The sequence below is a fragment of the Accipiter gentilis genome, chromosome 2, assembly GCF_929443795.1.
Source record: "Accipiter gentilis chromosome 2, bAccGen1.1, whole genome shotgun sequence".
Classification (NCBI taxonomy): Eukaryota; Metazoa; Chordata; class Aves; order Accipitriformes; family Accipitridae; genus Astur; species Astur gentilis.
The window spans coordinates 53,853,903-53,992,168 of record NC_064881.1 but is presented as its reverse complement, the minus strand read 5'-3'; the positions used below and the strand labels follow the sequence as shown (position 1 = coordinate 53,992,168).

Here is a 138,266-nt window from a genome sequence, read left to right as displayed (position 1 = left end):
CTACATCCTTCACCAGCTTCGCTGCACTTCTTTGGGCACATCACGCCACAGCCCAAGCACTGTGTCACGCCAGAGCCCAGGCTGCAAACTTGCTGGCCCCTACGAAGGGCAGCGCTACGGAGGGGCCAACACAAGCCTTTGGGGAGCCTGCCAGGGCTCCCCACAGCACAGGGCTTGCGAGCTCTGAACCAGGGCTGCCGGGACAACGGCCTGCTCTTGCAAACAGCCCTCCTCTGACCCCTTGCACTGCCAGACCCAGCCCCAGCGACGCCACCAAGGGGCCACGAGCCCACACAGGCAGCCTCCCTTCTCCCAGCTACAACCCCACCAGCAAGAGGGGCACCGAGACTCCCACACAGCACACCCAAGGGGAAAGGCCAGGCCTAAAGACAGCCTTAGCGAGCTGGCACCAAGGCAGAGCTGGACCAAACGCGATGGAAGGGGCAGCGTCTCACGCCTGGCACACCTCCAAACACCAGACCAGCCTGCCAGGGCTCTGAGGAAACGGGGCCCACTCTTCACAACGCACCCAAAAACCACACCACACGACTGCCACGGGATGACCTCACTGACGACACCCCACCTCTCCTACCCTTTGGCCGCGTCTGCCCAATGCCCTGACACACACCTTCCACGCACATCCTCCCAAATACCTACTTTCACTTAAAAGCTGCCGCTGCCACCAGCCTCAGACGGACACATCCTCAAGAGGAGGACATGAAAAGGGAGCGCTGCGGCAAGGAAAACACTCCTTACCTCATTACTCGTGAAGCTGTGGCATGCGAAGGCACCATGCTTGCTGCAAAATGCTGTCATGCGCAAAGGCTGCCCCACCCCCTCGGGCGCTCAGCGACCAGCATAAAAGCAGCCCAGCACCTCTCTCCCTCACACACTTCTCTCAACGCCTTCTCCTCCACCGTCAACAAGGTGAGCCTCAACCCCCTTCCCCTCCTTCTCCTGCCCCACCTGCACCGTCTCTTCCACCACGCTCTGCCCCCAGCCTCAGCAGCCCTGACCGCCACACACCCCCCGGACCCACACCGGGCCTCCCCACTCCCTCGCCCTCCTGCAACACCGCCCCTCGCTTCCCCACGCCCCTCCGCTTCCTCAACACCCTCTCTTCCAGGGCCCCTCCACACCACAGACATGGCCTGCTACGACCTCTGCCGCCCCTGCGGACCCACCCCGCTGGCTAACAGCTGCAACGAGCCCTGTGTCAGGCAGTGCGAGGACTCCCGCGTCGTCATCCAGCCGTCTACCGTGGTGGTCACCCTGCCAGGACCCATCCTCAGCTCCTTCCCCCAAAACACCGCCGTCGGATCCTCCTCCTCGGCTGCCGTGGGCAACATCCTCAGCTCCCAGGGAGTGCCCGTCTCCTCTGGTGGCTTCGGCTTCGGAGGCCTGGGCTGCTTCGGCGGCGCAAGAGGCTGCTACCCATGCTAAGGGCCCTCGCCACCACCCCTGACACCAGCCACCCACACCCTCGAAGCCACGGCATGGATTGAGGACGCACCTCCGGGATGTTGCTGCCACGTGGGGCCGCCATCCACGGCTCTTCCTCGCCAGGCACAAAGCAAGCAGGGAAGCGGGCCAGCCTGGGCTGCCTGGAAACACGGCTCACGTACCTCCTCCTCTTCTCCCACTTCCCTCTTTGCATCGCCCCTTCGGCGGCGCGGCTCCGCTGCAACCAACTTCTCGCAAGCCAAAGACAACCGGCGAACTCCAGCGTGCTGCTCCCGCTGCGCGGCAGGAAGATCTTGGTGCTCTGACTGACCTGTCTCACACAAGGGACCTCGGCTCACGGTCACCCTACTCGGCCCTGAGACCGGCCCCCTTCCATTTGCCGCTCCTGCCTTTTCGCTCTTTTTTTTGGTCTCTCAATAAAGTTCTCCTGCATCCCAGCCTGAGACGCCTCCTCTTCCTTTCTTCTCCCATGGCTCTTCCATCCTCACCCAGCACAAAGCCAGGCCTCCAGAGGCCACCGGGCTGGCTGCAAAGGGCCTGCAACACCTCTCTTAGGAACCGTGTCCCCAGCACCATCCACACAGACTGCCACAGCGAGGCTCCCAGCCCCTGACACAACCCCTTCACTTCCCCAGACAAAGGCTTGGACACGCTAACGCACTTCCACCCATGCCTCTGGCGCAAGCTCCCTATGGCCGCACGCACTAGACCAACCCTCTTCCCCAGCACGAACCTCTGGGCAACGCACCAAGCAGAAGCACACCAAACAGAACCGTTTAGTGCCCAAGGAACCTTTGCACATCATCTAGTTCAAACCAACCTGCTCAAGCGGGGTCAGCTCCAGCAGGCTGTCCACGACCACGTCCAGTCAGGTTTTCAGTATCTCCAAGGAGGGAGACTCCAGCACCTCTCTGCGCAACCGGTTCCACTGTTTCACCACCCTCACGCTGAAAAAGGGCTGCCTTCTTTGCCAAGGAAATGGCACGTGTTGTCAAGCTTTCTCTATTCGCCCTGGCCTCGGGCACCGATGAGAAGAGTCTGACTCCCCTGTCCTCACTGCCTCCCCCATCCAGGATTTAGACACAGTGATGACATGTCCCCTGCGTGGTCTTCCCTCCGGGCTGAAAAGCCTCCCACCTCTCTCCACTTCTCCTCAGACCAAAGATGCTCCAGTCCCTTCAGCATCTTGGTGGCTCTGTCGCCACTCGACCCGCCCCACGAAGGCCATGTCCTTCCTCCACCGGAAAGCCCTCATCAGCTGGACACAGGACTCCACATGGGGCCTCACCAGCACCGAAGAGGCAGCATGATCACCTCCCACGACCTGTTGGCAACGCTCTGCCCAACGCCGCCCTGGAGACTCTTGGCCGCTTTTGACACAAGCGTGCAAAGCTGCCTCGTAGTCAGCATGTTCTCCGCCAGCACGGCAAGGTCATGCTCAGCAAAGCTGGCAGCCCCCGGCATGGCCTGGGACCCAGCGCTCTTCCTCCCCAGATGCAGGACTTTGCATCTCCTCCTGTTCAACTTCACGAGATTCCTCTCTGCCCCGATCTCCAGCCCCTCCAGCTCTCTTGGTAAAGCGACACAGCCTTCCGCTGCCTCGGCCTCTCTTCCAGATTTTGCATCATCTGCCATGTCACCGATGGGTCACTCCGTCCCACTGCCCAGGACATTGCTGAGGGTGTTGAACCCTGTTGACCCCACATCCTATGACCATGCAAGGAGAGAAAGTGTCAAAGGCTTTACAAGAAAGCTGAAATAAACACCAGACGCAGCTCTCTCCTCATCCACAGGGCTAGTTCCCTCAACGTAGGAGACACGCAGGCCAGTCAAGCACCATTTCCCCTTCGTAAATCCACGCCGACCACTCCCCATCACCTTCTTGTCCTTCCTGGCTTGACAGTGCTTTCCAGGAGGATCTTCTCCATCACCTCCCCTGGGAACAGCGTCAGGCTCACCAGCCTCTGCTTGCACAGATCTTCCATCCTCATCTTCTTCAAGGTAGGAGGGCTACGAGCTCCCTTCCAGACATCAGGAACCGTGCCCAGCTGCTATGACCTGTCCAAGGTAATGGAGAGCGGCCTCCCAAGGACATCGGCCAGCTCCCTCGGCATTCCTGGGTGCAACCCGTCACGCCCCGTGGACTTACGTACACCCAGTCACACAGCACTCCTTCCTACCTCCCTTCCTCTTCCTCAGCAACAGGCATTGCTCGACGGACAAACGGCCTGCAAAACACTCCCCTCCGCTCAACTGGGGCAGGCCTTGCCAGTCATCAACCCTTCGGCACGCATCCACCGCCACCGGGGCCTCGGCTCTGCAGCCGCGTGCTGCATGCTCAGCTCCAACTCACCTTGGCGATCTCCAGATTCTCTTTCTGCCCGTCACACGCCCTGCAGAGAAATGGCCTCGCCCCTTGGCGCTCACCCCAGCTACAGACCCCAAAGGCCCTGGCTCACCACCTCCCCTGCCTGCCACTCCCACCCCCCCTCGGCCTCTCGCCACGCTCACGGGCTCTCCAGAAACTCACCTGCCCTTCCGGGGGGCCCCATAGACAATCACACACTCACTCAGTTTGGAAAAGACCCTTAACGGTATCGAGTCAGCCACTGACCCAGCATTTGCCAAGTCCACCACTAAACCAGATCCCCAAGAGCCACGTCTACGTGGCTTTTCAATACCTCCCGGGATGGTGACTCCACCGCTTCCCTGGGCAGACGGTTCCAGCGCTCGATAACTCTTTTGGGGAAGAAGATGTTCCTAATATCCAATCTAAACCATTCCTGGCACAACCTGAGGCCCTCTCCTCTCATCCTATCGCTTATTACTAGGGAAAAGAGACTGACACCCACCTCGCTACAACCTCCTTTCAGGTAGTTGCAGAGAGCGATAAGGTCTCCCCGAGGCCTCCTTTTCTCCACACTAAACACCCCCAGCTCCCTCAGCCGCTCCTCGGAAGTCTTCTCCTCTACATCCTTCACCAGCTTCGCTGCACTTCTTTGGGCACATCACGCCACAGCCCAAGCACTGTGTCACGCCAGAGCCCAGGCTGCAAACTTGCTGGCCCCTACGAAGGGCAGCGCTACGGAGGGGCCAACACAAGCCTTTGGGGAGCCTGCCAGGGCTCCCCACAGCACAGGGCTTGCGAGCTCTGAACCAGGGCTGCCGGGACAACGGCCTGCTCTTGCAAACAGCCCTCCTCTGACCCCTTGCACTGCCAGACCCAGCCCCAGCGACGCCACCAAGGGGCCACGAGCCCACACAGGCAGCCTCCCTTCTCCCAGCTACAACCCCACCAGCAAGAGGGGCACCGAGACTCCCACACAGCACACCCAAGGGGAAAGGCCAGGCCTAAAGACAGCCTTAGCGAGCTGGCACCAAGGCAGAGCTGGACCAAACGCGATGGAAGGGGCAGCGTCTCACGCCTGGCACACCTCCAAACACCAGACCAGCCTGCCAGGGCTCTGAGGAAACGGGGCCCACTCTTCACAACGCACCCAAAAACCACACCACACGACTGCCACGGGATGACCTCACTGACGACACCCCACCTCTCCTACCCTTTGGCCGCGTCTGCCCAATGCCCTGACACACACCTTCCACGCACATCCTCCCAAATACCTACTTTCACTTAAAAGCTGCCGCCGCCACCAGCCTCAGACGGACACATCCTCAAGAGGAGGACATGAAAAGGGAGCGCTGCGGCAAGGAAAACACTCCTTACCTCATTACTCGTGAAGCTGTGGCATGCGAAGGCACCATGCTTGCTGCAAAATGCTGTCATGCGCAAAGGCTGCCCCACCCCCTCGGGCGCTCAGCGACCAGCATAAAAGCAGCCCAGCACCTCTCTCCCTCACACACTTCTCTCAACGCCTTCTCCTCCACCGTCAACAAGGTGAGCCTCAACCCCCTTCCCCTCCTTCTCCTGCCCCACCTGCACCGTCTCTTCCACCACGCTCTGCCCCCAGCCTCAGCAGCCCTGACCGCCACACACCCCCCGGACCCACACCGGGCCTCCCCACTCCCTCGCCCTCCTGCAACACCGCCCCTCGCTTCCCCACGCCCCTCCGCTTCCTCAACACCCTCTCTTCCAGGGCCCCTCCACACCACAGACATGGCCTGCTACGACCTCTGCCGCCCCTGCGGACCCACCCCGCTGGCTAACAGCTGCAACGAGCCCTGTGTCAGGCAGTGCGAGGACTCCCGCGTCGTCATCCAGCCGTCTACCGTGGTGGTCACCCTGCCAGGACCCATCCTCAGCTCCTTCCCCCAAAACACCGCCGTCGGATCCTCCTCCTCGGCTGCCGTGGGCAACATCCTCAGCTCCCAGGGAGTGCCCGTCTCCTCTGGTGGCTTCGGCTTCGGAGGCCTGGGCTGCTTCGGCGGCGCAAGAGGCTGCTACCCATGCTAAGGGCCCTCGCCACCACCCCTGACACCAGCCACCCACACCCTCGAAGCCACGGCATGGATTGAGGACGCACCTCCGGGATGTTGCTGCCACGTGGGGCCGCCATCCACGGCTCTTCCTCGCCAGGCACAAAGCAAGCAGGGAAGCGGGCCAGCCTGGGCTGCCTGGAAACACGGCTCACGTACCTCCTCCTCTTCTCCCACTTCCCTCTTTGCATCGCCCCTTCGGCGGCGCGGCTCCGCTGCAACCAACTTCTCGCAAGCCAAAGACAACCGGCGAACTCCAGCGTGCTGCTCCCGCTGCGCGGCAGGAAGATCTTGGTGCTCTGACTGACCTGTCTCACACAAGGGACCTCGGCTCACGGTCACCCTACTCGGCCCTGAGACCGGCCCCCTTCCATTTGCCGCTCCTGCCTTTTCGCTCTTTTTTTTGGTCTCTCAATAAAGTTCTCCTGCATCCCAGCCTGAGACGCCTCCTCTTCCTTTCTTCTCCCATGGCTCTTCCATCCTCACCCAGCACAAAGCCAGGCCTCCAGAGGCCACCGGGCTGGCTGCAAAGGGCCTGCAACACCTCTCTTAGGAACCGTGTCCCCAGCACCATCCACACAGACTGCCACAGCGAGGCTCCCAGCCCCTGACACAACCCCTTCACTTCCCCAGACAAAGGCTTGGACACGCTAACGCACTTCCACCCATGCCTCTGGCGCAAGCTCCCTATGGCCGCACGCACTAGACCAACCCTCTTCCCCAGCACGAACCTCTGGGCAACGCACCAAGCAGAAGCACACCAAACAGAACCGTTTAGTGCCCAAGGAACCTTTGCACATCATCTAGTTCAAACCAACCTGCTCAAGCGGGGTCAGCTCCAGCAGGCTGTCCACGACCACGTCCAGTCAGGTTTTCAGTATCTCCAAGGAGGGAGACTCCAGCACCTCTCTGCGCAACCGGTTCCACTGTTTCACCACCCTCACGCTGAAAAAGGGCTGCCTTCTTTGCCAAGGAAATGGCACGTGTTGTCAAGCTTTCTCTATTCGCCCTGGCCTCGGGCACCGATGAGAAGAGTCTGACTCCCCTGTCCTCACTGCCTCCCCCATCCAGGATTTAGACACAGTGATGACATGTCCCCTGCGTGGTCTTCCCTCCGGGCTGAAAAGCCTCCCACCTCTCTCCACTTCTCCTCAGACCAAAGATGCTCCAGTCCCTTCAGCATCTTGGTGGCTCTGTCGCCACTCGACCCGCCCCACGAAGGCCATGTCCTTCCTCCACCGGAAAGCCCTCATCAGCTGGACACAGGACTCCACATGGGGCCTCACCAGCACCGAAGAGGCAGCATGATCACCTCCCACGACCTGTTGGCAACGCTCTGCCCAACGCCGCCCTGGAGACTCTTGGCCGCTTTTGACACAAGCGTGCAAAGCTGCCTCGTAGTCAGCATGTTCTCCGCCAGCACGGCAAGGTCATGCTCAGCAAAGCTGGCAGCCCCCGGCATGGCCTGGGACCCAGCGCTCTTCCTCCCCAGATGCAGGACTTTGCATCTCCTCCTGTTCAACTTCACGAGATTCCTCTCTGCCCCGATCTCCAGCCCCTCCAGCTCTCTTGGTAAAGCGACACAGCCTTCCGCTGCCTCGGCCTCTCTTCCAGATTTTGCATCATCTGCCATGTCACCGATGGGTCACTCCGTCCCACTGCCCAGGACATTGCTGAGGGTGTTGAACCCTGTTGACCCCACATCCTATGACCATGCAAGGAGAGAAAGTGTCAAAGGCTTTACAAGAAAGCTGAAATAAACACCAGACGCAGCTCTCTCCTCATCCACAGGGCTAGTTCCCTCAACGTAGGAGACACGCAGGCCAGTCAAGCACCATTTCCCCTTCGTAAATCCACGCCGACCACTCCCCATCACCTTCTTGTCCTTCCTGGCTTGACAGTGCTTTCCAGGAGGATCTTCTCCATCACCTCCCCTGGGAACAGCGTCAGGCTCACCAGCCTCTGCTTGCACAGATCTTCCATCCTCATCTTCTTCAAGGTAGGAGGGCTACGAGCTCCCTTCCAGACATCAGGAACCGTGCCCAGCTGCTATGACCTGTCCAAGGTAATGGAGAGCGGCCTCCCAAGGACATCGGCCAGCTCCCTCGGCATTCCTGGGTGCAACCCGTCACGCCCCGTGGACTTACGTACACCCAGTCACACAGCACTCCTTCCTACCTCCCTTCCTCTTCCTCAGCAACAGGCATTGCTCGACGGACAAACGGCCTGCAAAACACTCCCCTCCGCTCAACTGGGGCAGGCCTTGCCAGTCATCAACCCTTCGGCACGCATCCACCGCCACCGGGGCCTCGGCTCTGCAGCCGCGTGCTGCATGCTCAGCTCCAACTCACCTTGGCGATCTCCAGATTCTCTTTCTGCCCGTCACACGCCCTGCAGAGAAATGGCCTCGCCCCTTGGCGCTCACCCCAGCTACAGACCCCAAAGGCCCTGGCTCACCACCTCCCCTGCCTGCCACTCCCACCCCCCCTCGGCCTCTCGCCACGCTCACGGGCTCTCCAGAAACTCACCTGCCCTTCCGGGGGGCCCCATAGACAATCACACACTCACTCAGTTTGGAAAAGACCCTTAACGGTATCGAGTCAGCCACTGACCCAGCATTTGCCAAGTCCACCACTAAACCAGATCCCCAAGAGCCACGTCTACGTGGCTTTTCAATACCTCCCGGGATGGTGACTCCACCGCTTCCCTGGGCAGACGGTTCCAGCGCTCGATAACTCTTTTGGGGAAGAAGATGTTCCTAATATCCAATCTAAACCATCCCTGGCACAACCTGAGGCCCTCTCCTCTCATCCTATCGCTTATTACTAGGGAAAAGAGACTGACACCCACCTCGCTACAACCTCCTTTCAGGTAGTTGCAGAGAGCGATAAGGTCTCCCCGAGGCCTCCTTTTCTCCACACTAAACACCCCCAGCTCCCTCAGCCGCTCCTCGGAAGTCTTCTCCTCTACATCCTTCACCAGCTTCGCTGCACTTCTTTGGGCACATCACGCCACAGCCCAAGCACTGTGTCACGCCAGAGCCCAGGCTGCAAACTTGCTGGCCCCTACGAAGGGCAGCGCTACGGAGGGGCCAACACAAGCCTTTGGGGAGCCTGCCAGGGCTCCCCACAGCACAGGGCTTGCGAGCTCTGAACCAGGGCTGCCGGGACAACGGCCTGCTCTTGCAAACAGCCCTCCTCTGACCCCTTGCACTGCCAGACCCAGCCCCAGCGACGCCACCAAGGGGCCACGAGCCCACACAGGCAGCCTCCCTTCTCCCAGCTACAACCCCACCAGCAAGAGGGGCACCGAGACTCCCACACAGCACACCCAAGGGGAAAGGCCAGGCCTAAAGACAGCCTTAGCGAGCTGGCACCAAGGCAGAGCTGGACCAAACGCGATGGAAGGGGCAGCGTCTCACGCCTGGCACACCTCCAAACACCAGACCAGCCTGCCAGGGCTCTGAGGAAACGGGGCCCACTCTTCACAACGCACCCAAAAACCACACCACACGACTGCCACGGGATGACCTCACTGACGACACCCCACCTCTCCTACCCTTTGGCCGCGTCTGCCCAATGCCCTGACACACACCTTCCACGCACATCCTCCCAAATACCTACTTTCACTTAAAAGCTGCCGCCGCCACCAGCCTCAGACGGACACATCCTCAAGAGGAGGACATGAAAAGGGAGCGCTGCGGCAAGGAAAACACTCCTTACCTCATTACTCGTGAAGCTGTGGCATGCGAAGGCACCATGCTTGCTGCAAAATGCTGTCATGCGCAAAGGCTGCCCCACCCCCTCGGGCGCTCAGCGACCAGCATAAAAGCAGCCCAGCACCTCTCTCCCTCACACACTTCTCTCAACGCCTTCTCCTCCACCGTCAACAAGGTGAGCCTCAACCCCCTTCCCCTCCTTCTCCTGCCCCACCTGCACCGTCTCTTCCACCACGCTCTGCCCCCAGCCTCAGCAGCCCTGACCGCCACACACCCCCCGGACCCACACCGGGCCTCCCCACTCCCTCGCCCTCCTGCAACACCGCCCCTCGCTTCCCCACGCCCCTCCGCTTCCTCAACACCCTCTCTTCCAGGGCCCCTCCACACCACAGACATGGCCTGCTACGACCTCTGCCGCCCCTGCGGACCCACCCCGCTGGCTAACAGCTGCAACGAGCCCTGTGTCAGGCAGTGCGAGGACTCCCGCGTCGTCATCCAGCCGTCTACCGTGGTGGTCACCCTGCCAGGACCCATCCTCAGCTCCTTCCCCCAAAACACCGCCGTCGGATCCTCCTCCTCGGCTGCCGTGGGCAACATCCTCAGCTCCCAGGGAGTGCCCGTCTCCTCTGGTGGCTTCGGCTTCGGAGGCCTGGGCTGCTTCGGCGGCGCAAGAGGCTGCTACCCATGCTAAGGGCCCTCGCCACCACCCCTGACACCAGCCACCCACACCCTCGAAGCCACGGCATGGATTGAGGACGCACCTCCGGGATGTTGCTGCCACGTGGGGCCGCCATCCACGGCTCTTCCTCGCCAGGCACAAAGCAAGCAGGGAAGCGGGCCAGCCTGGGCTGCCTGGAAACACGGCTCACGTACCTCCTCCTCTTCTCCCACTTCCCTCTTTGCATCGCCCCTTCGGCGGCGCGGCTCCGCTGCAACCAACTTCTCGCAAGCCAAAGACAACCGGCGAACTCCAGCGTGCTGCTCCCGCTGCGCGGCAGGAAGATCTTGGTGCTCTGACTGACCTGTCTCACACAAGGGACCTCGGCTCACGGTCACCCTACTCGGCCCTGAGACCGGCCCCCTTCCATTTGCCGCTCCTGCCTTTTCGCTCTTTTTTTTGGTCTCTCAATAAAGTTCTCCTGCATCCCAGCCTGAGACGCCTCCTCTTCCTTTCTTCTCCCATGGCTCTTCCATCCTCACCCAGCACAAAGCCAGGCCTCCAGAGGCCACCGGGCTGGCTGCAAAGGGCCTGCAAGACCTCTCTTAGGAACCGTGTCCCCAGCACCATCCACACAGACTGCCACAGCGAGGCTCCCAGCCCCTGACACAACCCCTTCACTTCCCCAGACAAAGGCTTGGACACGCTAACGCACTTCCACCCATGCCTCTGGCGCAAGCTCCCTATGGCCGCACGCACTAGACCAACCCTCTTCCCCAGCACGAACCTCTGGGCAACGCACCAAGCAGAAGCACACCAAACAGAACCGTTTAGTGCCCAAGGAACCTTTGCACATCATCTAGTTCAAACCAACCTGCTCAAGCGGGGTCAGCTCCAGCAGGCTGTCCACGACCACGTCCAGTCAGGTTTTCAGTATCTCCAAGGAGGGAGACTCCAGCACCTCTCTGCGCAACCGGTTCCACTGTTTCACCACCCTCACGCTGAAAAAGGGCTGCCTTCTTTGCCAAGGAAATGGCACGTGTTGTCAAGCTTTCTCTATTCGCCCTGGCCTCGGGCACCGATGAGAAGAGTCTGACTCCCCTGTCCTCACTGCCTCCCCCATCCAGGATTTAGACACAGTGATGACATGTCCCCTGCGTGGTCTTCCCTCCGGGCTGAAAAGCCTCCCACCTCTCTCCACTTCTCCTCAGACCAAAGATGCTCCAGTCCCTTCAGCATCTTGGTGGCTCTGTCGCCACTCGACCCGCCCCACGAAGGCCATGTCCTTCCTCCACCGGAAAGCCCTCATCAGCTGGACACAGGACTCCACATGGGGCCTCACCAGCACCGAAGAGGCAGCATGATCACCTCCCACGACCTGTTGGCAACGCTCTGCCCAACGCCGCCCTGGAGACTCTTGGCCGCTTTTGACACAAGCGTGCAAAGCTGCCTCGTAGTCAGCATGTTCTCCGCCAGCACGGCAAGGTCATGCTCAGCAAAGCTGGCAGCCCCCGGCATGGCCTGGGACCCAGCGCTCTTCCTCCCCAGATGCAGGACTTTGCATCTCCTCCTGTTCAACTTCACGAGATTCCTCTCTGCCCCGATCTCCAGCCCCTCCAGCTCTCTTGGTAAAGCGACACAGCCTTTCGCTGCCTCGGCCTCTCTTCCAGATTTTGCATCATCTGCCATGTCACCGATGGGTCACTCCGTCCCACTGCCCAGGACATTGCTGAGGGTGTTGAACCCTGTTGACCCCACATCCTATGACCATGCAAGGAGAGAAAGTGTCAAAGGCTTTACAAGAAAGCTGAAATAAACACCAGACGCAGCTCTCTCCTCATCCACAGGGCTAGTTCCCTCAACGTAGGAGACACGCAGGCCAGTCAAGCACCATTTCCCCTTCGTAAATCCACGCCGACCACTCCCCATCACCTTCTTGTCCTTCCTGGCTTGACAGTGCTTTCCAGGAGGATCTTCTCCATCACCTCCCCTGGGAACAGCGTCAGGCTCACCAGCCTCTGCTTGCACAGATCTTCCATCCTCATCTTCTTCAAGGTAGGAGGGCTACGAGCTCCCTTCCAGACATCAGGAACCGTGCCCAGCTGCTATGACCTGTCCAAGGTAATGGAGAGCGGCCTCCCAAGGACATCGGCCAGCTCCCTCGGCATTCCTGGGTGCAACCCGTCACGCCCCGTGGACTTACGTACACCCAGTCACACAGCACTCCTTCCTACCTCCCTTCCTCTTCCTCAGCAACAGGCATTGCTCGACGGACAAACGGCCTGCAAAACACTCCCCTCCGCTCAACTGGGGCAGGCCTTGCCAGTCATCAACCCTTCGGCACGCATCCACCGCCACCGGGGCCTCGGCTCTGCAGCCGCGTGCTGCATGCTCAGCTCCAACTCACCTTGGCGATCTCCAGATTCTCTTTCTGCCCGTCACACGCCCTGCAGAGAAATGGCCTCGCCCCTTGGCGCTCACCCCAGCTACAGACCCCAAAGGCCCTGGCTCACCACCTCCCCTGCCTGCCACTCCCACCCCCCCTCGGCCTCTCGCCACGCTCACGGGCTCTCCAGAAACTCACCTGCCCTTCCGGGGGGCCCCATAGACAATCACACACTCACTCAGTTTGGAAAAGACCCTTAACGGTATCGAGTCAGCCACTGACCCAGCATTTGCCAAGTCCACCACTAAACCAGATCCCCAAGAGCCACGTCTACGTGGCTTTTCAATACCTCCCGGGATGGTGACTCCACCGCTTCCCTGGGCAGACGGTTCCAGCGCTCGATAACTCTTTTGGGGAAGAAGATGTTCCTAATATCCAATCTAAACCATCCCTGGCACAACCTGAGGCCCTCTCCTCTCATCCTATCGCTTATTACTAGGGAAAAGAGACTGACACCCACCTCGCTACAACCTCCTTTCAGGTAGTTGCAGAGAGCGATAAGGTCTCCCCGAGGCCTCCTTTTCTCCACACTAAACACCCCCAGCTCCCTCAGCCGCTCCTCGGAAGTCTTCTCCTCTACATCCTTCACCAGCTTCGCTGCACTTCTTTGGGCACATCACGCCACAGCCCAAGCACTGTGTCACGCCAGAGCCCAGGCTGCAAACTTGCTGGCCCCTACGAAGGGCAGCGCTACGGAGGGGCCAACACAAGCCTTTGGGGAGCCTGCCAGGGCTCCCCACAGCACAGGGCTTGCGAGCTCTGAACCAGGGCTGCCGGGACAACGGCCTGCTCTTGCAAACAGCCCTCCTCTGACCCCTTGCACTGCCAGACCCAGCCCCAGCGACGCCACCAAGGGGCCACGAGCCCACACAGGCAGCCTCCCTTCTCCCAGCTACAACCCCACCAGCAAGAGGGGCACCGAGACTCCCACACAGCACACCCAAGGGGAAAGGCCAGGCCTAAAGACAGCCTTAGCGAGCTGGCACCAAGGCAGAGCTGGACCAAACGCGATGGAAGGGGCAGCGTCTCACGCCTGGCACACCTCCAAACACCAGACCAGCCTGCCAGGGCTCTGAGGAAACGGGGCCCACTCTTCACAACGCACCCAAAAACCACACCACACGACTGCCACGGGATGACCTCACTGACGACACCCCACCTCTCCTACCCTTTGGCCGCGTCTGCCCAATGCCCTGACACACACCTTCCACGCACATCCTCCCAAATACCTACTTTCACTTAAAAGCTGCCGCCGCCACCAGCCTCAGACGGACACATCCTCAAGAGGAGGACATGAAAAGGGAGCGCTGCGGCAAGGAAAACACTCCTTACCTCATTACTCGTGAAGCTGTGGCATGCGAAGGCACCATGCTTGCTGCAAAATGCTGTCATGCGCAAAGGCTGCCCCACCCCCTCGGGCGCTCAGCGACCAGCATAAAAGCAGCCCAGCACCTCTCTCCCTCACACACTTCTCTCAACGCCTTCTCCTCCACCGTCAACAAGGTGAGCCTCAACCCCCTTCCCCTCCTTCTCCTGCCCCACCTGCACCGTCTCTTCCACCACGCTCTGCCCCCAGCCTCAGCAGCCCTGACCGCCACACACCCCCCGGACCCACACCGGGCCTCCCCACTCCCTCGCCCTCCTGCAACACCGCCCCTCGCTTCCCCACGCCCCTCCGCTTCCTCAACACCCTCTCTTCCAGGGCCCCTCCACACCACAGACATGGCCTGCTACGACCTCTGCCGCCCCTGCGGACCCACCCCGCTGGCTAACAGCTGCAACGAGCCCTGTGTCAGGCAGTGCGAGGACTCCCGCGTCGTCATCCAGCCGTCTACCGTGGTGGTCACCCTGCCAGGACCCATCCTCAGCTCCTTCCCCCAAAACACCGCCGTCGGATCCTCCTCCTCGGCTGCCGTGGGCAACATCCTCAGCTCCCAGGGAGTGCCCGTCTCCTCTGGTGGCTTCGGCTTCGGAGGCCTGGGCTGCTTCGGCGGCGCAAGAGGCTGCTACCCATGCTAAGGGCCCTCGCCACCACCCCTGACACCAGCCACCCACACCCTCGAAGCCACGGCATGGATTGAGGACGCACCTCCGGGATGTTGCTGCCACGTGGGGCCGCCATCCACGGCTCTTCCTCGCCAGGCACAAAGCAAGCAGGGAAGCGGGCCAGCCTGGGCTGCCTGGAAACACGGCTCACGTACCTCCTCCTCTTCTCCCACTTCCCTCTTTGCATCGCCCCTTCGGCGGCGCGGCTCCGCTGCAACCAACTTCTCGCAAGCCAAAGACAACCGGCGAACTCCAGCGTGCTGCTCCCGCTGCGCGGCAGGAAGATCTTGGTGCTCTGACTGACCTGTCTCACACAAGGGACCTCGGCTCACGGTCACCCTACTCGGCCCTGAGACCGGCCCCCTTCCATTTGCCGCTCCTGCCTTTTCGCTCTTTTTTTTGGTCTCTCAATAAAGTTCTCCTGCATCCCAGCCTGAGACGCCTCCTCTTCCTTTCTTCTCCCATGGCTCTTCCATCCTCACCCAGCACAAAGCCAGGCCTCCAGAGGCCACCGGGCTAGCTGCAAAGGGCCTGCAACACCTCTCTTAGGAACCGTGTCCCCAGCACCATCCACACAGACTGCCACAGCGAGGCTCCCAGCCCCTGACACAACCCCTTCACTTCCCCAGACAAAGGCTTGGACACGCTAACGCACTTCCACCCATGCCTCTGGCGCAAGCTCCCTATGGCCGCACGCACTAGACCAACCCTCTTCCCCAGCACGAACCTCTGGGCAACGCACCAAGCAGAAGCACACCAAACAGAACCGTTTAGTGCCCAAGGAACCTTTGCACATCATCTAGTTCAAACCAACCTGCTCAAGCGGGGTCAGCTCCAGCAGGCTGTCCACGACCACGTCCAGTCAGGTTTTCAGTATCTCCAAGGAGGGAGACTCCAGCACCTCTCTGCGCAACCGGTTCCACTGTTTCACCACCCTCACGCTGAAAAAGGGCTGCCTTCTCTGCCAAGGAAATGGCACGTGTTGTCAAGCTTTCTCTATTCGCCCTGGCCTCGGGCACCGATGAGAAGAGTCTGACTCCCCTGTCCTCACTGCCTCCCCCATCCAGGATTTAGACACAGTGATGACATGTCCCCTGCGTGGTCTTCCCTCCGGGCTGAAAAGCCTCCCACCTCTCTCCACTTCTCCTCAGACCAAAGATGCTCCAGTCCCTTCAGCATCTTGGTGGCTCTGTCGCCACTCGACCCGCCCCACGAAGGCCATGTCCTTCCTCCACCGGAAAGCCCTCATCAGCTGGACACAGGACTCCACATGGGGCCTCACCAGCACCGAAGAGACAGCATGATCACCTCCCACGACCTGTTGGCAACGCTCTGCCCAACGCCGCCCTGGAGACTCTTGGCCGCTTTTGACACAAGCGTGCAAAGCTGCCTCGTAGTCAGCATGTTCTCCGCCAGCACGGCAAGGTCATGCTCAGCAAAGCTGGCAGCCCCCGGCATGGCCTGGGACCCAGCGCTCTTCCTCCCCAGATGCAGGACTTTGCATCTCCTCCTGTTCAACTTCACGAGATTCCTCTCTGCCCCGATCTCCAGCCCCTCCAGCTCTCTTGGTAAAGCGACACAGCCTTCCGCTGCCTCGGCCTCTCTTCCAGATTTTGCATCATCTGCCATGTCACCGATGGGTCACTCCGTCCCACTGCCCAGGACATTGCTGAGGGTGTTGAACCCTGTTGACCCCACATCCTATGACCATGCAAGGAGAGAAAGTGTCAAAGGCTTTACAAGAAAGCTGAAATAAACACCAGACGCAGCTCTCTCCTCATCCACAGGGCTAGTTCCCTCAACGTAGGAGACACGCAGGCCAGTCAAGCACCATTTCCCCTTCGTAAATCCACGCCGACCACTCCCCATCACCTTCTTGTCCTTCCTGGCTTGACAGTGCTTTCCAGGAGGATCTTCTCCATCACCTCCCCTGGGAACAGCGTCAGGCTCACCAGCCTCTGCTTGCACAGATCTTCCATCCTCATCTTCTTCAAGGTAGGAGGGCTACGAGCTCCCTTCCAGACATCAGGAACCGTGCCCAGCTGCTATGACCTGTCCAAGGTAATGGAGAGCGGCCTCCCAAGGACATCGGCCAGCTCCCTCGGCATTCCTGGGTGCAACCCGTCACGCCCCGTGGACTTACGTACACCCAGTCACACAGCACTCCTTCCTACCTCCCTTCCTCTTCCTCAGCAACAGGCATTGCTCGACGGACAAACGGCCTGCAAAACACTCCCCTCCGCTCAACTGGGGCAGGCCTTGCCAGTCATCAACCCTTCGGCACGCATCCACCGCCACCGGGGCCTCGGCTCTGCAGCCGCGTGCTGCATGCTCAGCTCCAACTCACCTTGGCGATCTCCAGATTCTCTTTCTGCCCGTCACACGCCCTGCAGAGAAATGGCCTCGCCCCTTGGCGCTCACCCCAGCTACAGACCCCAAAGGCCCTGGCTCACCACCTCCCCTGCCTGCCACTCCCACCCCCCCTCGGCCTCTCGCCACGCTCACGGGCTCTCCAGAAACTCACCTGCCCTTCCGGGGGGCCCCATAGACAATCACACACTCACTCAGTTTGGAAAAGACCCTTAACGGTATCGAGTCAGCCACTGACCCAGCATTTGCCAAGTCCACCACTAAACCAGATCCCCAAGAGCCACGTCTACGTGGCTTTTCAATACCTCCCGGGATGGTGACTCCACCGCTTCCCTGGGCAGACGGTTCCAGCGCTCGATAACTCTTTTGGGGAAGAAGATGTTCCTAATATCCAATCTAAACCATTCCTGGCACAACCTGAGGCCCTCTCCTCTCATCCTATCGCTTATTACTAGGGAAAAGAGACTGACACCCACCTCGCTACAACCTCCTTTCAGGTAGTTGCAGAGAGCGATAAGGTCTCCCCGAGGCCTCCTTTTCTCCACACTAAACACCCCCAGCTCCCTCAGCCGCTCCTCGGAAGTCTTCTCCTCTACATCCTTCACCAGCTTCGCTGCACTTCTTTGGGCACATCACGCCACAGCCCAAGCACTGTGTCACGCCAGAGCCCAGGCTGCAAACTTGCTGGCCCCTACGAAGGGCAGCGCTACGGAGGGGCCAACACAAGCCTTTGGGGAGCCTGCCAGGGCTCCCCACAGCACAGGGCTTGCGAGCTCTGAACCAGGGCTGCCGGGACAACGGCCTGCTCTTGCAAACAGCCCTCCTCTGACCCCTTGCACTGCCAGACCCAGCCCCAGCGACGCCACCAAGGGGCCACGAGCCCACACAGGCAGCCTCCCTTCTCCCAGCTACAACCCCACCAGCAAGAGGGGCACCGAGACTCCCACACAGCACACCCAAGGGGAAAGGCCAGGCCTAAAGACAGCCTTAGCGAGCTGGCACCAAGGCAGAGCTGGACCAAACGCGATGGAAGGGGCAGCGTCTCACGCCTGGCACACCTCCAAACACCAGACCAGCCTGCCAGGGCTCTGAGGAAACGGGGCCCACTCTTCACAACGCACCCAAAAACCACACCACACGACTGCCACGGGATGACCTCACTGACGACACCCCACCTCTCCTACCCTTTGGCCGCGTCTGCCCAATGCCCTGACACACACCTTCCACGCACATCCTCCCAAATACCTACTTTCACTTAAAAGCTGCCGCCGCCACCAGCCTCAGACGGACACATCCTCAAGAGGAGGACATGAAAAGGGAGCGCTGCGGCAAGGAAAACACTCCTTACCTCATTACTCGTGAAGCTGTGGCATGCGAAGGCACCATGCTTGCTGCAAAATGCTGTCATGCGCAAAGGCTGCCCCACCCCCTCGGGCGCTCAGCGACCAGCATAAAAGCAGCCCAGCACCTCTCTCCCTCACACACTTCTCTCAACGCCTTCTCCTCCACCGTCAACAAGGTGAGCCTCAACCCCCTTCCCCTCCTTCTCCTGCCCCACCTGCACCGTCTCTTCCACCACGCTCTGCCCCCAGCCTCAGCAGCCCTGACCGCCACACTCCCCCCGGACCCACACCGGGCCTCCCCACTCCCTCGCCCTCCTGCAACACCGCCCCTCGCTTCCCCACGCCCCTCCGCTTCATCAACACCCTCTCTTCCAGGGCCCCTCCACACCACAGACATGGCCTGCTACGACCTCTGCCGCCCCTGCGGACCCACCCCGCTGGCTAACAGCTGCAACGAGCCCTGTGTCAGGCAGTGCGAGGACTCCCGCGTCGTCATCCAGCCGTCTACCGTGGTGGTCACCCTGCCAGGACCCATCCTCAGCTCCTTCCCCCAAAACACCGCCGTCGGATCCTCCTCCTCGGCTGCCGTGGGCAACATCCTCAGCTCCCAGGGAGTGCCCGTCTCCTCTGGTGGCTTCGGCTTCGGAGGCCTGGGCTGCTTCGGCGGCGCAAGAGGCTGCTACCCATGCTAAGGGCCCTCGCCACCACCCCTGACACCAGCCACCCACACCCTCGAAGCCACGGCATGGATTGAGGACGCACCTCCGGGATGTTGCTGCCACGTGGGGCCGCCATCCACGGCTCTTCCTCGCCAGGCACAAAGCAAGCAGGGAAGCGGGCCAGCCTGGGCTGCCTGGAAACACGGCTCACGTACCTCCTCCTCTTCTCCCACTTCCCTCTTTGCATCGCCCCTTCGGCGGCGCAGCTCCGCTGCAACCAACTTCTCGCAAGCCAAAGACAACCGGCGAACTCCAGCGTGCTGCTCCCGCTGCGCGGCAGGAAGATCTTGGTGCTCTGACTGACCTGTCTCACACAAGGGACCTCGGCTCACGGTCACCCTACTCGGCCCTGAGACCGGCCCCCTTCCATTTGCCGCTCCTGCCTTTTCGCTCTTTTTTTTGGTCTCTCAATAAAGTTCTCCTGCATCCCAGCCTGAGACGCCTCCTCTTCCTTTCTTCTCCCATGGCTCTTCCAACCTCACCCAGCACAAAGCCAGGCCTCCAGAGGCCACCGGGCTAGCTGCAAAGGGCCTGCAACACCTCTCTTAGGAACCGTGTCCCCAGCACCATCCACACAGACTGCCACAGCGAGGCTCCCAGCCCCTGACACAACCCCTTCACTTCCCCAGACAAAGGCTTGGACACGCTAACGCACTTCCACCCATGCCTCTGGCGCAAGCTCCCTATGGCCGCACGCACTAGACCAACCCTCTTCCCCAGCACGAACCTCTGGGCAACGCACCAAGCAGAAGCACACCAAACAGAACCGTTTAGTGCCCAAGGAACCTTTGCACATCATCTAGTTCAAACCAACCTGCTCAAGCGGGGTCAGCTCCAGCAGGCTGTCCACGACCACGTCCAGTCAGGTTTTCAGTATCTCCAAGGAGGGAGACTCCAGCACCTCTCTGCGCAACCGGTTCCACTGTTTCACCACCCTCACGCTGAAAAAGGGCTGCCTTCTCTGCCAAGGAAATGGCACGTGTTGTCAAGCTTTCTCTATTCGCCCTGGCCTCGGGCACCGATGAGAAGAGTCTGACTCCCCTGTCCTCACTGCCTCCCCCATCCAGGATTTAGACACAGTGATGACATGTCCCCTGCGTGGTCTTCCCTCCGGGCTGAAAAGCCTCCCACCTCTCTCCACTTCTCCTCAGACCAAAGATGCTCCAGTCCCTTCAGCATCTTGGTGGCTCTGTCGCCACTCGACCCGCCCCACGAAGGCCATGTCCTTCCTCCACCGGAAAGCCCTCATCAGCTGGACACAGGACTCCACATGGGGCCTCACCAGCACCGAAGAGGCAGCATGATCACCTCCCACGACCTGTTGGCAACGCTCTGCCCAACGCCGCCCTGGAGACTCTTGGCCGCTTTTGACACAAGCGTGCAAAGCTGCCTCGTAGTCAGCATGTTCTCCGCCAGCACGGCAAGGTCATGCTCAGCAAAGCTGGCAGCCCCCGGCATGGCCTGGGACCCAGCGCTCTTCCTCCCCAGATGCAGGACTTTGCATCTCCTCCTGTTCAACTTCACGAGATTCCTCTCTGCCCCGATCTCCAGCCCCTCCAGCTCTCTTGGTAAAGCGACACAGCCTTCCGCTGCCTCGGCCTCTCTTCCAGATTTTGCATCATCTGCCATGTCACCGATGGGTCACTCCGTCCCACTGCCCAGGACATTGCTGAGGGTGTTGAACCCTGTTGACCCCACATCCTATGACCATGCAAGGAGAGAAAGTGTCAAAGGCTTTACAAGAAAGCTGAAATAAACACCAGACGCAGCTCTCTCCTCATCCACAGGGCTAGTTCCCTCAACGTAGGAGACACGCAGGCCAGTCAAGCACCATTTCCCCTTCGTAAATCCACGCCGACCACTCCCCATCACCTTCTTGTCCTTCCTGGCTTGACAGTGCTTTCCAGGAGGATCTTCTCCATCACCTCCCCTGGGAACAGCGTCAGGCTCACCAGCCTCTGCTTGCACAGATCTTCCATCCTCATCTTCTTCAAGGTAGGAGGGCTACGAGCTCCCTTCCAGACATCAGGAACCGTGCCCAGCTGCTATGACCTGTCCAAGGTAATGGAGAGCGGCCTCCCAAGGACATCGGCCAGCTCCCTCGGCATTCCTGGGTGCAACCCGTCACGCCCCGTGGACTTACGTACACCCAGTCACACAGCACTCCTTCCTACCTCCCTTCCTCTTCCTCAGCAACAGGCACTGCTCGACGGACAAACGGCCTGCAAAACACTCCCCTCCGCTCAACTGGGGCAGGCCTTGCCAGTCATCAACCCTTCGGCACGCATCCACCGCCACCGGGGCCTCGGCTCTGCAGCCGCGTGCTGCATGCTCAGCTCCAACTCACCTTGGCGATCTCCAGATTCTCTTTCTGCCCGTCACACGCCCTGCAGAGAAATGGCCTCGCCCCTTGGCGCTCACCCCAGCTACAGACCCCAAAGGCCCTGGCTCACCACCTCCCCTGCCTGCCACTCCCACCCCCCCTCGGCCTCTCGCCACGCTCACGGGCTCTCCAGAAACTCACCTGCCCTTCCGGGGGGCCCCATAGACAATCACACACTCACTCAGTTTGGAAAAGACCCTTAACGGTATCGAGTCAGCCACTGACCCAGCATTTGCCAAGTCCACCACTAAACCAGATCCCCAAGAGCCACGTCTACGTGGCTTTTCAATACCTCCCGGGATGGTGACTCCACCGCTTCCCTGGGCAGACGGTTCCAGCGCTCGATAACTCTTTTGGGGAAGAAGATGTTCCTAATATCCAATCTAAACCATCCCTGGCACAACCTGAGGCCCTCTCCTTCATCCTATCGCTTATTACTAGGGAAAAGAGACTGACACCCACCTCGCTACAACCTCCTTTCAGGTAGTTGCAGAGAGCGATAAGGTCTCCCCGAGGCCTCCTTTTCTCCACACTAAACACCCCCAGCTCCCTCAGCCGCTCCTCGGAAGTCTTCTCCTCTACATCCTTCACCAGCTTCGCTGCACTTCTTTGGGCACATCACGCCACAGCCCAAGCACTGTGTCACGCCAGAGCCCAGGCTGCAAACTTGCTGGCCCCTACGAAGGGCAGCGCTACGGAGGGGCCAACACAAGCCTTTGGGGAGCCTGCCAGGGCTCCCCACAGCACAGGGCTTGCGAGCTCTGAACCAGGGCTGCCGGGACAACGGCCTGCTCTTGCAAACAGCCCTCCTCTGACCCCTTGCACTGCCAGACCCAGCCCCAGCGACGCCACCAAGGGGCCACGAGCCCACACAGGCAGCCTCCCTTCTCCCAGCTACAACCCCACCAGCAAGAGGGGCACCGAGACTCCCACACAGCACACCCAAGGGGAAAGGCCAGGCCTAAAGACAGCCTTAGCGAGCTGGCACCAAGGCAGAGCTGGACCAAACGCGATGGAAGGGGCAGCGTCTCACGCCTGGCACACCTCCAAACACCAGACCAGCCTGCCAGGGCTCTGAGGAAACGGGGCCCACTCTTCACAACGCACCCAAAAACCACACCACACGACTGCCACGGGATGACCTCACTGACGACACCCCACCTCTCCTACCCTTTGGCCGCGTCTGCCCAATGCCCTGACACACACCTTCCACGCACATCCTCCCAAATACCTACTTTCACTTAAAAGCTGCCGCCGCCACCAGCCTCAGACGGACACATCCTCAAGAGGAGGACATGAAAAGGGAGCGCTGCGGCAAGGAAAACACTCCTTACCTCATTACTCGTGAAGCTGTGGCATGCGAAGGCACCATGCTTGCTGCAAAATGCTGTCATGCGCAAAGGCTGCCCCACCCCCTCGGGCGCTCAGCGACCAGCATAAAAGCAGCCCAGCACCTCTCTCCCTCACACACTTCTCTCAACGCCTTCTCCTCCACCGTCAACAAGGTGAGCCTCAACCCCCTTCCCCTCCTTCTCCTGCCCCACCTGCACCGTCTCTTCCACCACGCTCTGCCCCCAGCCTCAGCAGCCCTGACCGCCACACACCCCCCGGACCCACACCGGGCCTCCCCACTCCCTCGCCCTCCTGCAACACCGCCCCTCGCTTCCCCACGCCCCTCCGCTTCATCAACACCCTCTCTTCCAGGGCCCCTCCACACCACAGACATGGCCTGCTACGACCTCTGCCGCCCCTGCGGACCCACCCCGCTGGCTAACAGCTGCAACGAGCCCTGTGTCAGGCAGTGCGAGGACTCCCGCGTCGTCATCCAGCCGTCTACCGTGGTGGTCACCCTGCCAGGACCCATCCTCAGCTCCTTCCCCCAAAACACCGCCGTCGGATCCTCCTCCTCGGCTGCCGTGGGCAACATCCTCAGCTCCCAGGGAGTGCCCGTCTCCTCTGGTGGCTTCGGCTTCGGAGGCCTGGGCTGCTTCGGCGGCGCAAGAGGCTGCTACCCATGCTAAGGGCCCTCGCCACCACCCCTGACACCAGCCACCCACACCCTCGAAGCCACGGCATGGATTGAGGACGCACCTCCGGGATGTTGCTGCCACGTGGGGCCGCCATCCACGGCTCTTCCTCGCCAGGCACAAAGCAAGCAGGGAAGCGGGCCAGCCTGGGCTGCCTGGAAACACGGCTCACGTACCTCCTCCTCTTCTCCCACTTCCCTCTTTGCATCGCCCCTTCGGCGGCGCAGCTCCGCTGCAACCAACTTCTCGCAAGCCAAAGACAACCGGCGAACTCCAGCGTGCTGCTCCCGCTGCGCGGCAGGAAGATCTTGGTGCTCTGACTGACCTGTCTCACACAAGGGACCTCGGCTCACGGTCACCCTACTCGGCCCTGAGACCGGCCCCCTTCCATTTGCCGCTCCTGCCTTTTCGCTCTTTTTTTTGGTCTCTCAATAAAGTTCTCCTGCATCCCAGCCTGAGACGCCTCCTCTTCCTTTCTTCTCCCATGGCTCTTCCATCCTCACCCAGCACAAAGCCAGGCCTCCAGAGGCCACCGGGCTAGCTGCAAAGGGCCTGCAAGACCTCTCTTAGGAACCGTGTCCCCAGCACCATCCACACAGACTGCCACAGCGAGGCTCCCAGCCCCTGACACAACCCCTTCACTTCCCCAGACAAAGGCTTGGACACGCTAACGCACTTCCACCCATGCCTCTGGCGCAAGCTCCCTATGGCCGCACGCACTAGACCAACCCTCTTCCCCAGCACGAACCTCTGGGCAACGCACCAAGCAGAAGCACACCAAACAGAACCGTTTAGTGCCCAAGGAACCTTTGCACATCATCTAGTTCAAACCAACCTGCTCAAGCGGGGTCAGCTCCAGCAGGCTGTCCACGACCACGTCCAGTCAGGTTTTCAGTATCTCCAAGGAGGGAGACTCCAGCACCTCTCTGCGCAACCGGTTCCACTGTTTCACCACCCTCACGCTGAAAAAGGGCTGCCTTCTCTGCCAAGGAAATGGCACGTGTTGTCAAGCTTTCTCTATTCGCCCTGGCCTCGGGCACCGATGAGAAGAGTCTGACTCCCCTGTCCTCACTGCCTCCCCCATCCAGGATTTAGACACAGTGATGACATGTCCCCTGCGTGGTCTTCCCTCCGGGCTGAAAAGCCTCCCACCTCTCTCCACTTCTCCTCAGACCAAAGATGCTCCAGTCCCTTCAGCATCTTGGTGGCTCTGTCGCCACTCGACCCGCCCCACGAAGGCCATGTCCTTCCTCCACCGGAAAGCCCTCATCAGCTGGACACAGGACTCCACATGGGGCCTCACCAGCACCGAAGAGGCAGCATGATCACCTCCCACGACCTGTTGGCAACTCTCTGCCCAACGCCGCCCTGGAGACTCTTGGCCGCTTTTGACACAAGCGTGCAAAGCTGCCTCGTAGTCAGCATGTTCTCCGCCAGCACGGCAAGGTCATGCTCAGCAAAGCTGGCAGCCCCCGGCATGGCCTGGGACCCAGCGCTCTTCCTCCCCAGATGCAGGACTTTGCATCTCCTCCTGTTCAACTTCACGAGATTCCTCTCTGCCCCGATCTCCAGCCCCTCCAGCTCTCTTGGTAAAGCGACACAGCCTTCCGCTGCCTCGGCCTCTCTTCCAGATTTTGCATCATCTGCCATGTCACCGATGGGTCACTCCGTCCCACTGCCCAGGACATTGCTGAGGGTGTTGAACCCTGTTGACCCCACATCCTATGACCATGCAAGGAGAGAAAGTGTCAAAGGCTTTACAAGAAAGCTGAAATAAACACCAGACGCAGCTCTCTCCTCATCCACAGGGCTAGTTCCCTCAACGTAGGAGACACGCAGGCCAGTCAAGCACCATTTCCCCTTCGTAAATCCACGCCGACCACTCCCCATCACCTTCTTGTCCTTCCTGGCTTGACAGTGCTTTCCAGGAGGATCTTCTCCATCACCTCCCCTGGGAACAGCGTCAGGCTCACCAGCCTCTGCTTGCACAGATCTTCCATCCTCATCTTCTTCAAGGTAGGAGGGCTACGAGCTCCCTTCCAGACATCAGGAACCGTGCCCAGCTGCTATGACCTGTCCAAGGTAATGGAGAGCGGCCTCCCAAGGACATCGGCCAGCTCCCTCGGCATTCCTGGGTGCAACCCGTCACGCCCCGTGGACTTACGTACACCCAGTCACACAGCACTCCTTCCTACCTCCCTTCCTCTTCCTCAGCAACAGGCACTGCTCGACGGACAAACGGCCTGCAAAACACTCCCCTCCGCTCAACTGGGGCAGGCCTTGCCAGTCATCAACCCTTCGGCACGCATCCACCGCCACCGGGGCCTCGGCTCTGCAGCCGCGTGCTGCATGCTCAGCTCCAACTCACCTTGGCGATCTCCAGATTCTCTTTCTGCCCGTCACACGCCCTGCAGAGAAATGGCCTCGCCCCTTGGCGCTCACCCCAGCTACAGACCCCAAAGGCCCTGGCTCACCACCTCCCCTGCCTGCCACTCCCACCCCCCCTCGGCCTCTCGCCACGCTCACGGGCTCTCCAGAAACTCACCTGCCCTTCCGGGGGGCCCCATAGACAATCACACACTCACTCAGTTTGGAAAAGACCCTTAACGGTATCGAGTCAGCCACTGACCCAGCATTTGCCAAGTCCACCACTAAACCAGATCCCCAAGAGCCACGTCTACGTGGCTTTTCAATACCTCCCGGGATGGTGACTCCACCGCTTCCCTGGGCAGACGGTTCCAGCGCTCGATAACTCTTTTGGGGAAGAAGATGTTCCTAATATCCAATCTAAACCATCCCTGGCACAACCTGAGGCCCTCTCCTCTCATCCTATCGCTTATTACTAGGGAAAAGAGACTGACACCCACCTCGCTACAACCTCCTTTCAGGTAGTTGCAGAGAGCGATAAGGTCTCCCCGAGGCCTCCTTTTCTCCACACTAAACACCCCCAGCTCCCTCAGCCGCTCCTCGGAAGTCTTCTCCTCTACATCCTTCACCAGCTTCGCTGCACTTCTTTGGGCACATCACGCCACAGCCCAAGCACTGTGTCACGCCAGAGCCCAGGCTGCAAACTTGCTGGCCCCTACGAAGGGCAGCGCTACGGAGGGGCCAACACAAGCCTTTGGGGAGCCTGCCAGGGCTCCCCACAGCACAGGGCTTGCGAGCTCTGAACCAGGGCTGCCGGGACAACGGCCTGCTCTTGCAAACAGCCCTCCTCTGACCCCTTGCACTGCCAGACCCAGCCCCAGCGACGCCACCAAGGGGCCACGAGCCCACACAGGCAGCCTCCCTTCTCCCAGCTACAACCCCACCAGCAAGAGGGGCACCGAGACTCCCACACAGCACACCCAAGGGGAAAGGCCAGGCCTAAAGACAGCCTTAGCGAGCTGGCACCAAGGCAGAGCTGGACCAAACGCGATGGAAGGGGCAGCGTCTCACGCCTGGCACACCTCCAAACACCAGACCAGCCTGCCAGGGCTCTGAGGAAACGGGGCCCACTCTTCACAACGCACCCAAAAACCACACCACACGACTGCCACGGGATGACCTCACTGACGACACCCCACCTCTCCTACCCTTTGGCCGCGTCTGCCCAATGCCCTGACACACACCTTCCACGCACATCCTCCCAAATACCTACTTTCACTTAAAAGCTGCCGCCGCCACCAGCCTCAGACGGACACATCCTCAAGAGGAGGACATGAAAAGGGAGCGCTGCGGCAAGGAAAACACTCCTTACCTCATTACTCGTGAAGCTGTGGCATGCGAAGGCACCATGCTTGCTGCAAAATGCTGTCATGCGCAAAGGCTGCCCCACCCCCTCGGGCGCTCAGCGACCAGCATAAAAGCAGCCCAGCACCTCTCTCCCTCACACACTTCTCTCAACGCCTTCTCCTCCACCGTCAACAAGGTGAGCCTCAACCCCCTTCCCCTCCTTCTCCTGCCCCACCTGCACCGTCTCTTCCACCACGCTCTGCCCCCAGCCTCAGCAGCCCTGACCGCCACACACCCCCCGGACCCACACCGGGCCTCCCCACTCCCTCGCCCTCCTGCAACACCGCCCCTCGCTTCCCCACGCCCCTCCGCTTCATCAACACCCTCTCTTCCAGGGCCCCTCCACACCACAGACATGGCCTGCTACGACCTCTGCCGCCCCTGCGGACCCACCCCGCTGGCTAACAGCTGCAACGAGCCCTGTGTCAGGCAGTGCGAGGACTCCCGCGTCGTCATCCAGCCGTCTACCGTGGTGGTCACCCTGCCAGGACCCATCCTCAGCTCCTTCCCCCAAAACACCGCCGTCGGATCCTCCTCCTCGGCTGCCGTGGGCAACATCCTCAGCTCCCAGGGAGTGCCCGTCTCCTCTGGTGGCTTCGGCTTCGGAGGCCTGGGCTGCTTCGGCGGCGCAAGAGGCTGCTACCCATGCTAAGGGCCCTCGCCACCACCCCTGACACCAGCCACCCACACCCTCGAAGCCACGGCATGGATTGAGGACGCACCTCCGGGATGTTGCTGCCACGTGGGGCCGCCATCCACGGCTCTTCCTCGCCAGGCACAAAGCAAGCAGGGAAGCGGGCCAGCCTGGGCTGCCTGGAAACACGGCTCACGTACCTCCTCCTCTTCTCCCACTTCCCTCTTTGCATCGCCCCTTCGGCGGCGCAGCTCCGCTGCAACCAACTTCTCGCAAGCCAAAGACAACCGGCGAACTCCAGCGTGCTGCTCCCGCTGCGCGGCAGGAAGATCTTGGTGCTCTGACTGACCTGTCTCACACAAGGGACCTCGGCTCACGGTCACCCTACTCGGCCCTGAGACCGGCCCCCTTCCATTTGCCGCTCCTGCCTTTTCGCTCTTTTTTTTGGTCTCTCAATAAAGTTCTCCTGCATCCCAGCCTGAGACGCCTCCTCTTCCTTTCTTCTCCCATGGCTCTTCCATCCTCACCCAGCACAAAGCCAGGCCTCCAGAGGCCACCGGGCTAGCTGCAAAGGGCCTGCAAGACCTCTCTTAGGAACCGTGTCCCCAGCACCATCCACACAGACTGCCACAGCGAGGCTCCCAGCCCCTGACACAACCCCTTCACTTCCCCAGACAAAGGCTTGGACACGCTAACGCACTTCCACCCATGCCTCTGGCGCAAGCTCCCTATGGCCGCACGCACTAGACCAACCCTCTTCCCCAGCACGAACCTCTGGGCAACGCACCAAGCAGAAGCACACCAAACAGAACCGTTTAGTGCCCAAGGAACCTTTGCACATCATCTAGTTCAAACCAACCTGCTCAAGCGGGGTCAGCTCCAGCAGGCTGTCCACGACCACGTCCAGTCAGGTTTTCAGTATCTCCAAGGAGGGAGACTCCAGCACCTCTCTGCGCAACCGGTTCCACTGTTTCACCACCCTCACGCTGAAAAAGGGCTGCCTTCTCTGCCAAGGAAATGGCACGTGTTGTCAAGCTTTCTCTATTCGCCCTGGCCTCGGGCACCGATGAGAAGAGTCTGACTCCCCTGTCCTCACTGCCTCCCCCATCCAGGATTTAGACACAGTGATGACATGTCCCCTGCGTGGTCTTCCCTCCGGGCTGAAAAGCCTCCCACCTCTCTCCACTTCTCCTCAGACCAAAGATGCTCCAGTCCCTTCAGCATCTTGGTGGCTCTGTCGCCACTCGACCCGCCCCACGAAGGCCATGTCCTTCCTCCACCGGAAAGCCCTCATCAGCTGGACACAGGACTCCACATGGGGCCTCACCAGCACCGAAGAGGCAGCATGATCACCTCCCACGACCTGTTGGCAACTCTCTGCCCAACGCCGCCCTGGAGACTCTTGGCCGCTTTTGACACAAGCGTGCAAAGCTGCCTCGTAGTCAGCATGTTCTCCGCCAGCACGGCAAGGTCATGCTCAGCAAAGCTGGCAGCCCCCGGCATGGCCTGGGACCCAGCGCTCTTCCTCCCCAGATGCAGGACTTTGCATCTCCTCCTGTTCAACTTCACGAGATTCCTCTCTGCCCCGATCTCCAGCCCCTCCAGCTCTCTTGGTAAAGCGACACAGCCTTCCGCTGCCTCGGCCTCTCTTCCAGATTTTGCATCATCTGCCATGTCACCGATGGGTCACTCCGTCCCACTGCCCAGGACATTGCTGAGGGTGTTGAACCCTGTTGACCCCACATCCTATGACCATGCAAGGAGAGAAAGTGTCAAAGGCTTTACAAGAAAGCTGAAATAAACACCAGACGCAGCTCTCTCCTCATCCACAGGGCTAGTTCCCTCAACGTAGGAGACACGCAGGCCAGTCAAGCACCATTTCCCCTTCGTAAATCCACGCCGACCACTCCCCATCACCTTCTTGTCCTTCCTGGCTTGACAGTGCTTTCCAGGAGGATCTTCTCCATCACCTCCCCTGGGAACAGCGTCAGGCTCACCAGCCTCTGCTTGCACAGATCTTCCATCCTCATCTTCTTCAAGGTAGGAGGGCTACGAGCTCCCTTCCAGACATCAGGAACCGTGCCCAGCTGCTATGACCTGTCCAAGGTAATGGAGAGCGGCCTCCCAAGGACATCGGCCAGCTCCCTCGGCATTCCTGGGTGCAACCCGTCACGCCCCGTGGACTTACGTACACCCAGTCACACAGCACTCCTTCCTACCTCCCTTCCTCTTCCTCAGCAACAGGCACTGCTCGACGGACAAACGGCCTGCAAAACACTCCCCTCCGCTCAACTGGGGCAGGCCTTGCCAGTCATCAACCCTTCGGCACGCATCCACCGCCACCGGGGCCTCGGCTCTGCAGCCGCGTGCTGCATGCTCAGCTCCAACTCACCTTGGCGATCTCCAGATTCTCTTTCTGCCCGTCACACGCCCTGCAGAGAAATGGCCTCGCCCCTTGGCGCTCACCCCAGCTACAGACCCCAAAGGCCCTGGCTCACCACCTCCCCTGCCTGCCACTCCCACCCCCCCTCGGCCTCTCGCCACGCTCACGGGCTCTCCAGAAACTCACCTGCCCTTCCGGGGGGCCCCATAGACAATCACACACTCACTCAGTTTGGAAAAGACCCTTAACGGTATCGAGTCAGCCACTGACCCAGCATTTGCCAAGTCCACCACTAAACCAGATCCCCAAGAGCCACGTCTACGTGGCTTTTCAATACCTCCCGGGATGGTGACTCCACCGCTTCCCTGGGCAGACGGTTCCAGCGCTCGATAACTCTTTTGGGGAAGAAGATGTTCCTAATATCCAATCTAAACCATCCCTGGCACAACCTGAGGCCCTCTCCTCTCATCCTATCGCTTATTACTAGGGAAAAGAGACTGACACCCACCTCGCTACAACCTCCTTTCAGGTAGTTGCAGAGAGCGATAAGGTCTCCCCGAGGCCTCCTTTTCTCCACACTAAACACCCCCAGCTCCCTCAGCCGCTCCTCGGAAGTCTTCTCCTCTACATCCTTCACCAGCTTCGCTGCACTTCTTTGGGCACATCACGCCACAGCCCAAGCACTGTGTCACGCCAGAGCCCAGGCTGCAAACTTGCTGGCCCCTACGAAGGGCAGCGCTACCGAGGGGCCAACACAAGCCTTTGGGGAGCCTGCCAGGGCTCCCCACAGCACAGGGCTTGCGAGCTCTGAACCAGGGCTGCCGGGACAACGGCCTGCTCTTGCAAACAGCCCTCCTCTGACCCCTTGCACTGCCAGACCCAGCCCCAGCGACGCCACCAAGGGGCCACGAGCCCACACAGGCAGCCTCCCTTCTCCCAGCTACAACCCCACCAGCAAGAGGGGCACCGAGACTCCCACACAGCACACCCAAGGGGAAAGGCCAGGCCTAAAGACAGCCTTAGCGAGCTGGCACCAAGGCAGAGCTGGACCAAACGCGATGGAAGGGGCAGCGTCTCACGCCTGGCACACCTCCAAACACCAGACCAGCCTGCCAGGGCTCTGAGGAAACGGGGCCCACTCTTCACAACGCACCCAAAAACCACACCACACGACTGCCACGGGATGACCTCACTGACGACACCCCACCTCTCCTACCCTTTGGCCGCGTCTGCCCAATGCCCTGACACACACCTTCCACGCACATCCTCCCAAATACCTACTTTCACTTAAAAGCTGCCGCCGCCACCAGCCTCAGACGGACACATCCTCAAGAGGAGGACATGAAAAGGGAGCGCTGCGGCAAGGAAAACACTCCTTACCTCATTACTCGTGAAGCTGTGGCATGCGAAGGCACCATGCTTGCTGCAAAATGCTGTCATGCGCAAAGGCTGCCCCACCCCCTCGGGCGCTCAGCGACCAGCATAAAAGCAGCCCAGCACCTCTCTCCCTCACACACTTCTCTCAACGCCTTCTCCTCCACCGTCAACAAGGTGAGCCTCAACCCCCTTCCCCTCCTTCTCCTGCCCCACCTGCACCGTCTCTTCCACCACGCTCTGCCCCCAGCCTCAGCAGCCCTGACCGCCGCACTCCCCCCGGACCCACACCGGGCCTCCCCACTCCCTCGCCCTCCTGCAACACCGCCCCTCGCATCCCCACGCCCCTCCGCTTCCTCAACACCCTCTCTTCCAGGGCCCCTCCACACCACAGACATGGCCTGCTACGACCTCTGCCGCCCCTGCGGACCCACCCCGCTGGCTAACAGCTGCAACGAGCCCTGTGTCAGGCAGTGCGAGGACTCCCGCGTCGTCATCCAGCCGTCTACCGTGGTGGTCACCCTGCCAGGACCCATCCTCAGCTCCTTCCCCCAAAACACCGCCGTCGGATCCTCCTCCTCGGCTGCCGTGGGCAACATCCTCAGCTCCCAGGGAGTGCCCGTCTCCTCCGGTGGCTTCGGCTTCGGAGGCCTGGGCTGCTTCGGCGGCGCAAGAGGCTGCTACCCATGCTAAGGGCCCTCGCCACCACCCCTGACACCAGCCACCCACACCCTCGAAGCCACGGCATGGATTGAGGACGCACCTCCGGGATGTTGCTGCCACGTGGGGCTGCCATCCACGGCTCTTCCTCGCCAGGCACAAAGCAAGCAGGGAAGCGGGCCAGCCTGGGCTGCCTGGAAACACGGCTCACGTACCTCCTCCTCTTCTCCCACTTCCCTCTTTGCATCGCCCCTTCGGCGGCGCGGCTCCGCTGCAACCAACTTCTCGCAAGCCAAAGACAACCGGCGAACTCCAGCGTGCTGCTCCCGCTGCGCGGCAGGAAGATCTTGGTGCTCTGACTGACCTGTCTCACACAAGGGACCTCGGCTCACGGTCACCCTACTCGGCCCTGAGACCGGCCCCCTTCCATTTGCCGCTCCTGCCTTTTCGCTCTTTTTTTTGGTCTCTCAATAAAGTTCTCCTGCATCCCAGCCTGAGACGCCTCCTCTTCCTTTCTTCTCCCATGGCTCTTCCATCCTCACCCAGCACAAAGCCAGGCCTCCAGAGGCCACCGGGCTGGCTGCAAAGGGCCTCCGAGACCTCTCTTAGGAACCGTGTCCCCAGCACCATCCACACAGACTGCCACAGCGAGGCTCCCAGCCCCTGACACAACCCCTTCACTTCCCCAGACAAAGGCTTGGACACGCTAACGCACTTCCACCCATGCCTCTGGCGCAAGCTCCCTATGGCGGCACGCGCTAGACCAACCCTCTTCCCCAGCACGAACCTCTGGGCAACGCACCAAGCAGAAGCACACCAAACAGAACCGTTTAGTGCCCAAGGAACCTTTGCACATCATCTAGTTCAAACCAACCTGCTCAAGCGGGGTCAGCTCCAGCAGGCTGTCCACGACCACGTCCAGTCAGGTTTTCAGTATCTCCAAGGAGGGAGACTCCAGCACCTCTCTGCGCAACCGGTTCCACTGTTTCACCACCCTCACGCTGAAAAAGGGCTGCCTTCTCTGCCAAGGAAACGGCACGTGTTGTCAAGCTTTCTCTATTCGCCCTGGCCTTGGGCACCGATGAGAAGAGTCTGACTCCCCTGTCCTCACTGCCTCCCCCATCCAGGATTTAGACACAGTGATGACATGTCCCCTGCGTGGTCTTCCCTCCGGGCTGAAAAGCCTCCCACCTCTCTCCACTTCTCCTCAGACCAAAGATGCTCCAGTCCCTTCAGCATCTTGGTGGCTCTGTCGCCACTCGACCCGCCCCACGAAGGCCATGTCCTTCCTCCACCGGAAAGCCCTCATCAGCTGGACACAGGACTCCACATGGGGCCTCACCAGCACCGAAGAGACAGCATGATCACCTCCCACGACCTGTTGGCAACGCTCTGCCCAACGCCGCCCTGGAGACTCTTGGCCGCTTTTGACACAAGCGTGCAAAGCTGCCTCGTAGTCAGCATGTTCTCCGCCAGCACGGCAAGGTCATGCTCAGCAAAGCTGGCAGCCCCCGGCATGGCCTGGGACCCAGCGCTCTTCCTCCCCAGATGCAGGACTTTGCATCTCCTCCTGTTCAACTTCACGAGATTCCTCTCTGCCCCGATCTCCAGCCCCTCCAGCTCTCTTGGTAAAGCGACACAGCCTTCCGCTGCCTCGGCCTCTCTTCCAGATTTTGCATCATCTGCCATGTCACCGATGGGTCACTCCGTCCCACTGCCCAGGACATTGCTGAGGGTGTTGAACCCTGTTGACCCCACATCCTATGACCATGCAAGGAGAGAAAGTGTCAAAGGCTTTACAAGAAAGCTGAAATAAACACCAGACGCAGCTCTCTCCTCATCCACAGGGCTAGTTCCCTCAACGTAGGAGACACGCAGGCCAGTCAAGCACCATTTCCCCTTCGTAAATCCACGCCGACCACTCCCCATCACCTTCTTGTCCTTCCTGGCTTGACAGTGCTTTCCAGGAGGATCTTCTCCATCACCTCCCCTGGGAACAGCGTCAGGCTCACCAGCCTCTGCTTGCACAGATCTTCCATCCTCATCTTCTTCAAGGTAGGAGGGCTACGAGCTCCCTTCCAGACATCAGGAACCGTGCCCAGCTGCTATGACCTGTCCAAGGTAATGGAGAGCGGCCTCCCAAGGACATCGGCCAGCTCCCTCGGCATTCCTGGGTGCAACCCGTCACGCCCCGTGGACTTACGTACACCCAGTCACACAGCACTCCTTCCTACCTCCCTTCCTCTTCCTCAGCAACAGGCACTGCTCGACGGACAAACGGCCTGCAAAACACTCCCCTCCGCTCAACTGGGGCAGGCCTTGCCAGTCATCAACCCTTCGGCACGCATCCACCGCCACCGGGGCCTCGGCTCTGCAGCCGCGTGCTGCATGCTCAGCTCCAACTCACCTTGGCGATCTCCAGATTCTCTTTCTGCCCGTCACACGCCCTGCAGAGAAATGGCCTCGCCCCTTGGCGCTCACCCCAGCTACAGACCCCAAAGGCCCTGGCTCACCACCTCCCCTGCCTGCCACTCCCACCCCCCCTCGGCCTCTCGCCACGCTCACGGGCTCTCCAGAAACTCACCTGCCCTTCCGGGGGGCCCCATAGACAATCACACACTCACTCAGTTTGGAAAAGACCCTTAACGGTATCGAGTCAGCCACTGACCCAGCATTTGCCAAGTCCACCACTAAACCAGATCCCCAAGAGCCACGTCTACGTGGCTTTTCAATACCTCCCGGGATGGTGACTCCACCGCTTCCCTGGGCAGACGGTTCCAGCGCTCGATAACTCTTTTGGGGAAGAAGATGTTCCTAATATCCAATCTAAACCATCCCTGGCACAACCTGAGGCCCTCTCCTCTCATCCTATCGCTTATTACTAGGGAAAAGAGACTGACACCCACCTCGCTACAACCTCCTTTCAGGTAGTTGCAGAGAGCGATAAGGTCTCCCCGAGGCCTCCTTTTCTCCACACTAAACACCCCCAGCTCCCTCAGCCGCTCCTCGGAAGTCTTCTCCTCTACATCCTTCACCAGCTTCGCTGCACTTCTTTGGGCACATCACGCCACAGCCCAAGCACTGTGTCACGCCAGAGCCCAGGCTGCAAACTTGCTGGCCCCTACGAAGGGCAGCGCTACGGAGGGGCCAACACAAGCCTTTGGGGAGCCTGCCAGGGCTCCCCACAGCACAGGGCTTGCGAGCTCTGAACCAGGGCTGCCGGGACAACGGCCTGCTCTTGCAAACAGCCCTCCTCTGACCCCTTGCACTGCCAGACCCAGCCCCAGCGACGCCACCAAGGGGCCACGAGCCCACACAGGCAGCCTCCCTTCTCCCAGCTACAACCCCACCAGCAAGAGGGGCACCGAGACTCCCACACAGCACACCCAAGGGGAAAGGCCAGGCCTAAAGACAGCCTTAGCGAGCTGGCACCAAGGCAGAGCTGGACCAAACGCGATGGAAGGGGCAGCGTCTCACGCCTGGCACACCTCCAAACACCAGACCAGCCTGCCAGGGCTCTGAGGAAACGGGGCCCACTCTTCACAACGCACCCAAAAACCACACCACACGACTGCCACGGGATGACCTCACTGACGACACCCCACCTCTCCTACCCTTTGGCCGCGTCTGCCCAATGCCCTGACACACACCTTCCACGCACATCCTCCCAAATACCTACTTTCACTTAAAAGCTGCCGCCGCCACCAGCCTCAGACGGACACATCCTCAAGAGGAGGACATGAAAAGGGAGCGCTGCGGCAAGGAAAACACTCCTTACCTCATTACTCGTGAAGCTGTGGCATGCGAAGGCACCATGCTTGCTGCAAAATGCTGTCATGCGCAAAGGCTGCCCCACCCCCTCGGGCGCTCAGCGACCAGCATAAAAGCAGCCCAGCACCTCTCTCCCTCACACACTTCTCTCAACGCCTTCTCCTCCACCGTCAACAAGGTGAGCCTCAACCCCCTTCCCCTCCTTCTCCTGCCCCACCTGCACCGTCTCTTCCACCACGCTCTGCCCCCAGCCTCAGCAGCCCTGACCGCCGCACTCCCCCCGGACCCACACCGGGCCTCCCCACTCCCTCGCCCTCCTGCAACACCGCCCCTCGCATCCCCACGCCCCTCCGCTTCCTCAACACCCTCTCTTCCAGGGCCCCTCCACACCACAGACATGGCCTGCTACGACCTCTGCCGCCCCTGCGGACCCACCCCGCTGGCTAACAGCTGCAACGAGCCCTGTGTCAGGCAGTGCGAGGACTCCCGCGTCGTCATCCAGCCGTCTACCGTGGTGGTCACCCTGCCAGGACCCATCCTCAGCTCCTTCCCCCAAAACACCGCCGTCGGATCCTCCTCCTCGGCTGCCGTGGGCAACATCCTCAGCTCCCAGGGAGTGCCCGTCTCCTCCGGTGGCTTCGGCTTCGGAGGCCTGGGCTGCTTCGGCGGCGCAAGAGGCTGCTACCCATGCTAAGGGCCCTCGCCACCACCCCTGACACCAGCCACACACACCCTCGAAGCCACGGCATGGATTGAGGACGCACCTCCGGGATGTTGCTGCCACGTGGGGCCGCCATCCACGGCTCTTCCTCGCCAGGCACAAAGCAAGCAGGGAAGCGGGCCAGCCTGGGCTGCCTGGAAACACGGCTCACGTACCTCCTCCTCTTCTCCCACTTCCCTCTTTGCATCGCCCCTTCGGCGGCGCGGCTCCGCTGCAACCAACTTCTCGCAAGCCAAAGACAACCGGCGAACTCCAGCGTGCTGCTCCCGCTGCGCGGCAGGAAGATCTTGGTGCTCTGACTGACCTGTCTCACACAAGGGACCTCGGCTCACGGTCACCCTACTCGGCCCTGAGACCGGCCCCCTTCCATTTGCCGCTCCTGCCTTTTCGCTCTTTTTTTTGGTCTCTCAATAAAGTTCTCCTGCATCCCAGCCTGAGACGCCTCCTCTTCCTTTCTTCTCCCATGGCTCTTCCATCCTCACCCAGCACAAAGCCAGGCCTCCAGAGGCCACCGGGCTGGCTGCAAAGGGCCTCCGAGACCTCTCTTAGGAACCGTGTCCCCAGCACCATCCACACAGACTGCCACAGCGAGGCTCCCAGCCCCTGACACAACCCCTTCACTTCCCCAGACAAAGGCTTGGACACGCTAACGCACTTCCACCCATGCCTCTGGCGCAAGCTCCCTATGGCGGCACGCACTAGACCAACCCTCTTCCCCAGCACGAACCTCTGGGCAACGCACCAAGCAGAAGCACACCAAACAGAACCGTTTAGTGCCCAAGGAACCTTTGCACATCATCTAGTTCAAACCAACCTGCTCAAGCGGGGTCAGCTCCAGCAGGCTGTCCACGACCACGTCCAGTCAGGTTTTCAGTATCTCCAAGGAGGGAGACTCCAACACCTCTCTGCGCAACCGGTTCCACTGTTTCACCACCCTCACGCTGAAAAAGGGCTGCCTTCTCTGCCAAGGAAACGGCACGTGTTGTCAAGCTTTCTCTATTCGCCCTGGCCTTGGGCACCGATGAGAAGAGTCTGACTCCCCTGTCCTCACTGCCTCCCCCATCCAGGATTTAGACACAGTGATGACATGTCCCCTGCGTGGTCTTCCCTCCGGGCTGAAAAGCCTCCCACCTCTCTCCACTTCTCCTCAGACCAAAGATGCTCCAGTCCCTTCAGCATCTTGGTGGCTCTGTCGCCACTCGACCCGCCCCACGAAGGCCATGTCCTTCCTCCACCGGAAAGCCCTCATCAGCTGGACACAGGACTCCACATGGGGCCTCACCAGCACCGAAGAGACAGCATGATCACCTCCCACGACCTGTTGGCAACTCTCTGCCCAACGCCGCCCTGGAGACTCTTGGCCGCTTTTGACACAAGCGTGCAAAGCTGCCTCGTAGTCAGCATGTTCTCCGCCAGCACGGCAAGGTCATGCTCAGCAAAGCTGGCAGCCCCCGGCATGGCCTGGGACCCAGCGCTCTTCCTCCCCAGATGCAGGACTTTGCATCTCCTCCTGTTCAATTTCACGAGATTCCTCTCTGCCCCGATCTCCAGCCCCTCCAGCTCTCTTGGTAAAGCGACACAGCCTTCCGCTGCCTCGGCCTCTCTTCCAGATTTTGCATCATCTGCCATGTCACCGATGGGTCACTCCGTCCCACTGCCCAGGACATTGCTGAGGGTGTTGAACCCTGTTGACCCCACATCCTATGACCATGCAAGGAGAGAAAGTGTCAAAGGCTTTACAAGAAAGCTGAAATAAACACCAGACGCAGCTCTCTCCTCATCCACAGGGCTAGTTCCCTCAACGTAGGAGACACGCAGGCCAGTCAAGCACCATTTCCCCTTCGTAAATCCACGCCGACCACTCCCCATCACCTTCTTGTCCTTCCTGGCTTGACAGTGCTTTCCAGGAGGATCTTCTCCATCACCTCCCCTGGGAACAGCGTCAGGCTCACCAGCCTCTGCTTGCACAGATCTTCCATCCTCATCTTCTTCAAGGTAGGAGGGCTACGAGCTCCCTTCCAGACATCAGGAACCGTGCCCAGCTGCTATGACCTGTCCAAGGTAATGGAGAGCGGCCTCCCAAGGACATCGGCCAGCTCCCTCGGCATTCCTGGGTGCAACCCGTCACGCCCCGTGGACTTACGTACACCCAGTCACACAGCACTCCTTCCTACCTCCCTTCCTCTTCCTCAGCAACAGGCACTGCTCGACGGACAAACGGCCTGCAAAACACTCCCCTCCGCTCAACTGGGGCAGGCCTTGCCAGTCATCAACCCTTCGGCATGCATCCACCGCCACCGGGGCCTCGGCTCTGCAGCCGCGTGCTGCATGCTCAGCTCCAACTCACCTTGGCGATCTCCAGATTCTCTTTCTGCCCGTCACACGCCCTGCAGAGAAATGGCCTCGCCCCTTGGCGCTCACCCCAGCTACAGACCCCAAAGGCCCTGGCTCACCACCTCCCCTGCCTGCCACTCCCACCCCCCCTCGGCCTCTCGCCACGCTCACGGGCTCTCCAGAAACTCACCTGCCCTTCCGGGGGGCCCCATAGACAATCACACACTCACTCAGTTTGGAAAAGACCCTTAACGGTATCGAGTCAGCCACTGACCCAGCATTTGCCAAGTCCACCACTAAACCAGATCCCCAAGAGCCACGTCTACGTGGCTTTTCAATACCTCCCGGGATGGTGACTCCACCGCTTCCCTGGGCAGACGGTTCCAGCGCTCGATAACTCTTTTGGGGAAGAAGATGTTCCTAATATCCAATCTAAACCATCCCTGGCACAACCTGAGGCCCTCTCCTCTCATCCTATCGCTTATTACTAGGGAAAAGAGACTGACACCCACCTCGCTACAACCTCCTTTCAGGTAGTTGCAGAGAGCGATAAGGTCTCCCCGAGGCCTCCTTTTCTCCACACTAAACACCCCCAGCTCCCTCAGCCGCTCCTCGGAAGTCTTCTCCTCTACATCCTTCACCAGCTTCGCTGCACTTCTTTGGGCACATCACGCCACAGCCCAAGCACTGTGTCACGCCAGAGCCCAGGCTGCAAACTTGCTGGCCCCTACGAAGGGCAGCGCTACGGAGGGGCCAACACAAGCCTTTGGGGAGCCTGCCAGGGCTCCCCACAGCACAGGGCTTGCGAGCTCTGAACCAGGGCTGCCGGGACAACGGCCTGCTCTTGCAAACAGCCCTCCTCTGACCCCTTGCACTGCCAGACCCAGCCCCAGCGACGCCACCAAGGGGCCACGAGCCCACACAGGCAGCCTCCCTTCTCCCAGCTACAACCCCACCAGCAAGAGGGGCACCGAGACTCCCACACAGCACACCCAAGGGGAAAGGCCAGGCCTAAAGACAGCCTTAGCGAGCTGGCACCAAGGCAGAGCTGGACCAAACGCGATGGAAGGGGCAGCGTCTCACGCCTGGCACACCTCCAAACACCAGACCAGCCTGCCAGGGCTCTGAGGAAACGGGGCCCACTCTTCACAACGCACCCAAAAACCACACCACACGACTGCCACGGGATGACCTCACTGACGACACCCCACCTCTCCTACCCTTTGGCCGCGTCTGCCCAATGCCCTGACACACACCTTCCACGCACATCCTCCCAAATACCTACTTTCACTTAAAAGCTGCCGCCGCCACCAGCCTCAGACGGACACATCCTCAAGAGGAGGACATGAAAAGGGAGCGCTGCGGCAAGGAAAACACTCCTTACCTCATTACTCGTGAAGCTGTGGCATGCGAAGGCACCATGCTTGCTGCAAAATGCTGTCATGCGCAAAGGCTGCCCCACCCCCTCGGGCGCTCAGCGACCAGCATAAAAGCAGCCCAGCACCTCTCTCCCTCACACACTTCTCTCAACGCCTTCTCCTCCACCGTCAACAAGGTGAGCCTCAACCCCCTTCCCCTCCTTCTCCTGCCCCACCTGCACCGTCTCTTCCACCACGCTCTGCCCCCAGCCTCAGCAGCCCTGACCGCCGCACTCCCCCCGGACCCACACCGGGCCTCCCCACTCCCTCGCCCTCCTGCAACACCGCCCCTCGCATCCCCACGCCCCTCCGCTTCCTCAACACCCTCTCTTCCAGGGCCCCTCCACACCACAGACATGGCCTGCTACGACCTCTGCCGCCCCTGCGGACCCACCCCGCTGGCTAACAGCTGCAACGAGCCCTGTGTCAGGCAGTGCGAGGACTCCCGCGTCGTCATCCAGCCGTCTACCGTGGTGGTCACCCTGCCAGGACCCATCCTCAGCTCCTTCCCCCAAAACACCGCCGTCGGATCCTCCTCCTCGGCTGCCGTGGGCAACATCCTCAGCTCCCAGGGAGTGCCCGTCTCCTCCGGTGGCTTCGGCTTCGGAGGCCTGGGCTGCTTCGGCGGCGCAAGAGGCTGCTACCCATGCTAAGGGCCCTCGCCACCACCCCTGACACCAGCCACACACACCCTCGAAGCCACGGCATGGATTGAGGACGCACCTCCGGGATGTTGCTGCCACGTGGGGCTGCCATCCACGGCTCTTCCTCGCCAGGCACAAAGCAAGCAGGGAAGCGGGCCAGCCTGGGCTGCCTGGAAACACGGCTCACGTACCTCCTCCTCTTCTCCCACTTCCCTCTTTGCATCGCCCCTTCGGCGGCGCGGCTCCGCTGCAACCAACTTCTCGCAAGCCAAAGACAACCGGCGAACTCCAGCGTGCTGCTCCCGCTGCGCGGCAGGAAGATCTTGGTGCTCTGACTGACCTGTCTCACACAAGGGACCTCGGCTCACGGTCACCCTACTCGGCCCTGAGACCGGCCCCCTTCCATTTGCCGCTCCTGCCTTTTCGCTCTTTTTTTTGGTCTCTCAATAAAGTTCTCCTGCATCCCAGCCTGAGACGCCTCCTCTTCCTTTCTTCTCCCATGGCTCTTCCATCCTCACCCAGCACAAAGCCAGGCCTCCAGAGGCCACCGGGCTGGCTGCAAAGGGCCTCCGAGACCTCTCTTAGGAACCGTGTCCCCAGCACCATCCACACAGACTGCCACAGCGAGGCTCCCAGCCCCTGACACAACCCCTTCACTTCCCCAGACAAAGGCTTGGACACGCTAACGCACTTCCACCCATGCCTCTGGCGCAAGCTCCCTATGGCGGCACGCACTAGACCAACCCTCTTCCCCAGCACGAACCTCTGGGCAACGCACCAAGCAGAAGCACACCAAACAGAACCGTTTAGTGCCCAAGGAACCTTTGCACATCATCTAGTTCAAACCAACCTGCTCAAGCGGGGTCAGCTCCAGCAGGCTGTCCACGACCACGTCCAGTCAGGTTTTCAGTATCTCCAAGGAGGGAGACTCCAACACCTCTCTGCGCAACCGGTTCCACTGTTTCACCACCCTCACGCTGAAAAAGGGCTGCCTTCTCTGCCAAGGAAACGGCACGTGTTGTCAAGCTTTCTCTATTCGCCCTGGCCTTGGGCACCGATGAGAAGAGTCTGACTCCCCTGTCCTCACTGCCTCCCCCATCCAGGATTTAGACACAGTGATGACATGTCCCCTGCGTGGTCTTCCCTCCGGGCTGAAAAGCCTCCCACCTCTCTCCACTTCTCCTCAGACCAAAGATGCTCCAGTCCCTTCAGCATCTTGGTGGCTCTGTCGCCACTCGACCCGCCCCACGAAGGCCATGTCCTTCCTCCACCGGAAAGCCCTCATCAGCTGGACACAGGACTCCACATGGGGCCTCACCAGCACCGAAGAGACAGCATGATCACCTCCCACGACCTGTTGGCAACGCTCTGCCCAACGCCGCCCTGGAGACTCTTGGCCGCTTTTGACACAAGCGTGCAAAGCTGCCTCGTAGTCAGCATGTTCTCCGCCAGCACGGCAAGGTCATGCTCAGCAAAGCTGGCAGCCCCCGGCATGGCCTGGGACCCAGCGCTCTTCCTCCCCAGATGCAGGACTTTGCATCTCCTCCTGTTCAACTTCACGAGATTCCTCTCTGCCCCGATCTCCAGCCCCTCCAGCTCTCTTGGTAAAGCGACACAGCCTTCCGCTGCCTCGGCCTCTCTTCCAGATTTTGCATCATCTGCCATGTCACCGATGGGTCACTCCGTCCCACTGCCCAGGACATTGCTGAGGGTGTTGAACCCTGTTGACCCCACATCCTATGACCATGCAAGGAGAGAAAGTGTCAAAGGCTTTACAAGAAAGCTGAAATAAACACCAGACGCAGCTCTCTCCTCATCCACAGGGCTAGTTCCCTCAACGTAGGAGACACGCAGGCCAGTCAAGCACCATTTCCCCTTCGTAAATCCACGCCGACCACTCCCCATCACCTTCTTGTCCTTCCTGGCTTGACAGTGCTTTCCAGGAGGATCTTCTCCATCACCTCCCCTGGGAACAGCGTCAGGCTCACCAGCCTCTGCTTGCACAGATCTTCCATCCTCATCTTCTTCAAGGTAGGAGGGCTACGAGCTCCCTTCCAGACATCAGGAACCGTGCCCAGCTGCTATGACCTGTCCAAGGTAATGGAGAGCGGCCTCCCAAGGACATCGGCCAGCTCCCTCGGCATTCCTGGGTGCAACCCGTCACGCCCCGTGGACTTACGTACACCCAGTCACACAGCACTCCTTCCTACCTCCCTTCCTCTTCCTCAGCAACAGGCACTGCTCGACGGACAAACGGCCTGCAAAACACTCCCCTCCGCTCAACTGGGGCAGGCCTTGCCAGTCATCAACCCTTCGGCACGCATCCACCGCCACCGGGGCCTCGGCTCTGCAGCCGCGTGCTGCATGCTCAGCTCCAACTCACCTTGGCGATCTCCAGATTCTCTTTCTGCCCGTCACACGCCCTGCAGAGAAATGGCCTCGCCCCTTGGCGCTCACCCCAGCTACAGACCCCAAAGGCCCTGGCTCACCACCTCCCCTGCCTGCCACTCCCACCCCCCCTCGGCCTCTCGCCACGCTCACGGGCTCTCCAGAAACTCACCTGCCCTTCCGGGGGGCCCCATAGACAATCACACACTCACTCAGTTTGGAAAAGACCCTTAACGGTATTGGGTCAGCCACTGACCCAGCATTTGCCAAGTCCACCACTAAACCAGATCCCCAAGAGCCACGTCTACGTGGCTTTTCAATACCTCCCGGGATGGTGACTCCACCGCTTCCCTGGGCAGACGGTTCCAGCGCTCGATAACTCTTTTGGGGAAGAAGATGTTCCTAATATCCAATCTAAACCATCCCTGGCACAACCTGAGGCCCTCTCCTCTCATCCTATCGCTTATTACTAGGGAAAAGAGACTGACACCCACCTCGCTACAACCTCCTTTCAGGTAGTTGCAGAGAGCGATAAGGTCTCCCCGAGGCCTCCTTTTCTCCACACTAAACACCCCCAGCTCCCTCAGCCGCTCCTCGGAAGTCTTCTCCTCTACATCCTTCACCAGCTTCGCTGCACTTCTTTGGGCACATCACGCCACAGCCCAAGCACTGTGTCACGCCAGAGCCCAGGCTGCAAACTTGCTGGCCCCTACGAAGGGCAGCGCTACCGAGGGGCCAACACAAGCCTTTGGGGAGCCTGCCAGGGCTCCCCACAGCACAGGGCTTGCGAGCTCTGAACCAGGGCTGCCGGGACAACGGCCTGCTCTTGCAAACAGCCCTCCTCTGACCCCTTGCACTGCCAGACCCAGCCCCAGCGACGCCACCAAGGGGCCACGAGCCCACACAGGCAGCCTCCCTTCTCCCAGCTACAACCCCACCAGCAAGAGGGGCACCGAGACTCCCACACAGCACACCCAAGGGGAAAGGCCAGGCCTAAAGACAGCCTTAGCGAGCTGGCACCAAGGCAGAGCTGGACCAAACGCGATGGAAGGGGCAGCGTCTCACGCCTGGCACACCTCCAAACACCAGACCAGCCTGCCAGGGCTCTGAGGAAACGGGGCCCACTCTTCACAACGCACCCAAAAACCACACCACACGACTGCCACGGGATGACCTCACTGACGACACCCCACCTCTCCTACCCTTTGGCCGCGTCTGCCCAATGCCCTGACACACACCTTCCACGCACATCCTCCCAAATACCTACTTTCACTTAAAAGCTGCCGCCGCCACCAGCCTCAGACGGACACATCCTCAAGAGGAGGACATGAAAAGGGAGCGCTGCGGCAAGGAAAACACTCCTTACCTCATTACTCGTGAAGCTGTGGCATGCGAAGGCACCATGCTTGCTGCAAAATGCTGTCATGCGCAAAGGCTGCCCCACCCCCTCGGGCGCTCAGCGACCAGCATAAAAGCAGCCCAGCACCTCTCTCCCTCACACACTTCTCTCAACGCCTTCTCCTCCACCGTCAACAAGGTGAGCCTCAACCCCCTTCCCCTCCTTCTCCTGCCCCACCTGCACCGTCTCTTCCACCACGCTCTGCCCCCAGCCTCAGCAGCCCTGACCGCCGCACTCCCCCCGGACCCACACCGGGCCTCCCCACTCCCTCGCCCTCCTGCAACACCGCCCCTCGCATCCCCACGCCCCTCCGCTTCCTCAACACCCTCTCTTCCAGGGCCCCTCCACACCACAGACATGGCCTGCTACGACCTCTGCCGCCCCTGCGGACCCACCCCGCTGGCTAACAGCTGCAACGAGCCCTGTGTCAGGCAGTGCGAGGACTCCCGCGTCGTCATCCAGCCGTCTACCGTGGTGGTCACCCTGCCAGGACCCATCCTCAGCTCCTTCCCCCAAAACACCGCCGTCGGATCCTCCTCCTCGGCTGCCGTGGGCAACATCCTCAGCTCCCAGGGAGTGCCCGTCTCCTCCGGTGGCTTCGGCTTCGGAGGCCTGGGCTGCTTCGGCGGCGCAAGAGGCTGCTACCCATGCTAAGGGCCCTCGCCACCACCCCTGACACCAGCCACCCACACCCTCGAAGCCACGGCATGGATTGAGGACGCACCTCCGGGATGTTGCTGCCACGTGGGGCTGCCATCCACGGCTCTTCCTCGCCAGGCACAAAGCAAGCAGGGAAGCGGGCCAGCCTGGGCTGCCTGGAAACACGGCTCACGTACCTCCTCCTCTTCTCCCACTTCCCTCTTTGCATCGCCCCTTCGGCGGCGCGGCTCCGCTGCAACCAACTTCTCGCAAGCCAAAGACAACCGGCGAACTCCAGCGTGCTGCTCCCGCTGCGCGGCAGGAAGATCTTGGTGCTCTGACTGACCTGTCTCACACAAGGGACCTCGGCTCACGGTCACCCTACTCGGCCCTGAGACCGGCCCCCTTCCATTTGCCGCTCCTGCCTTTTCGCTCTTTTTTTTGGTCTCTCAATAAAGTTCTCCTGCATCCCAGCCTGAGACGCCTCCTCTTCCTTTCTTCTCCCATGGCTCTTCCATCCTCACCCAGCACAAAGCCAGGCCTCCAGAGGCCACCGGGCTGGCTGCAAAGGGCCTCCGAGACCTCTCTTAGGAACCGTGTCCCCAGCACCATCCACACAGACTGCCACAGCGAGGCTCCCAGCCCCTGACACAACCCCTTCACTTCCCCAGACAAAGGCTTGGACACGCTAACGCACTTCCACCCATGCCTCTGGCGCAAGCTCCCTATGGCCGCACGCACTAGACCAACCCTCTTCCCCAGCACGAACCTCTGGGCAACGCACCAAGCAGAAGCACACCAAACAGAACCGTTTAGTGCCCAAGGAACCTTTGCACATCATCTAGTTCAAACCAACCTGCTCAAGCGGGGTCAGCTCCAGCAGGCTGTCCACGACCACGTCCAGTCAGGTTTTCAGTATCTCCAAGGAGGGAGACTCCAACACCTCTCTGCGCAACCGGTTCCACTGTTTCACCACCCTCACGCTGAAAAAGGGCTGCCTTCTCTGCCAAGGAAACGGCACGTGTTGTCAAGCTTTCTCTATTCGCCCTGGCCTTGGGCACCGATGAGAAGAGTCTGACTCCCCTGTCCTCACTGCCTCCCCCATCCAGGATTTAGACACAGTGATGACATGTCCCCTGCGTGGTCTTCCCTCCGGGCTGAAAAGCCTCCCACCTCTCTCCACTTCTCCTCAGACCAAAGATGCTCCAGTCCCTTCAGCATCTTGGTGGCTCTGTCGCCACTCGACCCGCCCCACGAAGGCCATGTCCTTCCTCCACCGGAAAGCCCTCATCAGCTGGACACAGGACTCCACATGGGGCCTCACCAGCACTGAAGAGACAGCATGATCACCTCCCACGACCTGTTGGCAACGCTCTGCCCAACGCCGCCCTGGAGACTCTTGGCCGCTTTTGACACAAGCGTGCAAAGCTGCCTCGTAGTCAGCATGTTCTCCGCCAGCACGGCAAGGTCATGCTCAGCAAAGCTGGCAGCCCCCGGCATGGCCTGGGACCCAGCGCTCTTCCTCCCCAGATGCAGGACTTTGCATCTCCTCCTGTTCAACTTCACGAGATTCCTCTCTGCCCCGATCTCCAGCCCCTCCAGCTCTCTTGGTAAAGCGACACAGCCTTCCGCTGCCTCGGCCTCTCTTCCAGATTTTGCATCATCTGCCATGTCACCGATGGGTCACTCCGTCCCACTGCCCAGGACATTGCTGAGGGTGTTGAACCCTGTTGACCCCACATCCTATGACCATGCAAGGAGAGAAAGTGTCAAAGGCTTTACAAGAAAGCTGAAATAAACACCAGACGCAGCTCTCTCCTCATCCACAGGGCTAGTTCCCTCAACGTAGGAGACACGCAGGCCAGTCAAGCACCATTTCCCCTTCGTAAATCCACGCCGACCACTCCCCATCACCTTCTTGTCCTTCCTGGCTTGACAGTGCTTTCCAGGAGGATCTTCTCCATCACCTCCCCTGGGAACAGCGTCAGGCTCACCAGCCTCTGCTTGCACAGATCTTCCATCCTCATCTTCTTCAAGGTAGGAGGGCTACGAGCTCCCTTCCAGACATCAGGAACCGTGCCCAGCTGCTATGACCTGTCCAAGGTAATGGAGAGCGGCCTCCCAAGGACATCGGCCAGCTCCCTCGGCATTCCTGGGTGCAACCCGTCACGCCCCGTGGACTTACGTACACCCAGTCACACAGCACTCCTTCCTACCTCCCTTCCTCTTCCTCAGCAACAGGCACTGCTCGACGGACAAACGGCCTGCAAAACACTCCCCTCCGCTCAACTGGGGCAGGCCTTGCCAGTCATCAACCCTTCGGCACGCATCCACCGCCACCGGGGCCTCGGCTCTGCAGCCGCGTGCTGCATGCTCAGCTCCAACTCACCTTGGCGATCTCCAGATTCTCTTTCTGCCCGTCACACGCCCTGCAGAGAAATGGCCTCGCCCCTTGGCGCTCACCCCAGCTACAGACCCCAAAGGCCCTGGCTCACCACCTCCCCTGCCTGCCACTCCCACCCCCCCTCGGCCTCTCGCCACGCTCACGGGCTCTCCAGAAACTCACCTGCCCTTCCGGGGGGCCCCATAGACAATCACACACTCACTCAGTTTGGAAAAGACCCTTAACGGTATTGGGTCAGCCACTGACCCAGCATTTGCCAAGTCCACCACTAAACCAGATCCCCAAGAGCCACGTCTACGTGGCTTTTCAATACCTCCCGGGATGGTGACTCCACCGCTTCCCTGGGCAGACGGTTCCAGCGCTCGATAACTCTTTTGGGGAAGAAGATGTTCCTAATATCCAATCTAAACCATCCCTGGCACAACCTGAGGCCCTCTCCTCTCATCCTATCGCTTATTACTAGGGAAAAGAGACTGACACCCACCTCGCTACAACCTCCTTTCAGGTAGTTGCAGAGAGCGATAAGGTCTCCCCGAGGCCTCCTTTTCTCCACACTAAACACCCCCAGCTCCCTCAGCCGCTCCTCGGAAGTCTTCTCCTCTACATCCTTCACCAGCTTCGCTGCACTTCTTTGGGCACATCACGCCACAGCCCAAGCACTGTGTCACGCCAGAGCCCAGGCTGCAAACTTGCTGGCCCCTACGAAGGGCAGCGCTACCGAGGGGCCAACACAAGCCTTTGGGGAGCCTGCCAGGGCTCCCCACAGCACAGGGCTTGCGAGCTCTGAACCAGGGCTGCCGGGACAACGGCCTGCTCTTGCAAACAGCCCTCCTCTGACCCCTTGCACTGCCAGACCCAGCCCCAGCGACGCCACCAAGGGGCCACGAGCCCACACAGGCAGCCTCCCTTCTCCCAGCTACAACCCCACCAGCAAGAGGGGCACCGAGACTCCCACACAGCACACCCAAGGGGAAAGGCCAGGCCTAAAGACAGCCTTAGCGAGCTGGCACCAAGGCAGAGCTGGACCAAACGCGATGGAAGGGGCAGCGTCTCACGCCTGGCACACCTCCAAACACCAGACCAGCCTGCCAGGGCTCTGAGGAAACGGGGCCCACTCTTCACAACGCACCCAAAAACCACACCACACGACTGCCACGGGATGACCTCACTGACGACACCCCACCTCTCCTACCCTTTGGCCGCGTCTGCCCAATGCCCTGACACACACCTTCCACGCACATCCTCCCAAATACCTACTTTCACTTAAAAGCTGCCGCCGCCACCAGCCTCAGACGGACACATCCTCAAGAGAAGGACATGAAAAGGGAGCGCTGCGGCAAGGAAAACACTCCTTACCTCATTACTCGTGAAGCTGTGGCATGCGAAGGCAGCACGCTTGCTGCAAAATGCTGTCATGCGCAAAGGCTGCCCCACCCCCTCGGGCGCTCAGCGACCAGCATAAAAGCAGCCCAGCACCTCTCTCCCTCACACACTTCTCTCAACGCCTTCTCCTCCACCGTCAACAAGGTGAGCCTCAACCCCCTTCCCCTCCTTCTCCTGCCCCACCTGCACCGTCTCTTCCACCACGCTCTGCCCCCAGCCTCAGCAGCCCTGACCGCCGCACTCCCCCCGGACCCACACCGGGCCTCCCCACTCCCTCGCCCTCCTGCAACACCGCCCCTCGCATCCCCACGCCCCTCCGCTTCCTCAACACCCTCTCTTCCAGGGCCCCTCCACACCACAGACATGGCCTGCTACGACCTCTGCCGCCCCTGCGGACCCACCCCGCTGGCTAACAGCTGCAACGAGCCCTGTGTCAGGCAGTGCGAGGACTCCCGCGTCGTCATCCAGCCGTCTACCGTGGTGGTCACCCTGCCAGGACCCATCCTCAGCTCCTTCCCCCAAAACACCGCCGTCGGATCCTCCTCCTCGGCTGCCGTGGGCAACATCCTCAGCTCCCAGGGAGTGCCCGTCTCCTCCGGTGGCTTCGGCTTCGGAGGCCTGGGCTGCTTCGGCGGCGCAAGAGGCTGCTACCCATGCTAAGGGCCCTCGCCACCACCCCTGACACCAGCCACCCACACCCTCGAAGCCACGGCATGGATTGAGGACGCACCTCCGGGATGTTGCTGCCACGTGGGGCTGCCATCCACGGCTCTTCCTCGCCAGGCACAAAGCAAGCAGGGAAGCGGGCCAGCCTGGGCTGCCTGGAAACACGGCTCACGTACCTCCTCCTCTTCTCCCACTTCCCTCTTTGCATCGCCCCTTCGGCGGCGCGGCTCCGCTGCAACCAACTTCTCGCAAGCCAAAGACAACCGGCGAACTCCAGCGTGCTGCTCCCGCTGCGCGGCAGGAAGATCTTGGTGCTCTGACTGACCTGTCTCACACAAGGGACCTCGGCTCACGGTCACCCTACTCGGCCCTGAGACCGGCCCCCTTCCATTTGCCGCTCCTGCCTTTTCGCTCTTTTTTTTGGTCTCTCAATAAAGTTCTCCTGCATCCCAGCCTGAGACGCCTCCTCTTCCTTTCTTCTCCCATGGCTCTTCCATCCTCACCCAGCACAAAGCCAGGCCTCCAGAGGCCACCGGGCTGGCTGCAAAGGGCCTCCGAGACCTCTCTTAGGAACCGTGTCCCCAGCACCATCCACACAGACTGCCACAGCGAGGCTCCCAGCCCCTGACACAACCCCTTCACTTCCCCAGACAAAGGCTTGGACACGCTAACGCACTTCCACCCATGCCTCTGGCGCAAGCTCCCTATGGCCGCACGCACTAGACCAACCCTCTTCCCCAGCACGAACCTCTGGGCAACGCACCAAGCAGAAGCACACCAAACAGAACCGTTTAGTGCCCAAGGAACCTTTGCACATCATCTAGTTCAAACCAACCTGCTCAAGCGGGGTCAGCTCCAGCAGGCTGTCCACGACCACGTCCAGTCAGGTTTTCAGTATCTCCAAGGAGGGAGACTCCAACACCTCTCTGCGCAACCGGTTCCACTGTTTCACCACCCTCACGCTGAAAAAGGGCTGCCTTCTCTGCCAAGGAAACGGCACGTGTTGTCAAGCTTTCTCTATTCGCCCTGGCCTTGGGCACCGATGAGAAGAGTCTGACTCCCCTGTCCTCACTGCCTCCCCCATCCAGGATTTAGACACAGTGATGACATGTCCCCTGCGTGGTCTTCCCTCCGGGCTGAAAAGCCTCCCACCTCTCTCCACTTCTCCTCAGACCAAAGATGCTCCAGTCCCTTCAGCATCTTGGTGGCTCTGTCGCCACTCGACCCGCCCCACGAAGGCCATGTCCTTCCTCCACCGGAAAGCCCTCATCAGCTGGACACAGGACTCCACATGGGGCCTCACCAGCACTGAAGAGACAGCATGATCACCTCCCACGACCTGTTGGCAACGCTCTGCCCAACGCCGCCCTGGAGACTCTTGGCCGCTTTTGACACAAGCGTGCAAAGCTGCCTCGTAGTCAGCATGTTCTCCGCCAGCACGGCAAGGTCATGCTCAGCAAAGCTGGCAGCCCCCGGCATGGCCTGGGACCCAGCGCTCTTCCTCCCCAGATGCAGGACTTTGCATCTCCTCCTGTTCAACTTCACGAGATTCCTCTCTGCCCCGATCTCCAGCCCCTCCAGCTCTCTTGGTAAAGCGACACAGCCTTCCGCTGCCTCGGCCTCTCTTCCAGATTTTGCATCATCTGCCATGTCACCGATGGGTCACTCCGTCCCACTGCCCAGGACATTGCTGAGGGTGTTGAACCCTGTTGACCCCACATCCTATGACCATGCAAGGAGAGAAAGTGTCAAAGGCTTTACAAGAAAGCTGAAATAAACACCAGACGCAGCTCTCTCCTCATCCACAGGGCTAGTTCCCTCAACGTAGGAGACACGCAGGCCAGTCAAGCACCATTTCCCCTTCGTAAATCCACGCCGACCACTCCCCATCACCTTCTTGTCCTTCCTGGCTTGACAGTGCTTTCCAGGAGGATCTTCTCCATCACCTCCCCTGGGAACAGCGTCAGGCTCACCAGCCTCTGCTTGCACAGATCTTCCATCCTCATCTTCTTCAAGGTAGGAGGGCTACGAGCTCCCTTCCAGACATCAGGAACCGTGCCCAGCTGCTATGACCTGTCCAAGGTAATGGAGAGCGGCCTCCCAAGGACATCGGCCAGCTCCCTCGGCATTCCTGGGTGCAACCCGTCACGCCCCGTGGACTTACGTACACCCAGTCACACAGCACTCCTTCCTACCTCCCTTCCTCTTCCTCAGCAACAGGCACTGCTCGACGGACAAACGGCCTGCAAAACACTCCCCTCCGCTCAACTGGGGCAGGCCTTGCCAGTCATCAACCCTTCGGCACGCATCCACCGCCACCGGGGCCTCGGCTCTGCAGCCGCGTGCTGCATGCTCAGCTCCAACTCACCTTGGCGATCTCCAGATTCTCTTTCTGCCCGTCACACGCCCTGCAGAGAAATGGCCTCGCCCCTTGGCGCTCACCCCAGCTACAGACCCCAAAGGCCCTGGCTCACCACCTCCCCTGCCTGCCACTCCCACCCCCCCTCGGCCTCTCGCCACGCTCACGGGCTCTCCAGAAACTCACCTGCCCTTCCGGGGGGCCCCATAGACAATCACACACTCACTCAGTTTGGAAAAGACCCTTAACGGTATTGGGTCAGCCACTGACCCAGCATTTGCCAAGTCCACCACTAAACCAGATCCCCAAGAGCCACGTCTACGTGGCTTTTCAATACCTCCCGGGATGGTGACTCCACCGCTTCCCTGGGCAGACGGTTCCAGCGCTCGATAACTCTTTTGGGGAAGAAGATGTTCCTAATATCCAATCTAAACCATCCCTGGCACAACCTGAGGCCCTCTCCTCTCATCCTATCGCTTATTACTAGGGAAAAGAGACTGACACCCACCTCGCTACAACCTCCTTTCAGGTAGTTGCAGAGAGCGATAAGGTCTCCCCGAGGCCTCCTTTTCTCCACACTAAACACCCCCAGCTCCCTCAGCCGCTCCTCGGAAGTCTTCTCCTCTACATCCTTCACCAGCTTCGCTGCACTTCTTTGGGCACATCACGCCACAGCCCAAGCACTGTGTCACGCCAGAGCCCAGGCTGCAAACTTGCTGGCCCCTACGAAGGGCAGCGCTACCGAGGGGCCAACACCAGCCTTTGGGGAGCCTGCCAGGGCTCCCCACAGCACAGGGCTTGCGAGCTCTGAACCAGGGCTGCCGGGACAACGGCCTGCTCTTGCAAACAGCCCTCCTCTGACCCCTTGCACTGCCAGACCCAGCCCCAGCGACGCCACCAAGGGGCCACGAGCCCACACAGGCAGCCTCCCTTCTCCCAGCTACAACCCCACCAGCAAGAGGGGCACCGAGACTCCCACACAGCACACCCAAGGGGAAAGGCCAGGCCTAAAGACAGCCTTAGCGAGCTGGCACCAAGGCAGAGCTGGACCAAACGCGATGGAAGGGGCAGCGTCTCACGCCTGGCACACCTCCAAACACCAGACCAGCCTGCCAGGGCTCTGAGGAAACGGGGCCCACTCTTCACAACGCACCCAAAAACCACACCACACGACTGCCACGGGATGACCTCACTGACGACACCCCACCTCTCCTACCCTTTGGCCGCGTCTGCCCAATGCCCTGACACACACCTTCCACGCACATCCTCCCAAATACCTACTTTCACTTAAAAGCTGCCGCCGCCACCAGCCTCAGACGGACACATCCTCAAGAGGAGGACATGAAAAGGGAGCGCTGCGGCAAGGAAAACACTCCTTACCTCATTACTCGTGAAGCTGTGGCATGCGAAGGCACCATGCTTGCTGCAAAATGCTGTCATGCGCAAAGGCTGCCCCACCCCCTCGGGCGCTCAGCGACCAGCATAAAAGCAGCCCAGCACCTCTCTCCCTCACACACTTCTCTCAACGCCTTCTCCTCCACCGTCAACAAGGTGAGCCTCAACCCCCTTCCCCTCCTTCTCCTGCCCCACCTGCACCGTCTCTTCCACCACGCTCTGCCCCCAGCCTCAGCAGCCCTGACCGCCGCACTCCCCCCGGACCCACACCGGGCCTCCCCACTCCCTCGCCCTCCTGCAACACCGCCCCTCGCATCCCCACGCCCCTCCGCTTCCTCAACACCCTCTCTTCCAGGGCCCCTCCACACCACAGACATGGCCTGCTACGACCTCTGCCGCCCCTGCGGACCCACCCCGCTGGCTAACAGCTGCAACGAGCCCTGTGTCAGGCAGTGCGAGGACTCCCGCGTCGTCATCCAGCCGTCTACCGTGGTGGTCACCCTGCCAGGACCCATCCTCAGCTCCTTCCCCCAAAACACCGCCGTCGGATCCTCCTCCTCGGCTGCCGTGGGCAACATCCTCAGCTCCCAGGGAGTGCCCGTCTCCTCCGGTGGCTTCGGCTTCGGAGGCCTGGGCTGCTTCGGCGGCGCAAGAGGCTGCTACCCATGCTAAGGGCCCTCGCCACCACCCCTGACACCAGCCACCCACACCCTCGAAGCCACGGCATGGATTGAGGACGCACCTCTGGGATGTTGCTGCCACGTGGGGCTGCCATCCACGGCTCTTCCTCGCCAGGCACAAAGCAAGCAGGGAAGCGGGCCAGCCTGGGCTGCCTGGAAACACGGCTCACGTACCTCCTCCTCTTCTCCCACTTCCCTCTTTGCATCGCCCCTTCGGCGGCGCGGCTCCGCTGCAACCAACTTCTCGCAAGCCAAAGACAACCGGCGAACTCCAGCGTGCTGCTCCCGCTGCGCGGCAGGAAGATCTTGGTGCTCTGACTGACCTGTCTCACACAAGGGACCTCGGCTCACGGTCACCCTACTCGGCCCTGAGACCGGCCCCCTTCCATTTGCCGCTCCTGCCTTTTCGCTCTTTTTTTTGGTCTCTCAATAAAGTTCTCCTGCATCCCAGCCTGAGACGCCTCCTCTTCCTTTCTTCTCCCATGGCTCTTCCATCCTCACCCAGCACAAAGCCAGGCCTCCAGAGGCCACCGGGCTGGCTGCAAAGGGCCTCCGAGACCTCTCTTAGGAACCGTGTCCCCAGCACCATCCACACAGACTGCCACAGCGAGGCTCCCAGCCCCTGACACAACCCCTTCACTTCCCCAGACAAAGGCTTGGACACGCTAACGCACTTCCACCCATGCCTCTGGCGCAAGCTCCCTATGGCGGCACGCACTAGACCAACCCTCTTCCCCAGCACGAACCTCTGGGCAACGCACCAAGCAGAAGCACACCAAACAGAACCGTTTAGTGCCCAAGGAACCTTTGCACATCATCTAGTTCAAACCAACCTGCTCAAGCGGGGTCAGCTCCAGCAGGCTGTCCACGACCACGTCCAGTCAGGTTTTCAGTATCTCCAAGGAGGGAGACTCCAACACCTCTCTGCGCAACCGGTTCCACTGTTTCACCACCCTCACGCTGAAAAAGGGCTGCCTTCTCTGCCAAGGAAACGGCACGTGTTGTCAAGCTTTCTCTATTCGCCCTGGCCTTGGGCACCGATGAGAAGAGTCTGACTCCCCTGTCCTCACTGCCTCCCCCATCCAGGATTTAGACACAGTGATGACATGTCCCCTGCGTGGTCTTCCCTCCGGGCTGAAAAGCCTCCCACCTCTCTCCACTTCTCCTCAGACCAAAGATGCTCCAGTCCCTTCAGCATCTTGGTGGCTCTGTCGCCACTCGACCCGCCCCACGAAGGCCATGTCCTTCCTCCACCGGAAAGCCCTCATCAGCTGGACACAGGACTCCACATGGGGCCTCACCAGCACCGAAGAGACAGCATGATCACCTCCCACGACCTGTTGGCAACGCTCTGCCCAACGCCGCCCTGGAGACTCTTGGCCGCTTTTGACACAAGCGTGCAAAGCTGCCTCGTAGTCAGCATGTTCTCCGCCAGCACGGCAAGGTCATGCTCAGCAAAGCTGGCAGCCCCCGGCATGGCCTGGGACCCAGCGCTCTTCCTCCCCAGATGCAGGACTTTGCATCTCCTCCTGTTCAACTTCACGAGATTCCTCTCTGCCCCGATCTCCAGCCCCTCCAGCTCTCTTGGTAAAGCGACACAGCCTTCCGCTGCCTCGGCCTCTCTTCCAGATTTTGCATCATCTGCCATGTCACCGATGGGTCACTCCGTCCCACTGCCCAGGACATTGCTGAGGGTGTTGAACCCTGTTGACCCCACATCCTATGACCATGCAAGGAGAGAAAGTGTCAAAGGCTTTACAAGAAAGCTGAAATAAACACCAGACGCAGCTCTCTCCTCATCCACAGGGCTAGTTCCCTCAACGTAGGAGACACGCAGGCCAGTCAAGCACCATTTCCCCTTCGTAAATCCACGCCGACCACTCCCCATCACCTTCTTGTCCTTCCTGGCTTGACAGTGCTTTCCAGGAGGATCTTCTCCATCACCTCCCCTGGGAACAGCGTCAGGCTCACCAGCCTCTGCTTGCACAGATCTTCCATCCTCATCTTCTTCAAGGTAGGAGGGCTACGAGCTCCCTTCCAGACATCAGGAACCGTGCCCAGCTGCTATGACCTGTCCAAGGTAATGGAGAGCGGCCTCCCAAGGACATCGGCCAGCTCCCTCGGCATTCCTGGGTGCAACCCGTCACGCCCCGTGGACTTACGTACACCCAGTCACACAGCACTCCTTCCTACCTCCCTTCCTCTTCCTCAGCAACAGGCACTGCTCGACGGACAAACGGCCTGCAAAACACTCCCCTCCGCTCAACTGGGGCAGGCCTTGCCAGTCATCAACCCTTCGGCACGCATCCACCGCCACCGGGGCCTCGGCTCTGCAGCCGCGTGCTGCATGCTCAGCTCCAACTCACCTTGGCGATCTCCAGATTCTCTTTCTGCCCGTCACACGCCCTGCAGAGAAATGGCCTCGCCCCTTGGCGCTCACCCCAGCTACAGACCCCAAAGGCCCTGGCTCACCACCTCCCCTGCCTGCCACTCCCACCCCCCCTCGGCCTCTCGCCACGCTCACGGGCTCTCCAGAAACTCACCTGCCCTTCCGGGGGGCCCCATAGACAATCACACACTCACTCAGTTTGGAAAAGACCCTTAACGGTATCGAGTCAGCCACTGACCCAGCATTTGCCAAGTCCACCACTAAACCAGATCCCCAAGAGCCACGTCTACGTGGCTTTTCAATACCTCCCGGGATGGTGACTCCACCGCTTCCCTGGGCAGACGGTTCCAGCGCTCGATAACTCTTTTGGGGAAGAAGATGTTCCTAATATCCAATCTAAACCATCCCTGGCACAACCTGAGGCCCTCTCCTCTCATCCTATCGCTTATTACTAGGGAAAAGAGACTGACACCCACCTCGCTACAACCTCCTTTCAGGTAGTTGCAGAGAGCGATAAGGTCTCCCCGAGGCCTCCTTTTCTCCACACTAAACACCCCCAGCTCCCTCAGCCGCTCCTCGGAAGTCTTCTCCTCTACATCCTTCACCAGCTTCGCTGCACTTCTTTGGGCACATCACGCCACAGCCCAAGCACTGTGTCACGCCAGAGCCCAGGCTGCAAACTTGCTGGCCCCTACGAAGGGCAGCGCTACGGAGGGGCCAACACAAGCCTTTGGGGAGCCTGCCAGGGCTCCCCACAGCACAGGGCTTGCGAGCTCTGAACCAGGGCTGCCGGGACAACGGCCTGCTCTTGCAAACAGCCCTCCTCTGACCCCTTGCACTGCCAGACCCAGCCCCAGCGACGCCACCAAGGGGCCACGAGCCCACACAGGCAGCCTCCCTTCTCCCAGCTACAACCCCACCAGCAAGAGGGGCACCGAGACTCCCACACAGCACACCCAAGGGGAAAGGCCAGGCCTAAAGACAGCCTTAGCGAGCTGGCACCAAGGCAGAGCTGGACCAAACGCGATGGAAGGGGCAGCGTCTCACGCCTGGCACACCTCCAAACACCAGACCAGCCTGCCAGGGCTCTGAGGAAACGGGGCCCACTCTTCACAACGCACCCAAAAACCACACCACACGACTGCCACGGGATGACCTCACTGACGACACCCCACCTCTCCTACCCTTTGGCCGCGTCTGCCCAATGCCCTGACACACACCTTCCACGCACATCCTCCCAAATACCTACTTTCACTTAAAAGCTGCCGCCGCCACCAGCCTCAGACGGACACATCCTCAAGAGGAGGACATGAAAAGGGAGCGCTGCGGCAAGGAAAACACTCCTTACCTCATTACTCGTGAAGCTGTGGCATGCGAAGGCACCATGCTTGCTGCAAAATGCTGTCATGCGCAAAGGCTGCCCCACCCCCTCGGGCGCTCAGCGACCAGCATAAAAGCAGCCCAGCACCTCTCTCCCTCACACACTTCTCTCAACGCCTTCTCCTCCACCGTCAACAAGGTGAGCCTCAACCCCCTTCCCCTCCTTCTCCTGCCCCACCTGCACCGTCTCTTCCACCACGCTCTGCCCCCAGCCTCAGCAGCCCTGACCGCCGCACTCCCCCCGGACCCACACCGGGCCTCCCCACTCCCTCGCCCTCCTGCAACACCGCCCCTCGCATCCCCACGCCCCTCCGCTTCCTCAACACCCTCTCTTCCAGGGCCCCTCCACACCACAGACATGGCCTGCTACGACCTCTGCCGCCCCTGCGGACCCACCCCGCTGGCTAACAGCTGCAACGAGCCCTGTGTCAGGCAGTGCGAGGACTCCCGCGTCGTCATCCAGCCGTCTACCGTGGTGGTCACCCTGCCAGGACCCATCCTCAGCTCCTTCCCCCAAAACACCGCCGTCGGATCCTCCTCCTCGGCTGCCGTGGGCAACATCCTCAGCTCCCAGGGAGTGCCCGTCTCCTCCGGTGGCTTCGGCTTCGGAGGCCTGGGCTGCTTCGGCGGCGCAAGAGGCTGCTACCCATGCTAAGGGCCCTCGCCACCACCCCTGACACCAGCCACACACACCCTCGAAGCCACGGCATGGATTGAGGACGCACCTCCGGGATGTTGCTGCCACGTGGGGCCGCCATCCACGGCTCTTCCTCGCCAGGCACAAAGCAAGCAGGGAAGCGGGCCAGCCTGGGCTGCCTGGAAACACGGCTCACGTACCTCCTCCTCTTCTCGCAAGCCAAAGACAACCGGCGAACTCCAGCGTGCTGCTCCCGCTGCGTGGCAGGAAGATCTTGGTGCTCTGACTGACCTGTCTCACACAAGGGACCTCGGCTCACGGTCACCCTACTCGGCCCTGAGACCGGCCCCCTTCCATTTGCCGCTCCTGCCTTTTCGCTCTTTTTTTTGGTCTCTCAATAAAGTTCTCCTGCATCCCAGCCTGAGACGCCTCCTCTTCCTTTCTTCTCCCATGGCTCTTCCATCCTCACCCAGCACAAAGCCAGGCCTCCAGAGGCCACCGGGCTGGCTGCAAAGGGCCTCCGAGACCTCTCTTAGGAACCGTGTCCCCAGCACCATCCACACAGACTGCCACAGCGAGGCTCCCAGCCCCTGACACAACCCCTTCACTTCCCCAGACAAAGGCTTGGACACGCTAACGCACTTCCACCCATGCCTCTGGCGCAAGCTCCCTATGGCGGCACGCGCTAGACCAACCCTCTTCCCCAGCACGAACCTCTGGGCAACGCACCAAGCAGAAGCACACCAAACAGAACCGTTTAGTGCCCAAGGAACCTTTGCACATCATCTAGTTCAAACCAACCTGCTCAAGCGGGGTCAGCTCCAGCAGGCTGTCCACGACCACGTCCAGTCAGGTTTTCAGTATCTCCAAGGAGGGAGACTCCAGCACCTCTCTGCGCAGCCGGTTCCACTGTTTCACCACCCTCACGCTGAAAAAGGGCTGCCTTCTCTGCCAAGGAAATGGCACGTGTTGTCAAGCTTTCTCTATTCGCCCTGGCCTTGGGCACCGATGAGAAGAGTCTGACTCCCCTGTCCTCACTGCCTCCCCCATCCAGGATTTAGACACAGTGATGACATGTCCCCTGCGTGGTCTTCCCTCCGGGCTGAAAAGCCTCCCACCTCTCTCCACTTCTCCTCAGACCAAAGATGCTCCAGTGCCTTCAGTATCTTGACGGCCTGCACTGGTCTCACTCAACTATGTCCATGGCCTTCTTCCTCTGCGGAGCCCAGAACTGCACACAGCACCTTATGTGGGTCCTCAAGAGTGCTGACGAGATAGGAAGGGTCACCTCTCCCTACCTTCTGGCAGTGCTTCTCCTTATGTCAGTTTGGAGAGTGGTGGCCCCTTCTTGCAGCAAGGGTGCTTTCCCTCCTCATGGTCCACTTGTTCTCCACTAGGACCACAAGGTCCTTCTCTGCTAAGCTGCTTTGTATCCAGCTGTCCCCCAGACATTCTGGCTACCTGGGCTCATTCCTCCCCAGATGCAGGACTTTGCATCTCCCCTTGCTGAACTCCATGAGATTCCGCTATGTCCAGTGCAAGGAAAGCCTGTCACTCTCTCAGCATTTTTGTGTTCCAACCATCTTTCCCCACGGACTTTTGCCCAGCCAGTCACACAACCCCCTTTTCTCGGGGGCAGCCGTGAGTCCACCTGACTCACTGGCATCCCCAGCCCAGCCCCGCACTGGCCCAGCGTGCCTCTTGCCTGCCAGGCACTCCAGCACCCAACGACACAGAAGCGCACATACCCTTCCCACCTCACCTCATCTTCCTCGCCAACAAGCACTGCTCGCACTGTGAACAACCCTCAAGGCACCTTCACTGATTGTGCGCAGCTCTTGGGAGTCTGGGGAGCTCCTTGCTGGCTGGATGCTGGCCAACCTTACTCCGATTTATTCAAAGGGTATGAGCGTAGACCCAGGAAACTGCAGACCTGTTAGTCTAACCTCAGGACCTGGAAAAATTAGGGAGAAGATCCCACTGGGTACTTCTGAAAGGCATTTAAAGGACAATGTAATCATCAGACACAGTCAACACAGTTTCACAAAGGGAAAGTCCCGCCTGACTCATTTGATATCCTTCTATGATAAGGTCACCTGCCTCGCGGATGAAGGCAAGGTGGTGCATGTAGGTTTTCTGGGGTTTAGTAAGACTTTTGATGCTGTCCCACACCACGGCATCCTCCTGGACAAGTTGTCTGACTGTGAGATGAGCAAGTACATGGCGCGCTGGGGGAAGAACTGGCTGAAGGGCAGGGCTCAAAGGGTTGCAGTGAACAGGGCTACATCTGGCTGGCGACCGGCCACCAGAGGTGTTCCTCAGGGCTCCATTCTAGGGCCAGTTCTCTTCCAGACTTTTATTAATTATCTGGATGCAGGAGTTGATTGCATCATTAGCAAATTTGCTGACAGTACCAAGCTGGGAGGTGCTGTTGACTCTCTTGAGGGACAAGAGGCCTAGCAGAGAGAGCTACATACAGTGGAGCATTGGGCACTGATGAATGCGATGAAATTTAACAAGAACAAACGCTGCATTCTGCACCTAGGACGGACCAATTCTGCACACAAGTACGGGCTGGGAGAGGCGTGGCTGGAGAGCAGCCCTGTAGAAAGGGAGCTGGGGGTGCTGGCTGACAGCAGGCTCAATATGAGTCAGCAGTGTGACCTGGCAGCCAAGAAGGCAAACTGCATTCTGGGGTGCATCAAACACAGTAGATCCAGCCGGCCAAAAGAGGTGATCATCCCACTGTATTCAGCGTTGCTGTGGCCTCACCTTGAATATTTTGTGCATTTCTGGGCCCCACAATTTAAGAAGGGTGTTAAGGTCTGCGAATGTGTCCAGAGGAGGTCAAGAAAGCTGCTGGAAAGGCTGGAAGGCATATCGTATGAGGAGCACCTGAGGACAGCGCCCTTAATAACACGCTCTAACTTTTGGTCAGCCCTGAGGCCATCTGGCAGCTGGACTACATGTTCATTGTAGGTAACTTCCAACTGGACTATTCTACTCTAGTCTAGTCTAGTCCTCTTCAAGTCTAATTGAGTCTAATCTACCCTGCTTCATCAACCCTTCGGCATGCAAACATCACCTCGAGGTTCTCGAGTGCACAGCCTCACGCAGCACGCACGCCTCCCATTTCCACTCTGCTACACCCAGTCCCACTCCGGCCCCACTGCGCAGGGAAGTGGCCTCACCCCTCGGCGCTCACCCTAAATTACGACCCCAAAGGCAGTCACTCACCAGCCTCCCCTGTCTGCTGCTTCCCACTCTCCTGGGCCTCTCACCAGCCTCCCCAGCTCTCCCAGAGCTCACCAGCCTCACCCCAGCAGCCGCAGCCTTCCCTCACCACAGCCGGGCACTCCCTCAGCCACCTCCCCCCTCAGCCACCTCCCCCCTCAGCCACCTCCCCCCTCAGCAACCAGCCAACCAGCAGGCAGCTAACATCCTGACAGTCAAGGGGCCGCTAACAACCTGCCAATCAGGGGGCAGCTAACAACCTGCCAATCAGGGGGCGGCTGACAGGCACCAGCTGCCGGAGAAGCCTCTGGAAGCTTCCAGAAGGCGCCTGTCAGGCCCCCAGAATCAACAATTCCGGTACAATAAACAGATAATCTTCACCAAATGGCCCCCAAAACAACTGCTGGGAGGGGTGGAGGGGTGAATGAGGGAATGAATGAGTAGAAAAGCTGCCAAAAACCAAACTGAACGCCTCACAAGGAAGTAGTTAGGGGACTCAGAGGGGTCAGAGGGCGGGAAAATGCCCTGATTAAATACACCCCACCCCCACCCCCCCAAAAAAAAAAAGAGTTGCAATCAATAAATAATGTCAACAGACCCTGCACTTCTTGTCCATGCTGCAGGGTGCCAGGGACACCCTGGGTCCCATCACGGTCCCCCCTTGCTGCAGTCCCCAGCCCAACTGCCGGGCAGTCCCCATGACACCACCTTCTCTCACGGTGCCATCCCAGGGCCACCCACACACAGTCCCTCGTACTCGTCCCCTCTTGCTGCAAGGACCGTCAGCAACCCATGCCCAAGTCACCACCCGCCTTGCTGTGGGGTCCTCAGCTGAACCAAGGGTGGGTTCTTGTCGTACTGTCTGCCTGGCTGCATGGTCCCCATTCCACCTATATGGGAGTCCCCACAGCATGGTCTCACCTTGCTACGGGGTCCCCAACTGATGCCTTGGGGGGAAACCCCAGGCCACCATCTCCTCTTCACTGCAGGGTCCCACAGTGACCCATGCAGGGGGTCTCTGGACCACCATCCTCCCTGCTGGAGGGTCCCTGGACTACCTGTGGCAGGGGACCCCAAGCCACTATCCCTCTGCTCTGAGGTCACACAGAAAGCCCCCAGTATGAGGTCACCATCCTCCTCAGTGTGGGGTCCCTGAGGCACAGCATGGGGCACTGAGGACCAGGTGCAGGAACAAGCCTGTGACACTGCTTTTCTGTGAAGAGGGGGCTCCTGCAGGGCTGCACGGCCAAGGAGCTGCCGGGGTGGGCATATTCCCTTGTGCCACCCTCCTACCTCTCTGTCTCCCAACTCGGGCACTCAAACCCACATCTTTGGGTACCAAAGATCTGTGGTTCCCCAAAAATCGCTTATGACAAGTGCCAGTCACTTTTTCTTCACCTTTCGTGTTTTTATTTTTCACTCTCTGTAAAAAGGCTCCTGCAAAACAGGTGAGCTCTGGGCTGAGACATGAAGTCGCAGTCTCCAGGGCTATTGGCAGCACTGAAATATTCATCAAAAGCAAATTAAGAGACGGTCTCTAGAGCAGCTGGAGTCCAGAGTGCTGGAGAGCTCTGTGCGCAGCTGGAGTCGGCGTCGTTTCAAGGAGGAAGCTTTTGCCTAGGAACAAAGCACTTTCCTAAAATCAAAACCAAACATCACCTGCCTCAGAGCTGGGCAAGGAGAGGGGGAATGGGTTTGGATCCGTTTGGCCTTTTTATCTGGTGATTTAGTGTAAATAGCGCATCTCTCCTGCAGACATGCTTTGTTTGCCTTGAGGGGCTTACCTCAGCTCATCTTAAAGTATTGTCTAATCAATAGAAGACAAACTCAAGTAATACCTGGTTTTATGAGCGATAGTTGTTCACCTTGGAGTTCAGCCAGCTTGACATCAACCTTTGTGCTGAAACGGGTGCAGGATCTCCCCTCCCCACAGCCCTGGGACGTGCCTGAGCACCCAGGCCCGGCGGGATGTCTGTCTCATGCTTCAGAGCGTGTCTCAGCCCAAACTTGCTCCAGAGGTGCTCATTTTGGGCAGAGTCAGCTCAGACGGGTTCAAGGGAGCACTGGGAGGAGACTCATAACCACATTGCCCTCTGCCCAGAGGATGGATGGACCAGCACATGCCTCTCTCCCATCCACCCAGGGGAAGCCAGGTACCTTTGGTTGCCCCCTGCCCAGTTCTATGCACCCCATTCTTAGGAGACCCCAAGCCAGGCATGCAGTAGGAGGGATGTGCTGGAGGACACACTCCAGAGATGCACATGAAACAGGTGGCACTTCTCCCAGTGTCTGACTCCCAATGGGACTCTTAGCCACCCAGCCAGGAACCCCATCTCAGAGCAGCCCCAAGCCCCATCATGGAGTGGTCGCAGCTTGCAGCCATGCATGGCCTTTTCCCTTGTCTCTCTCCTTCAAGAGGACTGGACTCGGCAGGGCCAAATGCAAAGCAACGACGGCAAGGACATTACTGCACAGCAGCTCTTCCCAATCCCATGAACCAGGAGTCTGCGAGGAGTCTGATTCGTTCCTGTCCCACCCTAAGTCAGAAATTTTCCATTCAAACTGCTCCTGGTTCATATTTCCTACGATGAGAAAGCATACATCATTAGCAAGAGCAAGGGGGTCTAGGAAAAGCCATGGCTTTTGCTCCCACTCCCATCCCAGCGTCCCTACTCTGTGGCTCTGCAAGACTATCTCATGCTTTTGGACAACTCTCCCATTGCCAAGGGGCTGCACGTTGGTGGGAGCCAGCCCCAACCCCTATGGAAACTGGTGGGACCTGGGCTGCTTGGGACAAAATGAACTTCAGCTGGCTGAAATCACGCAAGGAGGGAGGCACAGGCTGTACTGCAGGACATCCCCCGGAAAGGGGCTCACTTCTGGTGTGCTGTCTGCCTAAAAGCATAAAAAAGAGCCACAAAACTGAAATCCAAGTGGGAAAGGGATGCTTAGAGCTGGTGCATCTCACCTGGCCTCCTGGAGCTTGGCCGCAGCAATACAGCATCATCGTGAGCTGGCTTCCACGCTGGGATGGGCTGCATCCAGGCAGCTCGTACCCATCTGCCCCACTTTCCTCAGAGGAATGGGGAGGGTGGAGCAGGGAGTGGGGCTGGAGCCAAAACCAGGCTAGTTCAAGAGAAAGAGGTCACCCACAAGGAAGTTTCGTTATGGAAACAACGCGTCAGATGAAGCAGCGGTTCTCCGACGGCGATGGGATCTGACCAAGCCACCCAAGCTTTATCCTGCCTGCTGCAAGGTCCTGGGCTGTCTGCTGGTTTGTGTCACACAGAAGACCAGCCCAGTTGAAATGAGTCTCCTCCAGGCTTTCATCCTTAACTCACAAGATCCTGCTAGATAATAACAAAAGTCTGGGTGTTATTTCATTAACAAAAGAGCCCTGCTCTACCCCATGCGGTCACCTCAAGTTTACACCTCTCCCCTGCGATCTTCCCTCATGCTCTAACATTGCTTTGGTAATTAGCTTCAGAATTACCATATTTAAATCCAGCACCATAGTTATTCAGCTGCTGCCCCAGCAGCTCCGGCTGTGCCACCTCCCAGCGATTCCTCGGCCGAAGCAGGGGTTATACCTAATTAGTCTCCGAGGTTCGCAGGATGCAGCAGGAAGCTCTTATCCTCCCATCAGCACGTGGAAAATCTTCCTTGGCCTTTTGCATTTCCCTGGCTTGCCTAATGGATGCCCCATCACTGGAAGTGTTCAAGGTCAGGTTGGATGGGGCTTTGAGCAACCTGATCTAGTGAGAGATGTCCCTGCCCATGGCAGGGGCGTTGGACTAGTTGATCTTTAAACGACTCTTCCAACCCAAACCATTCTATTCTATAATTTTACCATGTGGCAAGCTGGAAGCGCAGATGCACCTGGATGTGGGGTAGTTGTGATTCATCCCCCGCCTTGAGCCGGTGCAGGTGGAGTGGGACATGCAGGAAACATCAACATGAGGTTTCTTCTTGCCAAACCCTGGCGTCTCACAGAAGATGAAAGAGGTGATGCTGTTTGCAGGGCAGACATGGGATTAGCTGGCACGGAAAAGGAGCTTCAGTGCTTCATCCCTGGCTCCACATGCAAGACCAGCCAGGGCATCCTGTATCATGGGGTGAGGAAACAGAACCAGGACTGGAGTCGCTCATGGGAGCGGAATTTTGGAGTTGGGAAGGCCCTGGGAATGTGCTGGGACTCACCCAGCTGGGAGAGGGGTTGGGCATTTCCATGGGACACAGCTGGTCACACGAGCACAAGGTGATGTATTTTAATGTGCAGCAGGAAAAAACGCCCCCCTCCCAGAATGGTGTCCCCAACCATTCAGCTTTTCTCCAGATTTTCCCACAGGAAAAGGGCATGTTCCCATTGCAGGTCTCACCCAGGAGAAAGGAGGAGGGAGAAGAGCGAGTGAAAGATCCGTAATATCCTACTGCTTCTCGGCATATCTCTTTTGGGTGAAAAGTGGGAATTCCTGGGTGGGTCTCCCTTAATCCCATTTTTCAACATTTCAATTTCGCGCGGTGTGATCCCCTTTGCCTCACAGAAATCCCAAAGGAAAAGCCAGCTGGAGCGGGGGGGGGGGGGGGGGGGGGGGAGTGTGTCTTTGAAACCACCCACTGGAAAGCTCTGCTCATTTTTTAATCTCAGTTTAAGTGCATTAAAGATGATTAAGCCTTTTCTCACCGAAATCCCCTCTTGACGAGCCCTTTGTGTGAGGGAGGAGGGGGAGGGAACCTGTGCACCCCCTTCCCCTGCACCGCTGCCTGCTCTCTGCCGGCCCCCGACCGCCTGGGCTTGCACCGGCACCCCCGTGCAAGTGACGGGTGGTGGTGCCGGTGTCCCCCGGGTGCTGCGGCAGGTCCCGGTGCCGGTGACCCCGGACTCCATTTCCCGAGGAGCCGAGCGGCGGCGCCCGGTGATGGCGGCGGGGCGGCAGGAAGCGGGGCCGAACGCAGCCGAGTCGAGCCGAGCCCCGCCGGACTGAGCCGAATCCAGCCGAGCCCTGCCGGACTGAGCCGAATCCAGCCGAGCCCCACCGAGCCGAGCGCCGCCGGGCCGAGCCGAACCCCGCCGAGTCCCGCCGGACCGAGCCGAGTTGAGCCGAACCCCACCGGACCGAGCCGAGCCGAGCCGAACCCCGTGTCGGGGTGAGACGGGACCCCCCCCTCCCCGCCCCAGCCCCATTAGGGAGCGTTTTGGGGGGAACAGCCTCCCCCCCACGCAAGGGTGGTCGGGGGGGTGTGGGAGCGGGGTGGGAGGACACACAGTACGGAGGGGAGAGCCTCGGGGGGGTTGTGAGGGGTCTGGGGGGGCCCCCGCGGTGGGAGGCTCTGGGTTGGGATGGTGGGGGGGGAGGGGGCAGCAGGGAGGAGTGGCGTGCAGGGCTGGGGTTTGGGGTGCAGGGGAGATGTGGGGTACAGACCTCGGACTCGGGGTTTAGGGGGAGGCATGGGGTGCAGACCTGGGATCTGGGGTGCAGGAGGAGGTCTGGGGTGCAAACCTGGGGTGCAGGGGGAGATTTGGGGTGCAGAGGGAGATTTGGGGTGCAGGAGGAGAGCCGGGGTGCAAAACTGGGGTGCAGGGAGAGATTTGGGGTGCAGACCTGGGACTCAAGGTGCAGGAGGAGATCTGGGGTGCAAACCTGGGGTGCAGGGGGACATTCGGGGTGCAGACCTGGGACTTGGCATGCAGGAGGAGCTCTGGGGTGCAGGAGGAGATTTGGGGTGCAGACCTGGGACTCGGTGAAGGTGTGGGGCGAGGCTCCATTTCTGGAGGCCTTGCAGTGCCGCGTGGCAGGGTCTGGCCCCAGCCCAGGTGCCACCTGCAAACTGGGAGCCCACGGGCCACCGGCCAGTTTCATTAGTTAGCAATTACAGCTGACGAGTTTCTGCTGGCCTGGCTGCGTCACCGCCAAACACGCCGCTTCCACTTTCCTTTTCTCTTTTTGCTGGTGGAAACGGGTAAACCCCCCCACCCAAAAAATAATGATCCCACTGACTTGGCACATGGCTGATGTTCATGGCTGATGCTCGTGGGTGCCCATGCCAGGGTGGGGGTGAGCTCGGTGGTCCGTAGCGGGGTGCACCCTGAGGTGACCACAGCTTAGCCCCCCCCATTCCCCACAGGGTTTTGGCCATGACGGAGGCGACGGGGCTGGTCCCCAAACGCATCCTGGTAACGGGTGGCACCGGCTTGGTGGGGAGAGCCATCGAGAAGGTGGTGGCTGATGGAGAGGGGCGGCCAGATGAGGAGTGGATTTTCGTGTCCTCCAGAGATGCTGACTTGACGTGAGTTGACCGCATGGGTTTTTGTTTTTGCTTGTGAACCCCCCTGGTCTGCTCCCTTGACGCTGCTGAACCCCAAAATTTCCCATCCCAGGAACGCTGCGGAGACCAAAGCCCTGTTCGAGCAGCACAAGCCCACCCATGTCATCCATCTGGCCGCCATGGTTGGGGGCCTCTTCAAAAACATCCGCTACAACCTGGATTTTTGGGTGAGCATCCAGCAAACAGGCGGTATTGGGGTCCCTGAGGATGCTACAACCCCATGCTTTCCCCAAGCCGGGACATGGGGACACAGGGACTTGGCCTGCTCTGCTCCCAGGGCCAAACCAGAGCTCATCTGGTTTCTAGAGTTATTAATGAGTTATTACCCATAGGATGCAGGATTTTGGGGGTCCCCACCCCACAGATCTGACAAATCTCTTCATCCCCAGAGGAGAAACATCCATATCAACGACAATGTCCTACACTCAGCCTACGAGACGGGAGTGCAGAAGGTGGTCTCCTGCCTCTCCACCTGCATCTTCCCAGACAAGACGACGTACCCCATCGACGAGACTATGGTGAGCATCTCCATCCCTGTGCACAGTCCAGGGAGGGGTCGCTGCCTTGCTTAACTCTTAACTCTATGCTCTTTTGTCTCCAGATTCACAACGGGCCACCTCACAGCTCCAACTTTGGCTACTCCTATGCCAAGAGGATGATTGACATCCAGAATAGGTGCGGGGGGGGACATGGGAGAGCCCTTGCAGGCTTCAAGCATCCACTGATTATCAGGGCAAGGGGAATCCCCTGGGACTCCCAAGAATTAAACAGAGCTGGGGAGATACCTGGGCTCAGCAGATGGAGATGCTGCTGGCTGGGGTCAGCTCTGTGCCAGAGGGGTGGATGCCTGTAGCTGATGGACAACCCACCCGCAACCCCCCCCCACTGCTCTCGCTCAGGGGCTACTTCGAGCAGCACGGCTGCCGCTTCACCGCTGTCATCCCCACCAACGTCTTCGGGCCACACGACAACTTCAACATCGAGGATGGCCACGTCTTGCCAGGACTCATCCACAAGGTCTACCTGGCCAAACGTGAGTGTGGCAAGACTTCTTATGGCTTTTTGGGGGGAGGGTTGGTTTCGGGGGTTTTTTTCCCCCTTGCTTGCTCCACAAGCTACTCTGCAGGGTAGCCAAGATGGATGGAGGTGGCTCCGATGCTTATGGACATGCTCTCCTTCCTCTTGCAGAGACTGGCTCCGCTCTGACCGTCTGGGGCACAGGCAAGCCCAGGAGACAGTTCATCTACTCCCTGGTATGCGTGGCCTCAGAGAGCACTAGCCTCCCATGGCCTGGGGAGGGTAGGGTATGGGTCTGCGGGGGGGGGCTGGTGCCTGGACCCCAGTAAGGTCTGAGCCCACCTGGGTTGTCCTGGGCAGCATTGGCCATCCTCAGGGTTGGGTCCCCTTGCGATGGGAGGGCTGGGGGACAGCAGCCACCCCCCAAGAGCCATCTGCCCCTCCGCAGGACCTGGCCCGGCTCTTCCTTTGGGTCCTGCGGGAATATGATGAGGTGGAGCCCATCATTTTGTCAGGTAAGCCCTGTCCGCCCCTCACCCTCCACCCCCTTTTCAAGAGGATGGGGGAACAGCCACAATCATACCCTTCTCCACAGTGGGAGAAGAAGATGAAGTCTCCATCAGAGAGGCAGCAGAGGCGATCGTGGAGGCCATGGATTTCAGGGGAGAGCTTGTTGTATCCTTCACTGGAAGCCAGCCCCCCTCATTTGCAGGGCTGCTGCAGCATGGGGGGCACCCCACTTGCCACCAGTAGCTGTAGAGCTCCAGGGGAGATTGCATGGTCCAGAGCTGCACCTTGAGCATCCCACTCGCTGCCCCAGCCAGGACATGGTGGGGCCAAGCGAGACCTGGTTTTTCCCCCTCTTTGGTTTCCCTTAATCCCTCCCACCCCAGTTTGATACCACCAAAGCAGATGGGCAGTTCAAGAAGACGGCCAGCAACGCCAAGCTACGGCACTACCTGCCTGGCTTCCAGTTCACACCCTTCAGGCAAGGTGAGGTGGGGGGGCTCCACGAAACACAGAGGTCCTACCCACTGCAATTAGCCTTGGCGGCATCAGGGTGGTCCATCGTTTCAGTACCTAAAGGGTGCTTTATAAGAAAGATGGCAACAGACTTTTTAGTAGGGCCTGTAGTGATAGGACAAGGGGTAATGGTTTTAAACTGAAAGAGGGGAGATTCAGAGAAGATCTAGGGAAAAAATTTGTTACGATGAGGGTGGTGAAACACTGGGCCAGAGAGGTGGTCGATGCCCCATCCCTGGCAGTGTTCAAGGCCAGGTTGGATGGGGCTTTGAGCAACCTGGTCTAGTTGAAGATGACCCTGCCTGTGGCAGGGGGACTGGACTAGATGACCTTTAAAGGTCCCTTCCAACCCAAACCATTTGATGATTCAATGAACAAACTGCATTCCCAATCCCAAAACCCATCCCATCTTCTCCTTCCCCAGCCGTGAAGGAGACCTGCACCTGGTTCAGCACCAACTATGCCAATGCCAGGAAGTGATGGGCCAACACGACACCGGGACCGGCATCACCAGGCACCGGCATCATCCTCTTCAACTCAGGGTTGTCCTTTGGTGGGGCAGAAGAATGGGGCTTAGGGGGGGCGGCAGGGGGGGGTGGGGGTGTGACAGTGACATTTCCAAAGTAAAAGGGGGCCAGAGCCCAGCGAGCAGACCCTGTGTTCCTGCCCGCTGCTGGGAGCGGCGCAGGACGCCCAGGGCAGGGGGGAGGACGGTCGGGGCACCCCAAAGTCACTGGGACCCCAGACCAGGTGGTAGTAGCCAGCTGGAGCCACCACCACGTCCAAGAGGCTAATTACCTGTAATTAGGCCGTAATAAAGGGAAGGTGATCAGGGTTCCTCTGGCACAGGAATGGCAGCCAGGCATTTGCTGTTGCTTTCGGTGCGTGGGGATGGTCCTGAAGACACCAGCAAAGCCACCCCTGCCCCAGCATCAGGATGGGGGTGGGGGGAACCAGAACGGGGAATGCTAGAGCTGTAAATATGACATTTATTAAAATATATGCAAATAGTATAAAACTGGTGGGGTGAGGATCATCTGCCCTGCAGCACAGTCCCATACCCATGTTGAATAGCACTCTTAGGGTCCTGAGCACCAGTATGTGTTCTCCACCAGGATCTGGAAGAGCCAAAAAAAGGGTTTAAAACCCCTCTGGGAGGGGGTAGAGGGTCAAACATGGGGGCATGAGTCCATGGCCAGGCTGCTGCATGAAGCTCAACAAGTGCTGTGGACATGGCAGAAGTCCTGCCCGGGGATGGCTTTCTTCCGGCATTGCTGCCCAGCCTTGGTGAGCCCCTGGCACGGGGACCGTGGGGACAGCAAGGACCTACGGAGGAGAGACCCATCAGCACCCCAGGAAGCCCCCAACAGGGCTGTCCCCCCACTGGCAGGTCACTGGCTGCAGCCCAAGGTGACGCCAGCCCCTGGTGTCCCTGGAGAAGGGACGTCCTCTATGGTTGGTACTCACAAGTTGCTGGCCAGAGACTGGCTCAGGTTGCAGGGTTTGGGCTCCCAGCGTTTCCCAGTACCCAGGGCCGGCTCCAGCATCACCTGGTTGGGGAAGAAAGGGTTTAGACAGGGCATCATCCATCCCAAGTGACCCTCCTGTGCTGCAGGAGTTGTACCCAGGGGACATGTGGGTCATACAGGATGGGTGCCTTGGCCATCCTTGAAGGACGCACCCCTCCACCCAAAAGTCATCTTTAGGTGTCACATCCTCAGCCCTGGCCCCTCTCTCACTAGGGTGTCCAGCACCCAGAGGTGCAGTCACGATGAGGACACCCCAGCCCTAGAGAAACTGACCCTCAGGGGGACCCAGCTGGCCCCTAGGAGAAAGGTCTGGCCCAACCTGGGGACCTGGGGACATCCCCCTCAGCTCAGGCTTACCCCACACGAGCTCAGCTTTGTCCTCCAGGCACCGCAGATGGGTGACACCCACCCTGCTAAGCAAGGGGTGTCCCCTGCCATCCCTGGGGGCTGCTCCAGGCACGAGGGCTCTGCAAGAACATGGCATGGGTGGTGACACACTTCCAGACCTGCTGTCCCCAGGTGTTGGATGGGGACAACCTGAGGTGGTGCACATCCCCTAGAATAGCCTGGGGACACTGGGGTAACGCACATGCTCCAGCACAGGATGGGGATATGCTGGGGCTTCAGACCCCTGTCCTACAGCCACCACACCTCCCACCTCATGGTTATCTCTTCCATGTCCCCCTGCCCGGCCAGCTCTTACCTTCCAGGCAGCTCATCTCCATCCTCTCCAGCTCCTCCTGCAACAGCTCCATTCTGTGCTCCCTACACGGGAAGAAGGAAACCTGGAGCTCTACCACCTTCGTGGTTCCTTCTTCACCCCCATCACGATGGCAGCCCCCTCTCCAGCCTCCCCACACCCTCCTCCAAGGCTGAAACAGGGCAGAGAGCTGGGATGAGGTGCCCGAAAGTTGCAGGCAAGCCATCAAGATGCGTCCTGCCCCCTCTTGGGGACCAGCACCCCACCCTGGGGACCTCTGCCAGATGGCAGCAGGATGGGACATCCAGGATGGGTGCCCAAGGCTGGGTCCTACCAGTTCCCAAGGGTGCCACGCACGTTCCCATCCTCCCCCAACCATCTCCTACCTATCCGGGGTGGAGGTGAGCCGGTGATGGGGGTCCTTGCAGGGAAGCACCAGCCAGGCTCCCCCAGCACCGCGGCGGGTGGCTGCCACCAGCCACTGCCCTGCAGGGAAGCGAGAGGGTGGGAGAGGGCAGAGCACCCCCCAGCCCACCCCCGTAGCACCCCCAGGGCAGCGTGGGCCCACTCAGGTGTCCCCCCCGACCCGTCCCCACCTGCCACGGCAAGGGCCAGGAAAGCGGAGAGTGCCGGGATGCCAAGGAGCTCGCCGAGGGTGCTGGAGGCGAGGAAGAAGAGGAGGAGGATGGCACGGGGCAGCATGGGCACCAGTAGTGCGACCAGCAGGACAAAGTAGGAGCCGTGTAGGATGCAGGTGGAGATGGCACTTGGGCTCCAACCTGCGGGACAGGGAGCAAGAGCCTGGCGTTGGCACCCACCGGCACCCATCCACCCTCCAGCACCCATCCCCAGCTCACCAGCTGGGTTGAGGTCGGCGTGGAGGTGCTGCAGATGGATCTCCAGCCGGCTCCGTGCATCCTCCATGGTCGCCAGCATCAGCCCCAGGCTCTGGTTGACCTGCTGCAGCTTCTCCATCACCTCCTCCACCCGGCGCTGCTGGGCCAGGAGAAGGGCCAGGTCGCTCTCTGCACGTGGAGGAGACGGATACGGCATCAGGATGAGCCTCTCCACTGGAAGAGCTGCACCCAGAGGTGTCCCAGTGCAAAAAAAAGATGGGAATGGGGTTTGCTGTGCCCACCTAGTTGGGAATAGACATCCTGATCTTTTTCATGTGCATGGTGGATGTCAGACAGGACAACCCGGTGCCCTTCCCGGAGCCCCACGGCCCCTCGGCTGCTCACGTTCCCTGTAGGGAGGCACAAGAGGTTGGGTCGGTCCCCAAGGTGGGACGTGGGGATGTAGTAGCATTCCAGCTGGTGGCTCTTACCCATCCGCTGGGTGATGTCCTCCATGAGCTGGGCCACCCAGTGCCGCCCGTCGGTGATGAGGGTCTCACCCAGTGCCGGTCGTTGCAGGCTGGGGTGGATGGGGGTCTCCGGTCTCTGCCGCAGCCACCCAGCCGGCTGTTCCTCCTGCCCCTCCTGGGGTGAATATTGGGATGCTGGTGATGGGGGGGTGGCCCCACAGCCCCCCATGGCGATGCCCACCACCACCGTAGGAGGTGGTTGATGGGTCTCCCCATGGGCACTCCCTCAGCATTCCAAAACGAGCCCCCAGTGTTTAACCTCCATCCCATGGCGCTGGGGAAAGAGGGTTTGGAAAAGCCTTTGGAAGCGAGGGTGTGGGAGGGGGATCAGGAGTGGAAACCACCTGCCACAAGGGAAATTGGCTAAACAGGGCTGGTTTTACCCCAAAACAAGGATGAGGGGCTGAGCAGAGGTGGCTGGGTGCAGCTCGGGCTCTGCGGCTACAAAGTTTGGGATTTGGGGGGGGATGGCAGATTGCATTGGATTTGGGGTAGAATTGGAGAGAATAGGATTTGGGATGCCCTGTTCTGGCACTTTACCATGTCTGGCGTGCAGGGGTACATCCGGAGACCCTCGACGCTGGCCGGGCAGTTGACCAAGTCTACCCCCAGCTTGGCCACGTCCTCCTTCTCCTCCTCCTCCTCACTCAGGTTGGCACAGGACGAGCGGAGCCGCACCACGACCTGGCGGCAGCACTGGTGTCAGCAGAGCTCAGCACCCATGGGTGCTCCTGACACGGCCAGGGTGGGGGTACGGAGAGGTTGGTTTTGGGTGTGAAATAAGGAGAAAGGTGTGAGCCCACCCCAGCACTTGGCCTCCCCCCCCCCCCCCAAAAAAACCATCCCATGCCAGCACAGGGCACCCCACACCAGGCAAAGCAGTTGCCCAGGGTGAGGGGTCCTGGGGACCCCCATTTCCCAGGAGGGAGCCCCACGGCCACACCTGACAGTGGCAGGAGTCCAGAGGCGACAGCTCCCAGCTCGTGGCTTCAGCCTGGAACCGGTCGTCACCCGTGGTCACCTCGAAGGGGATGTGGGGGGGGGATCCCCAGCTCTGGGGGGGGTCCGCAACTCCTCTGGGAGGGTGCCGAGGCCCAGCCACCCAAAAAACCCAGCAGTAACACAGAGAAACAGCAAAGCCCAGCGACTCCGGGACAACATGGTGGTGGTGGGGGTCCTGCGGGGGAGAAAAGGGGTGGGTGGCACCCCGAAGCCGGGAGCAGCGCCCCAAATCCAAGGAGAGGTTTGGGGGACACCCTTCCCCCCCCCCTTCCCAATACACCCAGTTGTACCAGTGACGTTGACCCCAGTCCTGGGGGTGGGTGGCAAGGGTTGGGGACCGTGTCGTGTGTCCCCCTTTTCCACGGGGGGGTGGGGGGGTGTCCCCACGCGTGACGCTGAGCGGCTCCACCCCGGACACAGCCACCGCCCCCACGTGGCACCTGCGCAGCTCCCCGCCCCCTTTTTTTTTTCTCAGGCCCCGCCTCTTATAGCCAGGCGCCGCCAATGGGCGAGCAGGGGCGGGCAGAACTCTGCCAATGGCTGTTCGGAGGGGGTGGGCGTGGCCTGAAGGGGGCGGGGCGTGCCCGCGCGGCGGCCGGCGGGATGGAGGCGGCGGAGCTGCGGGTGGGATTCGTGGGTGCCGGGCGGATGGCGGGCGGCCTGGCCCGGGGGCTGCTGCGGGCAGGTACGGGCAAGGGGGGGCGGACAGGGGGTCCCTGCCCCGTAGAGAGACGTGGGGACATGGGGACAGCCCTGTCCTGACCCCCTCCGTGGGGTCCCTGCCCTCCCCGGGGGTCCCTGCCCCGTAGAGAGATGTGGGGACATGGGGACAGCCCTGTCCTGTACCCCTCCGTGGGGTCCTTGCCCTCCCCGGGGGTCCCTGCCCCGTAGAGAGATGTGGGGACATGGGGACAGCCCTGTCCTGTCCCCCTCCGTGGGGTCCCTGCCCTCCCCGGGGGTCCCTATCCCATAGAGAGATGTGGGGACATGGGGACAGCCCTGTCCTGTCCCCCTCCGTGGGGTCCTTGCCCTCCCCGGGGGTCCCTGCCCCGTAGAGAGACGTGGGGACATGGGGACAGCCCTGTCCTGTCCCCCTCCATCAGGTCCCTGCCCCATAGAGAGATGTGGGGACATGGGGACAGCCCTGTCCTGTCCCCTTCCCCGGGGTCCCTGCCCTCCATGGGGGTCCCTGTTGCACAGATCACTGTGGAGACGTGGGGACAGCCCTGTCCTGTTCCCCTCCTCGGGGTCCCTGCCCCACAGATAGCGGGGACACAGCCCTGTCCCTCCTCCCCGGGTGTCCTTGGTTGTCCCTGCCCCATAGCGCAGTGTGGGGATGGCCCTGACCATACTCAGAAGCTGGGAGATGGTCCCTGCTTTTGGGGTCACCTCCCTTGTCACTGCACTGTGGCACAATGGGGTGCCCACAGCCATCCCTGTGGGGTGCCCGTGCTGACCCATGGGGGACTTATGCCGGACTGGCAGGATCCGGCCTCGGCCCCTTTGCTCCATGTCTCCCAGGCTGATCAGGCTGGGTTTGGAGGAGAGGAGCACACCCCGGCTGAGATCAGGGTGCCCGGGCTGCGCTGGGGTGTCCCCACCACCCTGGGGCCACCCCGGCTGCTCACCCTGGTCCCCATGTTCCCCAAGGGAAGGTACCAGCCAGCAGCATCCTGGCCAGCGCTCCCTCAGACAAAAACCTGGATGCCTGGCGGGTAAGTGGGAATGCGGGATGACAAGCTACCCCGCTCGGTGGCCGTGGCAGCGGGAGGCATGTTGGGGTGTCCCTTGTCACAATTTCGGGGTACCCTTTCCCCCCCATGCAGGGCTTTGGCTCATCCTTCTCAGATCTGGGCAAAATCTAGGCAAAGCCTCAGTGGCTTTGTGGCTGGAACGGGTCCCCAAGCTGTGTCCCTGCATGAAAACGTGCCTTGCCCATGGGGGCTGCCGGGGGTGGGGGGTGCCGGGCTGTGACACCTCTCCCTGCCCGCTGGCAGGAGTCGGGCTGCCGGACCACGCACTGCAACCTGGAGGTGCTGCAGGAGAGCACCCTGGTCTTCCTGGCCACCAAACCCCACATCCTGCCGGGCGTCCTGCAGGAGATCCGTCCCGCTGTGGGATCCCACCACATCGTTGTCTCGCTGGTGGCTGGCGTCACCCTCCAGACACTGCAGCGGGTGAGCCTTCTCCTCCTCCTCCTCCTCCTCCTCCTTCCATTTGCACCCAGGCCCGTGGAGAAGGACACGCTGCTGTAGCTCTGTCCCCACTCGGGTTGCATCCCCAGGTCCTTTCCCCATGGACCACGCTTCTCCGACAGTCCCAATGGGTGATACCCACCGGTGTCTCAGGGCACCTTTGGGTGCTGCCCGGAGCTGGCACCTCTCCTCCCATCCCCATCTCTCCTCAGCTTCTCCCCGCCGGGACCAAGGTGCTGCGGCTCATGCCCAACCTGCCGTGTGTGGTGCAGGCAGGGGCGATGGTCTTCGCCCGGGGCAGTGGTGCCGGTGACGAGGAAGCCGCCCTGCTGAAGAGCCTGCTGTCCTCCTGCGGGCTCTGCGAGGAGGTCCCCGAATCCTACATCAACATCCACACCGGCCTCAGCGGCAGCGGGGTGGCCTACGTAAGCACCCATGCTCGGTGGGCACCGGCTCACCGGCGGGACACAGGATGCCGGCAGAAATCCCACCCGTGCGGAGCTGGGGCTTGGAGTCCCACCTTTTGCCGTGCTAACCCTCGATGCTCTTCTCCCCCAGGTCTACCTGTTTGCCGAAGCTTTGGCTGAGGGAGCGGTGAAGATGGGCATGCCGGGCAGCTTAGCCAGCAGGATCGCGGCTCAGACGCTGCTGGTAAGTCGGTGCTGTCACTTGGGGACACCCAGCATTGCTCCTCTCTCTCCTGCCCCACAGCTCCCACCTGGCTTGGGCACCCCATCTCCATCGCTGCCCTGGGCTCTGCAGCACCCAGCAGGGTGGCAGAGCGAGGGAGGAGGCACTGGATGGCCTCTTGCCTCAGTTTCCCCTCTTGAAACCAAAGATGAGGCCACCAGGAGACAGGAAAGGGCACAGTAGTGGGAGAGATGCTTTGGCACCTCGTCATCTGCCACGAGGTGTGGGCGATGGGAGGATGCCGCCGTCCAATCCCTGGGCAAGGAGAATGGGATTTGGGAGGTCCCCTTCTCTCTTACCCACCCTGGTCTCCCGTAGGGTGCAGCGAAGATGATGCTGGAGTCAGGGGAGCACCCGGCGAAGCTGCGAGGAGATGTCTGCACGCCCGGGGGTACCACCATCCACGCACTGCACCAGCTGGAGAAGGGCGCGCTACGGGCCACCGTCATGAATGCTGTGGAGGCGGCCACCAACCGGGCTCGTGACATGGCCGAGGACTAGCAGCCTGGCTGGGGATGAGCTCCTCCATCCTGTCCCCCACGGGGCAAGAGGGGCGATGGGGATCAGACCGAACCCCTTCAGGGACCCCAACACCCCTGGGAGACTCTGGCTGGAGGTGGGAGATGGCGTGGACCCACGTTCATGCCACGTGCTACCTCTGCAGGGCTGGGACCAAATAAACACGGGCAGCATGATCACAGGCTTGGCTCTTTCTGATCGCTTCAGTCCTGGGGGGGGCTACTGTACCCAGCATGAGGTCACCTCCATGGGGAGGTGACAGCCACAGGTCCCTGGGCCAGCAGGGAAGGAGCTGATGCCACGCTGGCTCTGTGCTCGTCAGGGATGGAGCTGATGCCATGCTGGCTCTATGCTCGCTGGCGCTGTGCCGGGATGTATGTCACTGGGGACAGGGAAGAGGATGGGGTTTTTGGGGACAGGGTGATCCCAAGTCAAGCCTGCCAGGCCTGGGCAGAGCGGCCACATCGCCGTGGCAGAAAGCAAGGACCATCGCAGGTGCCGTGAGGATGCTAAGGGACCTTGAGAAGTGGGGAGCTGGCAGGATGATGCTTTGGGGGCGAGCACAGAGAAAGGCTTTGATTTCCCAAATCAATGCCGAACAGGGGTGCTCAATGTTCGGGTTACACATGTGCACCGATGCCTCCTCCTCTGCTCGCCTCCGGAGACGCGTGCATGAACATGGAGCTGCTATCCACATTCCAGAACCACGGGTGAGAAGTCAACCAGCTGAAAAACCTCCACCTCCTAGCCCAGCTGGGCACCAGTATTGCACCACGGTCCTGCAGACAGGTCCCTGTCCAGCAGCGAGGCGGCGGGATGGAAGTCCAGACCCGCTCTCTGCCCGGGGGTGCTGCACATGAAGGGAAGAGAAACTCAAAGCTTGCCTATCTGGAGAGGATCTGAGCCTTCTGCATGCCCCAATTAAGCTTTGTTTGCCTCCTGGCACCTGCACGGATGCAATTAGTGATGATTTGCAAACCGCTTTAAAGATGAAAGGCTTTTTCTGGGCAAAACATCGCTGGTGAAACAGCTGGATGCTGAGCCTCTGGCTCCTGTGGTTTTGACCCTGTCCCCAGGGATGCCGGCACCCCAGATGCCAGTTGCACCAAGCCAATTGACGCGGCAGCCCTATGGTGCTGCCGGTTCATGCCAAGGCATGACTTCCCTGGGCACCTTCTCGAGGCACCTAATTAATTGGCAAAGCTACACAAAAGCCGGAGACGGAGCTTGAGCCTGCCCATCTCTCTGCTTCCCTGTGTAGCCAGGGAAGAGGCTCATGGCACCTACGTGGTGCAAAAACCTAGTGGTCTTCAAGGTTTTGAAGCCACTTGGTAGCTCCTTTGTCCTTCTTCTGCCTGCTTTTATCCCTGCCCTGTCCCCAGTTCCCCTCCAAGGCGATTCTGCCGGTATCTCTGAAATATGCAGCCTTATAATTTCATTCTTGGGCGTCTCCATCTCTTCTGTGTCCTCCACAGCACTCTTTAACGTATCTGGCCAAAAAGCCATGGCCAAATCCAGCCCCACCGCTTGTGACGTGGCTGACCCCAGCCCCTGCCCCTTCCTCATCTCCACGTGTCCTCCGAAAGTCTTTTGGGTTTTCAGGGTGTCTTTCAGAGAAGTGGCATGTTCAATCCCAAAGCCAGGATGCTGATGACCTTCATGATTTTGCTAAGCACTAGTTTTAACGAAACCAGCTTAAATTCCATTAATTTTATTTAAAAAGCCAGCACTCACTGCAAGTACATTATTGCCACTACCTTACTGCTAATACTCCTGCCTTCAGGAGAGGCACCTCACCATGCCTTGTAAGATCAAGGAGCAGATCCTCCTGGAAGACACGTTGAAACATATGGAAGGTAAAGAGGTGATTATAGAGACAGCCAACATGGCTTCACCAAGGGCAAATTGTGCCACACGACATCGTGGCCTTCTACGATGGAGTGACTGCATTGGTGGACAAGGGAATAGCTACGGATGTCATCTACCTGGACTTCCATAAGGCCCCTGATCCGGTCCCACGCAACATTCCTGCTGCTAAATGGGAGAGAGATGGGTTTGATGGATGGACTCTTAGATGGATCAGCAGGATGGCCATGTCCAGAGATACAGTCAATGGCTCAAGTGGAAACCAGTAACGAATGTTGTCAATGGGTCCGTGCTGGGACCAATACTATTAAATGTCTTCATCAATGACATACATGGTGGGACTGAGTGTCCTCCCCCCAACAAGTCTGCAGATGACACGAAGGTGAGTAGTGCAGCTGATTCCCTTGAGGGAAGGGATGCCATCCAGAGGGGCCTGGACAGGCTGGAGGAATGTGCTGACACAAACCTCCTGAGGTTCAGCAAGGCCAAGTGCAAGGTCCTGCACCTGGGTTGGCACAATCCCCAGTATCAACGCAGACTGGGGATCGAGGGATTGAGAGCAGCCCTGCAAAGGACGACTTGGGGGTATTGATGGGTGAAAAATAGGCCATGAGCCGGCAATGGGCACTCACAGCCCAGAAACCCAACCGTATCCTGGGCTGCATCCAGAGCAGCGTGGCCAGCAGGTCCAGGGAGGGGATTCTCCCCCTCTACTCCACTCTGGTGAGGCCCCCTGGAGCACTGTGTCCAGCTCTGGGGTCCCCAGCAAGAGACAGACACAGGCAGGTCCAGAGGAGGGACACAGAAATGGTTTGATGGATGGAACTCCTCTGCTATGAGTAAAGGCTGAGAAAGTTGGGGTTGTTCAGCCTGGAGAAGGGAAGGCTCTGGGGAGATCTTCTTGTGGCCTTTCAATAAGAAAGACAGAGCAATGGTTTTAAACTGAAAGAGGGTAGGTTTAGACTGGACATAAGGGAGAAATTTTTCATGAGGAGGGTGGTGAGACCCTGGACCAGATTGCGCAGAGAAGCTGTGGATGCCCCATCCTTGGAAGTGTTGAAGGTCAGGTTGGATGGGGCTGCAAGCAACCTGATCAGTGGAAGATGTCCCTGCCCAAGGCAGGAGGGTTCGATTAGATGTTCTTTGAAGGTCCCTTTCAACCCAAACCATTCAATGGTTCGATGTTCTCACCTCCCAAACCAGGCCAAACGGTGCAGTGACTGCACCCAGGCTCACATACACAAGAAGCGAAGACCTCCAGCCCAGTACTTTCTGAGCTTGGCAATGTTCTTGTCAACCAACTGAAGACTTCTTTAATTCACAAACTACTGCTTGAAGTGATCCACATCCCAACCTCTAAAATGTTTTCATGGGGTTTTTTTTTTGGTGCAAAAGATTATAAAAATAAATTCAAACATGATTTTACATTATTATATCCCGTTGGTGGATAGAAGTCTGTGTTCAAGCACAGCAGCATCAAGCCCCGCATACATACCATTAAAAAACCAAAGCTAAGGGAGAAGCATGAAACAGGTGAGACACCACGCAGCATGCTGGCTGTGAACCTGGCAGCAGCCAAACAGCAGAAATCAAGGTCAGTTGGGTTTGCGGGGAAAAAAAAGTGTCCTTCTCCCCTAATCCAAAGTTTTTCTCAACATTGGTTCTGCAGTGGAGTTTCATGATCTGAAAGGACAAACCTCAGCTCCAAATTTGACTTTTTGTGTGGTTTTTTTTTTCTTGCTACTCCCTATATTCCCTGGCAAACTCATTTATCAGCAACTTAATGCTACTAATAAAGTAAAAAAATCAATTTAGGGAGCAACCACAGCAGCTCGGGCACCTGTCTGGCCCTGCCACATTAAACGGACTGCAGAGAGGTGGGGAACACGATGGAGAAGACCACAGCAAGAGGACAAAACTGCATGCAGGTCCCCCTTCTGCCACCCCCCCCATCCCGCTAGGATGGCTCTGCCTGACCGTTATACAGAAGGAAACCCCAAAGTGGGAATAAAAATCCATTTAATTTCCATAAACTCTGAAGTTATGAGACAAAGACCCGACAAGTAAAAACACCCACGCTGCCTGCTGACATGGGGCACGGCAGCACTGATGAGTTGGGTTTGTTTTCGTCCTTTCAATAATTTGTCTAAGCAGGCTAAAATGTCATCCAAATCAGGTCAAGAGCTGCTAAATTCACATCTGATGCCTCTGGTATTTCAAGGCAGTGCCGGGAGCTCTCCCCGCTCCCACCTCAATTCACGATGCACGTCACACCGGCAGCCGTCTCCCCTGCACCGCGAGATGCATCCTCCAGCCCCAGCCGCCCCGCAAACCCCGGCGGGAGGACACCTCAACCCCCATCCCTGGAGCCTTCAGCTTCGCGAGGATGCTCGGATGATGATACCTGTTTCAGCAGGTCTCCGTGGTCCTGATGTTCACAGGTGTGGGGCTGTCATGGGAATGATGGAGGTGACCCTCTCCGGGGAGCCGCAGCTTCTCGGATGCCACCCAACTGTCCCTGTCCTGATCCAGTGCATGAAGAAAGTTGTCTTAAACCAGCCTCAAATCTCCCCAGTTTAACAGGACTCCGTTTTGGCAGCAGGAAGGACGTCACCAGCCTCTTTCAGGGCAGAACATTTGCCTTGCGGCACACCAGGAATGGTCCCTGTCCTGCCAGCTGTACCCACCTCAGCTCCGCTCTGAGATGGGTGGAATTACTTAGCGTAACTTCCCCCATCGTCCCAGCTCCTCGCGGTGACACCAAGCACATCCCTCCCTCAGCCCTCCTCCCCACAGGGTCGGGGGGACCAGGCAGCACGGAGGGCATCCACCCCCTTCTAGCAGTGCCGGTGACCAGGGGGCCACCCCCGCTCAATCTCATGAGATTTTAAAAAATTAGCACCTCCTAAATATACTTAGGGTGAGGAACAACCCTCGAATACGCAACGTACGGAGGAGTTGTTGCACAAAACCCCCCGTTAGCCCTAAATTGTAACCCCCCCCGCCATAGCCGTGATAACCCAGGGGCGTTCGAGCCTCCCGAGCACCAGGGACTGCCCGTGACGGAGGGGTGAGGGGAGCTGGCACCTGCACCGCCAGCCCCCTGGGACAACCGGGATGTCCCCAGCCCCGTGCCCCCCACCCCAAGCGGGGCGGTTGGTAGCCAAGAGGTCGCGGTTCACCCTGCCCTAGGAATGGGGGCTGCCGCCGCGGTGCAGCCGCTGGGCCATGCTGATGAGGGAGCGGAGCTGCACCAGCTTCAGCGGCCCCACTTGCCGGGGGTCCTGACCCTCCAGCCAGCGCAGCGCCGTCTCCAGACCTCTGATGGCTTCCCGAGCCGTGGGTAGCAAGGCATCCCCTCCTTCCCCACCCCTTCTGCCACCCCCATCTCCGGCAGCTGCCTCTTCCTCATCCTCCTCTCCCCCACAGCCTCCAGGACCTTCCTCCTCAGCATCCTCTTCCCCATCATCCTCCTCCGTACCCGGGGCCGCATCATCCAAGTGCAACCAGTCGGCCACCTCCTCGGGAGCCAAGCGCTTGTAGGCCAACGCGGCCAGGTGGGTCAGGTCGCTAAAGACTTTGCTGTCCCCACCGCCTTCCTCCCCGCGGGGGGGATCTCCGTGCTCTTCCTCCCCGGGCTGGGGCTCGAAAGCGGCACGCAGCCCCAGCAGCCAGCACTTCTCAATGGAGCCGGGAGGGATGAGGTCCCAGGAGAGGCCGGCCAGGTACAACATGTCCTTGAGGAGGAAGGACCGCACAAAGTCCATGGGGCCACCCGAGCCGCCGCCGCCGCCGGCCGCGCACGAGACGGCCAGGCGCAGCAATTCCCGCTTGTAGAGCTGCTTGAAGGCGGATACCACCCCCTGCTCCAGCGGGGCCGGGATTCGGCCTCCTCCTCCAGCCGAGCCGCTCCCGGCAGGGCCCTTGGAGAGGAAGAGGGCGCGGATGGAGCCGTCAGGCGTCTGCAGCGGGGGTGAATCCTCGGGCCCCGTCCCGGAGGGGGTTGGCGGCGAGCTGAGCAGCAGCACGGCCTTCTGCTGCAGGCAGCTCCGGCGCAGGTAACGTTTGACGCCCGGCACAAAGTCTTCGAAGAACCAAGCCCGGAGAAGGGCCGGCCCCAGCCTGGCCTCTGGGCTGTAGCGGTAGCAAGCGGGGAATTTGTCCTGGTTGTGATGGCGGAGGCTGGGGGGATCGCGAAGGCCCCCGACCACCAGCGGCTTGAGCTTGTGGGAGCCGGTCAAATTGGCGGCCAGCAGCACGGTGACACGCTCGCGGGGAGCTGGCCGCCGCCGCGCCGTCGTTGTCGCCGTCGCCCCGCCGGTCTGCCCCGGCAGCAGCTTCCAGTAGAGCCCCGTGACGTTGGCGTTGTAGATCTGCTCGTCGCCGTAACCCCCGGCGTCGGCGGCCGGCACCGGCGGGGCCTCGGGGCAGGCGGCGGCGGGAGCCCTCTCGGCTTCGGTGGGGAGGCCGCCCTCGCCGTAGATGCGTTGGCTGGAGATGCCGTGACGCTTCTGCCAGCGCCAAAACCACCCGTGGCTGGCCTTGAAGGTACACTCGGGACCGTAGATCTGCCGGGCGAAGGCCTCGGCTTGGGCTTGGATGAGGGGGCCGGAGAGGGGGACGCCATGCTGGCGGAGGGCGAGGAACCAGGCGTAGACGGCGCGGTCGATCTCCTCCTCGTTAGCCAGCCTCATCTTCTTGCGCTGGGTGCCCACCTCGCCCCCCAGCTGCTCCAGGAACCACCGCAGCTTGGCCTCGTCCTTCAGCCAACCCCTCAACGTACCCCCCGGCACCCCGAAGGCCCGGCACACCGACGCCTGCCGTTCGCCCTTCTTCACCCGCTCGATGGCCTGTAACTTGTCCTTGATGGAGTAAGCCCGGCGCAGCGACATCTTCACCGAAACCCCGCCGCCGCCGCCGCCGCTACCACCGCTGCTACTACTACTACTACTAGTACTACCACCGCTGCCGCCGCCCCCCCGACGCCCTCCCGCCATCTCTCCCGGACTCCCACCCGTCTCCGGTTCCAGCTCCCCCCCGGGCATGAAGCCGCCCCCGCAGCCATGAGACGGCGCGATACCGGGGGGAGGGGGGGGGGGCGCGTTATAACCGGGGTGGGAATGGAGCGGGGTTGGGGGGGGGGGGGGGGGGGGCGCCTTTGTCTCCGCTCCGGTTTCGAGCCGGCCGGTAAGGCGGGGAGGGAGGCAGCGCGCATGCACGCCCCCCCCTTCCTTCGCCCTCTTGGACTCTTCCTCGCAGCTCCGCTCGCTCTGTGGGTTGTACCACTCGGAGAGAAGGGGGGGGGAACGCGCTGCTCCGCTTCTCTCTCTCCCCCCACCTCCCCACCCCGCCTTGCCCTGCTCGGCTGTTCCACCGTGGGGAAGGGGGGGGGGGGGGAAGGAAAGGAAGGAGAGCCGCCGTATGAGTGCGGCGCGTTGTCTCCCTCCGCGCACACGTTTTCCGCCGCTCTCTCCCCCCCCCCCTCCGCCCCCGCCGCGCGTGGTCCGCGCCGCCCCCACAACCCCCCGCGCGCCGCGCGGCGTCTCCCTTTGCCTGGTGGAGGCCGAGCGGAGCGGAGCCGCCTGCGGCCTGCCCGGGCCCAGCGCTGCCGGTGAGTGCAGCCCGTTCCCCTCGCCCCTGCTCCTCCCTTCCACCGGCCGGGCTCCCCGCTCCTCGAGCTCCTTTCACACACACCCCCCCCTCCCCGTGGGCGTCGGGAATGGGAGTTTTGGGGGGTCTCTAAGGTCCCCTCATAGCCCTGGGAGGGGGGGGGGGGATTGGGAGCCCCTCATGATCTGTGGGGTTTTTTTTCCTGCTCAGGGGTTGTGGGGGCTCCTCACGATCCGTGGGGGTCCCTTTCACCTCTCACAGTCTCCAGGAAGGAGGTTATGATCGCTTTTCTGTTAGCTGTGGGGTGCTTTCCCGCTCATAGGGGAGGGAAAGAGGGTTTTGGGGCGGGAAGAGGGGAGTTGTGGGGGACCCTTACATGTGGGAGTCTCTTGTCCCATTAGAATCTCAGAAGGGAGGTTGCGGGGTTCCCCCATCATCTGTGTGGTCCCTTCCTCTTTCCAGCCTCGGGAATGGGGGTGGTCCCCCCCTAATTATCTGTGGGGTTCCTTTTTCCTTCCCCCCCCCCCCCCCCCCCCCAAGTCCTGAGGGAGAAGGCTTAGGGTGCCCTTGGTCTTTGGGATTACTTTTCCCCACTCAAAGTCCCAGGCAAAAGCGGGGTGGCACACCCCCTGTCCCCCCTCCCCAACCTCTTAGGTCCCTTTCCTCTTAAATGGTCTGGGAAGGGGGTTGTGGGAACCCCCCCTCATTCCCTGTGGGGTCTTTTTTTTCCCTTACACACCTAAAAAGGAGGATGCGGAGGGCCCCTCCTTATCTGGGAGATCCCTTTTCTCCTCCCAGGCTTAGGGAAGGAGGGTTGTAGAGTCTTTCTTTGTCTTGTGGTGTCTTTTCCCCTTTGCGGGTTCTAGTTAGGTGGTTGCAAGGGCACTCTGTTATGGGTGTAATGGCTGGGTGGGTTGATGCTGGAGGTCTCCCTAAACCCGTCCACCTTTTGGGAGGGGGGCAGGTTCCTTCTCTTTGGGGTGCTGATTGTGGGGATACCCCTGCTACGTGAAGCCTCACCTTTTCAAGTCTAGGGAGATCAGTACTATTCCTGCCCTGGTAGGGAAGGGGTTTAGGGGACCCCCTGTCCCCAGCAGCTCCAAGTGCCTTGGGGGCTTGCTCTTCTCCCCATTCCTCAACTTGGCAAGGGTTTCTTGTTGAGTCACTTGCTGCAAAGGGAAACTCGAGCTGCTGCCCTGTCCTGGCACAGAGCAGCTGGCAGCTCTCTGTAACTGAAGCAGCGGCCTGATCCAGCTTGTGGCCCAGCATCCTTAGCTGCCTCTCCAAACTTGGTTTGGAGCTGGGAGCCCTGTCATGTCAGGCCTTGCCGTCGTCCTGCCCTTGCTCTGTAGGTGGACCTGGGCTCTCCTCATCTTGCTTCTCCCTCTCCATGTCCTGGTGTTCCCAACTCCTCCATAACATTGGTGGTGCCTCTGGCAGCCTGTCCTGCTCTTTCTGCTTTTCGTTTTTGATTCAACAACAGCTCACTCGGGAGGGATCCATTTCAAAATTATATCTGGGGAATGAGCAGAGCCGGGGAGGAGTGGTTGTGCAGAGGCTGCCAGTGTGCTCTCTGGGGGTTTGTGAAGGATTACAGCGGTAGCTGAAGTTGCTGAGGCTGCTTTGGCCTGTCATTCCTCCCCTCCTCCTCTCGTGGTGTTCACCGAAATCAATATGGATTTGTTCTTTCACGTCTAGATCATTGATGTTTTGGAATTGATTGTAATCTGATGTTCACAATCCTGTCGTGCTCAGTATGGAGGAGAAAATAACTTTACTTGGCTGTATAGTTGTAATTCTTTCCTCTCCTTTTCTAGGTGTGCCCTCTTTCTCCTTGACCTTGCAGGTATGCTTTTTTTTCTCCTAACTGAAGCTGTGTTTTCAACTACTTTGCTTTTTCTTGTGAAGGTGACTGCTTTCCTGTCTTTCTCTACTGCTGATTTGCCATGTCCTTGATTATCTCTTCATTAGCAGTGGGCAGCATTGTTGCTTGGAGTGAAGAGTTGCGTTTTTAGGTGATCAAGGTTGGGAGTCATTGTCATTTCCCTGGCTAAAGGTTAGTGTGAAGCTTTGTATTATAACAAAGGTGATGGAGGTGGTACCGCTCCTGACTCTTGTGTCCTGCTGCTTTGAGCTGCCAGCTCTGCTGCTCATGAGTTGGGGGACAGTCAATTTAGGGAGTTAAACCAGCAGAAGAGCAATACTACACAAGCATTAATAGTTTCTTTTGCTTTAGCTGCCTGTATTGACTCAGTGCCAGCACCAGTGTTGAGGAGGGGGTGGATTTGCTCCTTTCAGCTGCAAGAGGCCATCAGACCCTCTGGTGTGAAATCAGTCATAGTTCTTTTAATTCTGAATCACGAAAAAGAAAAAGCAGGAAGCAGGGCAGGGTTGATGCCTTTCCTTTGCTGTAGAGCAGGTAGGTACGGGGCAGCTGTGTCTTAACTGGTGCCTAAATTCCTAGCTGAATGGGCTCTTGCTTTTGTGCAGGACTGCAGCAGTAACAGTTTTGGGAAGAGGAGAAGCATTTCCCTAGGAAGGTCTGGGCAGTGCAGATGTCTTGAGTGTGGCGTAGCCCAGATGCTGGCCTGAGGCTGTAGAAAGGAACAGCCTGGTGCCTGTGGACCTTCCTGCTCCTCTCTCTGCTCTGTCTGTGACATCAAATGGGCCCTTTCTGGGTTTTCTGACATATATTTTTCTGGCTGCTCCTGGGATGGGTGTTCAGCAGCTTCTGGTGGGGAGGGTGGTGTGACATGCTATAGGACAGGAGCACTAAATACATAATCATGTTGGCTTGGTCAAAATCAGCTGTGCCAGGGCATGTAGGCAAATATGCAGATGAAGGATCATGATGGAATCTCCTGTAGTGAGAACCTGTCAGTGTTGGGCTGGGGGAAGAGCGCCTGGTGTTGGCTTGATTGCTGCTTGGACCTGCAGAAATCAGGACTTCCCTGCCTAGCCTTTGGGGCTGTGTCCATGGGGTGGTTTGGGGGTCAAACCACAGCAACCTGTCCCTTGTCTCCATCATCCCATGTCCCCTGGTGCCACCTGATGCCCATTTTTTGATGTCTTTTCTGAAGAAGGGAGTTGGTTGAACTGTGACTGTAATCCTGCCCTCTTGGTTTTGGCTTGCAGAAAGTAGCTGTCGCATCCCTCCAGAAATCAGTGATGGATGAGATCTGCTCTCACATATCTGAAGAGACTTTTCAAGGCTATCAGGAATATTTTAAGCCACATTAAACTTAATTTATTTCTGGGAGTGCTGCTTTCAAATCACAGTGCTGCCTGACTTGCTGTGCCTTGCTGGGAGCTGACAGGTCAGCCTGGCACACAGCTGAGATTGAAATTGTAGTTCAGTTCCAGTGCAAGAAATTGTGCAGGTCCTGATGGAATTTAGGTCTCTGGGAGGCTGTGACAAACATATTTGTAACCTGACTCCCCTCAAAACCCCATGTTTATTTTATAGGCCTCTCAATTCAGGAGAAATGCAACTTTCTCATGGACAAAGAAGAAAGAGTGGCTTTCATTAAACCAATAAACAGAGTTGACTTAACTTTCTTTTCTTGGCCATAGCCTTAGGGTAATGTATTGTGCGCTTTTGTTTTACTGACTTTTTAAAAAGTAGACAGACTTAAGGGGATAATGCAGCCAAATAGCTGAACTCCAAAGCTTATTTTGGGTTTACAGAACAACAATGGAGACCTTTTCATTGCCTATTTTTAACTTTTATGCATTTCCCTGCAGTGCTGGAAGTACAGCATGGATTTGTTCTGGCTTGAAATACCCAGGACATGGTGACAAAACAACAGCAAGCTCAAAGCTCTGATTAAAAATTCTTCTTTCATGTTTTTGTAAGCCCTCTTTAATGGGCCATGGGAGGCCTAAACATTGACCTGTGATTTTTTTTATTATTCAGGAGTATTTGACTATTTGGCGTCGATAAATACTAATAATAGCATTTGCCTTTTTGGTAGCTTTATGCTTTGTAAAACACTTGATAGATTGTCTGCACTGTCACTGGAAAAGCAAAATTGTCCTGGGTATACAGGAGCCAGTCTCTGCTGCGTGCAGTAAGAGCCCTTCTTAGGTTTTTCTAGCCCACTCACAGATTTGTGTTTCTTAAACACTTTTTTATAAAGTTTGCTGTCTCTGTCTCAATTTCTTTTCATGCTAAAAAAATGCTAGTTAAATGAAAAACTGCTTCACTTCTGAAAAATGTTACTAGGCAGCGGATGACTGTGGTTTCAGGAGTGGTTTGAGGGAGAGACCTTCTAAGTGTAGCTGTGTTCACATCACCTTGCTTCACTTTAAGCACAGACTGATGGGTCTCTAATTCAGCTCTAGTTTCTGTTCTCTGATTTTTGCCAATGGAAAGGGGTCATGAAACTATAGCATGTTCTTTAATTATAAAACTTTTCTGTTTGAGGAGGTGAAGTGAGCAGTTGAGAATACCAGGCGGAAAGCATTGAAACAACTGCACAGGCTGTGGTTTGGTGCGGTGGTAAATCTTAGTTGCTTCAGACCAGACTGCGAGCAGCATGGCGTACGGTGCAGGCTCTTAAGAAGTCCAAGTCAGTTTAAATTTCTTCCAAAACCTTTGAAGAGGTAAGTTTGTCCCTCCGCACTTTGTCAGATCAGGTATACTCCCTTCAATCATTGTACTGTTCTTTGGCAGACTTGGCTAAAGTAGGACTGTGAGCTTGTATCTTGTCTGGAGTAAATTTATATGCTGGGAGAACTGGTAGTGCTCTGGTCTGGTATAAAGGGCTCATCTCTCTCATCAGGCTGTCTGTACCAGCTCAGCCGATGGTTTGTGTAATTAAAATCCTTGTATATATGCTTTTTCCCAGGTTCCTCTGGGAAAACTTATGAGCAGAGAAGTGACTTTTTTTTTCCATTTTTGCTTGTGTTTGTAGACATACCGTAACTAAACCTAAGGTTTGGCCCCTCATGGAAACAAATAGGTGCTGCAAGTATCTTGGACTTGTTTTTGGAAAATGATATTGCCACTTGTTGTGGTAAATTCCCTTTATGAAGATTTTCCCTGGTAATAATCTTTGTAAAAACAACACTTGAATGCCTGTGAGCCAGATTTGATGAGGAACAGTGGTCACTTTGGTTTTGGGGTTTGTGTTACTTCGTTGCAGAAATAACCTTTTTATGTGTAAAGTGGAATTGGTGACATGAGAAGCTGTGTCTCATCAGGCTTCATAGGTACAGATCTGTGTAAGTCTTAAATTCTACTGCAAGCTTTCACATGTCATATTGATGCTTTTCCTGAAAAATGAGTAGGCTGAGCATTGGTGCTAGTTTTTTATTTCTATCTCATTCATAGAATGTTGTACAGATCACTAACTTCGGTAGAAATAACTACAGTCATGTTGAATTCATTATTTGACATTATAATTGTTACATTTTCAGAATTCTTTAAAGTATTTGCTATTGGTGATTAGTTACCTGAAACTGGGGGACCTGAGCTTCACTTTTACGCCACCTGACAGTGTTGATGTGGCAGGTTGGGAGCCTCTCTGGCTGGTTCCCTGTTGTGATGGGTAGATCCTTTTGGATATGTATATCTTTATGGGTTGTTATTTAAAATTATAAGTAACTGAGTGTCTGCGGGGTTGGTTCATGAAGATAATGTAGTTCTGGAGAGTAAACTAGCTGTAAGTTGAATTAAATGTATTATGTATGGGGGGAGTTAACTATATGATAATACATTTGGCTTTTGTCATTCTTTGTCCTTGCTGACTAGCTGCTGCATCTCTAGAACTTGAAACTTTCTCTAACTTTATCTTTTCTCTTAATGCTATCATAGGAGCTAAAAAAGTAAGTATTCTCTAGTTGTCTTGTGGTTTTTGCACTTTCTACTTTCTGGAATTCAGGGCAATATAGGCTCTGATCTGATACTTCTTTCTGGACAGATTATTGCACAGTTATCTGATTTCCACTGGAAATAAGTGTACCTTTATAGGCTCTTTTATTAAGTTCAGCTGTGTCTCACTTTGATTCAAGACAGTTCTTTGATTTGAGAGAACTCCCTAATAATTGGAGTCCTCAATAATGCACCTCACCCTTGAGATGGGCGTCCTCGGGGCTGCAGCTCCAGTGCTTGATGCTGTTTGCTTAAGGACTTGAGCAAAATCACCTATAATTAAAAAAACAAACCACCCCCAAATTTTAGTTTTGTTTTTGTCAAATGGTCATGCCCTTTCTATATGAAATGTTAATGGCTGTAATGCAAATTAAATATTTAAAGATGTGACAGTTTGAGCTGTATTGGGTCACATTCGGGTTTCTTGTTACACCCATGAGAGATTCTTCCTGAAATAGTTTAAGTTGTAACCTCTGAGTATAACAATATCTGCATTGGGTTAATGAATTATTCTCAATAAAAGATCTCCTTGAAGGCTATAGACTATGATTTTTCCTTGGGATAACTCAAATGAATGTGAATGTAGAGCCAAGCAGAGCATATCAGGCAAATGCAGAAATCTGATGTTCTCTTTTGGAGTCCTTATAGACCTAAGTAACCTAAAAATTCAAATGTATTGTCCTACCCATGCAGTTTCAGTTATGCATTTTGCTTTCCCCACGGATTTTGTGCTGGCAGGTTACTGCACTAGATCCGGATGGCTGCTATTGTAGAACGTGTGCACTGCAAAGCAGGGCCTTTGTGCACAACACTTTTACTTTGCATCATTTCATCCTTTTCCAGTCTGCCAATTGACTGAAATCCAGGCATTGTTCTAGCAGACGTTGCCTCCTCTTGATGTTACCCTCCAAGAATCCCGTTTAAATTGACATCTCCTGTAAAGATGATTTTTTTAAGGAATAAATATGCTTTTTCTACTTAAGAATATAAAAAAATCTACAATTATTTGTCCAGCAGCTGAAATGATCAGGAGTATGAGGCTGCCTTGATGATTATTTTTTTTATTTACCGCAGGAACGTATCCTTGTACCTCAAAATAACTTGCGCAGGCACTTTAGCGGCACTGGCATGGCTTCAGTCTGCATGACATCTGTGATGTCATTTTTCACTGCTTGATGATGATGCTGTGGAAGCTGTAGTAACAGCTTATCCTGAGGAGCAAACCCAAGTTACTGCTTGCTTGTAGCATTGCTCCTACCTTGCAATGTGTGTGCTTCCAGTTGGGCTGTTTTTGATGTTGATGGTAACAAGTAGATTAATGTTTATTCAAAGCACTGGTTTGTTTCTAGCTGTCTGTAGTAAGAAGTGTTTTATTGCTCCATAGCTGGTGTAAAATACAAGAGAAGAGCATAAAGTAAAATGAAGACTTCAAAATAAGTTTCAGTTTAGGGGGGTTTTAAATGCTTTTTTAGCTGTATCACAGTGTTTTCAGCAGCTGGTGGAGGAGCAGTTTTACAACTCCAGTAAGAAAGAGCAAGATCTACTTTTGCTTTTCCTGGTAGTTTTTATAATGGAAATACAGTATGACATTGCTTTAATATTTTAAACTATATAAATTTAAATTGAAAGTTTAAAAAGGCAAAAGTGTTCACTTGTAATAATAGTTTATTGGTTTAACTGGTCTGTCAAGCCCCGGACTTGAGGCTTGTAAAATCTTCCAGGAACAGTTGGAACTGCAAGCCATTGACTGAAGTCTGGAGGATATTTCAGCTGTAGGTGACTTTCATTTGGCAACCTGTCACAGATAAATTTGTAGCTATAAAACTTGCAGCTCTCAGTAGCTAGAGAGAGAGCTGGCTTACAGGTACTTAATTTTGGACCTTTTTTTTTTTTTAACTCTAGGGATCTGACCATGTAGTGTTTGGTAGAGAGGTAGTTACCTACTCATTAGGTATTTGAGCAGTACAGTAAATCCTGTACTTGGAAAGGTATTTCCTATACCACTTCCAATAATCTATACATACTAGGAGCTGCTTGATTATTTTTTTCTGCTTGATATTTTTTTTCTGTAGTAAAGTATGACTAGGGCAGGAAAGTGCAAAGTAGATGCAATATTTTTCATTTCAACAGAAGATTTTTTTGGTAAGTTAAATTAATCATGAGATCTCTAGCTCTTGATCAATTTTAATTTGCCAGCGGCTGGGTTTTTAAACTAAAACTGAGTCATAGTTTTTCAGTCAGCTCCCTCTGCTGGCTTTCTAGTAGCAAAACACATGTAAGTATAAAGATACTCAAGAATTAGGACATCTTTTTTTAGCCTGTCTTCCTAAATCTGTGCCTAGTTGGGAATACCTAACAAGTAATTAAGGGCTAATCTACTAACTTGGAAAAATATCTTCTACATTACCAGGGATTTGAACAAAACTTTGTTTTTTTTTCCTGCCAGTTGTCTTCAAAAGTGAAGTGCTTTCAGCCAGTGCCTTTATTTTTAAATAGTAGCGTGCAGAATACTTGTCAGAACAAAAGTGTTTTAGGAGGAAGGTTATTTTGACATCAGAAACTGGATGGTTTTAGGCAGTTTAATTTCTTGGAATTAAAATTTGTAACAAAGGAAGAATCGAACTAAATGCTTAGGCTCTTTGCCATGAATAATAATGGCATGATAGCTTGTGACACTCTTGTATTACTTAAGAAATTACTAAAGTCTGATGCATGCCCTTGCTTTATTTAGTTTTGCTGCAACTACATTGTTATGCTTATCTTTTAATGCTGCCACTCTTTGGAAGATGAGGACAAGGAAGCCTCCCTGCCCAGTAGAAAAAGTGTGGGTAGACAAGCACAAATATGATGAAGCAGAGAGACTGCATTATGAAAGAGAAGCGATGCTAGCTGCTGCGGCCCCGGAGGAGTGCCAGGAGGTAGAGGCTGTAAATGGAGTCTGCAATGATGACTCTGTTGAAAGTGAGTTCAAGGGAGACCTGAAGAGAGCAAGGAATGGAAAGAAACAAAGGAAACGGAAGCGTTCTCCAAAACCCAAAAATGTGACCTCCAAGTTAGACTCTATTCTGACTGGTTTGTTAGCTGACCACGTGTGGTTTGACAAGCCTTTGTACGATCACGCTGAGAACGTGTACAGGAAAAAAATAGTGGATTGTCAGAGCCAGGAGGCACCTGAGGCTGCAGTAACTGCGGAGCAGTCCCCCTTAGTGGCCAGGTCAAAAGCTGTCCAAGATGTTCCGAAGCCAAGGATGCTTTCAGCAGCCCTGCCCTGCTTCCATGGTAGTCTGTCTGCGTGTCACCATGTTGTTCAGGATGTCTGGGTCAACAAGTTTGACTTTGATAAGGCTGAGGAGGTGTTTGTTGAAAAATCTCAATTCTTTGTTCCTCCAAATGTCCTAACCATCCCATCTGCGTGGTCAAACGCTGGCAATGTTGGGCTGAGAACGCCGGATGAGGGCTATGCAACAGCCCTGCCTACTCCTGCTACACCAAGCTTAGCTCCAGAGACCGTTGCTGATTCTGCTGCTTCCTTCGTTACCAGTTTGCCTGGCTCTGTACACCAGACGGTAAATGGTAAGCCACAGATTTCAAGCTTGCAGGCTCTCATGTCAGAGGTGTGGTTAGAGAAACCCCTCTATGATGATGCTGAGAAGAGCTTCTACGAGAACATGTTTGACGGTCATCCATCGGGCAAAGTCAGGCAGCAGCAGCGCGGTTGCCCCGAAGTATTGAAGAACCACCACGAGGACAGGAAGAACCACAGTGTTGGAAAGCAAACAGGCATCAAACAAGTGGAGATCGCCACCGACCCTCTGCTTCCCAGTGATGCTGAGCAACCTCCACCTACCCGCTTTTTTCTGCATGAGGACAGTGAAACTGTGTGGCTTAATAAGCCGACATATGACAGTGCTGAGTCACGATACTATGCAGCCGAGGCTCTGAAAATGTCGAGAACAGGAGAGAGTACGGGGATGCAGGAATCTGCAGTAGTAAAACCCTCCCAGCCAGCTGCTTACGCTTCAAGCGTACCTGCGCCAGAAACGAAGTAGGAGAAGTTTGTTCTGGGGTAACACTCGCACATGCAAAACTGCTGGGTCAGGATTGAGCTGAAAGAATTTGCATGTGTAGAAGACGGGCGTCCTTTGTGTCTGCAGGACTGAGCGTGCATGCCGCTGTAGGGAGATGCTGCTCCTGAGCCAGGGAGCCTGTTTGTGGGCAGGGGAACTGGGGGAAACTCAGGGAACCCCCTTCTCCTGATGAATACCGGTGGCTAAAGGTAGTATTTGTGTGGTGCCAGAGGTTAAGCATTTAAAGTCAGGGCTGGTAAGTGAGCTAAGGTTTGACCCCCTCTTTACGTTGGGGAAACCTGAGGCCATGCCCCTTTCCATATTCCTATTATGTACAAAAAGTCATAAAAGTGAGAAGTTGGAGAGAGTAATCACATGGTTTAAACAAGCCTTCTGAGGCGGCAGAAAATGCAGTGTTTTGTCTTTGAATTTGCGAAGTTAAAATGGTGGCTATTTGCCGTGTATTTCTGTTAAAATGCCACAAGCTCCTTCAGAGAAGCAGTTATCCCCAATTCTCCTGCAGAGCATGCAGGCTAGTCGTTGAGCTCCATGTGAGAGATGACCACATTTGAGCATCACTACCAGTATCCAGCTTGAAGAAGGCTTGGGGATGACAGTGAAATACAATTTAGGGCATCAGTCTGGTGGGAGCACGTGCTGTATTTGTTTCGTTGAGGGAGGAGGTTGTTAGACTATTCAGTCTGGAAGCTGCTGTTAATTTTGGGACAGGGCTAGCTGGATTGCAGTTCGTTTGATGTGCATGTATGTAGCTGGGGAGGAAGATTTAATTCTCAAATTGTAGGTGACCTTCATAGTTTAACATGCAGCTATAAAACAGCTTACAGCCAGAAACATTTAAAGACTTGCTTTTAAAGTCCTGAATGAGGTGCAGTATGATACCGTGCTTTCTGTGTTAAATATGTGCTTTTACATGTGGCTGGCTGAACCCTGAAGTCTGCTGCACGGATGGCTGTAATGCCCTGGGAGCCTGTCTGAAGGCCAGTGCTTGGATGTTACTTTGCAGTGCTAGGATACAGACTGATCCTCTTGGAAAAAAGGCTCTTGGAATATCAGTCCTTACTTCTGATCCTTGAGTTTGTTAGGATTTGTTGTAAAGGTTCTAAGATCCTTACATCAAGTGATATAGGGGGTTACAGACAAGCTTTAGAGCACACATGCCTTTCACCCTGTTCTATTTGGGATAATTTTCTCTTTAGTTGGACAGAACTAGATATTTGGTCATGCCTTTCTCCTTTCCGCAGGGAAGTCCACGTGCCATTGTAAAATATGTGGCATAAGTTTTTCTGTAACTGGGATTCTCTTAATAATACTGGTTGGCAGCTCAAGCAGGGTCTTGGAGATTTGAGTGCTGGGAATGGCTTCGGTGTAGAGGACCTGTATGGTATGGTGGCCTCTGGTCTCTTCTGAATGTGTAGGTGAGAAGGGTCGTTGTTTTACAAAAAAGGTGTCTGTGGAAGTGTTTTACTGGAGAGCTTGTGGGGTTTTGAGCTGATAAGGAAAGGGTTTGCGGGTTGCTATTATTTGCTCTCTCCGTGTTGTGTGGTGGAACCCGGTAATGGTGTGGTTTTGTTGTGATGCTCTATCTCTGTTCTCACCACCTCCTCAAACTGATGTTGGCTCTGTAGCTGTCCTCTGGCTTGAAATAAGGGCACAGCCTCTTCTACTGTTGCAAGGGCTCCATCATTTGCCTTCAAGTTAAGAAATTAACCTTTGGAAGCTGCTGCACTGAAGAAAAATAACACCATTTCACAGCAGTGTTAGGATGTTTTATGCTGTTCCTCCGTGTAGTGACAAGCGTCTGTCCCTTGCAAGTGTTGCATTGCTGATGATTTTAATTTCTGAACAGTTGCAGCTTCCAAAAGGGCATGTGTGCAGTTACCTGTGGTGCTGTTGTAAATTGTGTGTGTATCCGGATTCCTGGAGACTGGTTGCTGTCAGTGTCAGGCGGTGTGCTGGGCTGGGCTGTTCGTTGCCTGGAGGATTCAGTGGTGCACCTAGTGAAGCATGGCATGACCAGGTAGAGACATGTACTGGCCTAAGACAGCCAACAGTTGCTGTCAATGCAGTTGAGTTGTGCTCAAGGAAGGCTGAAATGTGTTTAGATTTGTGAGCTGTAGTGTCGGGAGTTGCCTGTCACATACAGAGTGCTCCCTCGTTGGCACGCTGTAGTGTGGCATGTGCTGCTTGAAGCTGCGTGTTCTTCGGTCTTTTTGGTTTCACCGTGGCCAGGCATCCTAAGAATTAAAGCATTATTCCCTTTCTGATTTTCATACACAAGACGTCTTTCTTAGCAGTAGATTCCCATGTGTCTACCATGATCTAAAAAATCCTGCTCTGAAAGCTGTTTTGTGGAAAAAGGTACAGATCAGCTGATTTATTCTGTCCCCACTTGGTGTTCTGTCACTAAATGCAGGTCAGGCCAGGCAGACAGGTGGGTGATTAGACTGCCCTGCTTTCTTAATAGGATCCTGTTTACTTAAAGCTTTCCACTGGTGGGGAACCGGCCAAGCAGAGACCTGCAGGCACAGCTCTATGGGGGAAGAAAACGCTCCTCTGACAAGCTCACTGCAAGCTGCTAACCTTAAGTACTTTTAGGAACTCATTTTGGGTTTTTTTTGTTTCCTTTCTGCAGAAAAATGGCAGTTGACTACTTTTTGCATGAGAAGATCTGGTTTGAGAAATACAAGTATGACGATGCTGAGAGAAGATACTATGAGCAGATGAACGGGCCAGTTAGCAGCTCTTCACACCAGCAGGTAGGTAATCCTTGTTCTCTGATGGGGTTTAACAGAGTCCTGGAGCTTTAAGAGCTAGTACAGAGCAGGCAAATGGACACGATCCACCTGGATGTGCACTTTTGTATTATTTCCACTCTTGATGCTGCTTTTTCCAAGTGTGACAGTCTTCTCTGGAGCTCTCTAAGCCTCCCCCTGGTTATAACCCCTTTTGTCTTTTGAAAGACCATCTTCTGTGACCTGTGAAGAATTTCTCCCAGTGTACCGGGAGATCAGACGCCTTTGCAACAATAGGTGGACCAGTTATAGGTTGCAGCAGCTACTCTTAATCTTTTCAGGCTGCTATGGCAGGGCACGGGTGCTAGCTGTGATCTGATGGGTGCACAGCTTGAGCTGTAAGCCCCGAGAGCTGTGGTTCTGTTGACTGGTCTGGGCGGTATGCTGGGCAAAGAATTGACCTGTCCCCTTCAGCAAGGGAAAAGGCGGTTTTGCTGCCATTTTGTAGCAACTAAGCTTTCCTTGGCAAGGGATATAATGGGTATATAAGGCATGATGTTTGAAGAGAGGCACCATGGCTGCAAAAGACACAGAATTATGTTCGTTTCTTTGTACCCCCTGAAATATTCAGTGTGCTCCTACAGAAGGCTGCATCACAGTACTGGTGAGTTGGGGGAAGCATTGTGCTGCTGCAGCACAGCTGAGCTGAAGTAGTTCAAGCTTAAATATTAGCCCGAAATTATTACTGTTTAAAGGTACAGAGCTATCGTAACCTCTTCCTGCTATGTAAAGAGCTGTTAACTGCTTATGCATTTGGTTGATTATATAGAAAGCTGCTTACAGTTTTAAATGGCTGTCTTGCAAGTGTTTAAGGGGAAGCTTTTTGCTTAAGGAATAGCTTCTAGGCACACTGTCTATTCCTGCTGCCCATGCTAGTATAGAGGTGGCACAGCACCTAGGACACCTGCATAAAAACTAGAAGCTATAGATAAGCGCTTGAAGTAGATGTTAAAGTGCGAACCTCTGCAGTGCTCTTAGAAGAACAGTTAGACTATTTCATCCCACGTAAGGAGCTTCCAGTGAAGAAGTTCTGCCTTTGAGAGGTGGTGGGAAGGCTCTGGGGGAGATTCTGCAACAGTTTATCAACTACTTCTCTGCCGAGGAAAACGATCCATGCTCCTTAAAACCTTCCTGCAACCTGGAAGTGGTATCCACCTGAATGTGTCCAGGCTATTGCTCTTCTATGGTCTATTTCACATGGGGTTTTGGGCTTGTGGGTGGTTTCATGTCTCAGATCTTCCTTGGAGGGGGTTGCAGTCTGGAAGAGGCAAGGAGTGAGCGGATCACGGAAACTGAATTTGTGCCCTGCGAAGGGAATCTTCAAATCCAGGCTAAGGCATGGCAGCAGGAGCATGGGCGGGGGGGGGGGAAACACTTTTACTGCCATACTCTGGGTCATACCTCTCTGGATAGAAGACTTCAGTTAGGGCTGTCACTTCTTGCCTGAATACAATGACAGGTAATACTACAAATAAAGGGCTGCCTAACGATAGATCTCTAAGGAGTACTGAAGTGACTCCAAGCCTCTGCCTGGCTGGCAGCTGTCCAAACTGTTCAGGGTAACAATAGAGAATTTAAAAGCTCTTGACTGGATGATCTTCTGGACACGTGGCCTGATGTGACCAGGGATTGCAGTCGGTGCTGCTTGATTTAGAACCAATCCTTCTTGCAGCTAATTTTGCAATACTTGAATCATTGGAAGGAACCCTCCCCGACTATCACCCCCTCCCTTTTTTTTTTTAACTTCCCTGACCAGTTTCCAATGTTTCATATTTTTTTTAAAAAAAATCTTGGTTCTTTCTGCACTGTTTGCAGGAGAACGGAGCCAGCACGATCCTACGCGACATTGCCAGAGCCAGGGAGAATATCCAGAAATCGCTGGCCGGAGTGAGTACCCAAGCTCTCTCACCAGCTGGCTACCTGCAACCATTTTTAGCTGTGGTGCATCTCATAGAACTCCGTTGTGACCACTTCATAGATTGTGTGGCTTCTTATTTTTAAGTTAGAGGAGAAGACTAAGGTGTGCAGCGCTGTGTACTACCAGCATAGCTCTATCCAATCAAGAGCACCATTACTACTAGAGTGCATGCTGCTTACCTGCTTGCTAGCCTGCAGTGCTTTTTAAAACTAACTGGACTTGCATTAAAATTCTTCAACTGTGCATTTCTTTTTTCTCCTGGTGGAATGTTCCAACAAGTCTTATCTAACAAGTTAGGAGTCACTGTTAAAATAACCTTGCTGGATAGCAAAGCACCGAGCTGCCAGCGGGAGTATGTATGTCTCTCTTGGGGTACACTGAGCTGCCACCTTCTCTTTCCTGTTTTGCTTTCAGTTAGGGTATGTGCAAAAAAATGCTATCTTCCATCTGCTGCACCTAGGGAATTCAGCTTGGCTACTAGCTCTATGTCTGGACCATCCCGTAGAGGTTCAGTAACATCCTTTCTGGAGGTGTTTTTGTGCTGATATGTACAGACAGCACTGTTAAAACTCTTTAACTTTTAAAGAGGAAGCTGAGATCTTAATGAGCGGACTGGTTTCATGGGTGAAGAAAATTCACAAAATACAGCCTCGATTTCTTACCTCTGGAGTGGGACTGCTACACACCTGCACATATCTTCCATCTGAGGGTATCCATCCTTTATCTATATCGATTTGGTCTCGTAACACCCTCTTGGGGTATTTGACAACCTCAGTTTCTAGCTAGATCAGTACAATAACAGGGAATCGAGCCTTTCTCAAGGGGAATATTTCATATTCCTCCTTAACATAAGCAGAAAGGAGCCATACATGTAAGGTGAATGTGAAGAAGTTAGGCTAATTGCTTTCCCCATAGTGGTCTCACTGTGCCTGTTGAGCTCAACGGCACAAAAGCAGCTTCTGCCACCAGCCGCTCATGTGAGTGATCCAAGATGCTTAGTACTGCACTGGAAATGTGGAAGTGGATGCAGGAAGAATGGGGGAAATTTGACAAAAGAATGGTGGGAAAGGATTAAATTTGCTTTGGTTAGATTCAGTGGCCCTGAATGCAGCATGGGAATCAATGGAAAGTTGGGACATCTTAGTAATATTAAAAACAAACCAAAACATGTTGAGGAAGAAAATACTTGGGAGTTTTCTAATGCTAGTTATTTCACCCAACAGCATAGAGGATATTTCCCTGAACTGGCTCATTTAAGTTCTGATCTGAAATAACGTGTTTGGGCTTTCAGTAGAGACTATCAGCCCCTGTCAGAGACTTTTAGTTTGGACTTCAGTAAGGCAATTATGTGAGGAAATGAGCCCCTATCCCCGACAGGGTTGGAGAACTTTTTGCACAGTGTTAAATGCCCTTGGAAAGACCTTTTCAAACTGGGCAAGGTCTAGCATCAGCTGCTTCCTCCAAGACCTGCGTCCTTCAGGATCAGAGGCTGGATATGGTGAGTAGGGACAGGAAACCTAAATAAAAATCACCTGGCAGTGCTGCTGGTTTGCCCTGAAGACATATTCTCATTTTGCAGAATTGTCTGTGGTTTGCTAAAGATGAGGAGTTTCTTGCCCTGGCCTGTGACTCCTGTTAGCTTCTTTGTGTGAGAAGCATGTAAGTTTGGATTGTCCAGGTCCTGTCATGTGGAAGATTGGGAGAACTGGCAAAGCACCAGACCAAAGCCAGATCAGAAATTTGAGAATATGAAGTCCTTTGCACCCCTGTGGCACTTGTTGGGGTTAGTGCTGAATACAATTCATCTGCTGGATTATTTTTTTTCTTGGCGGGCTTGAGGATTTAAGGTCAGGACTTAGCCATAGGGCCTTAAAACTGGAGTCTGGGGCATCACAAAAAGTGGATTGGCACTCTTCATTGAAGGCTTGAAGGAAAAGCATTGTGTTACTGCGTGACTCTGTTAGGGAGAGCATTGTGCACCCTAATCTATGTTGCGGTCAGGGGCACTCCATAATTTTTCTAACCTAGAGCTGCCACTTTGCTCCCAAAATACACAGTGGCTTAGACAAGCAGAGCACATGGCAACAGTGACCACCTCCTCCTTTCCGTTTTGTAATCCCGTTTAACTGATTGTGCCTTAGCCCAGCTTGTACGATATACCAGAGAGCTCACCTTTCCAGTTTTTCCCACACATTGCTACATCTCTGCCCTGGAACCTGACGTGGTGAACCATGGTCCGATCTTCTGCATTTGTGTGTGGGTTAGAAAGACTTCAGCTGCTGAGAAACAAGTCTGAAACATCAGCTTTTGTAGCTTCCTTTCTGAAGGATCATCATCATTAGTCTTGGACAGCCATGGCATAAAGCAGGCTTGACTTTAGAACATGCTTAAACTTGGTTTTTAGGTTTCAGAAAGCCAAATTTGTACTGCCTGATCTACAGAACAATAGTGAAGCATGTTTTTACATTCAGGATTTAGTCTTTCCTTCCACCTGAACATGCGGAGTTGTTATTGTCAGGAGTCTAAAGAGGGAGCAAGTGAAGAGCTGGCTCTTATAAAATGGGAAGATGGAAGATCAGTATCTCTCTTCTGCTGTGAAATTCAGCCAAGGCTGATTTCAGATCTGCTTCAGCTGGATAGTGGTGTTCTGAAATGTGTGAATGAGCATTAGAAGGGTAGAGGCAGTGGTTTGTACCTCCCAGAGGAGGGTACAAAGCTCTGATGCTGGAAACATTTGTTTGCACATACCTTTCATCCTGCTTTGCATGGTCATCTCTGCTTTAAACAATCTCTCCAGTTGACATCTGCCTGATCACTAATGCTTTCCTAGATGTAAAGTTGTTAACGTGTGCAGTACTGCAGCTGGTGGCATTGAGACCACAGGTGGTGAGAGATCTTACAGCTGGGGACCTGAGACATGGAAATGATTGACTTGCCTGAGATCATAAGCAAGTCCAACAGAGTGGGTGATTGAACTCTCACTTCCTACACCCTCCCTGGGGGCTGTAACGAAAGGGATGTCGTTGGGTAGGCGGCTGGTGTGGGAGTCTGAAGCTCTTGTTATTCCCTTCTCTACCCAAGCTCCCTCTTACAAATCCTCTGTATTTGTGCGTTTCCTGCGTGTGGGTTTCAAAGAAGAAAAGCTCCCAGAAAACCTCTGATCTTGCTAAAGTGTTTGGAGGCCACATTCAGAAACACATCTGTGTTCAGGGAACGGTCACACCTTCTGTAGGAAGCCAGCCAGGATCCATCCTGCTGGTCTTAGGCAGCAGAAAGCCTCTTCTAGTTCTTCAGCATCATTTCCCCACAGTTCAGTTTTGTGTATCTGACCATGGCTAAACTTTCCATGTTCCCAGAGCTCAGGTAGACCGACCTGAAGGGAAGGGTGTTGTATCTCTGCATGTGTTAAATAAGTTTATTTTTAGGATGAAGCTGTGAGTGCTTTGTGAGCTCTAGACTGGAAAACCTACACATCAGATCTGTAACAGCACTTGTAAAATCTGCGTGCTGTTCTTTGTAACTGGTTAACTCAAATTAAGGGAAAACAGTTGATACCTCCAGATACTTCCTGTAGTAAGGGAAGTGCCAGCTTTCCAGCTGTGTCCGTCAGGCCTGATATACCAAGGGAAGAGTTCTTAGCTGTAGTTTTCCAGACAGATTTCTTTCAGCTGATATGTAAAAATGTAACCTTGGCCAACTTTTTCTTCATTAGTCAGTGTTCTTGTCTCTGATTTATTTTTTTTTAAGGTATGTTTTAGAGAGTCAAACTATAGAGGGCCAGATGTTGAAAGTGCTTTGGGGCTGAGGCTAGATTCTATTTTCTACCCTTCGTAAGCAAGAAGTCCCAGGGGTTTAATTTGCTTAGATGATTAACTTTATATGCAGTCCTTGGTATGGTTCCAGGCTTGCTGAGTGCTTCTGCTATGCAAAATACTTTGAATAGGTTGCAGCACAGGTCAGTGTAGCACTAATGTGGGTTCAGCACAAAAACTGTGGCTTAAGCTTAGAAAAAACAAAGGTTTTAAGAGCTCTATCTGTGAGACAATGTGCAGGAAGTGACTAAACTGATGCTCTGGAACTCCCCACCTTTGGAATTTTGAATTACTGTCCTTGATAAAATTCACAAACACTGTGTCAAGCTTCCTCTTGGCATAGTTGAGACAGAAGAGGAAATGGTGCTTGGCCGTGCAGAGGAAAAAACACACTGTAGGTAGTGTGTAGCTTAGGTTGGTGACCACATCTCTAAAAGCTTGAAAAATCCTTACCTTGGAGAAAAGCCCACAGTCTCATAAAGGCAACTTTTCCACAATTTCTGAAAGAGTGGCTTGACCACCTGCCAGAATTGGGAACTTGGTTCAGTGTTGTGCCTCTTATACTGTGCTTTACACAGGTTACAGGTTCCCAAAGGATGGCTGGCCCGGTTTGTGAAGACCCGTAATCTCTTGTTTGCTTGAGCTTGGGGCAGGCAACCCCTCTCTTGCCAGCAAGAGATGGCTGTGCTCAGGCTCACCCTGCCCTGGGGTTGCACAGGACTAACAAGTAATGTCTGAATTGCACAGGGTGTTGATTTAAATGTTATGTGCCATGTCTGAGCGCTGTAAGCCCCTGCCTTGTTGTAAACCTTCCTTTTAAACAGGTGTGAAAAATAACAGCATGGAGGAGCAAGTGAATCTGGGGTTAGGATTAGTTTAGCACATGTAATATGCTGAATCTGTTTGGCCAGGTGCACAATGTTGAACTATGCACATGAATTTTGTGGGTGTTTAACCTGTAGATGCATCCAGGTTGTTAATTAATCTTGCCATTTCTGCAGAGACCTCATTAGCAACTTGCAGCTGAGAAATCCTGGAGGTGAGATGACTCTCCACGGAGCCACCCAGATATCTGTGCTGCAGCTCCTTGAGCGCCTGTGCTACCTGTATTACAGCATACTGATGGGCAGGCGCATACTTAAATGCCTCACTGAGGGTTCTGACTCTCCTCTGGGCTTCGTTATCTGTATTTGCAACCTTAATGTTGTCTCACCTGCAGGCTCAATATAAGCTAGCAAAGGAAGGGTGCAAAGGGAAGGAATTTGTGCATTGTAGAGCTCTGCCTTGCTCTGTGCAATTCCCTGGGTACTACACAAAGCTTTGCAAACAGCACTTGACAGCAATATACAGCTAGATTTGTATCCTGGTATTTCCTACTACTCAAAAAGTCTGTTGAAATAACAAAATGTCATTTTTCCATGCTCTCTTCCATGTTGAGAACAGCTTCATGCAGAGCAGAGTATTTCAAAGTCCTCTCACCTTGCTCTTGCAAGCCATAGCTACAGCCTTTTTGGGGAAAATGACTGTGATTTTCTCACACTCTTCTCCTAAATGACACAACCACACAAGGCTGGCAGGTTCTTCTTGAGCTGGAGGCCTCCTGCCAAGCTGTAGATGTTTTTCGTGCGGGACTACAGGGAGGAGTAGTGCTGACCTATTCCGTGTGCGAGTCCAGGATGGCAGCTGGCGAGCGTGGAGGTAGATGGTACTGCCTCAATTTAGATTTCTCATCTTTGAGGGGTTATTACTAACAGGGAGGAGAAATTTGGAGGCACAGCTGGCTTCTGTGGCAAATGCTTCCACTAAACCTGAGAGCCAGGGTTTAAAAGCAGGGTGTTCTGCAGCACCGACTAGGCATAACCATCTTGCAGCATCTTGAATGTCCATGGTCGTGCGCAGGATAGCCAGTTGTCAGAGCGAACGCAGAGCCTGCTGAAACACTTCAGCATTTGGCTTGAAAATGTGACTAGGGCTTCAAACTGCCAAATACCTGTGGTGCTTGCTGCTTAGCTGAATCAGGAGGTTGCTTTTGGAAAAAAAACCCAGCTGTGCATGTCTTTGCAGGTGACGCAGCTCCTGTGTTTGATCTTGAGTCAAAGCAAGAAGTGCTTTTTCAAGGAGCAGGGATGGATGTGACTATTGCCAGAATTCACTTTTTCACTGAATTAACTTAGACCTTGGCCCTGATGATGTAACTAGAACAGGAGGAGGTCAGGCAATTGGTTCATCGGAGCTTTAATTTTTGTCCTTGGTGCATAAGGCTAAGGGCTAGCCTGGTGTGATTAGCCCATTGTGGCTAGCACCCTCTGTTCTTGGTGGTGCATGTGAGGATGGAAGCCCATGCAGGGGTCTCATCAAGTTGTTAGTGCAGATGGGTGGTGTGTTGCTTTACTCCTCTCTAGGAGAGATGCGTTAGTGGTAATTGTGGACTTACTAAGAGTCTTGGTAACTTCATGTGTGTTTCTGCATCTGTCAGGTATTAGGTTTTATCTAATGACAGGAGAACCAGCTGAGACTGTGGTGTGTGCCACAGTAATGCATGCACCTGCTTTACCTCTGATTTTACAGATAGGGAGATGACTGAGACCATGCTCTAGACATCTTAGTCTAGTTCTGCTACCCAGCTGCGTGACCTTTCTGCTGGCACTGAGGTGTTTAACAAGAAGACGGCAGAGTTCATGGATAAATGTTTCTGTGCAGGCTTTGTTCAGTGTGTGGTTGGTGTGAGGCTGTATCTCGTTGCTTGACGATTTGTCCTGCATGTGGATCTGCTTCCTGCACTTGAACTGCCTCTTCCAGCATGAGTGAAATCCTTTTCTATCTTCCGTTTTGAACCAAACGTCCCCCAAACCTTTTGCCCTTTGCAGCAGAAGACAGTTCGTAGTAAAGAAGCTCCTTCTGCCCGTCACAAGAGGCAGTCAGGCCGCTCAACTGTAAGTCACCTGCGCACGGATGGATCTGGTTGTGTGATTTGAGAGGATGTTGTAGAGCAAGGACGGCCCTGCCTCGGAGAGATGGACTAAGTTCTCCTTCCTTATGATGAGAAGCATTTGTCCTTTGGCACGTGCTCGTAGCTCACCCTATGTCATAGGATCTTCTACTAGGGCATTAAGGTCTCACAGCTTGGTGTCGGGGGACTGGAGATTTGCACTCGCGTTCCTGAGCCTGCCTCTACTGCAAAGGTTGTGTTGGAGACTGAATTCATCGTGCTTTTGACCTCTGGCCCCTGCCCCTTTTTGGGTGGGCGGAGAAGGGTCTCTTTGACCTTCCTGCTAGGAGCAGCTCACACAGTTTCATGTGTCTCCCGGGGTTGGGCATCCCGAGACCTTCTTTCTATGTGCCCCATATTCCTCTCTGTTCATCTTAACCCCCGTATTCCCTGCTTTTTATCTTAAGTGACTGCTGAGACCTCAGACGCATGTCAACTGCAGCCAAGAACCATGTTATAATTATATGCAGGGTGCACTTTAGAGAGTATAAATTACTTCCTCTATTGTTGTATTCAATTATAAATGACACAAAGCAAAGCACGAAGGCCTGTTACTTTCTTTCCCTTTGCTGATTTGAATTTTTAGATAAGGGCCTCCTTAAAAATAATGAAAGCTCTTTTTTTGTTGTTAAATACTTTTGAAGCTGGATCAGTATAATTGCTCCCTCAGGATGTGTTAAAGTAGGTTTAAGTTGTTTTGAGAGGAATTAAAGGCTGGGCTGGGGAAGGTGGGAGTATAGCAATGCCGGGATCTCTTTCCAGCTTTCACAGTGACTCGCTGTGTGACGTTAGGCGAGTCACTTCTGTGCTCTGTGCCTCAATTTTGTCTGTAAGACGAGACCAGCTGCCCCATTTAAGGGGTTTAGTGTGAAACTTTCAAAACTTTTTGTGTGCTTTTGTGTGATCTGAGACTGCAAAGAATGACTTTATCCTTTGCTCATCAGTGCCCACTGAAATTTCTTCAGACATGTTCCATGCTTCATTCTATAAGGCTGGTATATTATTTTTATAAAGCCTTTAGAGAAAATGTCCTTGTTTTTAGATTAGCTCTCAAATTTTCTTCTTCCCTGAAGGCATGACTCTGCTTTGCTTCACTGAACCACTGAGTTTGGGACTAGGTCGACAGATTTGATTCATCTCGGTTTTCCTTGTTGCAGAGTGCAAGCACAACCTCTTCTGGGCCTGCTGGTGACCAAAATGAACTCCTTTCCAGAATTTCTCACCTGGAGGTAGAAAATCAAAACCTTCGCAGTGGTAAGTAGGAGGATCTTGTGGCATGAAAGCAAAACTGGATGGGGTCCTGCTTCTGTGGGGTGTATCCCTTACAGACTTTGTCTGTCGCTAGGTGAGCACATGCCAGTGTCTTGATCAGAACTTTGCAGGCTTCCCTCTGACTGGGGCAACTGGTGGTTTTAAAGCTCACTTTGAGCAGAAGCAAATTTGTCCTGACTTGAGAGCTGATGCAGGGCCTACAAGATAAGGTTCTTTCCCCCTCCCCTCCTCTCCTCACAGTTGTTGCAGACCTTCAGATGGCCATCTTCAAGTTGGAAAGCCGCCTGAATGCTCTGGAAAAGTCATCTACCTCCCACCAGCCCTCACCAGTTCCTCCAACCCAGGTGAGCCTTGACAAAGTGCTGTGCTTGAATGCTTCACAGTCTCAAAGTGCCAGGCTACTTCGGAGGTCTCCTGGCTGTCTACTGAGGATGGAGAGATGCTCATAGTTAAGATGAGTTTGCAGCTTTTCCAGCAGTTTTGGCAGCTGCCTCATCATCTTTCCTGGATAGTACATGTAGAGAGGAGTGTTCTGCCCTAAGACCAGCACAGAAGCTATGTTAGAGATTTCAGCTAGGGAAAACTGGTGGAGATCTATGCAAGTTGGAGTTAATATGTACTTGATTCACATTTAGCCCATGGTGCTGTGAGTTTCTTAGTGCATATCAAATAAAATGCTACTTCGTTACAATAGATAAGCAGAATTGGTGACCCTTTTTTTTAACAAATGTCCTGTATAAGAATGTATTCAATTTAATTTAAGAGAAAGCTCTGTGGGAGCTGAACGCATGACACTGATTTGATTCTTGTCGTAGCTTGGAAGATGTGTTACCGGTGGTGCTGGTGGTCTCTGCAGTAAGCCTACAGAATGCATAGGCCCCTCTTCATGCTAGGGGAAGATGCTTGGTTGCATTCCCAACTGCTGTCCCACTCAGACTCTTATGGTATAGATATCCTGAGCCCTTAGGAGAAGGATCAGCTCTTGGGTACATGGTGGGTTTTGCTCTAGGAATCAAGTATGGCCATGCTGGACCAATTCAAAGGTCCACCTGGTCAAATGTCCTATTTTGATGGCAAATAGCTGATTCGTCAGACAAATCACATGGTGTGAGCCGCGTTCACTGTTGTGAGCAATGTAGACTTTTGTTCTTGAGCTTCTCTTGAATGCTGCTTTGATTCAACTTCAGGTTAATCTTCTCCCCTTTTTCCTTTATGCAAACTTGAATGCATGTCACCCCAATGAAGAAAGTTGAACCATTCAGTGTTCCCTCCAAGAAAGTGGAGCTCCCATCTGCTTCACCGGCAAAGAAAGTTGAGCCAGCTGCTGCAGAAGAAGATGACGATGATGACATTGACCTTTTTGGTAGTGATGATGAAGAGGAAGACCAAGAGGCTGCCAAAGTCCGGGAGGAGCGACTGCGTCAGTACGCAGAGAAGAAGGCCAAGAAACCAGGTCTTATTGCCAAGTCTTCTATCCTTCTGGATGTGAAGCCAGTGAGTAACTGAAGTGGGGGAGCTCCCAACTGAGTCTGTATGTCTTGTGCTGCAGGAGGCTGTAAATCATCTCACTTGCACATCTGGGTGGGCTGGTGAAGATAGGACCTGCAGATTTCCAAACAAGGGGTCGGAGCGAGGTGGGATATTGCAGCTGGGATCTGTAGCCTTTGCGCTGCTGCCCTGCTCCTTGCACCGTGGCAAGTGCAGGCTGTAATCTGAGGTTTCCCTGTCCAGGACTAGCCCTTTTCTTTGAAGAAAGGACAGATAATAAATGTCCTAAACATGGGAATAAACCTGTCTTTGTCAAATTGTTATGGTAGAACAAAAACTCTGGGCTGGGTAGTGCTCAGAGAGATGCCCTTGGTAACAATCACTTTAAAGTGAGCACTCTAAAGCGGCTGTGTTGCTGCAGGAAGAATCCCCCTTGCATGTGCAGTGCCTATAGGTAGAATCAAAACAACATGCTGTGCGGCATTGCTGCAAAGTTAGATTTAGCTTGGCTGACCCATCAGCTAATTCTGGTGAGAATAGTAGCTGAGAAAGGGCAGCCTTGGATCAGCTGAAATGTACTGAGAAGGAGTAGCATTGAATTTTAAGTCACTGGGTATCTCTTGGGGCTAATGGTGATCTCTAGAAAAACACTGAAGTTCATACTTCACGCTTTTGCAGTGGGATGATGAGACTGACATGGCAAAGATGGAGGAGTGTGTCCGGTCCATCCACATGGATGGGTTGGTGTGGGGAGCCTCCAAGCTGGTCCCAGTAGGCTATGGCATTAAGAAGCTCCAAATCCAGTGTGTAGTGGAAGATGACAAAGTTGGGACAGACATCCTGGAGGAGGAGATCACCAAGTTTGAAGACTACGTAAGTCTTGCGGCGAGCTGTCTAATGCTGGGTGGTGCCTGACCCGCAGGGTCATTTGTAACTAATGCTCATTTGCAGATTTTGGCGAACTTGGATTTTTAAAAGAAAACCACATGGAGTTGATGGTGTTTGCCTGCTGAGACAATTGAATATTTAAATATCTTTTTTTTTTTTTTTTTTAAGGCTGGCTGATGCAGATATGTTGCAGACATTTTTAGAGCCATTTTGCAGGCTCTTGCTGCTCATCCAGCTCCCACTGACTGTTACTTTGGGGAACCCCTGCTTTTACGCTGCTCTGGGCAGCACCAGAGCAGACATGCAGTATTTAACCTTGGTGGCTGGGGCTGGGGGAGATGTCTCCATCCCCATCCTTCCTCCTTCCATGGAAATGGTAGCAGGAGCTCCAGCCCTGTGCCAGGTGATATGCAGGCTCAGTAATGCTCCCAGTCTCGCTGTTGGGAGAGCAGCAGGCCAGATAACCTGCTTTTATTGTTGTTCTTTGCCTACTCTTTTGCTTATATTTAGGGTAAATCAGGAACTTTAATGTTGCTACAAACTCTTAGTGTCATGTTCTTCGTAGGCTGGACTGTCTAAAGATTTGTGCCGTAACTAGCACAGCACAATGTCCTGTTGTGAGGAATGTTAAATACATCCTTAAAGGTCATCTTACCACAGCCGGAGAGCTGGGCTAAGAGACCTAGGCCATGCTTGATCTGTTTGAGTATCGCTAGTGCATGCTGTGAAGAAATCCCTGATGTGAGTGCTTTCTTCACGGTGAATGTCTGAAAACACCTTGGTGACCTTTAGCTGCTGCTTTTGTTCTCTTTCAGGTGCAGAGCGTTGACATTGCTGCTTTCAACAAGATCTAGAAGCAAAACTGTATCCCCTCTGAAACTGTTAACTAATAAAGATCAAGACTGAGTGCAGATTGGATGATGTTTTTCTCTGCCAAGTGCAACTTCTCCAAAGTGATTTGTTGTGAGACTTTGGGATATTTCCCTTCCTTGTTCCCTTCATAAAAGGAAAGGCCTTGAGATGGGTGACCTGCATTTCTGGGTTGGAATTGAACGTCTGGGTGGCATCCTGTCCGAATAGCCTGTGCTAAGGGTGTTTGCCATCACCTTTCCCAAGGCAGAGACCCCAGTCAGTCTCTACAAAAACAAACATACAAAAAAAACCCAACAGGATGAATCACTGGGAAGCATCCAGAAATTGCTGGTTTGGGGCTGAATTTCTTCCCTCTTTTCCCCTTGCTGCTCTTGATATCCTGCACAGGTCACTTCAGCTGATCATTTGGTTCGTTAAGAGCCAGGGCTGTCCTGAATGTGGCCTGTGGAAAGGGGAGGTGGCATTTCTAACCATAGGCACACGTGGTCTGTCACAGTGCCAGAGCCTGAGCTCTGGGCTCGAGTCACACAGGGCCAACACCGAGCAAACGGGAAGCGCCCCAGGGTTGTGCTGCAAGCGCTGGACGAAGCCGCAGCAGCGCCCAGCCTGGGCAATACGCAACAGCCGAATGATGATGACTCCAGCACCAGCTTTCGTGGCTGCGCTTAGTGCCCTGTGCGTGACGTACAGGTGCCAAGGGAACCTGGTGTTAAGCGGTGCCCTGCATGTGCAGTGCCTGTTGCAGGTATGTCTGGGGCCTGGCTTGCACGCTGTCCCTTGCCCTGATGTTGATGTGTCCCTTGTACCACCTGTGCCCATGCCCCGTACACCATGTGCCTGGTGTCCTGTGCACCCCTCGCCTTTCTCTGGTCTGTGTCTCCTATGTCTCGGTGTCCTCCTGTGTGCTGTTCCCTCTGTTCCATGTGTCCCTTAAGCCACCAACGTCCCATGTGCCTGCTGCCACATGTGGCCAGTGTGCCATGTGCCTGGTACTGGGGATGCTAGGTGTCCTGTGTGTCCGGTGTCCTGGGTATCCAGTGTCCCATGTGCCTGGTGTCCCATGTGTTGTCATCCCCAAAGTCCCTGGTGTTCTGGGTGCTGTCACGGCCATGGCCATGTGTGCCTGATGCTGGCTGGGCCGTGTCCCCTAGGAGTGCTACTGTGCCCTGTATGCTGCCATCCCTGGTGTCCTGTGCCCTGTCCCCCCGTGTGCTGCCATCCCTCTGTGTCCCCTGTATGCTGCTGGCCCTGTGCCCTGTGTCCCCTTTGTGCTGCTGTCCCTGGTGCTCTTGTCCCACAAGTGGGGCTCATTTACCCGCTGTGCAAGCAAATAACGCACAGAGTTGAGGTATTTTCAAATTAATTTCATTGATGCCTGTGAACAGGTGCCTGTCTCCAGGCAGTGTACCCTTGTCTCAAAAATTCTCACATTTATACAATTAACTAATACATATTCACTGTTATTTTCCTCAACGATTGGTTCTTCTTCGCCACTCATGTAAATTAGCGCGCAGACTTTGTCTTCTTCCTTCATTGTTGTCTTTTGAGTAGGTAGTATCATTTAAGTAGGTGGTCAATGAGTCGGTGGTCCGATATCCCCCTGTAAGAATTACCTTTTACCTACTTCTTTCCTAATCTAGTCAGTTCCAAGTGTTTCTTCAAGGTTTATTGACTAGACCACAATTCATTACCTTTTCTGACATAAACATAAAAGTGCCATTGTCTCTAATACTTCCTAAACCCCAAATCATGTCTACTTACTGTTTCCCTAGTTTAAATATTAACTGATGCAGGCTGTACACATGACTTGAGCAGCTCCCTGGTTCTTTCAATCATATTACACATATTAATTGATAACAGTGCCACGTGGCCCCTGTGTGATGCCATCCTTGGTGCCATGTGTGCCCTGGTGTCCTTTGTCCCCTGTGTGCTGCCATCCCTGGTGCCATGTGTGTCCTGTGTCCCCTGTTGTTGTTGTCCCCGTGTGCTGCCATCCCCAGTGGCATCCGTGTCCCCCGTTCCTGTCACCCCTGGTGCCCTGTCCCCGTCCACCCTCCCGTGCGCTGCCATCACCGGTACTAGATGTGTCCTGTTTGCTTCTGTCCCCTGTGTGCTGCCATCCCCGTGTGTCCTCTGTCCCCTGTGTGCTGCCATCCCCAGTGCCATGTGTGTCCTGTGTTCCCTGTTGTCCCCCCCCCCCCCCCCTTGTGCTGCCATCCCTGGTGCCATCTGTGTCCCCTGTGTGCTGCCACCCCTGGTGCCATGTGTGTCCTTTGTCGCCCATGTGCTGCCATCCCCGTGTGTCCTTTGTCCCGTGTGCTTCCATCCCCAGTGCCATGTGTGTCCTCTGTCCCCCCCCGCCATGTACTGCCATCCCCATGTGTCACTTGTCCTCTGTGTCCCACCATCCCTGTGTCCTGTGTGCTGCCATCCCCGTGTCCTTTGTCCCCCGTGTGCTGCCATCCCCGTGTGTCCTGTGTCCTACCATCCCTGTGCTCCGTCTGCTGCCATCCCTGCGTGTCCTTTCTCCCCCGTGTGCTGCCATCCCCGTGTGTCCTGTGTCCCCCGTGTCCCGCCATCCCTGTGCCCCGTGTCCCCCGTGTGCTGCCATCCCCGCGTGCCCCGTGTCCCCCGTGTGCTGCCATCCCCGTGTGTCCTTTGTCCCCCGTGTGCTGCCATCCCCGTGTGTCCTGTGTCCCACCATCCCTGTCCCCCGTGTGCTGCCATCCCTGCGTGTCCTGTGTCCCCCGTGTGCTGCCATCCCCGCGTGCCCCGTGTCCCCCGTGTCCCGCCACCCCCGTGTCCCTCACCCCCCCCCCCCTTCCACCCACCCCCCCCACTCCCCGCCCCGTTCCTCCTCCTCCTCCCCGCCCCGTGTCGGTCTGTCCGTGTCCGTGTGTCCCGTCCTCTCCCAGGCTGCCCCGCGGTTTTTCGGCGGGGCCATGGCGCCGCTGACAGACTTTTACCAACTGACCATGGCCTACGGGCACTGGCGGGCCGGGCGGCATCGCCTCCCCGCCGCCGCCGAGCTCTTCTTTCGCCGCGCTCCGTTCCGCGGAGCCTTCGCCGTGGCGGCCGGCCTGGCCGAGGGGCTGCGCTGCCTCCGCGCTTTCCGCTTCTCCGCCGCCGGTGGGTGTGGGGGTCTGTGGAGGGCGGGGGGGAGACGGGGAGAGGGGACCCCCCGGGAGGACTTCGAGGGGACCTTGGGGGGGGGGGGGGGTAGACAGCTCTTGGGGAGGACCTGGGGGACAAGGGAACCCCCCTGCAGGGGGACTGAAGGGAGACAGGGAGACCTCTGAGAGGGGATGGGGCGGGGGAGATATGGCCCTCAGGGAAACTTGGGGGACACCCTTCAGGGCAGTGCTCCCATGGACGGACCCTCAGGGAAACTTGGGGGACCCCTCCAGGACAGTGCTCCCACGGACAGACCCTCAGGGAAACTTGGGGGACACCCTCTGGGACAGTGCTCCCATGGACAGACCCTCAGGGAAACTTGGGGGACACCCTTCAGGAGGACAGTGCTCCCACGGACAGACCCTCAGAGGGGACCACGGTACCTTCCCAGGGCTGGGGTAGCCCCTACCTCACCCTGTCTCAATCTCTCTGGGGTGGAGGGTGATGTGAGGAGCCCCCCTACCCACAAGCCGTCACCCGTCCCCGGCACGGGAGGTTCGGTCCCTCCAGCCCGACCTGTGTCACAGGGGGACCACCGGCCCCAGTGCCCACTGAGCTCTGCCCTTGCAGACGTCGCCTACCTGCGCAGTGTCCTGCCCAGCACCACGGAGGACGCCTTCTTCGATTACCTGGCCACCCTGGACGCCTCGGAGGTGACCGTCTCTGCCGTGCCGGAGGGCTCTGTCGTCTTCGCCAGGGTGGGACGCGCTCGGTACCCTCCCCTGCTTTGGAGGGGCTGTGGGACTGTTGGCTCCCATGTCCCCGGGGAGGACGGGGACGTCACCGCCTGGCTGTCCCCCGCAGGTGCCGTTCCTGCAGGTGAAGGGGCCGCTGCTGGTGGTGCAGCTGATGGAGACCGTGTTGCTGTGCCTGGTCAGCTACGCCAGGTAGGGACATGTCCTGCTCTGGTCCCCCTGCTGCCGGGGACCACATCGGTCTCCACTGTGCCAAGTCCCACGGTGGTCCCTGCCACGACACCATGCATCGGCTGCGGTCGAGCAGAGAGGGTCCTGGAGCCCCCCCCTACCCTTAACTGTGTGCTGGCTCCACGCTCAGCCCGGCTTGATGTGACCTGTCCTTTCCTCCCCCAGCCTGGTGGCCACGAACGCCACCCGCTTCCGACTCCTTGCCGGTCCAGATATGAAGCTGATGGAGATCGGGCTCCGTCGCGCTCAGGGGCCGGACGGTGCCCTTTCGGCCTCCAAGTACTCCTACATTGGGGGTGAGTGCTGTCCCGTGGTGCCCCACGGCACCGCGGCCGCGCCGTCACCCGTGTGTGTCCCCCGTCCCTCCTCGCAGGCTTCGACTGCACCAGCAATGTCCTGGCGGGGAAGCTCTACGGCATCCCGGTATGCGGCACTATCGCCCACTCCTTCATTATGTCCTTCACCTCGCTGGAGGAGGTGCAGCCCCGGGTGAGCGTCACCGCAGGCAGGGGATGGGGATGGGGATGGGATGCTCTGCCCATGGCCGCGCTCTTGGCGCCATGGAGGATGCCACGGGGTATGCAAAGCCCATGTCCTTCGGGCAGGAGCTGCTGCCGCTGGCAGGAGGAGAGCCGGTGGATCTCCTGGCCCTGGCCAAGTCGTTGCTGCAGCGGGTGTGTGAGCTGCTGCAGACCCCCCCTGAGAAAACAAACCGGGGCGAGCTGGCCGCCTTCGTGTCCTACGCCATCTCCTTCCCGCATGACTTCCAGGGGCTGCTGGACACGTACTGCGTCAGGAGGTGAGAAAGCCAGGTCCGTCCCCACCACGGGGCGGCTTTGCCGCTGTGGTGGGGTGGGGGGATGCGTCCCTCCTCGCTTGGTGGCGTTGAAGCGGGGACGTTTCCCCCTGGCAGCATTCCCGTGCTTCGCTGTTGCCTGACGCAGGGCTTGGACCCGCTGCTGGATCCGCCCTGGGTCCCTGTCCCGCTAGACAAGGGACGCTAACCTTCTCCTCGCCCGTGCCAGGAGCGGCTTGCCGAACTTCTGCGCCGTGGCGCTTGCCCTGCACCAACTGGGGTACCGGGCCATCGGGGTACGCCTGGACAGTGGGGACCTGGCCCAGCAGTCCAAGGAGATCCGCCGAGTGTTCCGAGCCTGCGGTGCTCAGTGAGTTCCCCCACCAAGCCTGGCTTGGCTGCCACCGGTCCCCGGCTTCCCCACCTTGGGCACCCAGCACCTCCTCCTGCCAGGGTGGGAGCCCTCATGGCTCGGGGGGGATGCTGCGAGCGGACTCATTGGTGTCGTGTCCCCCCCAAAATCCTGCACCCCCTCCCTTGCTCACTCTCCTGCCCCTCGCCAGCTTCCAGGTGCCCTGGTTTGAGACCATCCCCATCGCCGTCAGCAATGACATCAGTGAGCAGAGCCTGGAGGAGTTCAGCCGGGAGGTGAGGTAGCTGTTGTCATGTCTGAGATGTCACCTTGGCTTTTGCTGGCGCTGCTGAGGTTTTGGGGTGTGTGGGGTGGACGTGAGAGTCACCTGGGACTTTCTCCTTGGGTGAGAACAGAGAAGAGTTTCTAGGCTGGGGAAAAAAAAAACAGAATAAAAAAAAAAAAAAAAGGCTTTTGGGTGGGACAGATGGACAGACAGACATTGGGCACCTTCGGGCAGAACATCCTCTAACCTGCCCGGTGGCTCTGGTTTTGGCCTGGGCTTAAAAACCAGTGGTAGGGCTGGGCTGTTGATGGCCGCTGTCTTCTCTGCTGCACCAGGGGAGCGAGATTGATATGATCGGCGTCGGGATGAACCTGGTGACATGTCCCCTGCAGCCATCGCTGGGCTGTGTTTACAAGGTAGTGGTGGCAGCAGCTCTCTGCCCTGCTTGGCTTGTGGGGCACGGGGCTCCTTGGCTTCTCCCAGGCTTTGCATGGCTGGGGCTGCGCAGCGAAGGGGGATCCAGCCCTAAGGGACAAAGCTGCGAGGCCAATATCATCAAATCATTGAATGGTTTGGGTCTGAAGGGACCTTTGAAGATCATCCCATCCAACCTCCCTGCCATGCATGGACAAGGACATCTTTCACTTGACCGGGTTGCTCAAAGCCCCGTCCAACCTGGCCTTCAACACTTCCAGGGATGGGGCAGCCACAACTTCTCTGGGTAACCTGGTCCAGTGCCTCACCGCCCTCATCTTAACAAATTTCTTCTTTACAGCCAATCTAAATCTAACCTTTCAGTTTAAAACCATTACCCCTTATCCGGTCACTACAGGCCTTGGTAAAAATTCTCTTTCTTAGAAGCCCCCTTTCTACATTGAAAGGCTGCCAGAAGGTCTCCCCAGAGCCTTCTCTTCTCCAGGCTGAAAAACCCCAACTCTCTCAGCCTTTACTCATAGCAGAGGTGTTCCAGCACGCTGATCGTTTTCCTGTCCCTCCTCTGGACCCGCTCCAACAGGTCCGTGTCTGTCTCGTACTGGGGACCCCAGAGCTGGACGCAGTGCTCCAGGGGGGTCTTACCAGATCAGAGGGGGAGAATCCCCTCCCTGGACCTGCTGGTCATGCTGCTCTGGATGCAGCCCAGGGTACGGTTGGGTTTCTTGGCTGTGAGTGCCCATTGCCGGCTCATGTCCTATTTTTCACCCCTCAATACCCCCAAGTCGTCCTTTGCAGGGCTGCTCTCAATCCCTCGATCCCCAGTCTGTGTTGATACTGGGGATTGTGCCAACCCAGGTGCAGGACCTTGCACTTGGCCTTCTTGACCTTCATGAGGTTCACGTGGGCCCTGTTCTCCAGCCTGTCAAGGTCCCTCTGGATGGCATCCCTTCCCTCAAGGGAATCAACTGCACCACTCGGCTGGTGTTACCTGCAAATTTGCTGAGGGGGCACTCAATCCCACCAGCTATGGGCTCCTTGCAAATAGAGTTTATGAGACCACTGTAACAAGAAGCTTGCAGGCAGGAGGAGGCAGGATGTCCAACTTTGGGGGGGGGGGGGGGGGAGTGTGAGGGATTTATTTTTTTTTATGATTTATTCAGTTGGTTTGCATCAGCGGTCTTCCCAGCACGTGGGGCCACACATAGAGGACACAGAGCTTGGCATGGTCTTCAGCACTGGCATGAGCTTGTGCATGTGACAAAAATAAGGTGTCCATCCTCTTCACCTCTTTCTCCTACAGCTGGTGGAGGTCAATGGCTCCCCATGCATGAAGCTCACAGAAGATGAGGAGAAGATGACAATCCCAGGGATTAAGACAATCTATCGGCTCTATGATGCTGCTGGTGAGTTGGGAGACCTTTGCCATGGTGCTGTTCTGTTAACCTGCATCCCCCGTCCCCGATGTCCTCCGCTGGCCCTTAACCTGGCACTCCTGCAGGTCACCCCTTCATGGACCTCATGGCCCTGGAGGAGGAGCCCTTGCCCAGCGCAGGACAGGAGCTGGCGATCCGTGTCCTGGGGCGGCTTGGTGAGACCAGCAAGGTTGTACCCACCACTGTGGAGCCCCTCCATCGCACGTACTTCAGAGATGGCCAGGTCAGGGGTGGCTCTCCCTTCTGGTGTTGGGTGAAGGAGCAAGCCAGGGTGGTGGTGGTGTCTTGGCAGTAATGTCAGGATCAAAGGGTTAAACCCCAATGTTTCCTTGTATCTGAGCTGTTCCCTGCCCCAACAAGTCAAGTGGTGGCATTGGAGTCCAGCCTGGAGCTGGCTCGTTGGGGATTGGGGCTGGGTGGCCGGCTCCCCACATGGAACATAATCATGCATCTCCATCCCTGCAGGTGTGTGAGCCACTGCCCAGCTTGCCAGAAGTGAGGAGCCACGCGCAGGTGTCCCTCAGCCTGCTCAGCCCTGCTCACCGCCGACTCCGTGAGCCACAGCCCTACCCGGTATGTCCGCCGCTTGCCAGGCACCATCGGTACACACCCGGGAACCTTGCCCGGCTCCAGTGGCCTGAGCTAAGCCAGCGTGGCTCCACTGCGGAGCTGCAGCGGCGCGTGGATATGGGGCTGCAGTCCCCCCTGGGGAATGCACGCTCATCATCCCTTCTCTCTCCGGTGCCAGGTGGCCGTGACAGAGAGGCTGCACAACCTCCTCACCAAGCTGCAGCAGGCCACCCAGTGAGGTGGTCCCCGTTGCCCCCCGCACTGCGCTAGCCCACACTGGGCACAGCCCCGCTTGGGACCACCTCTTCTTCCGTGCTCTTTTGAAGACCAAGTGACTAATTGGAAATTAATGGTTCTAATGACGTTGCTGCTGCGTGGTGCTAATCCGAGGACCCTGCAGGAACTGGAAGAGCACCCTGTGGTCCCAGTAGCAAAGCTGGGCATAGAGGGATGGGGCAGGCAGAGCTGGGAGGCAGCTGTCCCCGCATCCCCGGTCCTTCCCTGTCCGCCTTGGTGGCCCTGCCAACTCTGTGCCTTCTGCTGTGGCAGCACTGCCTGCCTCGGTGGCCCGGCCAGCCCTGCACCTTCACTGGTGGCAGCCCATGCCAAAGCTCCTCGGTGGCACTAGAGACCAAGTCTTGAATGCACAAGAAGGTGCCTACCGTGGAGCCTATCCCCCAGCCCACGTCCTGTGGGACATCTGTGGCAGATGGACTTTGCCCTTCCTAGTCTAGACTTTGGCTCTCTGGCCACATTTCATCTCTTTCCATTTTCTATGCGTTCCCTGGGACACGGAGGCCGGCTCCAGGCTGATGCCTATGCTCTCTAAGCTGATGTTCATAGAAGCAGTATGGCACTAATCCCCGCAACTAGCTTCATCCTAAGCAAAAAAACCCCATAAAATAAAGGCCTTTAGCCACTATGGCTACAGCCACACCATGTTTAACTCAACGTCCTTCATTTCACCTCATGGTTTATGACTGAATTAAGTTGGAATGAAAAAGAAAGGGTTGACCCATGGAAGGACCTGGGGGTGGCCCTAATGACCCTAATTCCAGTGAAAACCCCTTTGTAGCTCCATTGGGGGTAGGTCTCATGCCCAAGCAATGGTGGTTTGAAGGCTTTATCAGAACAGGGTCAAGAAAAGTTGCATGGATTGGGGAAAAAAACCTGCACAGACTGAATCTTCTCCGAGACAGGTGTATTTTCTCTTAATCCTGCCCAAATCTGTAACAGGGAGATAGTAAATCATTTTCCCCTGAGCTTGTAGAATGCACAGACCTGGAATTGAACCACCTATCAGAAAGGTGTGGTGAGGGAGGGGAAGAGGGAAATCCCAGGTGAGATGCACCTGCACATCCCCAGGCACCAACCTCGCAGCTCCGTTGCACAGCCTCCCAGGGACAGCAGTGGTTTAGCTCGTTTAGATCTTTGCAACACATATTGATGGGGAAAAAAAATGAAAAGAGCTTAACAAAGCATGGCCTGATGGCCTTTTGTTTCTAAAAAAACCCAAGAGGCTGGAGGTCCCTGTTGCAATGCTCCAGCTGTAGGCACCGTATCACACTCACCATTTTAACAGAGGAAAAAACTCCAGGAAAAAACAAGAGCAGTTTGCTATTAAAACTTACATTTTTTTAGAGCAGAAGTACCAGAGATACAAGACCCCAACCCCCAGCATACCTGAGTAGAACTTGTCCTGAGTTCTTAGGAGAGAAGGAATGAAGAACAACTTTAAGTAGACAGACAGCAAGACAGCAGCACCCTCCAGCCCCTCAGCCCTCTCCACGGCCACAGAGGATCAGCCAGAGATCACTAAGTCAGCTCACGAGCGGGAGCAGGGTAAACCCATCCTCAGGATGATCCATTGCTAGATCTGCCACCACCTCTCCTGCCCCTAGACAGACTCTTCAACCGCCGGTGCTTTGGCTTTGCCCGGGACCGTTTTGACTATCTCCATGGATGGCGACTCCACAACCTCTCTGGGCAACCTGTGCTAGTGCTCATCACTCTCAAGGTGAAGAAGTGATTCCTGATGTTCAGGGGAACCTCCCGTGTTTCAGTTTGTGCCCAGGGCCTCTTGTCCTGTCAGTGGGCACCATGGAGAGATCCTGGCACCGTCCTCTTTGCACCTTCCCTTCAGGTGTTTATAGACATTGCTAAGGTTCCCCCAAGCCTTCTCTTCTCCAGGCTGAACAGTTGTGGCTCTCTCAGCATTTCTCACGGGAGAGATACTCCAATCCCTTCATCATCTTTGTGGCCCTTCATTGGACTGTCTTCATCTCTCTTGTACTGGGGAGCTCAATCTGGATCCAGTACTCCAGGCAGATGGGAAGGATCCCCTCCTTTGACCTACTGGCAACACTTTGAGTGCAGCCCAGAACCATTGTTCGCCTTCTCTACCATGAAGACACATTGCTGCCTTGTGGTCAACTTGGTGTTGAGCCCCAAATGCTCAGCAAGGACATTTGGAAGCTGAATTGGAGAGCAATGCTCTCAAAACATTAACTGTGTTAACAATCTGGGGTCATTACAAACCAGCCATCCTTTGTAGCCACCACATAGAGAAATAAGGGACACACCAGAAAGCCAAATACAGCCATCAAGCTGTTGAGGTCCCCATTAGCATTACAACCCTGCTGTCAGCAAAAAAAAGATCCTAAACCACATGTAGCGTGTGGCCCAAGCTGACAGGACTGATATAAAGCTACAGGCTACATATTACTTACTGCATCCTGCATTAAAGAGGAAAAAAGAGGAGGAGGAAGGTTATAGCTGCACATCTGGGGCTCCTGGATGCATTCCTCAAGGTTTTGGTGTCCCGATAGTGCAATCCGGAATGTGGGCAACCCAGTTCATAGCACTGACTCCTGTAACAGCTTCCTGCTCCCACAACAGCATGTGTTTAATGGCAGAGAACTCCCACTTTGCAAATTTAAGTTATTTAATTTAAGGAATACCAGTTTCCACCCCGAGACCCTAAACCTTACTGCAGTCACAGCAGAAAATCCAAGAGTGCTCATTTTTTTTCCATTTTTGCCCTTGGAATTGTTACTGGGCTTTGGCACAGATCTCAGAAGTGGATGCAAAGATGAGACAGAAAGTGCTAAAAGTGAGGTTAAACCACCCAACCATGTAGCAATAGTGCAGACTTTGCAAAAAAGAGGGAGCATAATGAGCTCACATGCTGTTCCTCTGCTCCATCTTTCTTCCAGTTTTGTTCTTACAAAAATACATATTTTTAAAGCATATTTGCAGCTCAAGACACCCAGTTAATCTCACGGTTGAAAATAAGGGATAGTGGGTGAAAGTACCAGAGTATTAGCGCTGGATAAGGGAAGTGCAGACAATTCAGGGACCCAGCTTTAGGTGTGGGGTCACATCCCAGACCTCAAGAAAAACCCTCATCCTGACCCCTCTCTTAACCACAATGATGCAGCTCACACCTCCTGGTTTTCTCACTCCGCAAGTCCACGTGAAGATGTCTTACAGAGGGCGAGGCTGTGGTTTTCTTGTGCTCTTTGCAAACCTGAGGATAACTGGTCATGTTTGGATTAGATGCTGGTCCTCAGCCTCAGAGGGAAGGGCTGGAAGGGAGAAAAAGATGTTGGGGAGGACTCTGAGGTAGGGCACAGCTGCGGAGTGCCTGGGGAGGAAGGAGGGTGGAAAGGGAAGGTAGGAAATGAGAATGAATTTGAGTGTAAATAATTCAGAGTCCAGGTCTGGTGGAAGTACAAACTATCGCTCCATAAGGCCAGGTACAGGATTTAACAAACCCAGACAGGCTGACGTGGACAGCTTGATACCAGACACTGGAAGAGGTAAGAGGCAGAAGCGCAAGCTCGGTGCGCCCAGACTCGGCTTTCACCGATTACGAGCTGCAGAGTTGATCCAAGCTCACATTTCCAATGCCTCGCTGCTCTGCGGCACCAGCCCAAGGCATTGTCATTTGTAAAGTGCCATCTTCTTGCTCTGGTACATGTACATGTAGGCATCACAGAAGAGCCGCTTGGCCACTCCATCCATGTCCCGAGGTTGCTCCAGGGCCAGTACAGCCAGTGGCAAGTCCAGGTATTTGGCAACTTCAGGGCACAGTGTTACCGTGGGAATGTTGAAGCCGTTTTCATCACCTACCCCAGAAAGAAGGAGAAAAGTCCAAACCAGGTCCCAAGGCATGAGTACCTACAGCTCAAGCAGATACCATCATGCTCAACAGCAATATAGTGCCTCAGCTGAGAGATCTGGAGGCCAACAACAAAGTGGGGAAGGACAGGAGAATGGTCCTCGCCCACATGGCAGCCAGTTCCAGCTGGCTCGACAAGTCCCTTGTCTGAACACAGCCAGAGGATGAAAGCACTAGGAGGAATCACACGTGCTTGGCCTGGCCATACTCTTCTCTGGGGTCTACTTAAATGGTCACTGTTGGAAACAGGGTCTAGAGAGAGCCTAAATCGTGTAGGGGGCTTCAGAGGAAAAGATGGACTGACCAGCATCTACGCAACGTGCGTTGCAGACCCTCACAGCTGCCCACCATGCAGTGCCCAGCTGCGATCAAAGCTCCGAGCCCACCACCATGTCCTCACCATGCCTGTCAGCCATGCTGTCGAAGAACATCCAGTGTTCGTTCTCGGGGCCGTATTTCACAAAGGAGACGTAATGACTGGTCTCAATGCAGAGCACTGCAAAGAGCTCCATCTTCTCACGAGGGACCTGCTGGCTGCCCCGGGGGCTCCGGCTGTGAAACTCTTCTGGGATGTGCAGCCTAGTTGGCTTGTGCGTTTTGCGTCGGTAGTGGGAGTGAACCTGAGGAGAGATGATGGGGTGGCACTGATGAGCAGGCAGAACTGAACTTGGCCTGCCAGAAAGAGGAGCGTGCAAGGGTCAGACCCCCAGTTTGTTCCCCACTGATCTGACCCCCGTGGTCTCTGCATGCCAGGGAATGGCACTGTGTCAACAGCCTGGCAGCAAGAAGCTGAGACGGGAGTCTGTCACCCTCCAAGAAAGGCCAGACAGTGTGGAGGGCCCAGCACTCCGTCTGTGCAGGATCAGTCCTTATTTAGGCTCTATGTAAGCAGAGGGCTCAATAATGTGCAGCACCTAACCCCGCTCATGCAGCTGATGTGGGCAGTGGGACTGATGCTCAGGAAGGGGACCGTCTGTGCCCAACCTGAACGGCTGCAGGGGAAACACAGGTATTTTGGGGGGTTTGATCTGCTGTCAGCCACCAAGGCAGATTTTGTGAGCAGCCAAAGAAACTGAATACCTGTCTGGAGCAGGAACTGCAGAACTGCTTCAAGCCCGTAGCTGCAAATACCTTGTCCTTGAAACAATCCGAACACTCCACGGTGGCAACGTCGCCACACATGCAGCACTCTCTGGGACCTGCAGGGGCAAGAGGGGTGAGAGGATGTGTCTTCTCCTGACCTCACCTGAAATCTAACTTGTCCCGCTAAAACTGGTGTTCAGAAAAGAAGAATCACACCATGATCCCACCATAAATCTGCTCACAACCTAAGGAGGTGAGACCTGTCACTTGGTTGCTCACGGTCCCAGCTGGCAGCTTTACCGCTTCCCAACAACTTACTGTCAAGCAGCAGATCTGTTATATCCAGCTCCAACGAAGGAATGATTTTGCTGAACATTTTATATTCCTTCCCAAACCGTGGCATTTGGATAATGAAGCAAGATGGGATCTGGGAAAAGAAAGGCAAAGGAGTCACCCTTCCAGAAGAGACAAGCCCCAAAGACTCTTCTCTCCATATTGCTGCTGGGAGTAAAGGCTTTCTGCTCCAGTTATTCACAAGACAAAATGGCAACAGGGAAAGCATAGCCCTCTTCCCAGGTCATGCTGAGATTCTCCAAGATGTCTCTCTTGTGGCTGTATCCTGCTTCTTTGCATTGTTGGATATAGGACATACTAGACCCACTGCACACTCACTGGCAGGCACAGGTACATTGGAGGAAGCAAGAAAGAGGCAGCAGATAGCAGCGTAGGCGGAAGGTAGCTGGGCTCACCTCCACTAGCTTCAGATCAGAGGACAGGAAGGAGTGTTCCACTAACTGCTGCACGTCAGGAACCACCAGATCCTCCTGTTTGTCCATAAATATCTGGTAACAGTAACAGTCCTGCTCCTTCTGGCCTCCTGACCTGCAAGGAGTGGTCACGGGGCTTGTTTACATGGTGCCACAAACATCTGAGCTCCCAAAGGACATACTGGTTTTGTCCCACAAGAGTTCTGGGCCCAAGGCACCAAGGGCTGCTTGGTGCAACACTGACATGAAGCAGTTTTTCCACCCAGAAATGCTAAATACCTGCCATGAGAAGAGGATACAAGTACCATGTTCAGTCTCATTATGCCTCCACAGCATCACATCCTGCTCCTATAAGCAAAACTCAATTTCCCCTTGTTGATGTAAATATTAAGAGACTTCAATATTTTTTAAATCAACTGCACCATGGCACAAAGACTTCAATATTTTTTAAATCAACTGCACCATGGCACAATTGGCAAACTCCCTTCTCGGATGAAAGATCTATTTATAACTGCATATACAAAAGCCACAGAGCAAAACTTGCTGCATTCAAAAGGTGAGTTGTGTGCAGAAGATCTCCCACAACCCCTACATCCCTGAGCCAGCAGAGAAAGGATTTCCTTCAGATGACCCTCTGCAGGGGAGCTGCAGTACAGAGTCGTCTTTGTGCTCAGCCTTTCCGACTACTCCACAATCTATGGTTTGACTGACATCTCAACAAAGGAGCACAGAAACTGAACAATCCCCTTCTATGCTCCTGAACAGCACAGTTATTTTTGGCTTCCTTCAGCCTCTCATCCTCTTTGTAGAGTCCTGAAAAACTGGGACTGCATCCATGGACTCCCTGTTTGAGAGGCTGCAGGACCAGAGCCAGCCTGACAGTCTGGACACATCCCAAATGCATCCAAAGGCTGTCAGATAGTGCTGGCTCTGCACTGAAGTTGGACACTACACTTCTCAAACCACTGCTAGCTCTCCCTAAGGATGAGACAAGGTTTTTATCATTTTCTGAAGGCAGCACCTCCAGGGAGAGTTTAGAAGTGTTTTTTCCTGGATGCATCACCTGGGACAAGATCACAACAAATAAGATCACATGGACAGCAGAGAGGAGCTGCACACAACTCACTGAGCTGTGCCTCCAAACCCTCGATGAAAAGGTGCAAGTAACACCCGGTGACAGTGAGGTGGATAACTAACGAGCCTGGCCTGGGTAAATTGTATTGCTTAGATATGGAAACTTACTGCAGTTTCAAGAGTGGCTCTATTCCCAGTATCTGATGCATTATGAGATTGAGGAATTCCTCAGGATCTGGAAGGTGAGAGAAAAGCATGGGTCACAACACACCAGGAACGCTGCCTTGCCCCACTGCATCCGGACGGCAAAAGCTGCCAGATAAACATGAGCCAGCAATTTTGTGAATTCAGAATCTCCTCTTTTACTCTAGGTAAGGGGACAGTTGGGCTAAAAGCTGAGAGCACTTGGTTAATGCACAAATCCTAAGGTGGGCATGAAAAACGCAAACCAGCCTTCAGACACTACACTCTTACAAGCCAGGCCATCACAGCAACATTATCTCAGAGACCTTAAATGACAGTTACTGCTAACACCAAAAGTATAAACTCAAAGTAAAATCAGGGACAGCTGTGGAAATTCAAGAAAGTGAACAGCTGAACTATCCCTGGCTAAAATAAATATACAACAGTACAAAACACAAGTGCTGTTCACTGACAAGATACCTGCTGTTTCTGGAAGAATCAATGCCACTTGTTTAGTATCCAGGTACTTAGAGGTTGTTGCAGTGATGTTTGGCATTGGTGTAATCCGTTTCCTTGTCGTAAACTACATGGGGCCTTGCTGTGCATGGATGGGAACGTGGTGATTGCAACCAGAGATTGGTGGGTTTCAGCTGTAGGTGTTTTCTGTCTTATTTTAATCAGACTACAGTCTTCAAAGAACCTCAGATAACTTGCTAGAACTCAAAGACATGTTGATCTTGGCAAAATGACAAATCAAGCTGGATTCTAGCAAGGACATCAGGGATGGACTTATCAGGGTATAACTCAAAGTATAAAGGTCAAGGAAATTTCCCTCGTTTAAATTCTGTTCACACAGATCTTCTTCTCCCCTCCTGGCAACAGCTGCCATCAGATAGAGACCCAGCAATTCCCATCCTTCCATCAGACTTCAGGACAAATTTCAGTTGAAAAGCCTGTAGAGTTTTAAAAGCTGAAAGTATTTTACGTTTGCATTTTTACATCAATGAACAGCACAGCAGGCATATTAATGTACGTGCCTGGAAGAAGCACACAATTAAGTTGTCAGCCTGCTGCCTGGATGAGGCAGCGCACAGCAAAGCAGCCCGGGGAAGGCCCCAGAGAGCACGTTACCTTTCTCAGCGTTGGTAAAACTTGAACACTGGCCCTTTTCAGTTAGCTGCTCCCTAAGGTGCATCACACTCCTAGCCCTGACGAAGCCAGTCCTAGAAACAAACAGCAGCCACAGATGAACTCTCCAGTGTATTTAAATCATAGAATCATTGATTGGTTTGGGTTGGAAGGGACTTTTAAAGATCATCTAGTCCAACCCCTCTGCCATGGGCAAGGACATCTTTCACTAGACCAGGTTGCTCAAAGCCCCATCCAACCTGGCCTTGAACACTTCCAGGGATGGGGCAGCCACAACTTCTCTGGGCAACCTGGTCCAGTGCCTCACCGCCCTCATCTTAACAAATTTCTACAGCCGATCTAAATCTAACCTTTCAGTTTAAAACCATTACCCCTTATCCGGTCACTACAGGCCTTGGTAAAAATTCTCTGTCTTTCTTAGAAGCCCCCTTTCCATATTGAAAGGCAGCAAGAAGGTCTGCCCAGAGCCTCCTCTTCTCCAGGCTGAACAACCCCAACTCTCTCAGCCTTTCTCCATAGCAGAGGAGTTCCATCCATCAAACCATTTCCGTGTCCCTCCTCTGGACCCGCTCCAACAGGTCCGTGTCTGTCTTGTACTGGGGACCCCAGAGCTGGTCACAGTGCTCCAGGGGGAGGGTGTCACCAGAGCAGAGCAGAGGGGGAGAATCCCGTCCCTGGACCTGCTGGCCACGCTGCTCTGGATGCAGCCCAGGATACGGTTGGTTTTCTGGGCTGCAAGCGCACACTGCTGACTCATGTCCAACTTTTCATCCCCAAGTCCTTCCCTGCAGGGCTGCTCTCAATCAAATCTCAGCATCACAGAATGCCCCAGGGTTGTATTTCTGCAGCCAGTGCCAGGACACTGGTCCTCAATGAAGATGCTAATATCCTATGTTCAATCAGCTCTCCATGCCTCTCCTCTACACCCCTCTAGGGAGGATGAGGAAAAAACCTGGTCTCTTTGATATAAATTCCAGAGAATTTAGCTCTCATGCCACAGTCTACCTTCATCCAGCCTGGCATTGCATCCGGCCTTTGGGACTAACTGCTGATGAAGGCAATGCCACTGTTTTATCAACACCAGGGTTCTCCCAAGAGGTGGTCTGAACCCCAGGAATCCCCCTTTCTTCCTTTCACTGAGAAGTCAGCTCACAAGGCTTCCTTCTGAGCAGGATATACTCATGCACATGCAGTAGGAGTTGTGACAGCCTTACAACCCAGGGAAAGGAACAAATGGAAGAGGAACCCAGTATGAAGACCTTTGGATGTGGCTGGCAGGAGAAACCCTCCAGGTAACCCTTTCCCTCAGTGATAAGTACCATCTGGTAGGGCAGCAGAGAAGGTATGAAGGCAGATGGACCACTTCCAGGATTCCCACACAGCATACTCACTTTCGGAGGGGATTTACAATCTCATCCCGCAGAATGCTCTGGACGTTCCTGTCACACAGCGGGAAGGGCTTGAAGAGCATGGAGTCCAGCACAGACGTACAGGAGAAGAGGCTGTGAAAAGAGCGTGATGGGTGTAAGTCTGATGGGTTTGCAGCATTAGAACCAAACCATTGTGCCTGGTGACAGTCAGTGGCTTTTGCTTTCAACAGTCCGTGCATGCAATTACAGAAAGGTGAGTGACGGTGAGTTTCCAGAGTGAGATAAACCACATCTTATTTAATGAACACTGGTAGTAAGCAAGGAAGCAGGTCAGAGAGAATGAAATCTCATACTTTGCAGCCAAAACTGCTCATGGGGAGACACCACCAAGTCTTTTCCTCTCCAAACAGTGCTGCACAGTGAAGCTGGGATCTCCTGGGCGGTTTCTTTGAAATACTTCCAGCCATTACCTCCAGTAACAGTCAGCATGGTCCAAGTCCAGAGAGAAACAATCTCTCACCGCCCTGCATGACAGACACACGGGTACCTCAGGTACTCCTGAGAGGTATTTCAGGGCCTGAGAACCTACCAGATTAGGAAGGAGATCAAAAAGCAGCAAGCATCGAGGCTGCGTCTCCACACATTCTGCTCTATACTGGGTTAATTTCCAGCCACCTCAGAAATCCAGGGAAATGCTGTGGTTTAGGGCTTTGCCCAACTGAAAAAGCACTCATTTAATAGAATGGCACCACTCAACCAGGTCCTTACCTGAAGAGAGCTGCGTCCATATAGCAGGAATTACAATGGCCTTGGATCCCCTTCATCCGCCCTCGCAGGACACGCACTGCTGCCTCATTCCTGAGGGGAGGAAAACTGTCTGGAGTCTGTGGAAGAACTTCTTGCCCTCCTGCAAGAGAAGCAACAGAAGCAACTCTCTTTAGCTTCCCACCTCATTTGAGTCAGCTCTGCCTTTCCCTTGATGCCCCAGAGGTCTGCTCTGCTCAGAAGTCAGCACCACACTCTTCTGCACTCCTGCTGGGACTCAACCACACTGAGATGAAGGTTTGTCTCCAGCAATTCATCTACTGGAAATGAAGACAAAAACCAAACCATCTCTTCGTCAGCCCAGACCTGCCCTAGCAATCCATACCGCCTCTGCCATCATTATGCCACATATAATGAAGACCAAAAGAGCTACAAACAAGCTGGTGTTGTGTTATATGCAAGCTTGGGATCTCTCCGTTGAGAGACATGTGACCCCAGTAGCAAGGGGACAAACAGGCAACTGTGCTTTGATAGCCTCATCCCACTGGCCTGTCATCTCCTTAGGCATCAAAGGTGGCTTTCTCAATCTGGTCCTTCCTGGTTTCTTCAGCATTCTCCACTTGTAATTCAATCCCCTCTCTTCAGCATGTCCTTAAGACATTCTGTCTTGTCCCTTCTCCCAGTTTTTGGACAGTCCCTACAGGAATCCTGTCTTCTCATTTACAGTTTCTAAAAGGCTAGTTCACACTGTGTTCTCTGCGCTGCAGGAATTTCTTCCTGTTCAAATGAAAATACTGGCCTGTTCTTCCCTGCATCTTCTTGTGAATGTCTTATCATCACATTGAGCTCTACATTAAAATTTATTTCAACCTCTCTCCCTTTCCAAGCTCACTCATTTCTCAGTCCCCAGGTGCAACACCGTTATCACCTGATGTCTTGGCCCTGGGCCTGAGCTACCCACTCCAATTCTCCAGAGCCACATGTGCAGTCTACATTTAACATACAGTAGCTATGCCAGACCCTATAGCTAAAACACTTGTCCATATTCCAGTCTCAGTTACACAAGACCTTTTCTTCTGCCCTGAAAACCACAGGCAGAAGAGCCCTATCTTGCTTGCAGCATTCGTGATGCCTTGCAAAGACTGTTGCTCTGGTCTTCTATCCTCTTGTTACCCCCCAACACTTCCTGCCAGCTTCCCCTTCTCCAACACATCTGTGCCACTGAGGCCTCATTTTTAGAGCCACTCACAATACGTTGCCCTATATTCAATGTCCTAGTCTATGTTATCCCTGTAATAAATTGCTTACCATCTCTCTCACTTGTGGGGCATTTCCTATAAATACCATCATGGCAGCTTCAGCACCCTTAAAACTGACATCTTTTGGAACGCTCAAAGAAAGCGAAGAATATTAAACTGCTGATTAAGATACTGTGCATGAAGCTTCTCCGTAGCATGCCTTGTCCCAGCACAGCCCCGTCTCCCCTCTCCCCAGAGAACTTAGTAAAATCCATGAGGCTCAGCTCACTGTTGTGCGAACACTGGAATCGAACGTCGGGCTGGCAAGACTGCAGCCTCACAAAGAGGCCACGCTTTGGAGTGCAGTGGAAGTAGTGTTTGCCCAGCCATTCGCCATCAGTGACCCCCTTATCTTCATCCTGGGAAAAAAGCATTGAGGAATAGCATGAGAGCAGGCTTTCCGTGAAAATTTCCATGATCCCCCATATGGCCATTTACTATCTTAAGAGCTGTATACACGTTTGGTCCCGTTTCGTTGACTATTTTCATTTATTCTCGTTATGTTTTGAACCTATTGATGCTGCTTGTAGGTTTCATGATTATTCCATCCCACATACCAGTAACAACTGCTCTTGAAGAGAGCAAACCAACCCTCATAATCATGCCACTAGCTCTCCTCCCCAGCCTAAGGAAGGGCAAAATTGTGTCATTGCCCTCACACTTCACACTCTGATACATCAGAGGTTGTCCTGGTTTCAGCTGGGATAGTTAATTTTCTCTCTAGTAGCTGGTATAGTGCTATGTTTTGGGTTCAGTATGAGAAGAATGTTGATAACACACTGATGTTTTCAGTTGTTGCTACATAGTGTTTATACTAAGTCAAGGATTTTTCAGCTTCTCATGCCCAGCCAGCAAGAAGGCTGGAGGGACACAAGAAGTTGGGGGGGAACACAGCCAGGGCAGCTGACCCAAACTGGCCAAAGAGGTATTCTATACCATGCAACACCATGCCCAGTATATAAACTGGGGCGAGTGGGGTTGGGGGGATCGCAGCTCAGGGACTAACTGGGCATCAGTCAGTGGGTGGCAAGCAATTGCATTGTGCATCACTTGTATATTCCAATCCTTTTATTATTATTATTGTCATTTTACTATTGTTATTATTATCATTATTAGTTTCTTCTTTTCTGTTCTATTAAACTGTTCTTATCTCAACCCACGAGTTTTTTGGGGGGGGGGTTCCCCAATTCTCTCCCCCACCCCACTGGGTGAGGGGCTGGCTGGGGTTAAACCATGACAGAGGCCCAGGTCAGGCTGTGATATACACAGCCACAAGCTGAAGGACTTAAAAGAGAAGAGCAACCAAGACCTGCCTGTTCTGATATACAATCTCACAGCAGGAAATCTTTTGCTCCTTACCAGTTCAACTCCTGCCATTTTGTGCTTAATTTGGGGCAGGTAGCCCAACCAGCGGATGATTCCCGAAACCTGGTTTCCCTTGTCCAAGGTGATCTGGACCATGGAGTTCACCTCCAAGGATGAATTCCCACTTTCGCACTCCTCACCACTCTCGCTTATCTCTCGTTTCATTTGGTTTGGGTGTCCCAAGCCCATGTCGGACTCAAACGGTGAAAATAAACCTAGTGGGCAATACAAAATGTCAGGTGAGGTAGGAAGTCAACACCTAATGACAGACACCTCTGGGTCTCATCTAATACCAGGTGTATTTTGAAATTACAGACCACACACCCAAGCATGAAGCTGAGCAACAAAGACACAAGGTGTAATTCCCAGTGATACGGCCAAGCTGGTCTAACAGGCTGAGAGGGGATGATCCTGCTCCTTGTTTTTCCCGCTCAAGGCTGCACGCTCCAGCCTCTCGCTGGCCCCGGAGCTAATGCAGCCCTTCACAGAGCCATTTTGGACTACTGAAACAGCAGCAGGGGGGTTACTTCCAAATTATTTTTCCGCCTTTAGTGAGATGAATCAATTCGGTGAAAAGTCTAATGATGGCTCCCCTAGGGCCAGCCGTGACAGCTGCACAGTGTCTTTTGATGGCAACAGAGAGATCCCACTAATTTCTTGTCTTGTCCAATGAGGTACACCATCACTGCTGGCACCTGTGCATCTCTGAGTTTGTCTGGCATCAGGATGAGGCTCCTGCTCCATCTTCTACAGCTAAATTAAAGACTCTTTAACCAGTAATTCCCCTAGAAATTACTTCTGCACTGCAATCACACTCTCTCTTCTTCCTGACAAATAGGAAGACTCAGCTTTAGTTGCCTAATGCAAAGAATTTTGTCCAGAACTTGAGACTTTTCCATGGACCTTCTCTGCCTCCTGATCAACTAAGTTGGGACTAGCTGAAGCTATTGTTCGACTTTCAGCTCATCGGTAGCCTTGCAGAGAAGAAATAAATGCTAAATCCCTAGGAACGTACACAGGGCAGACACATCTGATGATAACCTACTTTGCAAGCTTTCCTTCACAACAGAGTCCATAGGGATTTCTCTGAAAATGTCAGTTGTTCCTTCTTCTTCCTGAAAGGAGCAAAAAAATCTATCAGCTAAATGCTTTATCAGACATAAAGCATTCCTGGAATATGAACCAGTTTTTCAAAGAGGCCTGGAAAGTTTGCATGTAACCTTATGTCCCTTTTGGACATTCCTTCCACTTCTCTTTAATGTCTCACCATAACATAGTTTTTAAAAAATCCCCCAAAACCAAGAAAAGGCGGAAAGGCTGCTCTTACCGGACAAACTTTAACGAACCATTGGGTTCCTTCCCTGTAAACTGCCATCGCTATTCCTTTTGTGAGGACCTCATCCACATAGAAGCTAACAGCATCTCCCACTTTCACAGGAACCTCCTCCTCCATGTCCGGTTTTGGCTTCTGTTTCATGTAGTCCTCGTCTGGCATGGAAGTAAACTGGACTCTGCTAAATGGGAGGAAGATCCCGCAGTTCCGCTTACACTTAAAATACTCGGTGCCGTGATAAGATCCATCGCTGCGCCCTCTGTTTTCTCCCTCACCCTGAAAACACACCAGAAAGGCACGTTACATACACAAACACAAAGGGAGAATAAGCAACTTACCTTCTTGGCCACTTTACCTGTAACTCCACCCCAAAGAAGAACGGAGACAGCGCAGCTGAAGTGTTTTTGTAAATGCTTCCAATGTAGCGGATGATACCAGGGAGATGTTGCCGGTCAACCTCCACCATCACTTTTTGGCCTGGCACGGCCCGCAGAGCTGCTTCAAGGCTCAACCTCTCCAAGAAGTAGTTCAAGCGTTCGTTGTGACTGCTGATGGCCAGGAGGAAGACAGCCGCCTCCTCACGCACAGGCTGGAGGATTTCTACATTTATTGTGACAGTGGAGCTGTCATCCAGCATGATGACTTTCAAGAAGCAAGCCGGGGGCCTGTCATCGGAGAAGTTGCGCAGGTAACTTCTCTCGCTGCAGAAGCACATGTTCCCAGCTTGGAAGTACTTGCTGCCATAGGCACAGTCTTCTGTCAGGATGTAATAGCAGTTTCCGTCCCCTGCTGAAGGCAGAAGGCTGGTCATCGTCATTCCCCTGGGTTGTGAGAAACGAGAGAGCCACGCCAGTGAAGATACATGCATGTTCTTGCAGAAGATCTCAGAAGAATTCAGGTTGGAAGAGGTCTTGAGCCCAACCCCATGCTCAAAGCAGGTTGTTTAAAACCTCACCCAGCTGAGTTTTGAGCATCCCCAACGAGAATGATCCCACAGCCTCCCTGGTCCCTTGTTCCAGTGTTTGATCACCGTCATGGTGAAAAAGAGCAAATTCCATCTAACCACGGTTTCCCACATTCCTGCTTGTCCCCGTTGCTTCTTGTCCCCCCACCATGCATCCATGGGACGAGTCTGGCTCCGTCTTCTCTACTAAAGCCTCCCAATAAGAAGTCGCACAGAGCAGCATCTCCTCGTCTGTCCTGTTCTCTACAATGCTGCACTGCCAGAACAGCCTCATTAAATTCCACCTCCTGCTTTCTTTTCATACTTAATTGCAGGAGCAGAGCAAAGGCTAAATTCTGCCTTTTAAAAATCCTCTAAAAAGGGAGTTCTAGTCCGTGACTACAGCTCTTCGATGTTGTGTTAAAGCATGTTAATATTCAAAACATACGCAAAGCACAGCACCTACTGCATTACTATGCTGAGGCACTAAAGATCACCATCTTTCAAAACAAATATATTAAAAGAAATTCAAATATCTGCAATCAGAAGTAAATTTCTGCGCTTAAATTTTAATTAAATTCTAGTTAAATACTTATGCAGTTTACCCCTCCACATCTCACTTCTGATGATACCACACACAGCCAGGACCCAGACTTTTTGTTACAACATAAAAAAGGGATGAATATAGAAACTTCTTCCTGCAGGTGGATAGAACTGGTTGGCCCAACTTGGCCGATATAGAGAAAATAAGAGACGTGCCCGTTTCTAGGCCATGGAGGAAATTAAGGAAGAAAAAAAGATGTCTCCACGACAGGCTACCTGGTAGAAGTTTCTTAAAAGTTCAAAGTGGAGAGAGGAGGAATTGAGCAGATGCAATTAAGGGAAGTAGAAACTCACTCAGGGCATTGCGGCAGGAAGCACAAATGCAGCTGCTCGCAAGAACAATAAATGGGTGGGTTGGGAGGAAAACGTAGGCAGAGCTTGAACAGAAAAGCTGCACAGAGCTCAGCAAGGAGGAAGGCAGCGTTACTGGGGACTTCACGGGAGACTAATAGCGAGAGAGCTCATTTTTTAAAGTATTAGTAAAAGATAAATCACTGCTTGTGTTGAAAAAAAAAAAAAAAAAGGTCAACCAATGCCTGATCAGATCCTGGAGCTTTCCTTGTGTTTGAACTCATCATGGCAGCTTCCTACAGGAGCTGTCTCCCTTTCACGCTTATTTTTTTAAACCTTTGTGGGCGGAAGGATGGCTCAGAGACCTGATCCAAATGCTGCTGTACTGCATTTGGGCAACGCTCATTTGCCGCGGCTGAAGATCTGGTCTCAAAACGGAATAACCCCCCCCAGAAAACCATGGGTCTCCTAAAGTAGCATCTGCTTGGGTCTGCCAGTGGAGCTAATTTCACGTGTATAGCAGATACACGTCATCCACGTAGCCAGAGATTCGACAGCTGAACCTGCCCTGCCACGGCGGTACAAACCACACTCGTGTTCTTCCCTCTTTCTGCCGAGGGAACCCAGCAGGATTCACTCCGGGATGACCACCTTGAAGTAATGGGGCACTATGGAGGTACACAACCATGCCAGGGCAAGACCCCCTCCTTTGCAATAACTGAGTTGGGAGGTGACAGCAGGCGGTGGAAGTGGAAGAAATCCCGTGGTGTGCAGCAGTTCCCTTATTTCCCATCCACGCAACATTCTGCTGACATTTTATCACTCTACCGGCAGAGGAAAGGCTTGAAATTCTGTGACTTTTTTAAAGGAAAGAATTAAAGAATAAGATGCTGTGTCCCAACTCCCCCTCCCCCATATTCGATCTTCCATTTTCAGGACTTTGGTTTTATTTTATTTTTTTTTAAAAAAAGTTCTCTCTCCATAAGGAATACAATAAACCCCAGCGTGCTTTAAATGCTGCCAAAAAGAGAAAAACCAGAATAAACCGTTTCCCTCACCAAAACCCAAGAATAAACCGTTTCCCTCACCAAAACCCAAGAATAAACCACCTCTTCAACAACCGAATATGCACAATTCCCTCCCAGGTTAACAGAAATAAAAGCACATCCAGACCGGTGTGCGATCTTTGGGCTTGTGGTGTTTCAAACGACGCTGAAACCTGACGGATTGCGCTGAGGGGAACCTGGGGAGCGCTGGATAATTAAAAATAAAGCCAAATTAAAGCAGTAAAGCGAGGCTGGGCTGGAGGAAGGCTCTCCAGGGACCTGACCCTGAGGTACCTGGGGGAGGGGGAGCTGAGAGGGGCCCACAGGGGACCGGGGGGGCTCCATGGCCGGGGGTCAGCGGGGGAAGACCCCGCTGTGGGACGATGCCGAGGAGGGGAGCCCCCCCCCGCCCCGATCCCCCCGGCTCTCACCGTCTCCCGCCGCCGCCGCCACAGCCCGGCTCTTCCGCCTCAGGGGACGTTACCACAGAGCCGCGGGGAGCGCAGACTTCCGGCCCGCCCCTGTGCCGCCGGTTTGCTAGCCAATGGGAAGCGGCGTGGGGAGGGGAGGTGGGGAGGAGGGATAGGGCAGGTAGCCAATGAAGGAGAGGGGGGCGGTGGCAGGGCTGCCGGGGGGCGGGTCTCGCGGCTGCCCCGCCCCGCCCTCTGCGGGACCTCAGGCGGGTCCTGAGGACGGTTCCCGTGTCCCCATAGTCCCTGTGTCCCTTG

General features: G+C 55.8%; 7 protein-coding genes across 15 annotated transcripts; 4 read left to right on the top strand and 3 right to left on the bottom strand.

Annotated features, from left to right (window-relative positions):
• Positions 1-67,054: 67,054 nt before the first annotated feature.
• GFUS (GDP-L-fucose synthase) lies at positions 67,055-71,207 on the top strand. Of its 2 annotated transcripts, XM_049826175.1 has the most exons (11): positions 67,055-67,422; positions 68,401-68,562; positions 68,654-68,768; positions 68,991-69,119; positions 69,203-69,276; positions 69,501-69,634; positions 69,790-69,854; positions 70,067-70,133; positions 70,214-70,293; positions 70,512-70,611; positions 71,066-71,207. In XM_049826175.1, the coding sequence occupies exons 2-11, from the start codon at positions 68,411-68,413 to the stop codon at positions 71,119-71,121; spliced, it is 972 nt and encodes a 323-aa protein (XP_049682132.1). In that variant the 5' UTR covers positions 67,055-67,422; positions 68,401-68,410; the 3' UTR covers positions 71,122-71,207. The 2 variants fall into 2 exon arrangements, 1 of the variants encoding a protein (XP_049682132.1); XR_007509258.1 differs by lacking the exon at positions 71,066-71,207 and having other exon boundaries at positions 67,317-67,422; positions 69,979-70,133; positions 70,512-70,568.
• A 326-nt stretch (positions 71,208-71,533) lies between these two features.
• Positions 71,534-75,151, bottom strand: LOC126050662 (protein brambleberry-like). The gene is made up of 11 exons (XM_049828832.1): positions 75,107-75,151; positions 74,777-74,920; positions 74,198-74,351; positions 74,009-74,116; positions 73,728-73,895; positions 73,467-73,649; positions 73,257-73,356; positions 72,874-72,935; positions 72,528-72,637; positions 72,109-72,191; positions 71,534-71,967 (listed from the first exon to the last, which is right to left on the bottom strand). The coding sequence occupies exons 1-11, from the start codon at positions 75,149-75,151 to the stop codon at positions 71,856-71,858; spliced, it is 1,269 nt and encodes a 422-aa protein (XP_049684789.1). The 3' UTR covers positions 71,534-71,855.
• Positions 75,152-75,816: 665 nt separating this feature from the next.
• Positions 75,817-78,823, top strand: PYCR3 (pyrroline-5-carboxylate reductase 3). Its single transcript, XM_049826155.1, has 6 exons — positions 75,817-75,923; positions 76,889-76,953; positions 77,236-77,415; positions 77,646-77,858; positions 77,992-78,084; positions 78,442-78,823. Exons 1-6 carry the CDS (start codon positions 75,842-75,844, stop codon positions 78,622-78,624), a joined length of 816 nt encoding a protein of 271 aa, XP_049682112.1. The 5' UTR covers positions 75,817-75,841; the 3' UTR covers positions 78,625-78,823.
• A 3,679-nt stretch (positions 78,824-82,502) lies between these two features.
• Positions 82,503-85,616, bottom strand: TIGD5 (tigger transposable element derived 5). Its single transcript, XM_049826101.1, has one exon. The coding sequence runs from the start codon at positions 85,551-85,553 to the stop codon at positions 83,697-83,699; it is 1,857 nt and encodes a 618-aa protein (XP_049682058.1). The 5' UTR covers positions 85,554-85,616; the 3' UTR covers positions 82,503-83,696.
• A 405-nt stretch (positions 85,617-86,021) lies between these two features.
• On the top strand, positions 86,022-112,151 carry EEF1D (eukaryotic translation elongation factor 1 delta). Of its 5 annotated transcripts, none has more exons than XM_049826080.1 (9): positions 86,022-86,119; positions 98,714-98,837; positions 100,689-100,760; positions 107,471-107,536; positions 108,750-108,846; positions 109,105-109,208; positions 110,110-110,358; positions 111,031-111,225; positions 112,056-112,151. In XM_049826080.1, the coding sequence occupies exons 2-9, from the start codon at positions 98,718-98,720 to the stop codon at positions 112,092-112,094; spliced, it is 942 nt and encodes a 313-aa protein (XP_049682037.1). In that variant the 5' UTR covers positions 86,022-86,119; positions 98,714-98,717; the 3' UTR covers positions 112,095-112,151. The 5 variants fall into 5 exon arrangements, with proteins under 5 accessions (XP_049682037.1, XP_049682044.1, XP_049682011.1 ...); XM_049826054.1 differs by lacking the exon at positions 86,022-86,119 and adding an exon at positions 94,780-96,038; XM_049826087.1 differs by lacking the exons at positions 100,689-100,760; positions 107,471-107,536 and adding an exon at positions 87,936-87,964 and having other exon boundaries at positions 86,032-86,119.
• A 2,857-nt stretch (positions 112,152-115,008) lies between these two features.
• NAPRT (nicotinate phosphoribosyltransferase) lies at positions 115,009-121,235 on the top strand. 3 transcript variants are annotated; one of them, XM_049826124.1, is made up of 13 exons: positions 115,009-115,242; positions 115,858-115,940; positions 116,092-116,174; positions 116,379-116,509; positions 116,587-116,702; positions 116,819-117,012; positions 117,239-117,379; positions 117,573-117,657; positions 117,983-118,063; positions 119,383-119,485; positions 119,581-119,738; positions 119,981-120,088; positions 120,264-121,235. In XM_049826124.1, the coding sequence occupies exons 1-13, from the start codon at positions 115,056-115,058 to the stop codon at positions 120,321-120,323; spliced, it is 1,530 nt and encodes a 509-aa protein (XP_049682081.1). In that variant the 5' UTR covers positions 115,009-115,055; the 3' UTR covers positions 120,324-121,235. The 3 variants fall into 3 exon arrangements, with proteins under 3 accessions (XP_049682081.1, XP_049682072.1, XP_049682091.1); XM_049826115.1 differs by having other exon boundaries at positions 115,858-115,985; XM_049826134.1 differs by lacking the exon at positions 117,983-118,063 and having other exon boundaries at positions 115,858-115,985.
• A 104-nt stretch (positions 121,236-121,339) lies between these two features.
• On the bottom strand, positions 121,340-138,052 carry LOC126049530 (ubiquitin carboxyl-terminal hydrolase CYLD-like). Of its 2 annotated transcripts, XM_049826046.1 has the most exons (15): positions 137,970-138,052; positions 135,011-135,476; positions 134,650-134,931; positions 134,368-134,437; positions 133,317-133,537; positions 132,187-132,316; positions 130,663-130,801; positions 129,916-130,026; positions 128,507-128,598; positions 127,361-127,427; positions 126,101-126,233; positions 125,670-125,778; positions 125,349-125,467; positions 124,669-124,888; positions 121,340-124,215 (listed from the first exon to the last, which is right to left on the bottom strand). In XM_049826046.1, the coding sequence occupies exons 2-15, from the start codon at positions 135,470-135,472 to the stop codon at positions 124,031-124,033; spliced, it is 2,340 nt and encodes a 779-aa protein (XP_049682003.1). In that variant the 5' UTR covers positions 135,473-135,476; positions 137,970-138,052; the 3' UTR covers positions 121,340-124,030. The 2 variants fall into 2 exon arrangements, with proteins under 2 accessions (XP_049682003.1, XP_049681996.1); XM_049826039.1 differs by lacking the exon at positions 137,970-138,052 and having other exon boundaries at positions 135,011-135,896.
• Positions 138,053-138,266: the final 214 nt, after the last annotated feature.

Bases quoted from the DNA above. Each gene is read 5' to 3' on its own strand.
- PYCR3 (XM_049826155.1), top strand. From the start codon at position 75,842: ATGGAGGCGGCGGAGCTGCGGGTGGGATTCGTGGGTGCCGGGCGGATG. The intron at 76,954-77,235 runs GTAAGTGGGAAT...GCCCGCTGGCAG, and splicing joins AAAACCTGGATGCCTGGCGG to GAGTCGGGCTGCCGGACCAC. The intron at 78,085-78,441 runs GTAAGTCGGTGC...GGTCTCCCGTAG, and splicing joins TCGCGGCTCAGACGCTGCTG to GGTGCAGCGAAGATGATGCT.
- TIGD5 (XM_049826101.1), bottom strand. From the start codon at position 85,553: ATGCCCGGGGGGGAGCTGGAACCGGAGACGGGTGGGAGTCCGGGAGAG.
- GFUS (XM_049826175.1), top strand. From the start codon at position 68,411: ATGACGGAGGCGACGGGGCTGGTCCCCAAACGCATCCTGGTAACGGGT. The intron at 68,769-68,990 runs GTGAGCATCCAG...CTTCATCCCCAG, and splicing joins GCTACAACCTGGATTTTTGG to AGGAGAAACATCCATATCAA. The intron at 70,294-70,511 runs GTATCCTTCACT...CTCCCACCCCAG, and splicing joins ATTTCAGGGGAGAGCTTGTT to TTTGATACCACCAAAGCAGA.
- NAPRT (XM_049826115.1), top strand. From the start codon at position 115,056: ATGGCGCCGCTGACAGACTTTTACCAACTGACCATGGCCTACGGGCAC. The intron at 115,986-116,091 runs GTGGGACGCGCT...TGTCCCCCGCAG, and splicing joins GCTCTGTCGTCTTCGCCAGG to GTGCCGTTCCTGCAGGTGAA. The intron at 116,703-116,818 runs GTGAGCGTCACC...TCCTTCGGGCAG, and splicing joins TGGAGGAGGTGCAGCCCCGG to GAGCTGCTGCCGCTGGCAGG.
- LOC126050662 (XM_049828832.1), bottom strand. From the start codon at position 75,151: ATGGGGGTCCCCAGGACCCCTCACCCTGGGCAACTGCTTTGCCTG. The intron at 74,117-74,197 runs GTAAGAGCCACC...GCCTCCCTACAG, and splicing joins GGACATCACCCAGCGGATGG to GGAACGTGAGCAGCCGAGGG. The intron at 71,968-72,108 runs GTGAGTACCAAC...TCTCCTCCGTAG, and splicing joins CAGTCTCTGGCCAGCAACTT to GTCCTTGCTGTCCCCACGGT.
- EEF1D (XM_049826054.1), top strand. From the start codon at position 94,780: ATGAGGACAAGGAAGCCTCCCTGCCCAGTAGAAAAAGTGTGGGTAGAC. The intron at 98,838-100,688 runs GTAGGTAATCCT...CACTGTTTGCAG, and splicing joins GCAGCTCTTCACACCAGCAG to GAGAACGGAGCCAGCACGAT. The intron at 110,359-111,030 runs GTGAGTAACTGA...ACGCTTTTGCAG, and splicing joins TCCTTCTGGATGTGAAGCCA to TGGGATGATGAGACTGACAT.
- LOC126049530 (XM_049826039.1), bottom strand. From the start codon at position 135,523: ATGCATGTATCTTCACTGGCGTGGCTCTCTCGTTTCTCACAACCCAGG. The intron at 127,428-128,506 runs GTAACGTGCTCT...CTCACCTTCCAG, and splicing joins TTTTACCAACGCTGAGAAAG to ATCCTGAGGAATTCCTCAAT. The intron at 124,216-124,668 runs GTGAGGACATGG...TTTCTGGGGTAG, and splicing joins CAGCATGGCTGACAGGCATG to GTGATGAAAACGGCTTCAAC.